Genomic DNA, 121,896 nt, shown 5'->3' on the forward strand with positions numbered 1-121,896 from the left:
ACCAATTTGTATAATATTCTTCAATCTGGACTTATCTAAGGTTTCTTGATATAAGGTGGTTGCCTGCCATATTTCTCCACTATAACAGTAGTATTTCTTCCTTTACAAATAATAAGTAACATATTAGGTGGGGGTGGGGGCTTAGGCACTATGGCACATCCACAGTCATATCACTAGGACACTGTAAAGGGACAGGTCTGAAATCACAGCCCCCACCACCATGTATTACAGTCTGCAGGACAGGGTGTGCTAGGAGAAGTAAGGCTCACTGTGACCAGTGAGAAGCCTTTGTGAGAAGATTACTTGAGATGTTCCGCATCAGGTAAGCACACCCCTGATCCTTTGAGACTCTGTAAATATTCTGTTCCTCTCTAAATTTCCACTCATTGCTTTTAGTATCCATTGAGTGATTTCTTTTTTTTTTTTTTTTAAGATTTCATTTATTTATTCATGAGAGACACAGAGAGAAACAGAGATACAGGCAGAGGGAGAAGCAGGCTTCCCATGGGGAGCCTGATGCAGAAACTAGATCCCAGGACCCCAGGATCACAACCTGAGCCAAAGGCAGACGTTCAACCACTGAGCCACCCAGGTGTCCCACTGAGTGTTTTCTAATTCCGTTGTTCCTTCCATTGTAAGAAAGAGCTTACTCTTTATCTACATGTTATGTATTTGTCTATTTGTATCAGTGTGGATTGGTGGATTCTCATTTTATTCAATGAGTTCAGTCTTTTACTGTTTCTTATTTTGATTATAAAATTGTCACAGATTTGGTTAATGACAACCACTTCAAACCAGCGTCAATATCATTTTGATGTATCCCCATTATCGGGGCTCGAATGCTTCCTGAATTTCCATCACAATAAGATATTCTGGACTCACCTGAGATATTGCCTGCCCCAGCCTTGGATTCAGCTTTTCCTCTGAGGCGCCCTATGTATATATGCATGTATGTATAAATATTTCATGTATATTACATGTAATACAATATTACATTATACATATTATATATGTGTAATATATGTGTAATTATATATTATACAAATGACAATAACTTATAATCTAATTATAATAAACATATTCTGTAAGATTTCAATCTTTTAAAATGTATTCAGACTTATTATATAGCCTAGCATGTAGTCTTAATAAATGTTCCATAAAGCAAAGAACGTGTAATCTACAGGTGTTGGTTGTAATGTTCTGTAAACATCATTTAGGTTGAAATGTGTTGATAATATTATTCAGATTTCCATATCCTTAGTGATTTTTTTTGTATAAGTTGTTCCATCAATTTCTGAGAGAGAGGTAAGAGTATCTTTAATTGTGCGATTATTTCTCCCTTTAATTCAATCAATTTTTGCTAAATATATTTTGTGGGTCTGCGATCACATACATACATGTTTCAGGTTGTTAGGTTTTCCTGATGAATTCACCATTTTATGATTATGAAATTCCTCTCTTAGCTCTGACACTATGCCTTGCTTTGAAGTCTATTGGACCTAATATGAATATAGTCGTTCAAACTGTCTTATGCCTATTGTTTGCATTGTAAATCATTCTCTGTTCTTTTACTTTCAATCTATCTGTGTTTTTTTTTTAAGATTTTATTTATTTATTCATGACAGACACAGAAAGAGAGAGAGAGAGAGAGAGGCAGAAACATAGGCAGAGGGAGAAGCAGGCTCCATGCAGGGAGCCCAACATGGGACTCGATCCCGGGACTCTAGGATTATGCCCTGGGCGGAAGGCAGGTGCTAAACCACTGAGCCACCCAGGGATCCCCTCTATCTGTGTTCTTATATTTAATGTACATCTCGTGTAGACAGTAGATAGTTCAATCTTGCTTTTTTATCCATTCCTACAAACTGCCTATGAAATTGATCCATTTACATCCAATTTAATTATTGATGTCTTCAACTCAGATCTACCATCTGCTCTTTGTTTTTTATTTCTCCCATTTGTTTTTTATTTCTCTGTTCTTATTTTTCTGCCTTCTTTTTGATTGATTGAATACATTTTTTTTTAGCATTCTACTCCTCTACTGGCTTTTAAACTTTGCCTCCTTGCATTTGTTTTTGTTTTTGTTGTTGTTGTTGAGTGGTTGTTTTTAAAGATCCTTGGCTAATCACTTAGAGTTGATGTGAAATATAAGTTAATATAAAATATAACACGAAATATAAAAACAGCATAACAGTAGGGTTCCATTTACCTACCCCAGCTTTTGTGCTATTGTTATATACATATCACATCCTAAATATAGGATCCTAATCCCTAAATCCAATACTATAATTTTTGCTTTAAACAGTCATATGTTTTCAAGAAATTGAGAGACAAAAGGGTACTTTCAATGTAACCACTGAGTTCTTTATTTCAACTATTATTTTCATGTTCAGTATTGCCAAATGGAAATATGGCTCATACTCGTAAGTTCTCATTCCTGTTTCATGTTTTCAATATTCTTCATTAGGGCTTTGAAGATATTCATTAAGTTTATTTTATATTTCTATTCTTTCCAGTTCATTAATCCTGCTTCCTCTGGTATATGTTCAGTTTTGGGCTTTCCTTTCATGATGCTTGTGTTCCTTGGAGGTCTCTTTTTTTTTTTCCTTCTGAATTTAAATCCACTAGACACTCCAAAAGCCCTAGATTTCATGACTTCCAAGTGAGTTGAAAAAGGGAGTATCCCTCCAGGCACTTCAGGATGATGTTACAATTTCACTATCATCACTACCTATGTTAACACCCTCAAGGAAGGGCCTAGAGCCTTTACCCTGGCACTGCTCTTTTTCAGAAATGATCTTTCTCTGTGGCAACCCCCAAACCCAAAGCATCAGCAGGAATGTTTTGGTGAGGGAGTACTCAGAGGAGGCTAGCTAGCCTCCACTTACCATCCTAGGCAAGATCTAGGATCATAGTCTCCTGCTTCTGGGATGCACATTTTTGTTTTGTTTTGTTTTTCTATAAGGTCCATGTGGTGTATGTGATTCATCTAAGTAACTATGAAGGAGAGAAGAGAATCTAACTGGAAAGCACTTTCCCAGCACAACCCCTGTGCCTTGGGGTTCTCCAGAGAAACAGAACCAATAGGAGATAGATCAATTGATCAATCAATAGCTTATAAGGAATTGGCTCATGCAGTTATGGAAGCTTATAAGTCCCAAGACCCGTGGTCAACAAGATGGGGATCCAGGAGAGCCAATGTCAATCTGAATTCAGGCCTGAGAACCAGGAGAGCTAATGTCCAAGCTAATGTAAGTTTTAGTCCAAAAATGGGCAGGTTTGAGACCTGAGAAGAGTTATATTTCAGTTCACATCTGATGTCCCAGCTCAGCAGTGAGGCAGAAGGGGTGTCCTCTAATTCAGGCTTTATTGTCTTGTTCAGGTCTTTGATTGATTGAGGCCCATTCAATTAGGAAGGGCAATCTACTTTAGTCAGTCTACAGATTCAGCTATTAATCTCATCCAGACCCCTTCACAGACACACTCAGAACGTTTGACCAAATGTCTGGGCACCCCAAGGCCCAGTCAAGTTGACACCTAAAGATGATTGTCATCATGCCCTGTCTGTGACGCTTTGCCCCTTCTAGTCTGCATTCTCATCTCCCACCCTCACCACAATCCCTAGAAGTTTTTCTCTTTGTTTCCAGGATCCAGCAACTCCCTCTCACTTCTCCCAGACTGGGCTCTGGGAGAAAGCCAGCACCCTGTGCTAGTTTACTATCTTCAATGGAACAGGAAGCTCTCAAAGTGTTTAATTTCCACCTTATTTAGAAAACCCTTGATTGCGGGTCTGCTTTAAGACATTTCTTCAAAAAGTGTGAAAGCCTCAAGAACAACTTTCTTAACACTTCTCTGATGTTTATGAAACTTGCTATAACCAAGTTTTGTTTGGCTGGGTTTTTGTGCTTTCTTTTTAGCAAGTTCTGATAGTTAACATTCAATAGATTAGCCATATAAGAACTAGGACAGGTCATGGGCCAAAAGAAGTCAGCTATAGGAAGTGGAATCTCTGAATAAGGCAGTTAATGAGATTCACTGACTGCTAAAATAGTACATGTAGCAAGCTTTTAATCCCAGAGGACGATGATTTTATAGACTCAACCTTACTGATGGTGCCAGATTTCCTTTTCCCCCAAGGAAGCATTTCCCGGCTCTTCATCCAAATCCCGTTGCTCCCCCAGGCCCCTTTTCCTGATGAATGTCTCCAAAGCCCCAGTTAGAGAATCCTGCCTGGTGAATGGGGGGATGCAGAGGTTCCACCTAAGAAAATGGAAATCCAAATAAATTGCCAAGTATTAGAGTGCTATTAAAACCTTGCCCTGGACTCTGGTGTGGCCTGTGTTTTATGCTGCATTTCAGTATGCTTTTAACCAGTCTCTTGGTTCTTGAGGAAGGGCAGAGGAGGTGAGATTTCCACCACACCGTCCTTCGTTCTGTCCTGTGTGGAGCAGAGCTCTGGCCACTCCTGTAGAGGGAGCATGCTTAGGTTTAGGTTTGCTTATATTTCTTTTTTCTTTCTTTCTTTCTTTCTTTCTTTCTTTCTTTCTTTCTTTCTTTCTTTCTTCTTTCTTTCTTTCTTTTTTTTTTTTTCTAGAGAGGGAGAGAAGGATGCCTGGGTGGCTCAGCAGTTGGGCGTCTGCCTTGGGCTCAGGTTGTGGTCCAAGGTCTGGGGAATGAGTCCCGCATCAGGCTCCCTGCAAGGATCCTGCTTCTCCCTTTGCCTGTGTCTCTGCATCTCTGTGTGTGTGTGTGTGTCTGTCATGAATAAATAAATAAGATCTTCAAAAAAAAAAAAATAGAATGGGAGATAGAGAAAGCGTGGGGGAAGGGGGCAAAGGGAGAGGGAGACTCTCAATCAGGCTCCACCCCCAGCACAGAGCCCAACATGGGGCTTGATCTTCAGACCCTGAGAACAAGACCGGAGCTGAAATGAAGAGTGGGGCACTTAAACCAGCTGAGCCACCCAGGCGCCCCTGTTCATATTTCTTTATGTTTTCCTTCCACTAAGTTGCCAGGACTCAAGTCAGAAAATCCTCTAATTTAACTTGAGGGTGGGAAAAGGGAGGTGAGGGAAGGGGGTGGGGGTATTAGGATGGAGGAGGAACTGAGGCCTAGATAGAGTCAGCAGCAGTATGCTCAAGATCTCACGGTTGCAGTGATGGACTGGAAGCCAGGTGATCTGAACCCTAACCAATGGTTTTCCCACTAATACTGAGGGTTAAAATCTGCCCTTTAAAGCTCTCATCTGGGGGATCCCTGGGTGGCTCAGCAGTTTGGTGCCTGCCTTTGGCCCAGGGCATGATCCTGGAGTCCCGGGATCGAGTCCCACAACCAGCTCCCGGCATGGAGCCTGCTTCTCCCTCTGCCTGTGTCTCTGCCTCTCTCTCTCTCTCTCTCTCTCTCTCTCTGTGTCTATCATAAATAAATAAATCTATTAAAATAAATAAATAAATAAAAATAAAGCTCTCATCTGTTAAATGGTTAGGTTTCTCATCCTGAATGAATGAATGACCTTGGCTTTCAGAGATAAAACTTTTATTCTTATTCATTTCTATGGTTTTGCTTCTTTATTTTGGGGGGAGGGTACAGGGAGGCAGCAGTGAGTAAAAGGTAGAAAAAGGTAACCTGATTTGAAACAATTTGCATTAGTCTTTTTTTTTTTTTTTGATAAGTGGTTTTTTTTCTTTTGAGATTTTATTTATGAGACAGAAAGAGAATGAGTGGGGGAGAGGCAGCAGGAGAGGGAGAAGCAGGCTCCCTGCTCAGCAGGGAGCCCAACGTGGGACTCAATCCCAGAACCCTGGGATCATGGACTGAGCCAAAGGCAGACACTTAACTGACTGAGCCACCCAAGTGCCCCAGGACAAAGATATTTCTAAAGCTGAGGAAGAGAGGAAGAGGTAGGGTACAAGAAGGCCCTTCCTTGCTTTCATAGCCCTGAATGACATACAATCAGTGGGCTAGTCTGCGCCCAGCCCAAGCTCAAGGTCACACTGGCATTCCTAATTTTCAGTGTATCACATCTTAGTTACCTACGCTCCCTATCTTCCTAGGCAGGACCAGCTCATGGTAGGTGGCGAATATTAATTATGTGAATGAATGCACAGATAAGTATTACGGGTTTTGTAAATACCAGGTAGACTGTATAAAGGACCCAATGCTGTGTCTACACACACAGGTCACAACCAACAACCATAGGTTAAATCTGATCCATAGACTTTTGTCTTTGCCACTTGTCATGATTTTTAGAAATTGAGCCACATTTGACTTATAGATACCAATTCTCTTGAAAGAGCGGCAGATTATCTGGCAACACTGCACGCTCATTCCAGAATGATGCCAACCAGTCAGATCTAAGTGAAACTTAGATCCCCTTCAATCAATCATGAGACCAGAGGTGGTCCCTCCTATCATGTGTGGGCTTGTGCACCTCACCGGGACATCTTCTCTCATTTGTGTTACAGACCAGGACCCTGGAGGCATTTGATTCTTGGTGTGGACAGTCACAGGAGTGGGAATCCACGTGGAGAGCAGTAGGTGTAGCTGGGAAAACTAAGGAGAGATTTCTCGAGTTCCAAAGGCCTTTAGAAGCCCAGGCAGGTGGATGTGGGGACAGGGCAAGCTGGAGAGAGGGCAGGTGACCTGAAACAGAGGAAACCCTACTTCAATTGGCTCCACCAAGGTGATCCCAGAAGACGAGGAAGGACTTGCCTCCAGCTTCCCTCCTGAGAAAGGAGATTTTCCATTGATGCTGGCTTTTCAATACAGGGCTTGGAGCTGCTGGATGAAGTACCCCTCCGTTGAGGTTCTCCCAGGAGAAACGAGAAATGTTAGGGTTCCATGTCCCATGATCCATGCCCATGTCCCATGATCCATGCCCATGTTTTACATTTGAAAGAGCTGAGGTTGAGACAGGGGAAGTGGGTTAGCCAAAGTCACATGGCAAGGTCAAGAGATTGAAATCAACCCTTTATTTATTTCGCTTATTACTACCAGCGAAATAAAGAAAGAGGGAAGGAGAAGGCAGAGGCAGGTGTAGGGAGACATGAAAATATGGAACAAGTGCTCTGCTTTTAGGCTAACCGACTTTGAATTCAGAAGGGTGTTTTTTATTTTTTCTCTTTTCTTTTAAGAAAGAAATGTGTTTTTATAATCTTACTTCAATGGCTGGTGGGAAAAAAGTCCTTCGAGTCCCCAAGGAATGTTAGAAAACACTCCATTAAATTCTAGTCTTCGAATCTGTCTGAGTCATAATGACTATAATAAACTCTGGGAGTGTGTGTTTTCTTCGGGTTTCTCTTTTGGTCAGTTATGTAAGGGGCAGGAAGGGGGCGGCAAAAGGGAATAGGCAAGTTTTACGCATATCATGAAAATGTACAAATTTTGGGATGGTTTTGTAACTCAGCGTGGCCTCTCTGTGTCTAGTCAAGAAATGACATTTGCAGAGTCCCAGAGGCATTGAGATGAGAGGCTAGGAGCGGGCTGGGGATAGGCAAGCCAAATGTGGCATTATGGCCCTTCTCATAGAGGAATACGCACTAGGTCTGCGCCGTTTGCTGGCAATGCTTTTCCCCACGTCTGACCCTGATCACCACTACACCCTGCACCGGGCTGAGGCCATTAGTCTTCAGGGCTCGACTGAAACATTCCCTGGGCACCCTGCACTTCCCCTTCGGGCACTCATCACACTTGCAACTAATTACGTGCATCGCTAGTTGCTTGATGCCAGGCTCCTAATGCACAGTAAGACTCATTAGTGATTGCAGTGCGTGTATCTGTTGGACTCATGACGAATGGTGCCTAGCCCATAGTACGTGCTCCAGAAGTATCTAGCGAATGGCTTTGGTTCTCTTCCCTGCCTCTAGAACCTCACAATCTATCCTGAGAACATTCCCAGGGCAGCTAAGCACTGGACAGACTTTCAACCTCCCCTCCCTTTCGAGTCTGCCCTGGTGCATCTCATCTCCAAAACTGAGGAGTGCCCTTGAGGAGGCAGGTCTAGCAGAAGGGGAATCCACTGGCCTGGGCTTAAACCGGTGATGGAGAAAAGCCTCTAAAGGCATCGACTGCTGTAGACGGGAGCCCAGGGCACAGATCCCCTCCCTGGAGTGGAGGTGAGGTGAGCAGGATAGCAATGGCCCAGAGGCCAGACTGGGAAACGTGATTTTGGATGTGAGCCCAAAGGGCCATTCAAAGGACAGTTCCTCTGAATTACATGACTTGAACTTCTGCTGAACTGTTTCTCTCCTGGGTCACTAGACAGCGCGAGCTCTGGGCAAGTGGTAGGGCTTCCCTGATTTAACTGGAATCCTGATTCTTCCCTTAAAGATTCTGTCAAGTAAAAGTTAACCATTTGCAGACTGGAGTTGAGTTTTTGGCCAACAGTTCACTGTGCGCACCGCTCACAGCCCGCTGCCTGCAAGCCCCTACCGGAGAGCCAGCACTCGGGCACTCTGCAGTTGGCACACTGCTTTTTACATACGTGTTATCAGATCCTTACATACATGTGAGGCCTACATACCTATTCTGGGATGTCCCAACAGAGGTTGGCAAAGCCCCAGTCATACGGTCAGTGGAACCGGAGCTGGGGCGTGGACAGGCTGCTCTCCAGCCTCTTGCCTGTTCCCTTTTGCCCACCAAGTGAGGTCCAGAGTTGTGTTGTTTTATTTTGTTTTTAAGATTTTACTTATTTATTTGAGACAGAGAGAATGAGTGGGGGGGAGGGGCAGAGGGAGAGGGAGAAGCAGACTCCCCACTGAGCAGAGAGCCTCACTCGGGGCTCAATCCCAGGACCCCAGGATCATGACCTGAGTTGACGGAGCCCCGCCAGGCACCCAACGTCCAAAGTCCTTCTAGGGGAACCCATTGATGGTGATGTTGGAACCTGGAGCATTGCCCTCCAGCAGGTGGGCGGACCTGAACCTTAGCGCTTCAGCATGGGGCCAATCTGACCAGCTCCAGTTGTGCTCCAACAAAAGAAAAACATCCCCATAGGCCAACAACGTGGTTGTTAAGCTCTCCTGACCTGGCTCCCTCATAGTGACCCCAGCATTTGGTCTCTCTGGTGTGGGGGAGTTCCAAGGGGGTCCAGCTGGCTGTGTAGCCTTGTGTTCTTTGTACTTGAGAGGTGGGGACCGGGGTCTGAGCTGGTGGCCCTGGCAAGGGGTGTGGGTTGGGGGGCTGGCTCTGGGAAGCTCATCCAGCCAGTGGTGTGCAAGTGCACTGCGGTGGGGTGGGCACAGGGTGGGGAGGGAGGAGCCAGGCCTGGTTGTCAAAATCGGTCTCCAGGTTGTTGTCCCCAGAAAAGGAGATCCTGGGGAGACCACAGTCCCCAGAACAAAATAGAAGAGAAAGAAGGGAGGAAGCAAATGAAGTTGCTTATCTCACTTATTTATTTTTCCTTCCCTGTTTCCACGTATGCTTCTCCAAGCCACGTCCCCCATTGCCTCTCCCCAGCCGCTATCAGACTAACAAGCTCCCCCATTAGCATTCCCGGCCCCTCTGCTCCCTGTCATCTCTTCTCCAGGCTTCACTGAGGGGGGAATTTACCACCACACAGGATTTCCGTAGGTGATAACTGCAGCCAGGGCCTGCTCACTGCAGAGCGGTCCCTCCTGTTCTTGCAAGCATCTGTTTACACCAAGGGAAGAATTCTGTTTTATGTTTTAATTTAATTTTTTATTTAAATTCAGTGTAATTAGCATAGGCTGTATTATTAGCTTCAAAGGTAGCGTTTAGCAATTCATCAGTTGCATCTAACACCCAGTGCTCATTCCATCCCATGCCCCCTTAATGCCCATCACCCAGTGATCCCCCCACACCCGCCTCCCCTCCAGCAGCCCTGTTTGTTTCCTAGAGTTAAGCATCTCTTATAGTTTACCTTCCTCTCTGTTTTCATCTTATTTTATTTTTCCTTCCCTTCCCCTGTGTTCATCTGTTTTGTTTCTTAAATTCCACATATGAATGAGATCATATGGTTATTGTCTTTCTCTGACTGATTTATTTCGCTTAGCACAGTTACCCTCTAGTTCCATCCACATCACAGCAAATGGCAAGATTCCATTCTCCTGGATGGCTGAGTAAGCAGGGGAGAAATTCTACTCTCCCACATGGATGTGACCATCCTTAGCTGTCTCCCCCTCACCAATAGTTGAGCTGGCCCCTTGGTAAGCAACAGCTCACCCTTGACACCCCTCCTCCCTGGTTTCTGACCGTGTGGATGCCCCAGATGGAGAGACAAGAGATAAGGCACGAAGGTGAATTTTTCTAGGTGGGTCACTCACAGGTCTCTAGTCTGGGAAGGATCTCCAAAGACCACCCTGTCCGGGTGATCCTCTGTGATTCTCTGTGATCCTATCATGACAATTCAAGTCCCATAAGGAAGGGAAGAGAGCATCCCCCAGTAGCCATGCTCACAGAACATGCACCCACCCCTATGCATTCACTCACTCCAGAACTCTTACCTTTCCACTCAAAAAAGTATGCACCTCACAGGATGGTTTGGTTTTTGTTTTGTTTTGTTTTGTTTTGACTTTTTATTCTAGGTATAAAGGGCATTCAGAAAAGTACACAAGTCACAAGCTCGATAGGGTTTCACTAAATGGATACCCTGAGATCATCAGTCACCAGATCTATAACAAAGTAACCCCCACAACCCCTTGGCCTGGCTGCCCCACCTCCTCCCAACCCCGAGCCCCCCAGCCACTGTCCTGACTTCCAACTCCACACATCAGTTTGCCTCATGGGGTTTCCTTTGAAGAAGCTGGATTCCAGAGATGCACAGAAAGGATTTTATTTTCAATCAACAATATCTGGGAGGTGGAAGGGCTTGTCGAACCTGATCTGGGTGTTGTATTTTATTCCCAACCCTCAAGATTCCTAACTCCTTAACGCCACATAAACTGTGAGGAATTTTAGGGAAAAAGTAATCTTAGTGAGCAACCCAGCAGTGGGCAGGGGGCCAAGCAGGGAGGAAAGGAGAATGAGATCCGAGGAAGGCATTATGAAGAGATAGGGGCCTTCAGAGAAAAGTGTTCCAACCTCTCCCACCAGCTTTCAGCCCATCTTTGCCTTCTCTGTTTCTGTTTCTAGAGTCACTGTTTTCAGCAAAGCCACACCCCCACCTCTTTGCTTGAAACAAGCGTTGAAAACAGAATTGTAACATGAGGCACATATGCAATTTTTTAAAGATGTATTTATTTATTATTCAAGAGAGAGGGAGAGAGAGAGCACATGCAAGCCAGGGGAGGGGCAGAAGGAGAGAGAGAGAGAATTTCCAGCAGACTCCCCCACTGAGCATGGAGCCTGACGAGGGGGCCAGATCCCAACACCCTGAGATCGTGACCCGAACCAAAATCAAGAGTGGGATGCTCAACTGACTGAGCCACTCAAGCACCCCCTCAATTTGTTATGGTGGTAAGATACACGTCACATAAAATTTATCATTAGTGACGTTCAGAACAGTCACAGTATTATGCAACCACTACCACTGTCTACCCAGAACGTGTTTATTAACCCAAAGGGATACTTGTACCCACTCAGCAACCACTCTCCTTTCTCAAAACGATGTTTGGATGCCACCAAGTAGGCGATGATGCCTTAACTCTGTGTGTGTTGTACAGGCCCGAGGGTCTCTCTGTCCTTGTCAAGGGGAATGCTAACCTTCTTTCCTTCATACAACATCTACATATATAATTTTAAATTTTCTAGTAGCAGGATGCCTGGCTGACTCTGTCAGTAGAGCATTCAACTCTTGATCTCAGGGTTGTGAGTTCAAGCCCCACGTTGGGTGCAGAGATGACTTAAGGAAATATAAATAAATAAAAATAAATAAATAAATAATAAAGTTTCTAGTAGCCTCATTAAAAAGAAACAGATGAAGGCCACCTGGTGGCTCAGTGGTTGAGTATCTGCCTTTGGCTCAGGTCACGATCCCAGGGTCCTGGGATCCAGTCCCACATCAGGCTCCCTGCATGGAGCCTGCTTCTCCCTCTGCCTGTGTCTCTGCCTCTCTCTCTGTGTCTCTCATGAATAAATAAATAAAATATTAAAAAAAAAGAAACAGATGAAATTAATTCTAATAATTTACTTGACCTTATTTATCCAAACTGTTATCATTTCAACACATAGTCTTTATAAGAATGATTGCAGAAATACCCTACACTCTTTCATTTTTACCAATTCTTTGACATCTTGTATGTATCTTACACATACAGCATATCTCAATTTGGACTGGGCACATGTCAGTGACCCCAAATGGCTACCATCTTGGACAGTGTAGCTCTAAAGAATTTGTAGAATGTCATTAAATATCATAACTCATCTTTCTAAAAGGTGATTATTAAATACACAAATGTTCTGAAGCTGTAGTTTTATTTTTCGTATAAATGTATTATCTTAATTATAAAAGAACAATATTATTTGGAAACTCTAGAAAGAAAAACTGCCCATCAGTGCCAACACAAGAAACACTGTCATCACTTTCTAACCCTCCCTATGTTAACTTCTTGGTGGCTTTTTCCTCGTGATTGTGTACACCATTCAGAGGCATTACCACTGGGTTGGGGTGCGAAATGAAAGCCAACCTGACCACTGTCCACAGGCGAACGTGGAGCTTTCCACAGGATCACGATTATCTGTCATTACCCAGGGCTGGCTGACAACCTTCCAGTTGCTCTAACAAAGCTAGAGGCAACAGAGGCCTAACCTAGAAACTTGGACTTGAATTTCAAAATTCCTCCCAACCTCCAGATTTCTATGGCTTTCTCTCTCCCACACGTTTGAACCTAAGTTTGAAAAAATGACCTCGGTAATGAGGAGGTTGGTGAACTAGTTTGTGTCTAAGAGCCCTTCCAACCCAAACATTCCAGGGTACTCGGATGCCATTCATCTTCTCCACCCGACAGGCACACATGGACACACACACACACACACACAGAGAGCCTGGGTCACCAATTCGACCCGAGAAAAATAGCCTGCAAAGAAGTAAGAACACCTCTACTCAACCTCCCTAACTCACTGTGAAAACGGAGATCTAAACAGAAGCACTATTAGATGGCATCAGTGCTCAGAAAGAAGAAAACTTAGCAGAAGCCAATCTCAAGATCCAAGAATGTAAAAACATTTTTTTAAGATTCCCAGAAGCTTCATGCCATAATGCCCTAAGTTAGGAAAAAAATGTGCTATTTCATATGTTTATAACAACATCTGATTTAATATTATACAGTTTTGCTTAGTCACAAACCAGAACAAATACTTTCAGATTTATTACATCCTTCTATTCAGAGACTTAAGTAATCATAGTTAATAATGCAGCCATTCCACAGCCCAAGGAAAAAGCTTTATAATTTGGGGTGGGGGGGACCAAAGATTCCTGAGAGGCAGGTTATTTTCAAGAAGGATTTAAGGTTTTAGAGCTCTCAATGAAGCTTGAAATTCATCTTTTCCAGTTCACGTGGAGTTTCCTCTGAAGCTTGGCTGGGAGGTAGAAAGAGAGAAAAACCAGTAGGCTCACAGCATCTCCCTGTGCCCTTAGAGAATGTAGCAATTACTCATCAGCATTCCTAATCCTCACCTTGTCTTTAAATATTTTTTTAAACCATACCATTGGCTCCCATACTCTTTACACTGTTACTGTTGTATTTGGGGCCTCCTCCTTATTTGTTGATTCATTGAAAGGCACTAATTGATTAACAAAAGAAGCAAATATTCTTACAAAACATACTTTCTCGTTTACTCCCTCATGCATCCATGTACACACAGGCAATACTGAAGCCCCAAGCATTGCGCCTTCCTGGTAAATTAATTCAGGATGAGTTAATGATGTAGCAGTTAACTCGGTTGCTTGGAGGCTCAGGCTGTAGGTTTGGTGCCTTCCGAGATCCTCTCTCTTTCAGGGCCACTGCATCCAGAAGGGGGTCCTAGGGTACCCTGAGGGCTAGAAGGGCCTCTGTGTGTTTGCATCAGTGTAAACCATCATCCAAGTCTGTGTCACCATTAAGGAGCACACCCACATTAAAGTGGGGTGAGGATTGTGAGAACTTGGTCTACAGAAAACAGATAAGAGTTTAGAACAGTTGGGTCTTTATAAAAATGTGAATCCCTAGTCCCACTGTGGACCCCAATCGGCCTCTCTGGGTGTCAGCTACAAGAATATCAACTTTAATCAAGGTTCCCACGTGAGTTACATACACACTAGAGCTTATGGACACTGATCCTAAAGGTCCCTTCGTGAAGTCATAAAGCAGATGTCTCAAAACAAGATTCTGGGATTAAGCCAGTCAGTGTCCAGTTGCAGATACCACCCTTCTTTGCAAGTATTCTTGCTAACAGATTCTTTAGGAGCACATTATTCGAAGCCAGAAGCCTTGGGTTCTAATTCTAGCCCTTCACCTACAACACAGGCAAGTTAGTTCATCTCTTCCAAGCTCACTGACAGGACTTAGGCAATTAGATACGTGTGACTATGACACCAAAGCAACTTACCAAAAGCTTTCACATCCATCCAACCCCCCTGGGTTGCCAGAAGATCAAAGAGCGAGCGCGGGCAACAGTGTTCTGCAGACTTCATGACATGCTACAAATGTGAAGGCATAATGAGAATGTGGATGTGGTTTTAGATCAAAGATAAATCCTCTTGTTTTAGATCAAACTATCTATTTTATTACTGATAAAAGTTAGCTTGGAGGATGTGGTTTAGAAATATAGAAGCAATGGAATTTGTCAGGCTGAATCCCAGCATTTGAGTTTCTCCACGCAACCTCAGGCAGTACTCGATAGACCCACAGGCTTCTCCCAACCAGGGCTGGGTCCCAACCAAGCTCATCTCCCAGCTCAAAGAGGCCCAGGACCCTGTTCTTCGAAAATGAGCAGAGCCCAAGAAGAAAGGTGGAGGAGGAGGGGCAGAGCTCAACTACTGCTCCCAAATTTGCCACTCGGGTCCCTCCTGAGTAGGACAGTGTGAAGATGCAGAGAGGGGCCAAGACGAATTAACATCCTTTATTCTGGTACCTTAGGGTTATGTGCCATTTTAATACTGAAGCAGTTTATTGCTGGGAAGTTACCATCTCTGCCCCAAAATTCCTCTACTGTTTTTGTTCTTGGGACCCCATCGTGTTTACCCATTGTGCCTGTGGTCAACCGGAAGTGGGACAGTATCTTCAGCTCCCCCCAACACCAGCCACAGCTCCCCTCCAGATCCTCCTGGGCAGGCAGTATGGATTTTTGCCCTCTAAGTTCCTGAGCTAGGTCAGTACAGTACATTATGTTCTTCAAGGCTTCTCTGTCATCAAGACAAAACACGTAGACTCTTCTATTTTCCATCTCAATCTATTTCCAGCCTCATCAGCCAACATAACTATTAGAAATTAGGCAGTGATGGGGTGCCTGGGTGGCTCACTGGTGGAATGTCTGCCTCTGGCTCAGGTTGTGATCCCAGGGTCCTGGGATCAAGTTCCGCATCAGGATCCCCGCAGGGAGCCTGCTTCTCCCTCTGCCTGTGTCTCTGCCTCTCTGTGTGTGTCTCTCATGAATAAATGACATCTTAAAAAGAAAGAAAGAAAGAAATTAGGCAGTGATACCCAGTGGTATCATAAAGGCACCCCAACAATAAAACACCAGCAGCCAGATGATCTACATTAGAACTTAACTCCTCTCAAAATATCAAATTATCAGGGACTCCAAAGCTCAAAACGAAATCCCCTTACATGTTAACGTCCAGGGGCGCTGGGGTGGCTCAGTCAGTTGAGCACCCGAGTTGATTTCGGCTCAGGTCATGATCTCAGCCAGGGTCATCAGATTGAGCCCTGCATCGGGCTTTGTGCTCAGTGGAGTCTGCTTGAGATTCTTTCTCTCCCTCTGCCCCTCTCCCCACTTGCAAGCTCTCTCTCTAAAACAAATAAATAAAATCTTTTAAAAACCCAAACAAGTTAAGGTCCAAAAAGTTAAAACAAAAAAAATATGGAAGTCCAAAGTTAAAATATCTCACCTTCGCTCAAAGTTTAAAGTCAGTACATTTCGCTTTCTTATTCTCTTAGTCTCAGCAAGAGTTCTTGATGTTCTGGATGGGGGTGGGGTTCTCTCAGTGACTACAGGCAGGCTATTTCCAGAAAAGGGGCCTTGGAGATTGGATTAAATCAACTCCAAGTCTCTGATGTGCCCCACTTTTTTATCTTTTTTTATTGCTATTTTTTAATTGTGGCAAAATACACATCACTTCGAATTTACTCTCTTAGCCACTTTGAAGTGTATAGGTCAGTGATATTAAATACGTTCACCCTGCTGTGCAATCATCACAACCATCCATCTCCAGAACTCTTTAAATCCTACAAAACTGGGCAGCCCCCGTGGTGCAGCGGTTTAGCGCCGCCTGCAGCCCAGGGCGTGATCCTGGAGACCCTGGATTGAGTCCCACGTCAGGCTCTCTGCATGGAGCCTGCTTCTCCCTCTGCCTGTGTCTCTGCCTCTCTCTCTCTCTGCATCTCTATGAATAAATAAATAAAATCTTTTAAAAAAATAAAAAAATAAATCCTACAAAACTGAAACTATGTCCCGGTAAAGAGTAACACTCCCATTCCTCCTCCCCGGGGTCCCAGAAGCCATCATTCTACTGTCTGCTTCTGAGTCTGTCTGACTATAGTCAGGGAGGTATCTCTTGTGATTGGAATCATACAGTATTTGTCCCTTTGTGGCTGACTTATTTCACTTAGCATCATGTCTTCAATGCAGCAGCATGGGCCAAAATCTCCTTCCTTTTTAAGGCTGAATAACATTCCATTCTGTACATCTATTACCTCTTGCTTATTCCATTCATCTGTCGTCAGACACTTGGGTTGCTTCCCCCTGTTGGCCATCGTCAAGAGTGCTGCTATGGACCTGGGTGTATGTGCCTCACTCTCTAAATGGATCAAAAGGTTTAAACCACACAGGAGATTATCAAAAGAACTATCTCTACACCCTCAAATTTAGAAAATAATTCAATCCCCAATCCCAGAGAGGATATCGAGGCAAAATCATGATTCCAAAGCCCAACATGTGGTGCTGCCAAAAGCCATAACAGATTCAGAATGGAAAAATTCTTCTTAGAAGACGCTTCTAAGGGAAGAAGCACAAATGGTTTTATTTGAAGCATTCACCCGTCATTGCCAGGTGATCACAATCCAGAGTTTGATTACGGCACCGTGTTTACCATATTTAGGGGAGACCACCTCACCCTGCAGTCTGCTCTCTCACAGGGTAGCAGTTGAGGCATTGCTGCCTTCAGCACATTGTCATGGTTCAAAATAAGAACACGGCTAAAAGGGATTCTAAACAAGGATTTATTTTCTGCCTGAGAAGCTTAAAATGTGGACACCACCAGCAACAGCCAATGCTTGTGAGCGCGGTGTAATGGAGAGGAAGACAAAGGTTCGCCCAGTCCTCCAGCCCATGCCCAGAACACCATCTGCCAGCATATAGATTGCAAAATGTCAGCCACACATCTGTTGAAAAGGGGCTCCTCCTACAGGAAGCGAGCTGGTGGGGCAGGGGGCACTAATATAATTAAAACTTCAAGGCACCATGTAATACAGGAAAATGTGGTTGAGCAACACATTGCTAAGTCTTGAAATCTTTATTTTGTTTCTTTTCAGAAGCACTGCGAGCATCATGAAAAGAATACAGCTTTAAGAACTAAGCTTCACCCCACCAAGCATTAACGGAGGCCAGAAACTATGTGAACAATCTTACTTGACATCCCCAAGACGTTTATATCTGTCCAAGGAAAAACCAGAGGGGGAAGCATGTTAATTTTCTCAGCCTTTTGATAGCACATATACAAGATCTCTTAGCCCCACAAAAAGCTCCAATTATTCTCTAGAACTTCAAATGCCTTAAAATATAGACTTGCATTTATCTTGGCCACATTAACGAGATCTGTTTGACCAATACATTTATATTTATGATGACTAAGGGCAGATTATGGTTGTTAAAATTTGTCCTTGGGACATGAAAACACTCCTCTGTCATTAATACATTTTGTAATATAAACTATGATGTCAGGTCAACGTAAAGGGTAAAAACGTTCCTAAAGTATGCACACATCATTTTTTAAAGCAATTGAGCCTAATGGAATAACAAAGGTCATCATAACAAACCATTACAGCCTTGGTCTTGGCAACTCTGGCCACAGAAGAATCTCCAAGAAACGATCATCATTCCTCCAATGTTATGGCATCCAGACGACAGGAATGGCTTGCAAATGAGTCATACAGGCTCAGATCCTCAGTAGCTATGTGAGCGCTGGACGATCAATTATTCATGTGTTTACAAAGAGCTTTCCCGGTTGATGTTAACCAGAGCTGCTTGCAGAGAAGAGCTCTCCAGCTGTCCTCGGCCATCCTGGGCCTCCAACTAACAAGCCACTTTAATTGCTGGGCAAGTCATCTGGAAGGTGCCCCTCCCCTAGGCCAAGTAAACCCCATCCCTTTGAAACTTCATCAGGTGTAAAAATATTAATCAGAAATAATTACGACAATACTTTATTTACAATACTCCCAGCAAATCCCAAAGAGAGACAGAGAGAGAGAGAGAGAAGTGAGCCTTGACTTCTATCCCACAGGGTACTACCAGAACCGGAGTCTGGAATACTGGTCGGGTATTGGGAGAAGGCATAGAGCAGGAAATGAAGGGAAAGAGTCAGGGGCCGTGGGTTTCATGAGGGAGGTAGGAGCAAGAGCAGTCTAGAATGCTCTGTGAGGGTAAGGGAACATGACCAAGGACCACCAAGGGTGAATAGATTAGGTTGGTCAATAGCCAACATGAGTGAACTTGACCTACCCATCCAAATCAGCCTTGGAAGAAGCTAGATGAGAAGATACTTCTCAGCCCCTTTGGTTACTACAGCCTGTCCAGGAAGACTAATAATGTGATTAGGGCAACTCCTCTTTCTGAGCTAGGCCAAAGAGGACGGGACCAGATGGCCAGTCCCCTATCAGCTTTGTTTTGAGGGAGGACAGGATCACCGTCAGAACGGCTGCCTGGGCCCCTTCCTCTGCATAGAGTACAGTCAAAGCAGACAAAGGGATACCTCAGGTACACTTCTATTATCCCAATTCCAAGAGCATTTGTTGAATCCTTCGACCAGATTCTTCCTCTTGCTTGAAGTTGGGCAACTTCAGACACTATCATAACTCACTTGTCCATTTCTAAGAAAGTGGTAGAAGCAAACACTGTTCTTGCAAATGTAAGATCGTGGGATAAAGTGAGTATATTTGTATGGGCAGGGGCAATAGGACCCCTGGGGTTGTCCTGCTGAATGTAGTGGGGAGCAATTCTAGTTGACAAGTCACGAGGGAAAGGAAAAGCTAACAGATGGGAAGATAGTGCAACTCCCTGGTGCGTAAAGCATCCTGGAGAACTGGTGTGGTGCTGTTGTGAGGCCAAGGCTAGAGTCTGTGTCCACCCCCTCAACCCTGATCCATCACCCTATCCACCCATGAATGCAGGTTTGGAAAATGAGTCACAGGAAAGGAATGCATCTCCCCAAGGCCCATGAGAGGAGAGCTGGTCTAAGACGCTCTCGCCACACCTCCTTTTTTAGCCTTTTAAGCCTCAGTCCAGGGACCAGGGATAAGACAAGAGGAAGCATCCCAAGAGAGGTCTCCTTCATGTGGTTGGGGGCTCTTTTAACTTCTTCAGCCTTCTCATGGGGGCACCACTCCTGCTCATCGTGACTCCTTGCCCCTGGCTGGTGCTCCCTCTAGAGATCTGGGGGTCAGAACACGTTTCTCAGGAGGCCATCAGATATGAGTTTGGGGAAGGGCAGTGTTAAACAGAACTCTTCATTGCAGGTCCCAAGCCTCCAGTGAGTTGCTAGGCCTTTGAAGAAATCCTAAAGAGAGGCCTGAAGGACTTCCCAGAGTTATTGGCCCATGGATCCTTTTTAGGCAAAGTTCCAGAATTTCAGGGACCAACAAAACCTAGGGAAGTGTAGTGTTAGGGTAGAGCACCAACCCACTGGTTAGACCTACAATCGAAGCCTGGTGTGAGAGGCACTCCAGCCATTTGAGTGACTCTTGACCACCTGCTCTCCACCATCAAGGACCACTCCAATTTGTGACACTATCGGAATTCTGGGGACACATGCCAGGAGCTCCGGCCTGCCATCGCTGTCGGTGACAGCCTCACAGATAGTCTCCCAAAGTCACAAGCTGGCCTGGCCTCCACACACTCTTACCAAATTGGCAGCCCCCAACAAGCACACCTCCTCACCTTGCCCCCACAGCTCTAAGGGCAGAAAGACAGGAGGATCTCTCATTGCCACACAACTGCCGGATTTCCGTCGGGCCTAATCTGATTCTTTTCTGCCCTTGTGTGTAGAAGTCGTTGCTCTGTCTCCTGGTTGTGAAGCTCCAACTTTCTCTGTGGAAAAGCCATGAAAGTGAGCCTTGGAGCAGTCTGCCCGGCGGAGCTTTTCTCACAGTTTTCTTTTCAGGATCTCCAGCTCCTGGTTGGTAACTCTCTGCTGTGATTACAGCACAAAGTTGCCACCCAGAATGAAACACAACACCCATCAGGAGTGGATATTTTGGCTTGACCTCGAATGTCCATCACCCACAAGCTGTAAGACCTTTCTGAGAGTCTGAGACCGTCTATATTCCCGATCCTATATTTCAAGTGGAATTGTGTGCAAATGTTCAATATCCAAAATAAACGAACGAGACATCAGCCCGGCCTTTGGCATGAACCAACTCATTAAATATAAAATAAACACAAGTAAATGGCTTTTAAATCTCGCTGACGGAAAGCTTGGCAACTGCTCTGAGATTCTAGAGGTCATTGGAACTTCTCTGTCCAGACAGGAATCTTCCTCACATTCTGAGGGGCAGAAGGGGACTCTCGACAAATGATGGTGTCCGAACCCCCTCTGCATGACAATGACAGGGTCTGCAGGAAGTATGGCCTTTGACACCGAATGGGTCACCGGGGAAGTCAATGTTACTATTCACAAAGGGTTAGAAATTTGGGTCCAAGGCATTCAGCTGGCCACTGATTACAAATCTCTGGGAACAGCCACCAAACCAGCCTTGGGTTTCTCACCGGTGCCTAACCACTGGCCACCCTCAGAGTCAATGTTCACACAGTTTCTTAAATCCTGTGTGCATCCTGTCATGGGTTCCCAAGGTCCCATTAGAAACGTGACTCGCTGAACTCTTATTTTTGCTTCAAGTCATCTGTAGTTTCAGCATAAAGTGGATTTATCAGGGAAGGTGATGGGCCAGATCACCCGATTAATCGTTTTCATTCTCCGCTTCACACCATGTGTGCAGAAAACATACTGCGATCATCCGCCAACCGGAAAACATATACGTGTGCACCTGTTAACTTCTAACGTTACCTCAGAGCTCGGCTAGATTCCAATGATTACTATCCTCTTTTATAAACCCGATGTGGAAAATGCACGGCTTTTGGTAAAAAGCATGTTCACTTGACAGCCCGTCAAAGATGGGTGTTCGCCTGGGGAAGCCGTGTGTAAGCAGGTCCATTTGTAAGAGCCCAGGCCCTGGTCAGGCAGCAGAATTATTGCCCGTTCACATCAGTCAGCCTCAGAGTCTGATTTCTGTGCCAAGAAGTTAGTAAGATCTGAAACTAGTCAAAGTAGCTTCCATTTACTTACAGTTTGGGAACATTTTTTCATGATTTGGTCAGCTTCCTAAGAACAAAATGCCAAATGGCTCATCAGATCTTAGAGTTAAATCATTGGATCAGTAGAAAGATTAGATACTGGTTTTTAATGAACTAGAACACGCTTTCCTTTTCTCCTCTGAAAGGTTTTTGGTGGTTTATTTCAGATCACAAAATCACATTGCTTCTCATCCATGGACTCTAGAACTTTCTCACCCCAAATGTGAAGAGGTGTACCCAGTCATGAGTTGACGGGCCCAGCAAGGATCCTGGAGGGCTTTGTGACAGCACAGCCACCCTCCTGAGAGCTTTTAGGAAATCAGATACCTATAACTGAGAAGCAAAGAGCACCTGGAGGGGGTACCCCTCACTTCTATAAAAAAAAAAAATTTCAGGAATGGAAAATTAAAACCCATCGACAGTATTTTTTTCAATCTTTTCCACAGCATGGGCTGAGCTATCAGTCAACACCACTAGGTGGCATGCTCTCCAGTTGGCTTCTTTTTGCTCCTCTGCCGAGGGGGCACCATCATTTCCCTGGGGGATATTAAAGGGCACCTCAGACAACATGGAACTAGCAGTCTTCCCCTCGCTAGGGCTACTGCCCACTGTCTTATGTTGGAAAACTTTTGGAAAACCAAGATGTATCTGATATTTTGTCTCAAGGGGAGGAAGTTTGCGTCTTGCTTTTCACACGTTCCATATCAGAGTCTGACAGCAACGCTGCTCTCATGAGTTGACTTTCTACCCTAACCTGTCTGCCATTCTCCAGCCCAGAAACACCGTGTGCTACGAAGAATCCATCAAATCCTCAGGGACATTGTCTGAGATGCAAGAGGGTCAGATCCCAGAGATCTATGGAAAAGTAACATCTCAAGCATTTCCTGAAGGTCGGGCTTCTCAAAAGCTAGTCTAGGGCCCGAGGAGAAGAGTGATGTGACACTCCAAGCCTTATTTGGGGAGCTAGTTCATTCCCATCGCATTCTTCCAGAACATTCTTCTCTCTTGCCCACTTTTCCCCTTGCTCTTCTCTTCTCTTTCCCTACAGAGTGGTATTGAGATGAGGGAGGTTAGCCCTCTGGATGGCTAAATGGAAAAGAAGGAAAATGAATCCCACAGTCGTAGTTACACAAGGGATTTGTAGAATTTTGTCTTGTCACTTAAATGACTTACTGAAGTCCTCTTAAGTTATCAAGACTGTATTTCTTCACCTTGTGCAAAGACACTGGGGAACACTGAGGCACAAGGACGTCCGAAAGACCAAAAACCTGAAGTCACAGACCTAAGGAAAGTGCTGAGGTGTCAGTTCCAGAACTGTGCTTCCAATGTTGGTGTTTTTGAGGACATTTTTTTAAAGGTATCTGATCTTCCAGGACATGATTCCCATCATTGGCCCAGTAGGTACACAGGGTCTGCCACTTTGATTGCCCCTGGATTTTCCAGAACAAAATATTGCCCAAAGAGTGGTGACTTTCCATATAGCTTCTGCTCAGAAGGGTCACACAGACGATAACTGCAAGAGGAGGAAGATCACGATGAGTCACAAACAGAAGCAAGAGCTCCAACAGCATATGATTCCTTCTCAGCTCAAGTAAATGTCCAACCCCCCGACCCAACAGGGCCACCCGCCAGGTGGTCCCACTCCGGACAGCGTCATTTCCACCAGAGTCTAACAGAACAACGCCCCCTGCAGTTGTGCGGTGAGCAGTGAGCCCAGGGCACAAACTACCGAAGTGCACCTGATGGCCACACCCCCACATCTTTCCCCCATGGAACATTCCCTTTTTCAGCATGAAGTGATGAGGGACTTGAGATGTTTAGACATACTTTACCACCTTCCTTTTCCCTGGCATCTCTCCTCCTGGCTTTTCCATGTTGCTCACCAGAGCCACCATCCTACCAGTCCCTCAGGCTTGGAACCCTGGAAGCATCTAGTACACCCCTCAGTCTCCACCGCTTGTCCATAGTTGCCAAGTCCTCAGGTCCTTCCTGCACCGTATCACTGAATTCGCTCGCTGTTTCTCCCACGGCCACAACCTTGCTTCCAGCACACTCCGACCATTGTCACAACTTCTTGTCATCTTAACCGGCCTCCTTTCCCCATTCTCCACTCCCCGACTTCTAATTCATTGTTGGTACTACGCCACATTACTTCCTCAGGTTTGCTCTGGTCTTCTCAGGCCTGGGCTCGGGAACTGTCAATGGTTCCCCAGTGCCCAAAAAAGAACATTCCAGCTCTTCAGCGGGGTGTGCAAGCCTCTCTACCTGGCCCAGCAGCTTTTTCCAACCTGTCACCCTCTGCCCCTCCCCTGCACCTGCAGAGCTCTCCCCTAGATTCCTCAGTGTCCTCTTGTCTTGCTTCGCATATTACAGGCTCCGAGAGGCCTGTGGGATGCCTCCTTTCCACTCCCCCACGTGTTAAAATCCTACCTTCCCTTCAAGGCCTGACTCACATCCCACGACCCATAGGAGGGAAGCCTGAGACCTCCCTGCCTGCCCCCGGAACACTCACATGCCTTGGCCTGCAGTCAGGGCACTTGTCTGTCTGTCTGCAAGACAGAAGGTCCCTGGAGAGCAGCAGTTGTAACAAACTTATCCTGCTCACACCCAGCGCTGGGCCCCACGGTCACCAGTGACCCAGAATCACTTGTGGAATGGATAGCTGTGCGGGTGAGTAAAAGCCCCATGAGAACCAGCATGAGGGGGCCTGGGTGGCTCAGTGGTGGAGCATCTGCCTCCAGGGTCCTGGAATCGGGTCCCGCATCAGGCTCCCCACAGGGAGCCTGCTTCTCCCTCTGCCTGTGTCCTGCCTCTCTCTCTCTCTATGTCTATCATAAATCAATCAATCAATCAATCAATCAATCTTTAAAAAAATAAAAAAGGGGGAAAAAGTCTTTTGTGGCGACCTGGGCCTTATTTTGTTCTTCAAATCAGAAATGGGGGATAAGCAACCAGAACAGGAGAGGATCAAATCCAGAGGTTCCTTCCCGGACTCTGGGCTCCCCGCCAGACTGCAGGTGCCCTGCGCGGCCTGCTCACAGCGGCGGGCCTGCAGCCTGGTACGCTGCCTGGCATGTTGTGGCCCCTCCAGAAAGGTCGACTGAACGAACAAAGGGGCAATCGAGTGGATGAAAGGCGTGAGCTGCTGCTCCGGACTGCCCTGCCTCACCCCCAGGACTCCCTGGCTCAGCACTCGGGTACCCACAATGACCTTGGACCCTGGGAACCCAGGCGCCTGCCCTCACCTGCCTCTCCGGTCAGTGTGCAATACCAGTGACATTTTAGGATCTGGGTCCATCAGAGAGCAGCCTCTTCAGGATGGGGCCAGATGGGCTACTTTTATGGCTTGGGAATTCTCCTTTCTGCCAAGTTCTACAGCCTGGGTCCTCGGTTCTGATTATCTCGGGTGGAGGGGGGCGGGTACTGAAAGTGGGACTTTGGTGCCTCTTCTCACACGGGAATCTCCTAATCCTTACAACAGGCGCAGGTGACAACGTGAGTTACCTCCCCTTGCAGGTGAGTCTCGGAGGAGTAACCAGAGTGCCCCAGAGCACAGATCTACGGGGTCAGGCCGGGTCCGGCCACCCTACCCGCAGTCACCATGCTTCCTACCCAGGATGCGATGGGTCCCTGGTCACCTATATGCCTTCTGGGTCCATGCACAAACTTGAGAAAAATTGGACAGGTCAATATTATTCATTCTTGAGGCACCTGGGTGGGCTGAGTCAGTTGAGTGTCTGCCTTTGGCTGGGATCATGATCCTAGGGTGCTGAGATCCAGTCCTGCACTAGGCTCCCTGCTCCGTGGAGAGCCTGCTTCTCCCTCTCCCTTTGCCTGCCACTCCCCCTGCTTGTGCGCACTCTCTCTCTGTTAATTAAATTTTTAAAATCGTAAAAAATTTTATATTATTAATTCTTGTACACAGGGTTTGGCTACTCAGAGGTTTCACCTGCCTGTTCCCATCAGCCACTCACATAGACACTCACTCCCCTACCAGGTAACTTGGAGGGGTGGGCCCCTCCCGGCCCAGCCCAGCCCAGGAAACAGCACAAAGTGAGGCAAGAAAAGTTGGTTTGTAGGAGCGCAGGCTGGGTCACCTGGTCTGCAGGTGGCAGTCCATTTCTCCGCCTAGGAATGGAAAGGGGCAGCTTTCCATTCCCCACCTCCCTCCCCAGGTCTCCCCCACCTGCAGCTCCCCCTAACACCTGGGCAGGACCATGGGGAGCCCCGTAAGGGAGGTCGGCGGCGGCCCCTTGTGGGGCTGAGCGGTACTGCGAGCGGCCTGGGACCACAGGCACACCTAGCTTTGTTCAACCCCCTGCACACACGCTGTTTATCTTACCTGGATCCTCTATGATTTTCTTTCCTTTTTCTTTTTTTTTTAAGATTTTATTTATTCATTTGACACAGAAATTTGAGTGCGAGTGAGGGACAAGGGCAGAAGGAGAAGGTCAAGCAGACTCCCCAATGAACAGGGAACCCGAAGTGGGGCTGGATCTCAGGACCCCAGGATCATGACCTGAGCCCAAGGCAGGCGCTTAACCCACTGAGCTCAACCACTGAGGCACCCAGGTGCTCCTGATTTTTTTCAAATATATATTTTTTGGTTGGGATTAATAAATTACAAACTCATTTAAAAGCTCCTTTCTTGGGGATCCCTGGGTGGCTCAGCGGTTTGGTGCCTGCCTTTGGCCCAGGGTGCGATCCTGGAGTCCCAGGATCGAGTCCCACGTTGGGCTCCCTGCGTGGAGCCTGCTTCTCCCTCTGCCTCTGCCTCTCTCTCTCTCTCTCTCTCTCTGTCTATCATAAATAAATAAAAATAAATCTTTTTTAAAAAAAAAAGCTAGTTTCTTGGGGGCAACTGAGTGGCTCAGGGGTTGAGCGTCTGCCTTTGGCTCAGGTTGGGATCCCAGGGTCCTGAGATCAAGTCTTGTCAAGTTCCCCACAGGGAGCCTGCTTCTCCCTCTGCCTGTGTCTCTGCCTCTGTGTGTGTGTGTCTCATGAATAAATAAATCAAATCTTTTAAAAAAATAGAAATAAAAAAACAAAAGCTCCTTTCTTGAGGTACCTGGAAGCCTCAGTCGGTTAAGCATCTGCCTTTGGCTCAAGTCATGATCTCAGAGTCCCGGGCTCGAGCCCTGTGTTGGGCTCTCTGCTCAATGGGGAGTCTGCTTCTCCCTCTCCCTCTGCGCTCTCCCTATTCGTGTTCTTTCTCTCACGCAATGTCAAATAAACAAATAAACAAATAAATCTTTAAAAAAAAAAAAACAAAATCCTTTCTTAATGCATTTTGTTTTCCAATGAATAGGAAACATATGACTACTCCAATGAGCAGAGGTCCAAGCCACTTCGTTTAACATAAACAAAGGTCTCCAAACTGAAAGGGTGGTGTGTGAGTGCAAACACCACTACCTGTAAAGTCCTGTGCACCATGAGGGCTCCTCATTATTTTCTCTGCCTGGTCTGCTTGGTTACTAGCCAATGCCCAGGGCATGATTACAAACAGGGTGTCTGGTTCACCGCTGGGTCCCTACCCTAGGGAACAGGTCACTTCTGAGGCCTCACAACCTACTATCCCTATGGCCAGGTTAAGAATGATGCAGCACTTGAAGGTAGCTCAGAGGAGGGGAGCCCTAGAGGCTGAGCAGATCTGAGCTGGGTTTTATTTAATGCAGCTTCAGAGGGCAGAGAGAAGCGTATCCAGGCTTCTCCTTCTCCCAGAAGGCGTCAAGTTCATAGACTATCAACAACCAGCGCCCACATGGCCATTGTGTACAATATTTTACCATCTATTTTCTTTTTTTTTTTAAGATTTCATTTATTTATTCATGAGAGACACAGGCAGAGGGGGAAGCAGGCTCCCTGTGCGGAACCCGATGTGGGACTCCATCCCACAGGGGTCAGGACCAAAGCCAAAGGCAGATGCTCAACCACTGAGCCATCCAGGCAGCCCTCATCTATTTTCTAAAATCATATTTCCTGCCTTATTCTGATCAACCAAGAGAGGTATTATTAGTCTAATTTTTATTAGTCTAGTTTTTACCAATAAAGAAGCTGAAGCATCAAGAAGCTAAGTGACTTGCCAAGGTCACCCAATCAGCTGGTGACAGAGCCAGATGGAGCTGGGGGTGGGGGCTGTCTGTCTCTTCCCACGGTATTACCGCTATATCTTTCTGTCTTTAGCTCAACACAGCCTCACACAAGTGGCAAACGTCCTTACTGTCCAAATATTCACATGTCCAACAAAACTTTTGCATCTACTAAGCAAACATGCTTTCCCCTTTCTATTAGGAGCCAGACGTCACGGAAGCAGCAAAGAAAGACTCCCACCACTTCTTAAGCCAGAGGGATCAATATGGAAGTCACTCTCCCTTAAGGAAAAAAAGAGTAGGGACACCTGGGTGGCTCAATGGTTGAGCGTCTGCCTTTGGCTCAGGTCGTGATCCTGGGGTCCTGGGATCGAGTCCTGCATCGGGCTCCCGGCAGGGAACATGCTTCTCCCTCTGCTTGTGTCTCTGCCTCTCTCATGAATAAATAAATAAAATCTTCAAAAAAAGAAAGAAAAAGAAAGAGAAAGAAAGAAAGAAAGAAAGAAAGAAAGAAAGAAAGAAAGAAGAAAGAAAGAAAGAGAAAGAAAGAAAGAGAAAGAAAGAAAGAAAGAGAAAGAAAGAAAGAAAGAAAGAAAGAAAGAAAGAAAGAAAGAAAGAAAGAAAGAAAGAAAAAGAGTAGAGGGTGCCTGGGTGGCTCAGTCGGTTGAGGGTCCAACTCTTGGTTTTGGCTCAGGTCACAATCTCAGGATCCCGGGATTGAGCCCCGTGTCGGGCTCCACACTCAGCGCAGAGTCTGCTTGGGACTCTCTCTCCCCGCCCCTCTGTCGTCCCTCCTCCCTTTTCTAAAATAAAATAAATAAATGAAATCAGAAAGAAAGAAAGAGAACAGAGAACAGAAAACAGTAATCCCATCTTCATATTCCCCACTAGCCAGCAGGCCTCCCAAATGCCGCCCACTGGGAGGATTTTGTAGACCAAGTGTCCCCTGAGCCTCCGTCTGGCAGATGCTCAGCGGAGCCAGACGCATTTCTTTTCCCCTCGTTGCTTTGCCATCCTGCCCTCTGCGAGGGGGGCGCAGGCTTCACTAGGTCAGGCTGGCAGAGGTCTCCCTGCCGAGAAGCTGCATTCACAGCCCCTGAGGACACAGGAAAACGCAGACTGGCTCCGAGCAACCTGCCCGAGAGCGGGGAAGGTCTTCTGGCCACCACTGTTTGCTTCACTTCCCATGACTTATGTCAGGGGGCTGGGCCTCTCTCGGCCACCTGTCCCCGAGAGCACAGAGATTACTGCATCTTGGCCATCTCCATCCCCAGAGCAGACAGGACAGGACACCTGGGCCGGCTGCTGCGTCTCCTGGGGTGTCAGGAGCCGGCGGGGGTGACCACTGGCCAGGAGAGGGCCCGCAGAAGATCAGGGGAACTGCGCTGCGCCCCCCACCTGCTGGCCCTCACTCTGCACTGGGGTCACTCGTCCCCGTCCCACAAACACGGCTTCCCAGGGAGGCGAGCCCTAAAGAGTCAGAGGATGGATGGAAACACGAAGGCTTTCAGGAAGCTATTCCTGGCGGCAGAGGCACTTCCTGAATCCAGAGGGAAGGGGCCGCAGGCACCGAGTAGCATCACCCTTCCGTGCTGGTCGGTCCCCAAAACCACCCAGCTGGTCTGCACACAGAATCACCCAGATCTGTCCTACCCGCCTCCTTTCAGAGGGACGAACACCCCCGTCTGCTGAGGAGCTCAAGAGTGGGCAGCAGAGCCAGGGTTCCTGACTCCTCCGGCCTCCTCCTGCTTCTGTGGCCCCAGGAAGGAGCAAGACCGGATTCCGCTTTGTCCTGACGCTGAAAGAGTGAGAGCATTTGGAGCAACAGTCCTGATGCTGAAAGAGTGAGAGCATTTGGAGCAACAGCCAGCGGGGCCTCGCTGCTTCTCAAAGCCCCACTCCCCTGACTGCTGTTCCAACACACGCCGCGTATGAGGCCTCCCAGACACGCAGACGAGCTGAGCTTTGTAGCAAACGTCCACTTACAACCGCCTGGACCCTACACCTAGCACTTGACTGTATTTCCTTTATCCTACCTTTATCTAGCCATCAATTCTCATTTTCTAGTGTTTTTTGTTTTTGTTTTTAAAGATTTTTTATTTATTCATCACACACACACACACACACACACACACACACACACACACAGAGGCAGAGACACAGGCAGAGGGAGAAGCAGGCTCCATGCAGGGACCCTGACATGGGACTCGATCCCCGGTCTCCAGGATCACGCCCTGGGCCGAAGGCAGCGCTAAACCGCTGAGCCGCCCCGGGCTGCCCTCAAGTGTTTTCAAATAAGTGACAGACATCAGGGGGCTTTACCTCTGAACAGCTCAGCTGGCGTGTCAGGCAGGCCCTAGGCTTAAAATCTGCTTTACTCGGGACGCCACTCGGGTGGCCCAGCGGTTGGTAGCATCATAATATATATAATTCGCCAAAATACCTAAGCAATGCATTTCTTAAATTGGTCCGTTTGAATCGTGAATTCTAAACGAGAAATAAAATTATTTGTGCAGCCAGGCATTCTCACAAGCACGGTAACCCAAGCTACCCCGTCACTAGGACCCCCTGCAGCTCCCAGACTGTGTGTCCCTGGTGTTTTCACTGCAGAGATCAAGCGGCCCAGACTCACCTCTTCAGGGTCTCCAGCGGCTCCTTCCCGCTCATGACGCCGGTGTCTGGGTCCACCGTGGTTAAAATGCACCTGGACGCACACACACAGAGCATCATACGAGGGACAACGCCGACTGACCCTGCCCCCCACCCCGCCAGGTGGAAGCTCCTTACCGAGAACAAGCCATTACTCTTTTCAGTATCACGTCCCCAATAAGAATCTCATCCCATGAATCCTGGGGGACAAAGCACAAAATTCACATGAGCACTTCCAAGCCCTGGGGCTGACACACACCTGGGTAGGGACTCCACGGGAGGTGCGTCCCCAACAAAGCCACTTAGGCCAAAGATGGCAGTTGAGGACATGGACCCTCAGAAGCCACATACCTTCTGGTCCCCTCTCTGCCTGTGACATGTCAGCTCATCCTCCCAAAGGGCAGTGCTCCCTCTGCTCTCACTGGCCAAACTTCCCCTGAGGGATGCCAGTGGAGTGGGGTGGGGGGTAGGAATGGAAGGGTCAGGCTGATAGCGGGTGTGGATGACAGAGAGAGAGGGTTTGGAGGGGGATCAGTCTACACTGTGCATGCCTCAGGGGGTTTTATATCCCAACGCCCTTCTCTCTGCATCCCCACTGGCCTGGGAACAAAGTGCTCCAGCCCAGGGGGCTCCTCGGGCATTTGCCCACAGCCTGGGTCACTGGTGCCTACTTTTCGGGACAAATCAAATCGATGGACTTGCCATCAGGGGAGATAGGAAAAGCTAATGATCATGATGTTTTCTGAAGTTTCAGACATTCTGAGAGAAAGCCCTGTTGTAGGTTTACCTGCACAAGCAAGAATGGATCTGGAGGTTTAGGGGAACAAAGCCTCAGGTTGCTCTGGTCAGGGCATGTTTTACGGAAAAGATAGGATTTGAATGGAACCTTCCAGAACAGAGACTTTGGAAGGCACAAAAGAAGGGTGAGAAGACTCGGAATAATTAGAAGGAAGACACTCAGGAGACAAAGGACATCTGATCATAGTCTTGAACTTCTTACCCCGGGAGAGAAGTGCCAGCTGCCCGAGGGCTTAAGACAAAAATTCTTGAATTAAAACCAACCCACCCACTCCTTTGTTGGTCACAAGCCAGAGACCTGCAGACTCAGAATTTTAACTCTGAGAAGATGTATCATTCTTGCTATAAGTTGTAGTGTTTAATCATAAAATGGGTCTCGGGACGCCTGGGTGGTTCAGTGGTTGAGCATCTGCCTTTCAGGTCATGATCCCGGGGTCCTGGGATCGAGTCCCACATCGGGCTCCCCGCAGGGAGCCTGCTTCTCCCTCTGCCTGTGTCTCTGCCTCTCTCTGTGTCTCTCATGAATAAGTAAAGAAAAATTTTAAGAATAAATTTCAAAATGAAATAAAATAATAAATAGTAAAAATAGAATAGAATTTAAAAATAAAATATAAAATAAAATAAAATAAATAAAATAAAATAAAATAAAATAAAATAAAATAAAATAAAATAAAATAAAATAAAATAAAATAAAATAAAATAAATAGGTCTCTTAACTGCAGGTGTCACAATGGTCCATAAAGCTGGTCACCTGGATTAGGGCAGCCCCAGCCCATTTTGCCCACCAGGGGGCACTACGGTCATGAAAAACAAAAGAAGAGAAATGCGGGTTTTGGTTAAGAAATTAACTTATTATTAATTAAAGAAGTATTTCCAGAGCCCCTTTTATGGACACTAGCAACTGCTGAAGATTGAGTCAAGATAAATAAGGTAAAAAAAAAAAAAAAAAAAACATTCCACCATAGGAAAGCCAGAGATGTGATGGGGTCTGGGGCCTGAGCAGGAGCAGACCCGTGGTGGCCCTCACGTCCCCTCCAATCTGGGTCAGGAACACCCCCAGGCCACCTAACACCCTGCGCTCACCGCCCTCCCGGCCTGCCTCGCTGGCCTGCTCACCACCTGACCACCCAGGACTGTGATCTCCGCAGAAGCAACCGTGCTGCCCACGCGTCTATCCAGAGGCCACAGGCAGCAGAGGAACCAACTCACAGTGCACAAGTGACACACTAGTACAACGTGTGCTCTGCCAGTGTTGTAGGACATCCGACTGAAAATGTGAAATGTTCCCAGTTAGGGGGTGCTCAGAGTTGGAAACGAGGGCTTCTAGGACAAGATGCAGTGCAAACCAGTCTAAATCGGAGGTCCTACTCTGGGTGGGTCCTTCCCATTCAATGTCATCTATTTATGACCATCTTGGAACTTCATGGTAGGAAACACGACCCAGGGCACAAGGATCGCCAGGGAAGGAAATTTAAAGTTGGTCACAGGGGCACCTGAGTGGCTCAGCGGTTGCAAGTCTGCCTTCGGCTCAGGGTCCTGGGATCGAGTCCCGCATCGGGCTCCTTGTGGGAACCTGCTTCTCCCTCTGCCTGTGTCTCTGCCCCTCTCAGTGTCTCTCATAAATAAATAAATAAATAAATAAATAAATAAATAAATAAATAAATAAATAAATAAAATCTTTTAAAAAAAAAAAGCCGGTCACATTTGGGGGAATGCCTGAGCCAGGCCCCACTTTCTACATCCAAGAGCTTCTCCGCAGATCATCGGCCTTGATTCTTACAGCTGCCATCGGGGAGGACCCAGCTGAAATCATCTGCATGTTCTAACTGCAAGGAGCAGAGGCCTCGAGGGGTGCAAGGTCTTGTCCACAATCTCCCTTTGATTAAATAAATAAAATCTTTCTTTAAAATAGAAAGTTAAGGGGCAGCCCAGGTGGCTCAGCGGTTTAGCGCCACCTTTAGCCCAGGGCCTGATCCTGGAGACCTGGGATCGAGTCCCACATCGGGCTCCCTGCATGGAGCCTGGATCTCTGCCTCTGTGTGTGTGTGTGTTTGTGTGTGTGTCATAAATAAATAAATAAATAAATAAATAAATAAATAAATAAAAAGTTAAATCCTAAGAAAGGGACAAGGAAAGCATCGTACTACCTCTGCATATGCATCACATCCTGAAATCACGATATTGGGCCTAAAGTTAGTCATTTTAATTTTCTTCTCCAGCCTGGAGTTGAGATCTGCCAACGATGCCTCAGAAAGGACCAAGAATGGGCTGGCATCTGCGTACGCAATCTGGTAAGGAAATAGAAATGGTTAGAACGTGGCATACAGAAGTCACGTGTGTCTAGTTCCTGGAACCCTCCTCTCCCTCCACCTGCATGTGCACACACACACACACACAATATTTCTAAATATTTCTTCAGTTCTTTATATAGAAAAATGAGAGTAGTTCAGAAGTCATAAGTAGCCTTGCAGACAGGAATTATGTGATGGAATGAGGACAACATGGCCTTGGGATCGAGAGCTGCCACTGGCCAAGTGCCCTTAAGGAAGCCACTCCACCTTCCTCTGCCTCAACTTCCCCAAGATTGATGGGCTCGATGGCCTCAATACAGGTGATAAAAATACTCACTGATTCCATGGATACCTATTTTTTATGCAACCTGCATATCAACATCCAGTCCATTTACTGACCATTTATGTAATTTTTTTTTAATGGCCACAGCATTGTGCTACCAACCCTCCTTTTATGATGAAACCTTGCAGCCTTCTTCCTGGAAGAGCCAACCTGATCACTTTAAGTCTGTGCATCTCCATACCCACACTCACTTGCCCACCTGTCACCTGGCAATTGCAATCACACAGTACAAAGGTTGGACTCCACACTCAATTACAGAATAGTGTGGAAAAGATCCGGACGCAGAACAGTTGTGAAGCCCTGTAGGCACTGGACGCCTTACATAAGGAGGAAGGTAGATGGCCATGGTCAAAATGCAAGAGTCCCCCAAATCAGGAAGCACAGATGAAGCCCCCAAAAGAAGGGCTTTATTTTTGCCTGTTGTTCATAATCCCAAACTGCCTGGGAGCTGCTTGGCAAAATGACAGAGCGTTGCTCAGAGGACAGGCTGCCCTGCCTGATGGGCCCTGCACTCCTGACAAAACCTGGACACACCAAAGGCCAAAGCCAAGGGAGGCTCCTCTGACCTGGTCTGTGGGCCGGAACACGTCCATCATTTGGTGAGGATATCTCGGTCGCAGGTGAGGCTCGAAGTGCACCAGGCGATAGGGCTGCGTCTTCAGGAAGCTAGTTATCCACTGGGCCGCAGCCTCTCCACAGTCCCTGCCCTCGACCTCCAGGCCATGCACTCTGCAGGGGGTGGCGGGAGCAAAGAAGGCCCGTGGCTTTGAAAATCCAGACACTCCACCACGGTCTACAACATACCCGAAAAGCTGTGATGTCCCTGTGGTTCCTTAATTACCTGGAAACATAATTTTAGCCTGGCCCTGCCTCCGAACCCCTGGGTAAGCCTCAGTGAAGTCACAGCTTCAAGTCCTGCTCTCCCCCGTTTTACAACAGAGGGGTACCTACCTGTGCCTCCCATCTGGAAGGAACGCACGGGAGAATAAAATAAGATCCCGTGCCTGAAAAGATGCTGAGTTGTCTGGAAGAAAACCAATGCATCTATGAAGTAAACTCACAATTACTGCAACATCTGGTTCACCCAGCTGGACGGCAACCAGAAATCTGAATGGGCCCAGCTATACGTTATCCGTATGATGATAATGAAACTAGATACAGCAAAGTATGTGAAAATGTTCTATAAAATCTAAAACATTATAGACAACAATAATCATCTAATTTGATTTGATTGTTAGCAATAAACATAGGATTTGAAGCCTTCCCCTGCCCCAGACACGCAATACGCAGGACTGCATAGGAGTCGCGTGTGTCTCACAGATGCAGAGAGGAAAGGAACCGTGTAGGCAAGTGTTCCCCAAGTGTAGGACCATTGCTATTGCGTGTATTCAAGGTGAGAGCGGTACGTGCCGACGACAGGAAAGCTTCTGTTCAGTTTCACGCTAGTAAGGCTCTAACTTCTAGCAGCACAGCATAATAATCTCTTTTTAAAAAGAAAAAAAAAAAAAAAAAAAACAGACCTCGGGTCCAGACACCTCTGCAGGCAATATTTCTAGCTAGAATTAGGTAACATTCTGTTTTTTAAAGATTTTATTTTTTAAAGAGTTTATTTAACCATTTGAGAGAGAGAGAGTGAGAGCACAAGCAGGGGAGGGGCAGAGGGAGAAGCAGGGAGCCCAACACGGGGCTCAGTCCCAGAACTGTGGGATCATGACCTGAGCTGAAGGCAGACACTTAACCAGCTGAGCCACCCAGGGGCCCCTTTAGCATATTTACTATTTCAATTGCCTTCTCCATACGGCAAATTGTATAGGTACCCATGTAAGGTTTCCTTTTAAGTAGGTTCTACACCCAGCACAGAGCCCAGTGCAGGGTTTGAACTCACAAGACCCGAGCTGACATCAAGCATCAGACACTTAAACTGACTAAGCCACCCAGGCACCCCAAGTTTCCTTTTTAAAAATAAATGCCAAAAGGAGAAAAAATGAGTGGGAAATATCAGAAAGGGAGACAGAACACGAAAGACTCCTAACTCTGGGAAACGAACTAGGGGGGGTGGAAGGGGAGGTGGGCAGGGGCTGGGGGTGACTGGGTGATGGGCACTGAGGGGGGCACTTGATGGGATGAGCACTGGGCGTTATTCTATATGTTGGCAAATTGAACACCAATAAAAAATAAATTTATAAAAATAAAAAAATAAAATAAAATAAAATTTATAATTCCAAAAAATAAAATAAAAATAAAAATAAAAATAAATGCCAAATTGAACTTAAAAACAAATGTAAAAAAAATAAAAAATAATAATAATAAATAAAAATAAATGCCTTTAAGGTATTTTTAAGACACTGAACCAATTTGAAGAAATACATTAATACAGTTGACTCTTGAACAACGTAGGGGTTAGAGGTGTCAACTCTCCATGCAGTGGAAATCCCACAGATAACTGTTGAGTCCCCCAAAACTTAACTACTAATAGCCTACTATTGACCAGAAGCCTCACGGATAACAAATAGGTGATGAACACATATCTTGTACGTTATTTGTATTATCTACCCTATTCTTACAATAAAGCTAAAGAAAAGAGAGCTTTAATTTTTTTTAGGATTTTATTTATTTATTCATGAGAGACACAGAGAGAGAGAGGCAGAGACACAGGCAGAGGGAGAAGCAGGCTCCCTGCGGGGACCCTGATGTGGGACCCCAGGATCACGACCCGAGCCGGAGGCAGACGCTCAACCAGTGGGCCACCCAGGCGTCCCATAAAGAAAATGTTATTTTTTTTTTTAAGAAAATGTTATTAAGAGAGTCATAAAGAAGAAATAAATCTGCAGGACTGTACTATACTTATTGAAAAAAAATCTGCATGTAAGTGGACCCACAGAGTTCCAACTCGTTACTCAAGGGTCAGCTGTAAGAGTTGAGGTGGCCTGAGACCCAGCATAAAGCACGGCTGTGGTGTGCAAATGCCCGAAGTTTGGGAAAAAGGAAAGAGTCAGATAGACCTACTCAACCTGCATCCTTCTCCACAGAGGACTAGCTCAGTGACCTTGCAGATATTTCTTACTCTGTGTCTTAGTATCGTGCCAACTCTCAGGTCCCGGATGTGCTCAGTAGGTGGTAGTCATCACTCTAGTTTGGTTGTTCCTTCCCCCCAGTTATTTCAAGTTCACTTTCTTCTCTTATGATCCTTTGTATTTCTGGGGTATCAGTTTTACCGTCTCCTCTTTCGTTCTTGAGTCTGCGCTCCTTTTTTCTTAATTAACCCAGCTAAAAGTTCGTCAATTTTATCTTTTCAAAGCTCCAGCTCTTATGTGTGCAACTATATTCAAATTTTTTTTAAAAAATGAAAATAAAAAAAAATGAAAATAAATACGCCAGTTCTTCATTTTGTTGATCTTTTCTATTATTGTTCTGGCCTCTGTTTCATTTATTTCTGCTCTGATCTTTGTTATTTCCTTCCTTATGTTAACTTCAGGCTTTCATGTGCTCTTGTTCTAACTCCTTGAAGTATAAAATGAGGCTGTTTATTTGAGGGTTTTTTTTTAATGTCGGCATTTATCACTGTAAGCTTCGCTCTGAGAACCGCTTTTGCTGCATCCCACAGGTTTTGGTAAATTGTGTTTCCATTTTCGTTTGTTTCAAGATTTTTTTAAAGTTTCCCTTTCGATTTCTTCTTTGATTCACTGGTTGTTCAGAAGTGTACTGTTCAACGTCTGCATGTTTGTAAACTTTGCAGCTTTCCCCCTATTTTGTTTTCCGGTTTCGTATCATTGTGGTTGTAAAACTATTTGATACGATTTCAATCCCAGGTTTGCTGACTTGTTTCGTGACCTAGAATGTTCCTTGTGTGCTTGAGCAGAACGTATATTCTGTCGCTGTTGGAGAGAATGTCCAGTCAATGTCTGTTAGGCTCCGCTTGGTGTGAAGCAGGGTTCAAGGCCAACATTTCATTATCGATTTTCTCTCTGCATGATCTATCCATCACTGAAAGTGGGATATACTAAAGTCCTAACTATTGTTATATTGTCCATTTCCGTTACTATTTGCTTACTATATTTAGGAACTCCAAGGTGGGGGGTATATATATATATATATATATATATATATATATATATATATATATATTTACGATTGGTATATATTCTTGATGAATTTATCCCTTTTCATTATATAATGATCTTCATTGTCTCTTATCATAGTCTTTGGCTGAAAGTCTACCTTGTTTGATTAAATATAGCAACCCTTGCTCTCTTTTGGTTTACACGTGTGTAGAGTATCTTTTCTCAACCCTTCACCCAGAGCCTACGTGTGTCCCTAAAACTGAAGTGAGTCTCTTAGAGTATATATATATATATATATCTTATTTATCCATCTAGCCTCTGTGTCTATGATTGCAGAATTTAATCCATTTCCCTTAAATTACTGATAACTAGGGGGGCCTGGGTGGCTCAGGCTCAGTCAGTCAAGCACCTGATTCTTGATTTTGGCTCAGGTCATGATCTCAGGATCATGAGATCGAGCCAAATGTTGGGCTGGGCATGAAGCCTGCTTAAGATTCTCTCTCTCTCCCTCTCCGTCTGCCCCTCCTCAGCAGCTTTTGTGCACAGGTGCGTACAAGCACACTCTTTCTCTGAAAATGAAAAATTGATAACTAAGGACAAATTAATACCATCTTATTATTTTGTAATTCCCTTGTTCCTTTCTTCCTCTTTTTCTATCTTCTTTGGTAAATTGATGATTTTCCATAGTGGGATGCTTTGATTCCCTTCCCTTTATCTTCTATGATTCTACTGCAGGTTTTTTGGCTTTTGGTTACCATATGGTTTAATTAAAACATCTTAAAGATATAGCAGTCTATTTTATGCTGATAACTTAATTTTTATCCCATATAAAAACCCTACTCGGGCAGCCCCCGTGGCGCAGCGGTTTAGCACCACCTGCAGCCCAGGGCATGATCCTGGAGACCTGGGATCGAGTCCCACGTCAGGCTCTCTGTATGATGCCTGCTTCTCCCTCTGCCTCTCTCTCTCTCTCTCTCTCTCTGTCTCTATGAATAAATAAATAAATAAATCTTTTTTTAAAAACCCTACTCTTTTACTTCCCACTCCCCTTTATGTTTCTGATGTCATATTTCACCTGTTTTTATATTGCGTATTTATTAACAAATTATTGTGGCTACAGTTCTAATATTCTTATCCTTTAACCATTATGCTAGAGTTAAGTGATGAACACACTACATGTTACAGTATTAAAGTATTCCGAATTTGATTCTCTGTTTACTTTTTTTTGTTTCGTTTCATTTTGTTTTTGTTTTTACTAATCCCTGCACCCAATAAGGTGCTCAAACTCACAACCCCAAGATCAAGAGTCACATGCTCTACCGACTGAGCCAGCCAGGCGCCCCAATTCTCCATTTACTTTTATCAGTGTGTTGTATATTTTCATATGCTTTCATCTTACTAATTAGCATCTTTTCTTTTCAGCTTGAAGAATTTAGCATCACCAAGAGAGCAAAAGAACCTAGTAACCCATTTCAAAGACATAGGGGTCTTTTAGCATTTCTCGTAAGGCAGATGTAGCAGCGATGAACTCCCTAAGCTTGTGGTTGTCTGAGAAAGTCCTTATCTGTCTGTCCTTCATTTTCTAAAGGATAACTTTGCCAAAGAGAATATTCTTGAATGGCAATATTCTTGATCATTCCACTCTCTCCTAGCCTGTAAGGTGTCTACTGAGAAGTTGGCTGATAGCTTTACAGGGGTTCCCTTGAAAGTTACAGGCTTCTCGTCTCCTGCTGCTTTTAAGATTCTTTTTCTTTGATTTTTTGATGGTTTTATTATAATATCTCGGAGGGGCTTCATTTGAGTTTATTTAGTGACCTATAAGCTTCATGAACTTGGATGCAAAGGTCTCCCCAGATTTAGGCAGCTGCCAGTCATTACTTCTTTAAATAACTTTTCTACCACTTCCACTGTTCTTCTTCTTCTGGAACTCCAATAATTCACCAATAGTTTCTTTTAATGGTAACCCGTATTGCACATGGACTTTTTTCACTCTTTTTCATTCACCTTAATTTGTTCTCCTCTGAGTGGATCATTTCAAAGGTCTGGTCTTCAACCCCATAGATTCCTCCCTTGGCTTGACCCATGTTGCTGTTGATAATACTCATTTTTCATTTCACTCGTTTTATTCTTCAGCTGTAGAATTTCTATTGTTTTTTTTAATAATTTCTATCTCTTTAACTTCTTTGTCCATTTATCATTTTCCTGTTTTCACTGAATTGTCTCTTCATGTTTTCTTGTATCTTATGGAGTTTCCTTAAAACAGCATTTGAATGCTTAATTGGGTAAATCACATACCCCTATGTCTTTGAAATGGGTTACTAGGTTCTTTTGCTCTCTTGGTGATGTCATGTTTCATTGACTTTTCATGTTCCTCGGGGTTTCTGTGTTGCTGCCTTCATATTTGAGTAGGAGTTACCTTCTCCAGTCTTTTCCAACTGCCTTCGGTAGAGAAGATTCATAAATATGAGGTCTTTAAATTAGCAAAATTTGGGGTGCCTGGGTGGCTCAGTCAGTTAAGCATCTGCCTTCGGCTTGGGTTATGATCCCAGGGTCCTGGATTGAACCCCACGTCGGGTTCCCTGCTCAGCAAGGAGTCTGCGTCTCCCTCTCTTTCCCACTCCTGCTTTCTGTCACTATCTCTCTCTCGAATAAATAACTAAAATCTTTAAAAATAAAAAATAAAAATAATTTAGTACAATTTGGGGGCATCTGGGTGGCTCAGCTGGTTGAGAGTCTGCCTTCAGCTCAGCTCATGATCTCAGGGTCCTAGGAATGAGCTCTGAGTCAGGCTTGGCAAGGAACCTGCTTCTCCCTCTCCCTCTGCCTGCCACTGACCCTACTCGCGCTCTCTGTCAAATAAATAAATTTTTTTTAAATTAAAATTAAAGATTAAATAAATTAGCACAATTTGTTCTCTGCCTTCTTCCTTTCTCTTCCCACATTTCTGTGTTCTGAGCAACTTCGTATGGATTGTATGGCAGTTCTGTTATTAAATTTTTAAGGAAAATTCATACTGTCTTCCATAGTGGCTGCACCAATTTACATTCCCACCAACAGTGCAGAATGCACATCCTCCCTAACACTTGGTATCTCTCTTTTTTTTATATAAATTTATTTTTTATTGATGTTCAATTTGCCAACATATAGAATAACACCCAGTGCTCATCCCGTCAAGTGCCCACCTCAGTGCCCATCACCCAGTCACCCCCACCCCCCACCCACCTCCCCTTCCACCACCCCTAGTTCATTTCCCAGAGTTAGGAGTCTCTCATGTTCTGTCTCCCTTTCTGATATTTCCCACTCAATTTTTCTCCTTTCCCCTTTATTCCCTTTCACTATTTTTTATATTCCCCAAATGAATGAGACCATATAATGTTTGTCTTTTTGATAATAGCCAATCTGACACATGTAAGGTGATATCTCATTGCGGTTTTGATTTGCATTTTCCGGATGATGAATGACATTGAGCACCTTTCCATGTACCTGTTGGCCATTGTAGGTCTTCCATGGAAAGATGTCTATTTGGTCCTGCTGTTCATTTTTAAATTGGATTTTTTTTCTTCTAAGATTTCATTGTATGGGTTCTTCTTATATTTTGGTTATTAACCCCTCATCAGATATATGATTTGCAAATAATTTCTCCCATTCTGTAGGTTGCCTATTCATTTTGTTGATGGTTCCTTTTGCCGTGCACAAGCATTCTAGTTTTGTGTGGTCCCGTTTATTTATTTTTGCTTTTTTTTTTTTACCTTTGCTTTTGGGGTCATATCCAAAAATATATATATATATAATTGCCAAGACTGATGTCAAGGAGCTTGTCCCCTGTGTTTTTTTTTTTTTCGTGTCTTGAAGTTTTATGGTTTCAGGTTTTATGTTTAAGTTTTGAATCCATTTTGAATTGATTTTTCTGAATGGTGTAAGATGGGGTCCAGTTTCATTCTTTGCAGGTGACAGTTTTGCCTCTGCCATCTATCGAAGAGACCATCCTTTCCCCTTTTTATATTTTTGGCTCCTTTGTCATAAATAATTGACCACATATGCATGGGCTTCTTTCTTACTTTCTTTCTTTTGATATATCTGTGAACTATCGTAATGTGTCTAAACCTTCTCATTTTGTAATTTCTAAACAGGCTCTTGTTTAGTCTTTGAGAGTGAACCAAAGAGCCTGCATGGGACCATGAAAAAAGCTTTCACATAATTTCAAATGAATTAATAATTACATGGGAAAAAATAACTACAAGAAAGTATGGGTAGATACCTAGTCATGGCAAATAAACAGAAACCAGGATTTGAGCAAACATATAATACAAATTGCAACAGACAAATTAAAAAGTTTGCCTCAAGGGCACCTGGCTGGCTCAGTTGGTAGAGCATGCAACTCTTGATCTCAGGGTCATGAGTTCAAGCCCCATGTTGGGTGTAGGGTGTACTTAAAAAATGGTAAAAATAAAAAGTTTGCCTCAGACAACACATTAAATGCAAATTAAAGCAACAAGAAATTGCCATCTTTTTTCCTATAAAAATGGTCAAATATTTTTGAACATAGTGGTCAGAATGCAATTAGCCACCCATAAAATACTGGTGGCTATAGAGTTGGTATAACCATTCTGCAAAACTATTTAGCAACATATATCAGAAGTCTAAAGTTTCTTGTTTCTAGCAAAACCATTGCTAAAAATCTTTCCCTAAGGAAATAATAAGCATTCTGAACAAAGATTTACACCAAGATTTTCGTCACGGTCTTCTTCACACCTGGAAAGAAATGGAAAACAATCCAAATATTTAATTGTGGGAACATGTTAAGATGCATTGTAGGACACACTCTCAGAAGGAACTATTAGGTCAACATGAAAATTGTTATTTTTGAAGATTTTTAACAATATGAAAAAGTACTCAATATATCGAGTATATGACAGTATTCAAGACTCTGATTTTTATATTATTTCTTTTAAGGTATTAACTACAAGGAAAACATCAGAATATTACTTATCGTTATCTCATAGGTTTCTGTTTACTCCTTTTTTTAGTATTTTCCAATTTTTCAACTATGAATGTATATTACATTTATAATTTTATATTTTATATATATAATTATATATACATTTATAATTTTATATATAAAAATATATAATAATTATATATATAATTATATATATAATATATATAATTTTATATATAAAAATTATATTACATTTATAATTTTAAAAACATCAAATTAAAGTAAGAACATTATGTCTGCAACTATAAAATATTGCAGAAATTATATGGGTATTGTATCTTATAAACTTTTTGGGGTCTTTAGACATTTTCCAGCTAACTCGGATCTATATTTTTTTGACGTGATGCTATTTTCTATGACAGACTTATGGACTACATTCAGCGTTCACCACACATCTTAATTCAAAACGCAGAAATGATGACAAGAGTATAATTAGACCAAATTCTAATTTCCCCATAATGCGATAAAAAATCACTTCGGGAAGACAAGAGTTCTGAGAAGCAAAGTTAGTTTTCCCAGACTAAAGTTTCCTTGAACTAAAGTTCTCAGAAGCAAAGCTAGTTTTCCCAGACTAAAGTTTCCTTCCTTCTAATGTCAGGGAAAGAGCCTCTGAGCAATGCACTTTCCTGGCTGAAATCTCCACCCTCACTATCCAGCAGACCCCTGGGCATGTGCCAGTCAGGTCACTCTCCTGGTTGCACTGTCTTTTCTTTTTTTTGTTGTTTTCTTTTTGTTTTTGTTTTTTTTGTATCTGTCTTTTCTTTTCTTTTTTTTTTAATTTTTTTTATTTATTTATGATAGTCACAGAGAGAGAGAGAGAGAGAGAGAGAGAGAGAGAGGCAGAGACATGGGCAGAGGGAGAAGCAGGCTCCATGCACTGGGAGCCTGATGTGGGATTCGATCCCGGGTCTCCAGGATCACGCCCTGGGCCAAAGGCAGGCGCCAAACCGCTGCGCCACCCAGGGATCCCGTATCTGTCTTTTCTATTACAGAATGTCCTTTCATTAGTTCACAAAAACATTTGCGACTCCCTTCCCAACTCAGCTTTGGAAGGTTCCCAGTCTTCCCAGGTGAATTAGGGCAAGTCCAATGGGAATACATGGATCTAACCTCACCTCTTCCTGGACATCGTCCACTGTCACTCCCACCTCACTTTTGTCCTTCATCCTTTGAGTGTGTTATTTTTCTCTTGCAGACATGCTTTTATTCCCATGGTTTTCTACCTAGGACTTTTACGTCTCTCAACCCCACATTCACATACATTTCTGAAGCTGCTTCCTTGTTCCTCTTTCTTTTACATCATCGTGATGTTGAGGACTTTGCCCTACAAATGCCATCAATGATTAATCACTGACAACATTTCTCAGGATTCCTCCATAGTTCACCCTTCCTCAAAACTGCGTGAATAAACACTCATTCGAGGAGTAAGACCCATCCCTTCCTTACCGGCACTTGTACACTGCATTCGTGGTGGGTGTCTTGATGGGCAACAGCAGGTCTTTCGTGTAGGCTGCACTCAGGGTCAGGACATCACCTTCACAAGTCAGGGAAATCAGGACCAGGCGAGGTTCCTGCCGAGCCGTAACCATGTTCCCCTTCTCGTTGATCACAAGCCAAAACCTGCCAAGTTCAAAACACAAGATATGCATGACCCACCATGCTAGGCCACCAGTCTCCTGTGGGAGCTTCAGGCCTGCACTATCCTCTTTGATGTGCTCCCTATAAGCCTGGTGTGTGTGAGTCTGTGTGCGTGTGTGTGTATCTGTCTTGTCTGTCAATCCGTCCATCCTAAACATCAACTCAGCAGCAAGAGTGAGTCTGTGAGTTAATTTCAAAGGGTTTCATAACCACTCAAGCATCCAACATATTTATTATCTTCAGAACATTTTGAGCTCCTTGATGGCAAGAAATCAAAGATGTTAGTATATTTTCATCTCAAGTGCCCAAAATTCTGACCACTCTCATTAAACATGCCCCAAAGAGATGACAAGAAACTATTTCCTGGAAAGACTTTAAAGGCAGGAGGTCATGAAAAAAAAAATAAAAAAATAAAATAAAAAGGCAGGAGGAAGCACAGGCCCTGGCATACAGCAGACACATGGCCCCTGCAGATTGAAATAACACGATTGTGGCTCTGTTGCTCTCAGAGCATGGAGTTCAGTGGAGTGGCATCCCATGCCACTTTCGCCTGGCCACGTCCACCCCCACCTTTTAAAAAAATTAATGTTTCAATATTCAGCACAGCGAACTCTGCAATTTGCTCAAAGGTCTATCGTTACACTACGGACAATATTTTTTCTGGTACAATAGTCCTCATCTAGAGGTACTACCCCCCCCCCCAAAAAAAAAAAAGATAAATGGACATATAAAAGCAATAGTAAACTGTTCAGGGGTGGGAGGTGGGGAGTCATCCATATAGGTTATTTCTCAGCTACTGAAGAAGCTAAACACAGTGACATTTTAGTCATTTCAAGTCACACAGGATCAAATGATTACAGTTAGAGAAGTGAGCTTGTGCTTTGGGAATCCATCAACAGAAAATGCTGGCAAATATGTTAGGTGTTAAAGAGCTTCCTTGCCTCACCTCCAGCAGGTCATCATGGTTGAGATGTTGCAGCTACACTAGAAAAATAAGGTTAGTGGGAGCCCTTTCCTGAACTGTCCATTTATGGGTCCTCATCCTGGACCCAGACTGAGCTCTGGCCTGCTCCAAATCCTGGGTACCAGCACATGAACATTCTTCTTCAGGTGTTAATTCTTCCAGGTAATGATGGCAATTGAATCATCCTTTTCTCTTCTTTCTTTTTTTTCTTTTAAATATTTTTAAGTAATCTCTGTGCCCAAGAGGAGGGGGGTCCAACTTGCAGTCCTGAGATCAAGAGTTGCAGGCTCCTTCCACTGAGCCAGCTGGCATCCTGACAGTAATCTTTCTAAACCATCTAATCACGTTACCCCCTCATGAAAAATCCCCCTGCGGTTCCTGTTTTCAGAACTTTGTTCCGAAACTCTAACTCCAACAAGGCACGCAAGACCCTTCAAAACTCAGCTGCTCTCCCAGCCCTTCACAATCCCTGTGCCCTCATGCAGGCCAACCTTTTTCTCTTCAATCTTTTTATCGTGGTAAAATATACACAACATAAAATGCCTGGCAAGCTCTTTTGGTATATCCAAAAGGCTTGAAAAGAGGCCTCACACAGATACTTCTACACTGATGTTCACCGCAGCATTATTCCCACCACCAAACAGTGGAAACAGCCCAAGCTGTCCACCAATAGAGAATGGATATTTTTTTAAGTACGTTTTCAATCATTTTAGGTGGACAATTCGGCCGCATTAAGTAACCTTCACAGTGTTATGCAACTCTCACCACTATTTCCAAAACTTTTTCATCACCCCAAATAAAAACTTTGACCCATGAAGCAATAACTCCCCACCCCACCCCCATCTCTCCCTGAGGCCTGGTAAACTCTACCCCACTTCTTGTCCTTATGAGCATGCCTACTATAGCAGCTTCCTATAATTAGGATCATGTCTTTGTCCTTTTGTGTCTGGCTTATTCCATTTAACATAATGTTTTCAAGATCTATCTATGCTGTAGGGTGTATCAGAACTTCGTTCATTTCTGTGGCCAAACTATATTCCATCGTGTGTATATACCACGTGCTGTTTATCCATTTGCCTGTGGATGGACATCTGGGTTGATTCCACCTTTCAGGGGGTGAGTAATGCTCACCGGGTGAACACTGGTGTACACATATCCAGCCAGTTTCAATTCTTTCTGGTAATTCCCCACGAGTGCCCTCGCCTCTCCCCCAGGCCTACCTTCATCCAAGTCCAGGGTCTTTACCCATCTCTGTCTAGAATGTTCCTCTCCCAATTAACTTGCCTGGAAAGTTCATAATTATTTTTAAATTTTCAATTCAAGCTATGTCACTCCTGACCACCCCAGATGCTTTGGGGTGCCCCTTCCCTGTGCTCCCTGGCACTTGTCACACTGACTCCAGCGATCCCAGCTGGTGGTAGGGGGTTGACGAATATAGTGTCTGCCATAAATGCCAGCTCTTATGGCTATTTACTATTACATGAGCTCAGTCAATATTCCCAGTCGATAGAGTGAAATTACAACACCCTTTGGCTCTGGGGCCTATAAAACGAATTCAATAAACACTCTCATCTTTCAGAGTTAGTGAACCCTGTACAAACCATGAAATATCCAGGACTCTTGGCTTCCTTCCCGAAGCAAAGATGCATAGCTCACCTTTCACTAATGCTGCGGATTGTCCTCTGTCAGGGTGCTGGCAAGGGGGGAAAGCTACGGCACCCCCCTTGGTTCTGTGTCCCCCCGCAGGGGCTGGGAGGGCTGGTCTGGGAGGAAAGAGCTTCAAGCGCAGCCTTACAGTGAGGCTCCGGGCTGGCCTGACCCCGGAGCCAGCGGGGAAGAGCGCGGCCGGCTCGGGCGTCCGCAACCTGCCCTGAACCCCAAGAATCCACGCAGCTCGAGGCCCTCCAGGTCGGGCCTAATAACACGACTCTTACAAAGCCCCGGTGTGCTGAAGAACACGAGGGTCCCGGCTCCACCGCTGGGGGGCGCGGCCTCGGTCCCGGTATCCTGCAAGGATCGCCTGCGGGAACCGGCGTGAGCAGCGCTCGCCACGGCGCCGGTGCAGCCGCAAGGAGCCTCGGCCTCACCTGCCGCCCGTGCGGTCCCGGGCCCCACTCCGCGCGCTCTCCCGGGGCTGGGCTCCGCGGCCCCACGCCGCCCCGGGTTGTCCGGGGACGATTCATAAAACTAAGGTGCGTGGGGGGGGGGGGGGAGGCAACGCGTCCGCCCGGCGGAGACGAGCACGTCCGGGGCCGGCGGCGCAGGTGGAGACGCGGCTGTCCCCGCGCACCGGGTCGGGACCCAGAGGCCCCGGGGTCCCCGCCCTCGCTGTCCTTGCCCCGCGGGTCCCGCGCAGCCCGGCCTACCTGTCCCGCAGGTGCCCGCAGCGCAGCCCCAGGGCCGTGCACTCCGCCGCGCTCACCCGCACGCCCTTGCACGACTTGACCGGGTAGATCCAGAGCTGCGCCACGGTGCCCACCTGCCGCAGCCGCCCGCGCCGCCGGGACCGCGCGCGCCGCCAGGCCACCGTCCCCAGCGCCGCGGCGGCCAGGCCGAGCGCCGCCCCCGCCAGCCAGGCGGGCCGGGAGGGCGCGGGGAGGCCCAGGCGGCGCGGGGCCCACGAGCCGGCGGCGCCCATGGCCCAGCGCGCGGCGCGCGACGCCTGCAGCTCCGGCCGCCGCCCGCCGGGCCCGGGGAGGTGCGGCCTTGGCGCGGAGCCCGGAGCCCGGAGCCCGGAGCCCGGAGCCCGAGCCCGGAGCCCTTCCCGGCCGCTCGCCGCATCCCGCCCTTCGCCCGAGCGGCGGCCCCGGGTCACCCCTCCCCAAGGTCACCACGAGTGACCCCTCTCCTTACCCAGTTGTGGGGTTTTATTAAACCTGGATGCCACCCCTGCGGCACAGAGCGTGACTTCGCCACTAGAAATCCGGCAGCGGGGAGAGCTGGGTGGCGCAGCGGTTTGGCGCCTGCCGTGGGCCCAGGGCGTGATCCTGGAGACCCGGGGTCGAGCCCCACGTCGGGCTCCCTGCATGGGGCCTGCTTCTCTCTCTCTATCCCTCATGAATAAATAAATAAAATCTTGAAAAGAAAAGAAAAAAGAAAAGAAATCCGGCAGCGGGGAGAGCCCTGCCTTGGGGAGAAGGGGGCGCCGCCCTTCCCGCGCCCCCCCCCCCGCCCCCGCCCCGCCTGCTCCGCGGCCCGGGAGCTGCGGGAATGGGAGTCGGGGAGACGCACTCGCCCCCCCCGCCCCCCAGGCTGGCGCGGAGCCGGCGCTGCCCCCGGGCTCTCGCAGCCGCAGGTCGGAGCCGCGCGGGCGGCCGAAGGCGCCCCCTGCAGCGCTAGGGCGGGCGCGCTCTCCCGGGGTTTGATTTTTATTTTTTTTATATTATTTATTTTATTTATTTATTTATTTATTTGTTTGTTTATGATAGGCACACAGTGAGAGAGAGAGAGAGGCAGAGACACAGGCAGAGGGAGAAGCAGGCTCCATGCACCGGGAGCCCGACGTGGGATTCGATCCCGGGGTTTGGAAGGCGGGCACCGGCCTCGGGTCCTGAGGCCTCGGGGCAGAAGGGGACGTCCAGGGCAGCCCTGGGGGGCGCAGCGGTCTAGCACCTGCCTTCAGCCCAGGGCGGGATCCTGGAGACCCGGGATCGAGTCCCACATCGGGCTCTCTGCGTGGAGCCTGCTTCTCCCTCTGCCTGTGTCTCTGCCTCTCTCTCTCTCTCTCTGTCTCTCATGCATAAATAAATAAAAATCTTTAAAAAAAAATCCCGCTTGGTCATGATGAATAATCTTCTTAATGTATTGTTCTATCCTATTGGCTAGTATCTCATTGAGAATTTTTGCATCCATGCTCATCAGGGATATTGGTCTATAATTCTCCGTTTTGGTTTTTTTTTTTTAATGTTTTTTTTTTTTTTTTTTTAAACATTGCCCTGTAATTCTTTTTGGTGGGGTCTTTGTCTGGTTTTGGAATTAAGGTGATGCTGGCCTCATAGAACGAGTTGCGAAGTATTCCATCTCTTTCTATCTTTCCTAACAGCTTTACTAGAATAGGTATGGTAACTGGAAGGAGCCTCGGTGTCCATTGAAAGATGAATGGATAAAGAAGATGTGGTCTATGTATGCAATGGAATATTCCTCAGCCATTAAAAACGACAAATACCCACCATTGCTTCAACGTGGATGGAACTGGAGGGTATTATGCTGAGTGAAATAAATCAATCGGAGGAGGACAAACATTATATGGTCTCATTCATTTGGGGAATATAAAAAATAGTGAAAGGGAATAAAGGGGAAAGGAGAAAAAATGAGTGGGAAATATCAGAAAGGGAGACAGGACATGAAGACTCCTAACTCTGGGAAACGAACTAGGGGTGGTGGAAGGGGAGGTGGGTGGGGGGTGGGGGTGACTGGGTGATGGGCACTGAGGGGGGCACTTGATGGGTGAGCGCTGGGTGTTATAACATATGTTGGCAAATTGAACACCAATAAATATAAATTTATTAAAAAATAAATTGAAAAATAAATAAAAAATCATTTTTAAAAAAAGAAGGGAACATCCACCCACCCTGCACTCACTGACCTCAGTCCCTGCCTCTTTCAGATCGGGCCATGTTTCCCACAACACGGTCAGCCACGAGGGGCAGGGTGGTTTCAGTCTCAGGCTTCTCTTTGATGTGCCAGACTGTTAAAGAAAAAAGTATTCTGAGACTTGTAAAAACGTTAGGAAGACTTCACTGGGGACTATTGCTCATGTAAGATCAGGAATAAAGGATGTCCACTCTTCCCCCATTTTTATTCAACAGAGTTCTGGAAAAATGTTTCTCGCCAGAACAACGAGGCGAGAAAATGAAATAAAAGGCACCCAAATCAGAAAGGAAGCAGCAAATCCATCTGCGTTGCAGGTAACAGAAGAGCCCATATAGAAAACCCAAAAAAACACCATCAAAAACTATTAGAATAACTGAATTCAGTAAAAAAAACAAAACAAACAAAAAAAAACAAAGATCAGTTTCATTTTTTTTAATTTTAAAAGATTTTACTTATTTGACATAGAGAGGGAGTGACAGAGCACAAGCGAAAGAGTGGCAGAGTGAAAGGGAAAAGCAGGTTCCCCACCACGCAGGGAGCCGACGAAGAGCTTTATCCCAAGACCCCAAGATCATGACCTGAGCTGAAGGCAGACACTTAACTACCTGAACCACCCAGGGGCCCCATGCATTTCTATACATAACAATAAACTACCAGAAAGAGAAACTAAGAAAAACAATCCCATTTATAATTATATCAAAAAGAATAAAATACCTAGGAATAAATTTAACCAAGGACGTTCAAGATCTATACACTGAGAATTATAAGACATTAATCAAAGGAATTAAGACAGAAATAAATGCAAAATTGTTCTGTGCTCATGGATTGGAAGAATTAATATTGTTAAAATATCTATAAAATACAAAGCAAGCTACAGAGTCAATGCTATCTCTATCAAAATTCTAATGGCATTTTTCAAAGAAATAGAAAAAATATAATCTTAAGGTGCCTGCCTGGCTCAGTCAGTGGAGCACGCGACTCTTGATCTTGGGATTGTGAGTTCAAGCCCATAGTGGGTGTGGAGATTACTAAAAAATAAAATCTTACAAAAAAAAGAAAAGAAAAAAATCCTAAAATTTGTATGGAACCACAAAAGACCCTGAATAGCCAAAGCAATCTTCAGAAAAAAAGAAAAAAGCTGAAAGCATCATATTTCCTAATTTCAAACTCTTAGAAAGCTATAGTGATCAAATCAATATAGTATCAGCATAAAAACAGATATGTAGATCAATGGAACAGAATAGAGAGAAGAAATAAACCCATGCAAGGCACCTGGGTGGCTCAGAGGTTGAGTGTCTGCCTCTGACTCAAGTCATGTTCCCCAGGTCTTGGGATCAAGTCCCACATCAGGTTCCTCACAGGGAGCCTGCTTCTCCCTCTGCCTATGTCTCTGCCTCTCTCTCTGTTTCTCATGAATAAATAAGTAAAACCTTTTTAAAAAGAAAGAAAGAGAGAGAGAGAGAGAGAAGCCCATGCATAGGTGGTCAATTATATATGACAAAGGAGGCAAGAATATAAAAAGGGGAAAGGGTGGTCACTTCAAAAGATGGCAGGGGCAAAACTGTCACCTGCAAAGAATGAAACTGGACCCCATCTTACACCATTCAGAAAAATCAATTCAAAATGGATTCAAAACTTAAACATAAAACCTGAAACCATAAAACTTCAAGACACCAAAAAAACACAGGGGACAAGCTCCTTGACATCAGTCTTGGCAATGATTTTTTTTTTATATGACACCAAAAGCAAAGGCAAAAAAAAGCAAAAGTAAATAAGCAGGACCACATGGAACTAGAATGCTTGTGCACGGCAAAAGGAACCATCAACAAAATGAAAACGCAACCTACAGAATGGGAGACATTATTTGCAAATCACATATCTGATGAGGGGTTAATAACCAAAATATAAGAAGAACCCATACAATGAAATCATAGAAGAAAAAAATCCAATTTAAAAATGAGCAGCAGAACCAATAGACATCTTTCCATGGAAGACCTACAATGGCCAACAGGTACATGGAAAAGTGCTCAACGTCACTCATCATCCGGAAAATGCAAATCAAAACCGCAAAGAGATACCACCTTACATGCAACAGATTGGCTATTATCAAAAAGAGATACCAAGTGTTAGGAAGGATGTGGAGAGAAGAGAACCCTTCTGCACTGTTGGCGGGAATGTAAATTGGTGCAGCCACTATGGAAGACAGTATGAATTTTCCTTAAAAATTTAAAAACAGAACTGCCATACAAACCAGCAATTCCACTTGTGGATACTTATCCAGAGAAAGAGTAAGCACTCACTTGAAAAGATCTATGCACCCCCATGTTCATTGCAGCATTTTTTTCCAATAGCCAAGACATGGAAACAACCTCAGTGTCCACTGGACAGATGAACGGATAAAGAAAATGTGGTGCACACCTACCATGGAGTATTATTCAGCCTTATTTTAAAAAATGAAATCCTGCCATGCCGGACAAAGTGCATAGATTTTGAGGGCATTATGCTAAATGAAGTAAGTCAGATAGAGAAAGACAAAATACCTTATGATCTCCTTCATATGTGAAATCTAAAACAAAAACAACTCATAGATACAGAGAAGAGACTGGTGGTTGCCTAGGGCAGGGGGTGGGGGGTGGGCAAAATAAATGAAGGTGGTCAAAAGACCCAAACTTCCTGTTGTAAGAGAAATAGGTTCTGGGGATGTAATGTAGAGCATATTGATTATAGTTAACAATGCTGAGTTGTGAATTTAAAAGTTAGTAAGAGAGCTCATCTTAAAAGTTCTCATCTCAAGAAAAAATTTTAACTGTGTGAGGTAATGGACTTTAACTAAGCTTACTATGTGATCATCTCCTAATACACTCATACACCAAATCATTACACTGTATACCTTAAGCTAATACAATGTTATAGGTCAATAAAAAAATAAAAATAAGACCATTGCAATGGCTTTCTGCCCCTGGACGCCGCCGAGTAAGCATCGTTAAGGTGTCCCCTCCCACCGCCATCATGTCTAAGTCAGAGTCTCCCAAAGAGCCTGAGCAGCTGCCGAAGCTCTTCATCAGGGGTTTGAGCTTCGAAACAACCAATGAGAGTCTGAGGAGCCATTTTGAGCAATGGGGGACGCTTACGGACTGTGTGGTAATGAGAGACCCCAACACCAAGTGCTCCAGAGGCTTTGGGTTCCTCACGTAGGCCACCGTGGAGGAGGTGGACGCGGCCTTGAACGCTCAGCCGCACAAGGTGGACAGAAGAGTCGTGGAACCAGAGGGCTGTCTCCTGAGAAGATTCTCAAAGACCTGGTGCCCACTTAAGTGTGAAAAAGATTTTTGTTGGTGGCATCAAAGAAGACCCTGAAGAACATCATCTAAGAGATTATTTTGAACTGTATGGGAAAATTGAAGTGATTGAGATCATGACTGACCGAGGTAATGGCAAAAAGAGAGGTTTTGCTTCTGTGACCTTTGACGACCATGACTCTGTAGACAAGATTGTCATTCAAAAATACCACACTGTGAACGGCCACAACTGTCAAGTAAGGAAAGCCCCATCAAAGCAAGGGATGACTAGTGCTTCGTCCAGCCAAAGAGGCCGAAGTGGTTCTGGAAACTCTGGTGGTGGTCGTGGAGGTGGTTTTGGTGGGAATGACAACTTTGGTCGTGGAGGGAACTTCAGTGGTCGAGGTGGCTTCGGTGGCAGTCGAGGTGGTGGTGGACAGGGTGGCAGTGGGGATGGCTATAACGGATTTGGTAATGATGGAAGCAACTTTGGAGGTGGCGGAAGCTATAACGATTTTGGCAATTACAACAATCGATCCTCAAATTTTGGACCCATGAAAGGAGGAAATTTTGGAGGCAGAAGCTCTGGCCCCTTTGGTGGTGGAGGCCAATACTTTGCCAAACCACGAAACCAAGGTGGCTATGGCGGTTCCAGCAGCAGCAGCAGCTATGGCAGTGACAGAAGGTTTTAATTACTGCCAGGAAACAAAGCTTAGCAGGAGAGGAGAGCCAGAGAAGGGACAGGGAAGCTACAGGTTACAACAGATCTGTGAACTCAGCCACGCACAGTGGTGGCAGGGCCTAGCTGCTACATAGAAGACATGTTTTAGACAATACTCATGGGTACGGGCAAAAAACTCGAGGACTGTATTTGTGACTAATTGTATAACAGGTTATTTTAGTTTCTGTTCTGTGGAAAGTGGAAAGCATTCCAACAAAGGGTTTTAATGTAGATTTTTTTTTTTTTTGCACCCATGCTGTTGATTGCTAAATGTAATAGTCTGATCATGACGCTGAATAAATGTGTCTTTAAAAAAATAAAAGAAGACCATTCCAATGGAGATATTATATAGGGTTCAACTCTGAACATAGCAAAGACAAGTGGGGATTTGTTTTTTTATATTTTATTTAAATTCAATTTGCTAACATATAGTATGGCACCCAGTGCTCATCCCATCAAGTGCCCTCCTCTATGCCCATCACTTTGTCACCCTATCCCCCACCCCACCTCCCCTTCTGCAACCCTTTGTTCATTTCCCAGAGTCAAGAGTCTCATGATTTGCCTTCCTCTCTAATTTTTTCCCAGTTTCCCTCCCTTCCCTTATGGTCCCTTTCACTATTTCTTATATTCCACATGAGTGAAACCATAAGATTGTCCTTCTCTGACTGACTTATTTCACTCAGCATCATACCCTCCAGTTCCATCCACGTCGAAGCAAATGGGAGGTATTCCTTTCTGATGGCTAATATTCCATTGTCCATTGTGTGTGTGTGTGTGTGTGTGTATATATCTCACATCGTCTTTATCCATTCATCTGTTGAAGGACATCAGGGCTTCTTCCGCAGTTTGGCTATTGTGGACATGGCTGCTATGAACACTGGGGTGCAGGTGTCCTGTCATTTCACTACATCTGTATCTTTGGAGTAAATACCCAGTAGTGCAATTGTTGGGTCATAGGGTAGCTCTATTTTCGACTTTTGGAGGAACCTCCATAGTGTTTTCCAGAGTGGCTGCACCAGCTTGCATTCCCACCAACTGTGCAAGAGGATTCAAGACAAGTGGGCATTTATAGCCAAGATGCACAGAGAGAGGACCAGTGGATGGAAATTTTCTCAAATGGAAACATCAAGGGTAGGAGGACTTTGGCTAAACCGACTTGCAGAAAGCAAGCCCAGGTCTTACACATCTCGAGGTGCAGATGAGGAACTCAATCCACGATGCAGGCCTGGTGAGGCCAGAGTCAAGGTTGAGCCCTGGTAGAGAAGGGGCTTCAAAGGAGCCTGACCAGTTTGGCCCAGGGTAGAGGCACTGTCAGCCTAGAACAGTACGACCCGAGATCTCACCAGAATTGTGCACACAAATGGAAAATGTCTTAAATCAGTAGAGGGAGAGTCTCCAAAAGCAAAGCAAATCCTTTCTCCCCAGCCCCTTAGTGCTCAGGGAAGATCTGTCTTCGAACATTGTTCTTCACCATAGATATTTAGGCTGAAACGGATTACATCCATCCTATTATCCTCTCTTCCAACCTCAAGTCATCTTTTCCCTCCCCGCTCCTGTGAAAGCCAGGAACTGTGTTCAGGCCCAGAGGTCAGAGGTTACTTCCACTGTTGTAGTACATCAATGACTCCTCTTCTAGGAATGAGCTGGGGGGAGAAAGGGCTTGGGTAAATCTAGCTTCCCACAAATAAATGTTGACTGTTAGTGACATGTGCCATGGCAATGGAACGAGGAGCAGCGTACCTCAGCATGACACAGGACTCGAGCTCCATATTCTCCATGGACAGACAGCTCATGGCCCTACATTTTGTGTATTACTGTTTCTCTCCCTAATTTCTCTTCAGAAATTTAGGGGTTTTTTTACGTATTCATTTACGTCATCTCTACACCCAACCCAACGTGAGGCTCGAACTCACAATCCCGAGATCAAGAGTCACTTGCTCTTCTGGCTGAGCCAGCCAGGGGCCGCTCTCTTCAGAAATTTAAAAGGAAAAATCTCCTTCTCTATTCCAATGGCTGGCTTCAAAGCTAGCAGGATTTTTCAATTTCAACATTTCTAAAACTTACCCAGGGATCAAGTTAACTGAGCCCTTGCACCTCACAGGGAGCTAGCAGTGGAGGTTGATTTTAGTCCCAGAAGCCAGCAAAGGAACAGCTATTCCTCACTGGTCACTGGACAGTCTCCTCACAGTCACTGGCCATCCTGCCTCAGTGGGCCACCTGTGCAGTTCACGGTGCCCCCACCCCCGCTGGCCCCACCAACCATGGGAGGTAATGTTTGCGGAGTCCACTTGGATCTCCAGAGGGAAGCCCTCTGCTAGGCGACTAGAAAAAAGTAAAAAAATAATGAATGACAGTGATCCAAGTTCTGATATAAAATGAAAAAAGCCCCAAAGCAGACTCATAAATACTACAGAAAAAGTACAATTGAGATTCACATTTATTGATATTAAAGAAACCACAAAAATTAGAAGTGGGTTAATTCATCCATGTATTTCTTCAGTGAGGATTTTTGTTTAGTCATACCAAAATAGCTCATTGCTCTTGGTTACAAAAAAAAAAAAAAAAAAATTATTTGCACTTAAAAAAATGCTCCCGTGCTTTCATCCTTCTCCCTCCTGCTCTCAAAATTCCATTCTTTTTAAAATCTCATTTTTTCTTCATCATACTTGGAATTCCAGTTGGCGTATCTGGCAGTTACACACAGATTACTTCCATATGGCTTAATAGAAGTTTAATCGAACATAAAAACAAGATCTAAAAAATAACTTCCATACTCAAGTATAACCTGATCCCAAAACATATGAGCAAAAAAAAAAGTTATAGGATTCAACAGTCATGTAAAGATCAACAACAGGAATCTGTTTACATGTAAAAAGCAAACTAGAAAACAGTAATCTCGTTTCCCATTTCCCCTAAAAACATGAATGACAGGTAATCAAATATAAAGTCAGAAAAAATTTTGCAGCTTTTTAACTGATTATTTAAGCTTTCTTTACTCATCAACATTAACATCAGGCATTGAGAAGTATGATCGCTGTAGTAACATTCACAACAATTTCATAGGCAGTTTTATTTCAAAAGTTCTCATTACCTAAAATCTATATACCTTCTTATTTCTGGATCACCTCTAATTCTCTGCATTAACTGGGAGCATGAGTAATTTCAAAAAATTAAAAACAGAGATTCATTTCTGGGGTGAAGGTGGCCAAAGGCTGGTTAGCAAGGCGGCGCCGAGGTGGTTGGTGTTGCTGCTTTCAGCAAAAGTCCTAATGAAAGCCTCCCGGACGCTGAAACCTGAATAAATGACAAGGACCTCTGATTATTTGGTTATTTCTCCTACAAGTCATAAATACCTCAAGCACTCAAAGCAGTCACTTGATGGGGTTAAAATGCAGGAAACCTAAACTACGTCCTGCACCAAATTACCCTAGAGGGGAAAAAGCAGCCTGTTAAGACTGAGCATCCCACCAGGCCTGGCAAGAGCCCAGAGCCCAGATCTCTCCCACATGACACGACAGAGACACAGGGGAAGAACGCTTTAAAAGCCATTGGCCAACGATGCTAATAAATATGCCTGGATCCCACGCATCAATAATTCCACTTTAACAATCTAACTTACAGGAAAAGACTTAATTATAAGATGGCTCTGGGGGCACCTGGTGGCTCAGTTGATTAAGCATCTGACTTCACCTTGGGTTGTGGTCTTGGGGTCCTGGAATCGAGTCCCCCCACACGCTCCCCACTCAGCAGGGAGTCTGCTTGTTCCATTCCCTCTGCCCCCCTCCTTCGCTGGTGTTCTATCAAATGAATAAATAAAATATTTTTAAAAAATAATAAATAGGGGGGGCACCTGGGTAATTCAGTTGCTTGGGCATCTGCCTTTGGTTCGGGTCATGATCTCAGGGTCCTGGGATAGAGCCCCTCATTGGGCTCTCTGATCAGCTGGGCGTCTGCTTCTCTCTCTCCCTCTCCCCCTCCCCCTGCTTATGCTCTCTCTCTCTCTAATAAATAAAATATTTTTTTTAAAAATAAAATAATAAATAAAATAACATGATTCTGCATACAAAGATATATACTTAATCTTATTCAAATAGGAAAAAAAAAAAAAGGAATATATCCCAAGTGTCAAATACTATAAAATGGTGTTTAGAACATGTCGTCTATGTCTACACGTAATGTTATGAAGCCATCAGAAATGACCTTTGGAAAGATCGGAGGTCTATGAAAGTGTGTATGATACATACTTCTGCATATATTTACCATATGATATATGGATGATATATATATCTGCATATATATCATATGATATACAACATATATCTGGATGATATATATTTTATATCATTATATATGTACATAATATATATATATCATACAGATCCTGGCTACATTAAACAAAAAATCCAATCACAATAAAATTTGTACACAGTGACAATGGGTGATTTCTTTCCCCAACTTTGCTGGCATTTTCTAAATTCACCATGAGGAACATGGACTGCATCTATCATGGAACAGATGAACTTTTACATAATTAAAATTTAAATTTTAAATGGATAAGTAACCCCAGTGCAACTATTAACTGCTATCTTTGTAAGGCTTTACTCAACCTGTCACATGAAGAATCCAAAATGCAGGAACTAGAGTAGGCTCACAATGTAGATGAGTAACATTACTGTTATTTTTAAAGTGCAACAGAAACGCCCACTAGAGGGGAAAGTTCTCCATGCTTCTAGGGGATGGGCGGCAGGACAAGCGCCCTGGGTTTGTGTCGGGGAATGCTGGATAATAAAGCTGAAAGGGTAGGGCAGCCCAGGTGGCTCAGTGGTTTGGCACCACTTTCAGCCCAGGGCGTGATCCTGGAGACCTGGGATCGAGTCCCACGTTGGGCTCCCTTCATGGAGCCTGCTTCTTCCTCTGCTTGTGTCTCTACCTCTCTCTCGGGATCTCTTTGTGTCTCTCATGGATAAATAAATAAAATCTTTTAAGAAATAAAAAATAAAGCTGAAAGGGAGGCTCAGGGCCCAGGGGCACTCACATCCCTCACCACACCCATATCTTGCACCTTGCTTATGACACACGTAGCCAACCCACCTGGCCTTTCACGTCCTCTCTCAGCTCTAGTCCATCCCACGCATGTGTTAAAAAGCAAAATTTAACTGAGTAACTTGAAAGATCTCATTGACTTTATTAAATGATTCATGAATCGTGCAGCATCCCATCTAGCAAGCTCCACTGAGCTAAACAAAAGAAAGGCTTTGAAAGGCAGAGAGAAGACATTATAAAAAAAAAAGAAAAAGAAAGAAAAGAAAAGAAAAGAGAAAGAAAAGAAGAAAAGAAAAGAAAAGAAAAGAAAAGAAAAGAAAAGAAAAGAAAAGAAAAGAAAAGAAAAGAAAGAACAGACTTTATTAGGCTGGAATGCACCATTTAGGCAAGGTTGCCCTCCTCCAAGGAGTGGTCAATCCATCAGGAAATTCCATGTTGCCTGATTAAAGGTTACATTCCTGATGAAATCAAACAGCAGTTAAATTAGGTATTAAGTCTTGGTTTACCGACCTGAAGCCTTAAGTGAAGTCATTTTAGGGCTGTGGTTTTCTTTTTTTTTTTTTTTTTAAGATTTTATTTATTTATTCATGAGAGACACACAGAGAGAGGCAGAGACACAGGCATAGGGAGAAGCAGGCTCCATGCAGAGAGCCAGATGTGAGACTCGATCCCAGGATCTTGGATCACGCCCTGAGCCAAAGGCTCAACCGCTGACCCAGACATCCCAAGGGCTGTGGTTTTCTTGTTAACAATTTCCCCCCTTTGAGTAAGACTTTCTGCTAAACTGAGAGTTGTGCTCAAAACTTAAGGCATCCGTGCCCCTCTCCGCTATGCCCTGTGGTGCTCACAGCTCCTGTTGATCCTGTGAATGCAACTCACAGGTCATGAGGTTTTCTTTATTTCTGTGAAATTCACGGGTTACAACTCAATATCTGCCTTCCTTAAGGCCGTCGTCTTCTGTTCCTTTTCTGTTGTAATCTCAGTGAGATCAATTGCTTGGTGGTTAGGGATTTCAATCAGGCAATTAAAGTTTTGGGGAGGATACAATGCACCAGGAAGATTCTTATAATCACTACAAGCAGGATAATCCCCAGGGTTTGCAGTTCACTGTGAAACTTTGGTGCCCCAAACCCAAACCAATCAAAATCAAATAAGTCAAAGAAAGACCCCCACAGAAGGGGTCACCCGTTAAGCCGAGTGGCTTGCTCAATGATCGTAGGTAACTGAGTTTTAGTTTCCCCAGAACTGTCAATCCAGGTACAGCAGGTGGTGGTGGCCACAGCCAGACACCTCCTTGCTCAGCTCAAAGATACTCAAGAGCTGCCTTCTTATCAAGAGCTACTTTGGCAGAAACTCTAAGGATCTTCATTGAGAAGCTATCGCTTTAGCAGAAGATTCTGTAATAATTTTAAGAATTAAGAAATTAGGGGATCCCTGGGTGGCTCAGTGGTTTAGCGCCTGCCTTTGGCCCAGGGTGTGGTCCTGGAGTCCCACGTCAGGCTTCTGCATGGAGCCTGCTTCTCCCTCTGCCTGTGTCTCTGCCTCTCTCTTTCTCTCTGTGTCTCTCATGAATAAATAAATAAAGTCTTTAAAAAAAGAATTAAGAAATTAGCCTCTTTTTATTTTTTTTATTTTTATTTTTTTAGAGAGAGAGAGAAAATGTGCTTGAGCATAAGCATGAACCAGGAGTGAAGACTAGCAGGGGAGGAGCAGAGGGAAAGGGAGAGACTCTTAAGCAGGTTCCACGTTCAGCATGGAGCCAGACGCAGTGCTCAATCTCACCACTGAGATCATGACCTGAGCTGAAATCAAGAGTCGGACACTTCACTGACTGGGTCACCCAAGCGCCCCAGAAATTAGCCTCGTTTACATTTATTCCTAACTAGGGAAACAGGGACCTGTCAAAAGTAGTGAATCCTGAACAATGAAACCCCACTGGGAGAACCTTTTTAACTCAACAATGTAAATTTGGGGACACCTGGGTGGCTCAGCAGTTGAGCGTCAGCCTACAGCACAGGGTGTGATTGTGGGTCTGGGAATCAAGTGTAAAAAAAAAATTCTTCAGACATGAGGGGACTTTCAGACTGGGTTATAGATTTTAGGAGAAGAGTTGCTTAAAAGGCTCAATTTGAAGTCTTCCAAATGACTTTATTTCTTCCAAATGACTTTATTTCTATAATTTCAGGATTAGGCCTTATGCTCCAGGCATCAGGATTTTATTTAGCCCAGTGAAATCAGTGTGAGAACATTACTTTCTACCTTATGACTCAGAATCCAGGTGCCTTAATGCCCTAATATTTTTCAAACGTTAAATCGTATTTTAAAAAAAAATTTTAAAAAGATTTTATGTATTTATTCATGAGACACACAGAGAGAGGCAAAGACACAGGCAGAGGGAGAAGCAGGTTCCCCACAGGGAGCCCAGTGCAAGACTCGATCCCAGGACCCCGGGATCACAGCCTGAGCTGAAGGCAGATGCTCAACCACTGAGCAACCCAGGCATCTCTTAAAAATAAATTTTATAAAAAGTATTCAATGTTTTTCTCAAGTTGATTTTGAATAATTTAAACATTTCCCCTCACTTTTCTATCAGAGACAGGAAAAAATCAATACAGAACTCTTGAGAGCTGCTCACCTTCCTGCTCAATTTCCTTATTCCTTAATGAACTGAGAACATCTACCTATCTTTTGCCGGGGCTCCTGCATCAGCATTTTATAACTGAATGGGAAGTGGGAGAGAAGCCGAGGTGGAATAAATCAGACTGTTGGGGAAAGAAAACTAAAAGGCATTTTCCAACTCCAAAGAGCAGAACACAAACCGCTCCTTCTCCTAAGATTTAAAGCAGCAAAACATAACATCTCAGCACAAGAAATGTGGCAGTGGCTTGGAGGCAATGCATTCCAGCAGCAAAGCTGCTGACTTGAGTATGCTGCTCACCATACCACGTCATGGAACCATCCGATACACCGGGTCACCAACTTGCAAGCTGCCAATTTTCTCCACTGAATAATAGATCCCAAAGAGTGGGGATGACTTGTATATTTGCTTTTCCGAAGGATCACACAGGCGGTAACTGAAAGAGGCAAAAATTTACCATCAGGCACAAAAGGGAAATAAGAATCCAAGTGCTCTCCATAGACTCAAGTTTTCATTCTCAGATTACCTATAAATTACCTTCTTAGCACACCTTTTCTACAACATGGACAGAGAACTCTGTGGGCAAGGAGTCAAACTGCACAAAATCCTGCCTTTTCTAGAAGCATCCTGAGAATCCATACAATTTTTCCATGGCTTCAGTTTGAAAAAACTTTAAGTGTTACTCAAAATGAGTGCCATGTTTCCAAAAAAAAAAAAAAAAAAAAAAATAGGTGGTATGTTTGCATGTATACCTCCCACTTCACAATTCCCTGAAACAAATAAATGCTCGTACAATCTCAAAATGGAACTGCCTGAACTCTCCAAAACTTTTTTTTTAAGATTTTATTTATTTATTTGAGAGAAAGAAAGTGAGCAGAGCGAGAGGGAGACACGCAGGCTCCCTGCTGAGCAGGAAGCCCAAGGAGAGGCTCAATCCCAGACCCCAAGATCATGACCTGAGCTGAAATCAAGAGTCAGATGCGTAACCGACTGAGCCACCCAGATGCCCCTCTAAGCCTTCCGTTCAACGCATGTAGGTAATCTGCTTTCCACCCCGTCAGGTTTACAAGCCCAAAGCTGAGCTTCTTTGGTGAACAAAAATGAAGATACAGATGCAACTGGCATGGGGCTGGACTACTGATGAAGCTAATCTTTTTCAAAAGCCCTGTCTAAAGAAAAAAAAAAATTAACTTCACCACATCTCAAAAATCAAAAAACAGAACTGCATATCTGAAGACTTCAAGAAATAACCTCTTCTCTAACTTAAAACCATTGGAAACAAATAACAGAGAAAAGGGAAACAAAAAAGAATATATCCTCCCCAAAATGTTGACTTAGTTTGACTTAGTTTTAAAAACACATTTAGTTGATAACTAAAGTCGGCTAATAACAGAACAAAAGAAAACCACCCTGGCACCAAAGAAACTCCTGAATGAACCAACTCCTGACAACTCGTTACATTTCTATTTTTCTAATATTTCATTACACAACTTCAATGAGTCTCATCATCCTTGATGTTAAGTCTAATAAAGAAATGTAAGCTGCAATAAAAATAATTACAGTATTTGAGGTATTAATTTGGAAATACACACGTGAATGATCTTAAAATTCGATGTGAGAGATATGAAAATTTCAAAACACAGGATTAAACAATGAAAAATCTAACAAAAACACTCGAAGGGGACACCTGGGTGGCTCAGTGGTTGAGCATCTGCCTTTGGCTCAGGTCGTCATCCTGGGGTCCCGGGATCGAGTCCCGCATCAGGCTCCCTGTGGGAGCCTGCTTCTCCCTCTGCCTGTGTCTCTGCCTCTCTCTGTGTGTCTCTCGTGAATAAATAAAGTCTTTAAAAAAAAAATGAAAGAAAGAAAAGCACTTAAAGATCCATCCATAAAAAAAGAGGAAGCAACTTACCAACAGACCCATGCCAAGCAGAAGGCAGAATGAGAAGTGCTCGGACAGGGCACTACACCTGCAGGTAGCTCTGGGATGGGGCTGATATTAAAAATACACTGGACACACTGCTGTTTACCTCTTCAGGGTTTCCAGGGGCTCCTTCCTGTCTATGATTCCAGTATCTGGGTCTACGGTGGTCAAGATGCACCTGCCATTCAAGGACCAGCAGTTAGGTGGTGTTAGGAACCAATGAACAGACCCCAGAGGTTGACACTCAAGAGGATCCTTACCTGGGGCAAGACAAAACCTTTTTCATTTCTACGTTGCCAATGAGGAGCTCATCCCAGGTGTCCTAAGAGAAAAAGAAAAGTTATCTTTTGAATCAAGGCTTCATTAGTCTTTAAAGCCGTTTAATCTTTGGCTGGTACTAACTATGAAGCTAGCAGAAGAAAGCAGAGCCAGACACCAAGAAGCATCTCCCAAAGGGACACAAAGAGAGATGGCACATTGGTGGGTCCCGGAACCATTCACCCCTTGACGCATGGTCTCAGAAGCCTGGTTGTCAGCACCGCAAGAGCAGACCTTCTCGGGGGCCAGTTTGCCATGAGAATCACACATTAACTACAGGCCAATGTACTGACATATAATGAGGAATGTACAGCTTGCAAGACAAGCCCACTTTGTCCTTAGAGCTAAGCCACGATGGAAGCCAAGTTAAGATCTGACAGTTGTTTGATTAATGGGACGCCACGCAGGGGAAGTCAGCTGTGAGACTCTCAATCAGCACTCCCATCTCCAGAGAGGCAGCCTGCCCCTGGGGCCTGGCATTCCAGCCACTGGCCCTGCTCTGCTTTCCCACCCTTGAACCGTGGGCACCGCCAACATCCGCCTCAGGGCTTCAATAAGTCTTCACGACTTTGAAGAAGTTACTATTATGTCCCCCGTTTTGCACAAAGAAATGAAGACCTGGAGGGATTGCAAAATTTTCTCAGGGTCGCAGCAGCTAGGTTCAAAAAGTTCAGATTCTGAAGGGAGGACTTCTAACCACCCAGCTCTTAAATTTATCTCCATCTCTATTTATCTGTCTACACACACACACATATACACACACATATGGAGATTATATAGATGATATTATATATGCCTTGAGGTACATATTCACACACATCTCTGCACAGACACACACACATGTATATAACGAGGGTGTATTATAGGACTCTATTGCTGATAGGGAAGCTACCTGTGGAGTTTGCATTTCCCAGGACAACCCTCTGTCCGGGCCTCAGGGGGGCAGGTGAGAGGCAGTAGAGGAGGCACTTCACTACAGGCTCCAGAAACCAACAACAGTATCTATAATCAGATGCAATAAGTATGTCCCTTGAAAAAGTGTTTCCTGGTGCACCTGGGTGGCTCAGCGGTTGAGCATCTGCCTTTGGCTCAGGGCATGACCCCCGGGGGCCTGGGATTAAGTTTAGCATCAGGCTCCCCACAGCGAGCCTGGTTCTCCTTCTGCCTGTGTCTCTGCCTCTCTCTGTGTCTCTCATGAATAAATAAATTAAATCGTTTATATAAAAAAAAAAAAGAAGAAGAAGAAAAGAAAGAAAAATTGTTTTCTGACCTCAGCTCAGATGAGGTTTGGAGGCCTTGGGTCTAAGGGATTTGATGAGAAGTCAGTTACCAAGTGAGGACATAAGGCACCTGGTCCTTGACTCCCCCCACCTCCTGCCCACCTCCCAGGGGGCATGAGAGCCCACTCTGTTTCTGCGGGAGGCTAACACAGTGTTTCCCCTCCAACCACTGATGACCAGCCTCCAGTCACGCTCTGGTTCTCTTCCAGAGTATGCTTACCCCTGAGGTCCAACAGGGGTGATTTAGCAAACCAGCCACCCAGGCGTCCAGAATTTCATATTTGGAAGCCACAGATCTGTGGAAACTCTGCCCTGTGGCTACGGCATGAAGCAGGAAAGTCTAAAAAGTTCAATTAGGTTTCCCAGCTTAATAAAAGATTTTGGGACGCCTGGGTGGCTCTGTGGTTGAGCGTCTGCCTTCAGCCCAGGGCATGATCCTGGAGTCCCAGGATCGAGTCCCCCATTGGGCTCCCTGCATGGAGCCTGCCTCTCCCTCAGCCTGTGTCTCTGCCCCTCTCACTTGCTACGTCTCTCATGAATAAATAACTAGAAATCTTTAGCAGAAAATAAATAAAACAGATTTCATCTGCTCTTCCGCTCTTGAGAACTGCACTACCCAGTTTGGAATAACAAACTGTCTGCCTTCATAGAAATTGTCTTAAGCTCCCCAAATGCCAGCTCTAATTACCTCTGGAAACATTAATCAGTTTATATCATAACATCACTCACCCTACTCTGATCACGGCTGGCATTTGAGTGCAGACCATTATTTGCAGTAAACAAAAAACAACCACCAAGAGAATTGTTTTAATGTAATTATTCAGTTTTCAGTTATTAGATGAAAATAATGAAAGACCTTAAGTTATTAAAAGTTAACCTGAATTAAGAATGCATGAAATTAAATCCTCCATTACGTTCTACCGGGTACGAGCATCTTCCATTGCGTTCTACCGGGGACGCGCATCCTCCATTACGTTCTACCGGATAGGCGCATCTTCCATTGCGTTCTACCGGGTACGTGGATCTTCCATTACGTTCTACCGGATAGCGCATCCTCCATTACGTTCTACCGGGTACGTGGATCTTCCATTACGTTCTACCGGATAGGCGCATCTTCCATTACGTTCTACCGGATAGCGCATCTTCCATTACGTTCTACCGGATAGCGCATCTTCCATTGCGTTCTACCGGGTACGAGCATCTTCCATTACGTTCTACCGGATAGGCACATCCTCCATTACGTTCTACCGGATAGCGCATCTTCCATTACGTTCTACCGGATAGAGCATCTTCCATTACGTTCTAGTGGATAGGCACATCCTCCATTACGTTCTACCGGATAGGCGCATCTTCCATTGCGTTCTACCGGGTACGCGCATCTTCCATTACGTTCTACCGGATAGCGCATCTTCCATTGCGTTCTACAAGGTACGCGCATCTTCCATTACGTTCTACCGGATAGCGCATCCTCCATTACGTTCTACCGGATAGAGCATCTTCCATTACGTTCTAGTGGATAGGCACATCCTCCATTACGTTCTACCGGATAGGCGCATCTTCCATTGCGTTCTACCGGGTACGCGCATCTTCCATTACGTTCTACCGGATAGAGCATCTTCCATTACGTTCTACCGGATAGCGCATCTTCCATTGCGTTCTTCCGGGTACGCGCATCTTCCATTGCGTTCTACCGGGTACGCGCATCTTCCATTGCGTTCTACCGGGTACGCGCATCTTCCATTACGTTCTAGTGGATAGGCGCATCCTCCATTACGTTCTACCGGGTTCGCGCATCCTCCATTACGTTCTGCCGGGTACGCGCGGGGTCCCAGGGCCTTCCCTCCACCCCGGACACAGCCCGGAGAGCCCGCTGCTCCCCCTGGGGCGGGCTGCCTCTGTGCAGTCTGGCAAAACCCAGGCCCCTCGGACAGTTACTTACACATTTACTTACGATGAAGGGACAAACCATGGGGCTTTTGAGGTGGAAGAAAAGAAAGGGAGAGAGAAAGGCGGGGGGGGGGGGGGTTCTGCACACAATGGGCTCTGTGGAGTCAGCCTGAGAATTTACCCTGAATTTGCAGTTCACATTTGTAAACCCTAAATTAGGATTACATGGTGTCCTGGGACAAGTGGCACCCAAAGACATAAATTAAGGTTCGGGGTAATTATTGTGGGGCACATGGGACAGATGTGCAGGGGAGGGGGTCTGCTTCTTTGAGATCTTCACTAGAGCCCACAGAGGCACTTGCTGAGCAAAAAATCACATGTATGACAGGAGGGGCGCCTGCGTGGCTCAGGGGGTTAAGCGTCTGCCTTTGGCTCAGGTCATGATCCCCGGGGTCCTGGGATCGAACCCCGCATTGGGCTCCCTGCTCAGCAGGGAGCCTGCTTCTCTCCCTCTGCAGCTCCCCCTGCTTGTGCTCCCTCTCAAATAAATGAATAAAATCTTTTATTTTTTAATGGGTAGGTTTTTTCTTTTTAAGGTTTTATGTATTTATTCCTGAGAGACACAGAGAGATAAGCAGAGACACAGACAGAGGGAGAAGCAGGCTCCCCGCAGGGAGCCGGATGCAGGACCAATCCCGGAACTCTGGGATCACTACCGGAGCCAAAGGCAGACGCTCAACCGCTGAGCCACCCAGGTGCCTCAAATAAAAATCTTCTAAAATAAATAAATGTATGACAAGAGCTTCTAATCCCTCCTCTCTTTCCTTCCGTTTCCTTCTCTCTCTGTGCATACACACAACGCACACACACACACAGCTACACACATATATTTAAAGAGAGAAAACAATACATCTATCCCATATTTGTGTATATATTCTACACGTTGTATATATGTGCGTATACACACACACACACAGACACAATATACACATACACACACGTGTGGGGTGGGGGAGCACCAGGCGAGAAGGGAGGCCAACATGGGCTCTTAAATATCCAGGCACCAGAGATGGATAAGAAGACATCTGAGAGTAAGATGGAAAGCCAGGTGACAAAAGCCTGAGTGCTCCGCTGTTGCCATGGGTCATCCAAAGAACTATCCTGAAGAACACAGGTTGGATCAGCAAGTCTACCCAACCAACAGCTACAGAGCTTCCGGGCACTTACACCTCCAGCCGGGGTCTCCGCTGGTCCCAGGACAGCTCCCGAACCTTCTACCTCCTGAACCTCAGTCACAAGATCGGTGCCTGTTCATACCCTGCTCCTGATTCTCTAACTGCTACTCCTAAGTTTAGTAGCTTATGTCACACATTCGGTTATTAGAAGCAATTTCTAATTGCTTCAAATTAGAAATTAGAAATATGAGTAAAGATGAATGAGTAAAGAAACAAATTTGTGGTTTAGAAATCCTTAGCTGTTTTTCTGGTTTGGTATCAACGATGCCACAAGTGCACAGCGAGCTGGGGAAGCCACGAACAAGGGACTGGCTACATGTGGCCCGTTATAGGATGATCACTGGGCAGTGGAAAGGACGATGTGAGTCTCTAGCAACTGACTCATGTGCAGGATGTTACTGAGTGAAGAAAGCACATCCGTATAGATACCATACATAGGATAAGTCCGCTTATGTGATAAAAAAAAGAAAAAAAAACCCTGTAGGTACAGCCATGTGTATATATAGGTGTATGTAAATATATATATTTATAGCAATATTTTGGAAGGCTCCTCAAGTTCACTTATTTTTTTAAAAGATTTTATTTATTCATTCAAAAGAGAGACACAGAGAGAGAGAGGCAGAGACACAGGCAGAGGGAGAAGCAGGCTCCATGCAGGGAGCCCGACGTGGGACTCGATCCCGGGTCTCCAGAATCACACCCTGGGATGAAGGCAGGCGCTAAACCGCTGAGCCACCCAGGGATTCCCCGGGCCCCTCAAGTTTAAACAGTATTTTTATAATGAGTTTTTAACTTTTTCATTTCCCTTTTTTGTGTTATTTTTTCTGAGAAGCATTATCATCTCAACAACACATTTTTAAAATCATTTCGGTCATTTTTTTTCTCATTCACAATTTTAATCGAAGCATTGCTCTTCATTTTTTAAGTCTTTCTTATAAGCACAAAATTTTACTATCTAGGTCAATTTTGGGGGAAAGAAACACCATCAAAGAACTTCCCTCCAGAATAAAACAATGATGTTCATTCCTCCAAACCACCAAATTTGAAGTCTACTGAAACAAAAACAAAAAGCCCACACACACACATAGAAAAGTAACAAAAATCACATTCTAGGGGTTCAGTGCATTTAGCAGCCTTCGCTGTGCTAATCATCCTTCAGCTGACTTTCAAAAAAAATTAACACCCTAGCGCATCAAAATATACATTTTCCATTTGCTTTGTTTAAATTTTTTTTTTGCTTTGCTTTGTTTAAATTAGAAATAATAATTAAAAAAAGAAAACTTGAAGGAATTCATAATCAACTGCCTGACTCAAGGGTGCATGGGTGGCTCAGTGGTTGAGCGTCTGCCTTCGGCTTAGATCGTGATCCCGGGGTTCTGGGATCGAATCCTGCATTGGGCTCCCTGAGTGGAGCCTGCTTCTCCCTCTGCCTATGTCTCTGCCTCTCTCTGTGTGTCTCTCATGAGTAAATAAATAAAACCTTAAAAAAAAAAAAAAAGTGTTCCTATCACTTCTATCACTCAGGAAATGCCAAGGGTTTTAGGAGTTGTTTTAGGGAACGCCAAGTACATATTTCCCATTACACCACACAGTACAACTATCTCAAACCAAAAATTTTCTGTTTTTAAGATATACATGCAAAACAATATTCTTTAATGCCCTGTTGCAATATTTAAAGGCTCTCCCTCTCAAGAAACCCTGTAGCAACCTTCCTACAAACACACACATACTCTGTGCTAAGTGTTTCTTTCTCTGGTCTCCTATGCGCAAGGTCACGTCCCTCAACCCTCCAGCTGCTGAGCCCTCGGATCCTGCTTCATCATGAGACCCTTGCAGGCAAACACAGGGAGTTCATTTCTGCAAGGTTAGCATCTCTCTCAGAGGTGAGCACCCAGCGAATTCTCAGTAAACATCTGTTGCAGGCATGAGCCTCCGGAACCTTGGCCAATGTATAGACTTGCAGAAAATCATTTTCCTCAGCTGAAGTAAAACTCTATCTCATGGCCAAACTTCCTTCACAGACTGACTAGAACACAAGATTCCTTTCACTAAGAATTACCAATGTACAGGAGACATGACTTTGCACTTACTCGGATTTTCGTAAAGATTACAGGCATCGATGCTGGCAGGCGTACAAAGACAAGGGTGTGCTTCTGCTCAACTGGTGGCAACTGAAATTGGTACGAGGTTTCTGCAAAGCAACTTGGCAATATATATGACAAGCCCTTACGATTCTGACTTTGCACTTCTTTTTTTTTTAAGATTTTATTTATTCACAAAAGACACAGACAGAGAGAGAGAGAGAGGCAGAGACATTGGCAAAGGGAAGAAATAGGCTCCATACAGGGAGCCTGATGTGAGACTCGATCCCAGGACCCCAGAATCATGCCCTGGGCCGAAGGCAGACGCTTGACTGCTGAGCCACCCAGGCGTCCTTGACTTTGCACTTCTTAAGTTGAGAAGTGCAGATAAAGACTGGTTTACCAGGGGATCCCTGGGTGGCTCAGCAGTTTAACGCCTGCCTTTGGCCCAGGGCGTGATCCTGGAGACCCAGGATCGAGTCCCATGTCGGGCTCCCTGCATAGAGCCTGCTTCTCCCTCTGCCTGTGTCTCTGCCTCTCTCTGTGTCTCTCATAATGAATAAATAAATAAAATCTTTAAAAAAAAAAAGACTGGTTTACCAAGCTGTTCATTATTAAAGGGAAATGGCCTACATGCTCGATTATACTGTTATGGCACAGTTCAAAATGGACTAATACAGAACCACAAAAAACTATGCTAATGAAGAATTTGTAAAGACAAGAGCTGTGTTCGCCACGTACCATTAAGCAAAAATGGTGGGATTCGATACCACCCATACAGGATCATATAAATAATACTGGAAACACAATATAATGTTATCATAGGTTATTCTTTGATGGTAGGATGGGGAAGGATTTTTATTCAAGTTTTTCTTTGCACAGGGGAAGTGGTACTTCAAAAAATTACTTTTATAATTGAAAAAATTAACTTTATCTGAAAGATTCTTGAATTGAATCATTCAAAAGCTTGCCACATCTCTGCAGCCCTGGTGTCCACTTCTCTCTCGTGGCTTTCTCATGACCCTGAGCTTGGGCAACACCGTGTAGAGAAGCAGTAAACTTTATCCTTAAAGTGTCAGTCTCAGGCAGCCCTGGTGGCTTAGCGGTTTAGTGCCACCATCAGCCCAGTGTGTGATCCTGGGGACCTGGGATCGAGTCCTGCATCCGGCTCCCTGCATGGAGCCTGCTTCTCCCTCTGCCTGTGTCTCTGCCTCTCTCTCTGTGTCTCTCATGAATAAATAAATAAAAATCTTAAAAAAAAAAAAAAAGTGTCAATCTCCTCCCATCACACAGTGGCTGGTGTGTGTATTCCTACAGAATCACAGGAGGCACATTTCTGTAAACCCAAGTGCATAATAAATGTGCCAGGAGGAATTTGTTGTTTGAGAAAAATCCAGGCAAAAGGGAAGGACAGAAGCCTCAGGCTTTTGCAAAGCTAGCTTCCACTCCCTGGAAGCTACTTACTGTAAGGAACACAGTATGAAAGTAATTTATTTTATTTTATTTTTTTAAATCAGGACATATAAAAAAATAATAAATAAATAAATAAATAAATCAGGACATAGACTGTACAACTGAAGTGTTTGTTGAAAGAAAGAAAGAAAGAAAGAAAGAAAGAAAGAAAGAAAGAAAGAAAGAAAGAAAGAAAAGAAAGAAAAGAAAAGAAAAGAAAAAAAGAAAAGCTAACCAAGAGGTCATATCGGAGAGAGAGTCTGAGAGAGATTTGTGATAAACTCTCTATTGAACACACACATACATATTAACAGAAGAAAAAAGCAAAAAGAATTATACTACTGTAGGGCTGCAAAGAACCTTTAAAATCCTTTAGTAAAAGCTGTCAGCTTAAAAAATGAATAAATAGATAGATAGATAAAACCTGTCAACTTTATTTTTTTTAAGATTTTATTTATTTATTCATGAGACAGGCAGAAACACAGGCAGAGGGAGAAGCAGGCTCCCTGCGAGCCTGATTTGGGACTCGATCCCAGGACCCTAGGATCATGCCCAGAGCCGAAGGCAGATGCTCAACCACTGAGGCACCCGGGCGTCCCTCAACTTTAGAAACATGAGTGTGGGGGGTACCTGGGTGGCTCAGGTAGTTGGAGCATCTGCCTTTGGCTCAGGTCATGATCCCAGGGTCCTGGGATGGAGCCCCACTTCCAGGCTCCCTGCTTAGTGGGGAGCCTGCTTCTCCCTCTCCCTCTCCCTCTCCCTCTGCCCCTACCCCTGGTCCTTCTCTTTCTCTCTCTCAAATAAATAAAATCTTAAAAAATGAAAATAAAAAATAGAAAAAAAAGGAACATGAGTGTGTTACTATTCCCCTCCACCCAGCAGTCCTGTCTCCCGTGCTTTCATCATTTTGGCTTTTCTAAACAAGGACAGACTTGGCTAAGGCTCCTAACAAAATGTGCCTGTCAGCAAAGCTCCCCAGATGAGCACAGGGGAGCCCTTACTTGAAAGGAGGACTATATATGCCTAGGATAGACCTCTTCTTGGTGCTTTTCATTCATTTGAAAGAAAAATGACTCTTAGATGCCTTCAGCTTCCTTCTAGCAAAGTCAATGAACATGAAATTTGGGCTTATCTTCATGATGCCAAACCTGATGCTTGTTCTGTCTTGTTTCTTCCAGAAGCACATACCTCTTCCCCTTGACCACATGGTGACTGAGGACCCAATATGGTTTTTGCTATATGGCCCAGCAGTGGTTTAAACAAGGGATAGGGGCAGCCCGGGTGGCTCAGCAGTTTAGCCCTGCCTTCAGCCCAGGGCCTGATCCTGGAGACCTGGGATCGAGTCCCACATCGGGCCCTCTGCATGGAGCCTGCTTCTCCCTCTGCCTGTATCTCTGCCTCTCTCTCTCTCTCTCTGTGTGTGTGTCTCTCGTAAATAAATAAATAAAATCTTTAAAAAAAAATAAAATAATATAAAAAAAATAAACAAGGGATAGCCCTGTAAATGGCTGGACTTCATGGACTTCAGACACCCAGAGAGCCTGGCCACACACCAGCTGTGTGACGTTAGGCAAGTAACTCAACCTCCCTGAGCTTCCACAGCTATGGAGGGAGGTGAAAACACCATTCGCTTCAATGACTACCAGACACTTCTCAACGAACCACAGTAAAACATTACCTTTTATAATTTGCCCAAACTTGGAAGCAACCAAGATACCCTTCAGTAGGCGAATGGATAAATTAAACTGCGGCACATCCAGTCAACAGAAAATTATTCAGTGCTAAAAAGAAACGAGCTATTAAACCATGAAAAGACGTGGAGGAAACTCAAATGCGTGTATTACCAACTGAAAGAAGCCAATGTGAGAAATCTACACACCGTATGGTTCCAAACAGAAGACATTCTAGAAAAGGCAAAACTATGGAGACTGTAAAATTGTCAGAGGGGTGGGGGTTGGAGAGGAGGTGAAGGTGGAGGCAGAAGGCAGAGCAGAGGGGACCTTTAGGGCAGTGAAAATACTCTGCACCATGCTACAATGTTGGATGTGTCCTCAGACATCTGCCCCAACCCACAGAATGGACAACACAGCGAACCTTCAGGTAAACTATGGACTGTGGGTGACCGTGACTTGTCAGCATAGGTTCACCCTTGGGAACATACCACTCTGGCGAGCGATGTGCTGATGAAGGGGGGCTGCGCACACCAGAGCTGATGGGAAATCTCTGTACTGTCATCTCAATTTTATTGCAAACCTCTACTTGCTGTAAAAAAAAAAAAAAAAAAAAAAAAAAAAAAATCAAGTCTTTTTTTATTTATTTTTAAATATGTATGTATGTATGTATGTATGTATGTATTTATTTATTTGAGTGTGAGAGAGAGAGAGAGATTGAGAGTGAAGGAGGGAGCCTGCACAAAGAGGGAGAGGGAGAAGCGGACTCCCTACTGGGCAGGGAGCCTGATGTGGGGGCCGATCCCAGGACCTTGGGAACGTGACCTGAGCCCAAGGCAGACGCTTAGCCAACTGAACCCCCCAGATGCCCCAATAAAGTACTTTTTAAAAATTACATTTTACATTGTTTTCCAATGTTCTTTCACACCCACACAACACACACACATACACACACACACACACCAGATAAACAAAAGTCTTACAAAACAATTGTTTTAAGTAGGCTCCACACCCGGTGTAGGGCTTGAACTCACAATCCTGAGATCAAGAGTCTCCTGCTCTAGGACTGAGCCAGCCAGCCGCTCACAAATCAATCCTTAACCTTACTGTATATAGTCTACTCCAATATCTTTTATCCTGTTTAGTCTTTTTTTTTTTTTTTTAATGCTAGTCAGGGTCCTTGAAACTGAAATTATAACCCAATAATGGGTTATGACTTGCACTTTGGAAAGTAGGGGGATTAAGTCAGATCCAGCACATGAAATGCCTGGCACAGTGTCTGGGACATAATGCACATTTGATAACTGGGAGACTAGGTTGTTACTGTTACTTTGTTATTGTTCTATATGCTGCTGTTGGCATTGCTTCTTCAGAAATCCCCAAAGCCAGACAGATAGGATATTCTTATTCCAGGACAGAGAACTTTTTTTTTTTTAAGATTTTATTTATTTAAGAGAGAGAGAGCGCGCACAATCAGGGGGAGGGGCAGAGGATGGGGAGAAGCAGACCTCCCGCTGCGTGGGGAGCTGGGCTCAAGACTCGATCCCAGGACTCTGGCTGGAATCATGACCAGAGCCAAAGGCAGATGCTTAATGGACTGAGCCACCCAGGTGCCCTCAGGACAGACATTTCTAATCTAAGCTCCCAAGTAAAATCCTAAGTCGTCCCCACTTAGATTTGAGGGACTGAAATTTTGGTGATGATGGTTTATAAAATCTTTGCTTCTCAACAGCTGCAAAGGATAGTACAGAGAGGACCCTATTCACACAACCAGTGAGTGATGGGACTTCGAGTCCAACCACAGCTGCCTGGCTTCAAGATCTACCACCTGTCTAGAAGCTTCTTGAAGAATCACTTCCTGAGTGACAACACACCAAAGGTTTTCTGCAAGCTTCTCCATAGTTCTTTCATACTGCAGGGTAAGAAATGATACAAACAAAAGATTGCAAAAAAAGAAGAAAGAAAGGAAAGAAAGGAAAGAAGGGAAAGAAGGGAAGGGAAGGGAAGGGAAAGGAAGGGAAGGGAAGGGAAGGGAAGGGAAGGGAAGGGAAGGGAAGGGAAGGGAAGGGAAGGGAAGGGAAGGAAGAGAAAAAAAGAGTCAAGTCCTGCTTACCAGGAAAGTGAGCAAAGTTCAGGAAACACCTGACCCCTGACCCCTGACTCTACTAGCAATGGCCAAGCACACAGACAAGAAGCATCGGTCAACTGTATTATTTTTAAATTCCACTGCTCCACATTCCCAGAACTCACACACACCACACCGGCCCAAGGGAGGCCACCTTTTAAAACTTGCGTAACATTCTGAGTTACATGGAAAAAGTATAAAGTACTCTGGGTCACAAAGTGTAAATGTTGCACAATGCATTCTACTATTGCTCTATATTTTTGCAATAAAAAATGGCCTGACTTTTTGCACCATGCTTAGATTTGCTCTTTTTTATTATTAGTTGCTCTATTAAATATTTATGTACGTCATCATTTTACATCAATATTTAATAGAGTCCCACTAATTGAAAAGGTGATGGTTGTGCAACAGTGCCAGGTAGACAGGTTAATGCATCAGGCCCATAACTATTAGCCTTCCTAATTTCAGGGAGAATAAATCAGTAACGTCAGCATCGTTTTATACTAAGAGTTTTTATTTAAAAAAAAAAAAACTAAGGGTTTTTGTTTTTTTTTTATTTTTTTAAAAGATTTTATTTATTTATTCATGAGAGACACAGAGAGGGAGAGAGGGAGAGACACAGGCAGAGAGAGAAGCAGGCTCCATGCAGGGAGCCCGATGAGGGACTTGATCCCGGGTTTCCAGGATCACGCCCTGGGCTGAAGGCAAGTGCCCAACCACTGAGCCACCCAATGTTCTTTCACACCCACACAACACACACACACACACACACACACACACACACACACACACACACCAGATAAACAAAAGTCTTAGCACCTGCTTTGGCCCAGGGTGTGATCCTGGAGTCCCAGGACCGAGTCCCACATCGGGCTCCCTGCATGGAGCCTGCTTCTCCCTCCGCCTGTGTCTCTGTGTGTTTCTCATGAATAAATAAATAAAATATTTTTAAAAAATAATAAAAATAATAAAAATAAAATTAAATTTAAAAAGACTCCACCCATTCAAATTGCCTAAGAGAACAATCACCTCAGGTTCACTTTGATAAGTCCCAGAAGAGCAAAACTCCTTAGTTGGAAAATTGCAGGAAAGCAAAAATTCTTTAGCCAGGAATGTGGCTAGGGAGGATCTTTCCTTCTCATTCCTCTTGGTTCAAAATCCTACTTAAATGAGTACCTTCAGTGGAGACCATGTGGGAGCAATGGTACTCCCTAAAAGAAAATTTCTCAGAAAATAATGGTGCAATTACAGGATTCTTGTGAAAGAGTTTTTGCTTCGTGGACTAATTTCTAATCTGAATCTCAGCCGCTTGCATCAACACCGAGCATGGATTTCATGGGTGTTTCGCGAGTGTCTAAGGACTGACTCCACGCTTGTGCACAGTCCTGGCCCGCAGCGGGGACACAGGCAGGCTAGTCCCCTTCTAGGCTCTGCACCTGCTATCGTCTTTATTGAAGGAGGCCCCCCCACATTGTATATACTTGAAGTCCCACCAAATCTGGATTTACTCCTGGGGAGAAAAATTGGGTCTCTTCCTCAAGGCACTGACAGCCCCAGGATGTCAGGGCCCCGGCCTGTCCTGCCCTCTGTAGCCAGGGCTTCTCCAAGCGCCGCCGGAGACACGGGATGGTGCCGCCGAGCCCGTCACCCGCCTGGTCTCGAACCTGATGCAGGTTTCACACAAGGCCTGGCTCAGCTGCAGCTTTTCAAGGAGACCTTCTGGTGATGGAGCCTGGCGCTGGTGTTTCTGCCCCACGTGTCCCTCCCTCTCAGTGCACGTCCTAGAGAACTGCCAGAGTAATACTGTGCCTGGCACGCTGTGCGCATCAGTAATATTTGCTAGATGAATGCAAACCTTAACGACCTCCTTGCTCAAAATCATGACCTGCTCTTCAATATCCACAATATCAAATCCAAACTCCTCGGCCTTGGTGAGCTCCAGCCAGCTCTGGGTCCAGCTTCTTCCTGCCACTTCTTATTTGCCCCTGGATCTCCTGCAATTCTGAAAGGCTCCCGGGCACCCCTTAAAGTCACGGCCTCTTGTGCTTTGAGGTCTTCAGTGGGCTGCCTCTGATACCCACAGTGACCTTCGCTCACCCTCGCTGGCACACACAGCACACATAACTACCCACATACCCCAGCACGGCTTCTGGGTGGCATGATCTGACCCCTCTCCACCCTCACACTCCCTTCTCCAGGCAGATTGAGGCACTTCTGCTTCTAAGCATCCTTGTGCACCTGCTAAGCGTGTGCATCACAGCGCTTCTGGCCCTGGGCTGTCGTCCTTCGGCTCTTCCTCTCAGATCAGGGAATCCCGAAGGGCAGGACCTGTATCTTTTCACCTCTGTATCCAGGGCTCCTAGACATAGTACCTGGCCCAGTATAGATTATCAATTAAAAAAAAATATTTTTAATGAATATGAAGAGGAATTATAGAAAACATAACAAACAACGGGATAGCATCAACAAGGAGACAACTTCTGTGAACACTGCTATTTTTTAAATTACCAAATAAGTGCCAAAAAATAAAAAATAAAAAGATAATAAGTGCCTACATGTGTGAAGATTTGTTCTAGGCTTGGTGCAAAGGTTTGTGGTTATTTTTCTAAGATTTTATTTATTTGGGGAGAGAGAGAGAGAGAGAGAGAGAGAGAGAGAGAATGAGTGAGAGGAGGGGTAAAAGAAGAGGGAGAGAGAGAGAGAATCCTCAAGCAGGCTCCCGCTGAGCCCAGAGCCTGATGCAGGGCTTGATTTCACGACCCCAAGATCACAACCTGAGCTGATACAAAGAGTTTGATTCTTAACCAACTGAGCCACCTAGGTGCCCCTGCAAAGGTTTATTCTAAAGGACAGTACTAAAAAAATAAAATAAAAATAAATTAAAAAATAAAGGACAGTACTTGGGATGCCTGGGTGGCTTAGTGGTTGAGCATCTTCCTTGGGCTCAGGGTGTGGTTGCCCTGGGATCGAGTCCCAAATCAGTCTCCCCGCAGGGAGCTTGCTTCTCCCTCTGCCTATGTCTCTGCCTCTCTCTCTGTGTCTCTCATGAATAAATAAATAAAATATTTTTTTTTTAAAAAGTGTCTGCATTTGGCTCAGTTGTGATCCTGGGGTCCTGGGATTGAGCGCTGCATCGGGCTCTCTGCTCAGCAGGAAGCCTGCTTCTCCCTCTGCCTGCTTGTGCTCTATCAAATAATTTTTTTTAATAAAAATAAAAAATAAATAAAGGAAAACACTTACCAGCAAATAGGGGCACATTTTACTCACACAAAAGGAAATGTGGCCACTCAAGGGAACAAAGAACGAAGAGCCTTTCCCCTCGGAGTTAGCTACTTGGGATTTCTATCTTGGAAGCATGACCTCACTATCTCAGGAGCTGCAGGTCCAAGTCTGAGGTTCTCAGGCCAGAACTTACAATCACATGTCCTACAAGTATATAAGGCCCTCCTGCTCCAATGCCCTTATCAAAAGGAGACAGTAATACAGACCTCACAGGATTGTCGTCAGGATCATGCAGAGTAATTCGTATGACATAAGACATTAGTTCAGTGCCTGATACCCAGAAAACACCCAACAAATGGATTTGTCATCGCTGCTTCCAGGGCTCATGAGGTTTAGCCCATCCCCGATGTTTAATAGGACTGCCCATGTCTCTTAGCACAAAGCAACACCCAGCCATGTATTTCTGTACAGATCACAGGACAACTGGGTTTTGGTGTGGCTGACCTGTTAGGGCGACAAGGGGCTCTGCCTGGAGAGGGTGGAAATTCCTGCTCTGAGCCACACAGGAGAGCATGCGGATCCTCTGGGACTGAACCCGGGCCCTGTTCACAGGCACATCTCCTGATTCCTCGTGGCCTCCACTTTGGGGGCTGGGCCTTTCGTGACTCTCAAATCCTTGCACTCCTAGCTGTTCTCCTCATCTTCATTTTCTTTTAGTTATCTCTGGGCTATAAGGATACATTCTAGCCTGGTTCTGGACTTGATACAACTCCAAGTTCTGACTGCTTGTTTTGGGGCCTAAGCATGAAAGGGTGAGCAGCGCCCCCCTGAGGCCAGCGAGGTGATGGTGGCAGCAGTAAGTGGGCAACTCCACCAGGTTAAGGTGGCTCTTGGGAGAGGAGAGTCTTCCTCGCAGCTGACCGTGGAGGGTCTGCATTGGTGCTACATGAAGGGAACAGTTAGCATCTTGAACAGCACACCTGAGCTTACTGCACAAGAGCAGTGAGCCTCTTACCTCCTCGAAAGCATCACAGCCTGTCACCACAATATTGGGTCTGAACTGGTCCATTTTCACTTTCTTCTCCAGCCTGGTATTCAGATCCGCCAGGGAGGCTTCGGAGAGGATCATGATGGGGCTGCAGTCTGGGTAGGCCACCTGAGCCAAGAACACGGTGCCATCAGGCCTCCCTGCCCCATGAAACGCCTCAGCCCAACCGAAAGCGAAGCCAACTCCAGAAGTGGTGCGCAGAGGGCGTGCAGTGCAGAGGGCCAGTGGTGTTCCGGGAGGAGAGGGGACACCGCGGTCTTGGAACCGGACAAGTCAGGGCCAGGCCGGCTCCCACGGCGGGGCCTCGCTGGGGGTCCCCCCACCACACAGAAGGCAGCAGGCAGGGCTCAGAGCCATCATCACCTCCCGGGACTCACCCTGTTCTTCCCTCGAGCGCCCAGCACTAACCCCCTTCCCACAACATCCTCATCAAACAGGGGAAGGATCTGCTGCCGATCAGCTACGCTCTGGTCCCAATTTCCTCGGACGACACCCACTCACTCAACAAGCATTTATGGAGCAGCTGCTCCGTACCAGGCACTGTTCTAGGCAGGCAAACAGCAGGGAACAAGCAGATAAAAACCCCTGCGATCCAAGAGCTCATAGTTCAGGGAGGAAGCAGGAGCCACCTGAGGCGCTTGCATGTTAAACCCTAGCTCGCTGCAGAATCAAAGGCTTTGGTGTCTGGGCTGGAGCTGGCCCAGAGGCCTGGCTTCCTCAGAAAGCGCCTTTTCAGTGCCTCAAATGACCAGACCACACTGATGGCAAAGGGAACCCAGGAGGAAGTCTGCTTCGGTGATTTCAGGAAACTTGGCTCAGCCCCAAATGGACTTCTCACTTCACCTTCCCAATCTGAATGCCTCCCAAGCCCCGTGTCCCTGGGGGTCACCCCTGGCTTCTCCCTCCACAGGACCTGACACCTTCTACACCCCACACCTGCTGAAGAACGCACTCCACCTGGAGCCACTTCCCTCTCCAACCCCAATACCTGCCCAGGACGTACCCTCGGCCCCCCTCACCTGGGCCAGTCCTGCACTTTCTTAACTGGGGTCCCAAGCAAGGCCCTTTGTGGGTCAAGAAGGAAGCCAGACACACGGGGGTGACAGGCCACTGGCAGGAGGGCAGCGCTCTGGGAGCTCACCTGGTAATTCGGTACCACAGGAGAGAAAATTTCCTTCGACGGTCTTCCCTTCATGTGCTTCTCAAACTGAACCAGCCTGAAAGCTTCTGTTTTCAAGAAGCTGGTGAACCACTGAGCTGCCTCATCGCCACAATCCCTGCCCTTAATGTCCATGCCGAACAGCCTGGAAGGGTCACAAGAGAGCGCCAGGGTTACTGTCCTGCCCTGACATGCTGACAGATGGCGTCCAAGCCGCAACAGCTGGACGGCTGGGACCTGACCATGACCACCCCAGGGGGCCAGGAGGGGGTCCTCAGGGCCGGGGCCGAGGCTGGGCAGACACAGAAGGGGAAAGAGCAGAAGGTGCTCCAGGGAGGAGCTTCTCAACCCTAATATGCCTACAAATCCCTGTGATCGTGTTAAGATGCAGACTGTGCGGGATCCCTGGGTGGCTCAGCAGTTTAGGGCCGCCTTCAGCCCAGGGCGTGATCCTGGGGTCCTGGGATCGAGTCCCACATCAGGCTCCCTGCATGGAGCCTGCTTCTTCTCTATGTCTCTGCCCCCCTCTTTCTCTGTCTCTCTCATGAATAACTAAATAAAATCTTAAAAAAAAAAAAAAAAAAGATGCAGACTGTGCTTCGGAAGGCCTGGCTGGAGCCAGAGATGCCACCTGCCTGAGAAGCTGCTGGATGCCTAAGCTGCGGGTCCTTGGGCCACACCTGGAGTAGCGAGGATTCACAAGGCTTTCAGAAGGGGGCAGGGCGACCGTGTGGTAGATGCAGCCTGAGCGTAGAGTCTGCTAGAACTGGTTCAGACTGGAATGCCCACCGTTCTCTAGCCTGTGACCTCACCCAGTGCCCTGACCCTGGTCTGCAGCTGTGACCTGGAGAGGGTGATACAGCACCCACTCACAGGTGGGCAGGGCCTGGGGTAACACAGCAGGCTGTCTGCCTGGGAACCACGAACCAAACGTTTAAAAGCTACGTACCCCTCATAGGATGGTGAGTTGACTTGCAAACTATTTTTATCTCTGTTACTGCGATCACAACCTAGGCCAAAGGCAGACGCCCAACCACTGAGCCACCCAGGCACCCCCGAGTGGATTCTTTTTAAAGATTGACTTATTGGGAAGCCTTGGGTGGCTCAGTGGTTTAGTGCCGCCTTCAGCCCGGGGTGTGAGCTTGGAGACCCAGGATCAAGTCCCACCTCGGGCTCCCTGCATGGAGCCTGCTTTTCCCTCTGCCTGTGTCTCTCTCATAAATTTAAAAAAAAAAAAAAAGATTGACTTATTTATTGTGAGAGAGAGAGAAAGAGAAAGGCAGAGGGAAAGGGAAAGAAACACACTCCCCACAGAGCCCTGAGCCCAGCACGACCCTGAGATCATGATCTGAGCTGAAACCAAGAGTCCCATGCTTAAGTCAACTGAGCCACCCAGGCGCCCCTGTGAATGGATTTTTACAAAAAAAAAAAAAAAAAAAAAAACAGTTTTATGGGAAAGTTCTTCCCATAATCAAAAAACAAAAACTAATCAAATCCTATACAGCAAAGCATTTCCCCTCCCTGTGCAGAGGCGTTAAGAGCAAATGCTAGGAGGCAAGTGGGTTCAAATTCCAGCTCTGCCTTGTGTGACAAGGATAGGAGTCCTGTCTTCCTCGTGTGAAGCAGAATTAATGATATCTACCTCGTAAGCCACTAATCAAACTGTTGCTCATAATTCATTAAAATTTTTTTTTTTTTATTTAAGAAGGCTCCATGCCCAGCTTGGAGCCCAACGTGGGCTGAACTCACAACCCTAAGATCGGGACCAGGGCCAAGACCAAAAGTCAGACACTTAACTGACTGAGCCACCCAGGCACCCCCAAAATACTTGTTAATTAACTAAATTTTACACTCAATGAATTATTACTTCAGACCCTTGAAATTTCAGAACCTTGAATGATGGTTTTCAGCTCAGATACTCTTTCCCCTGAGCCTTGGGACCATTGGACAACCCCAATTTCCACAAGCTGAAAATGCTCAGGTGTTACAAAGGGATCCAGAGCACCCCATGAGGAGTACCCGAGCTTCTAGGACTTCCTGGTTGCACAGGCCAAGGCCCCCATGAGGCCTAGAATGTGACCGCCCTGCAGGAGTCCTATAGACTGAAGGGAAGCCCAGGCCTGAGGCCTATCTAGGCCAGAGGTGGGAATCTCCTACACCTGACCGCTGCAGAGACCTGAGAGGCTGCAGTCACCTCGAAAGCTCTAGCACCCTTGTCACCCAACCCTGAAATACGGCTGCTAGAGTCCACTAATCCTCCTGTCTGCCTGGCTGGGGGGCTGCCAATGCTGAACAGAAGTCCACCCAACTTGAATAAACAGAGACAAACTCTAAAGATTGGCCCTTTGCAGCCCCTCTCTACAGGTATCAACCATGCTTTTGGATTTCCTGTATTTTTGATGCTTTGGCATCCTGGGGCCTTGCTCATGTGGAAAGCACTGCCCCTCCCAGGCTAGTCCAATCCTACAGGTAGGAAACCACTCACCTTCTGCATGCATGCCAAGCAATGCAGAGCCTCCGCCCCAACTGCCTCCTCTATGGGCTCTTTCACTCAGGCCCACTGTCCCCAGCCCTAATCACCCAGGGCCTGGTATCAGGCACCCAGAGACAGCCTCTCCGCCCCACAATGAAATTACTCAAACTAGCCAATCCTGAGGCTGTCTACGTCGTCTCACCTGGTACTTCCTGTGGAAACGACAGTAAAGGCTCTCGCTCCTGTCCCCCAACCCTGCACCGTACCCCAGCCCACCTCCTGACCAAGCCTGGTGCTCCTCGGTGTGGCCCTGCATGACATGTAAGCCCCCTATTTCCAGGGATTGTGAGTACAGAGAACTTCTTTTCTTCAGGGCATCTGTTTGGCTCAGTCTGTTAAGCGTCCGCCTTCAGCTCAGATCATGATCCTAAGGTCCTGGGATTGAGCCCATGTCTGGCTCCCTGCTCAGCGGGGAGTCTGCGTCTCCCTCTCCCTCTGCTTGTGCTCATTCTCGATCTCTCTCAAATAAACAAATAAAATCTTAAAAAAAAAAAAAAAACTTCTTTCTTCATCACGGTCATTTGCACCTCTGCATGCCTTACCATACCTGATTAAAACAAATCCCAGGCCAGAGGGTATTATGCTGAGTAAAATAAGTCAATCAGAGAAAGACAGTTATCATCTGGTCTCACTCATATGCAGAATATAAGGACTAGTGCAAGGGACCATAAGGGAAAGGAGGGAAACTGAGTGGGGGAAAATCAGAGAGGAGGACAAACTATGAGAGACTCCTGACTCTGGGAAACAGGGTTGTGGAAGGCGAGGTAGGTGGGGGTAGGGGGTAACTGGGTGACGGGCACTGAGGAGGCCATGTGATGTGATGAGCGCTGGGTGTCATACTTTACGTTGGCAATTTAAGTTTAAAAAATAAAATAATTTTAAAATTAAGAAACAAATCCCGGGGACCCCCTAAAACAGCACTCTGCCTCACCCACTCATGCCTGACCACTGGCTCGATCCCAGGCCCGGCCAGGCTTCTCTTAAATTTTTCCTTCACCAAACCCATCACCTACTATACAAACTGTAGCCAGACAGCGTGCAGGGACGGGGAGTCTACAGGACAATCACGTCCCTCGCAGCACCCCAGGGGCCCCAAGGAGAGCACCTGCAATCGTGGACCTTGTTTGAGGGAGGCAGCTTGCTCGGCAAAACCAGCTGGTCCATGCCCGGAGCCTTGAGCATCAGGCACTCGCCCTCACAGGTGATGGACACCAGCACCAGGCGAGGCTCCTGCCGGGCGGTGACCATGTGCCCATCTTCCTTAATCACCAGCCAAAACCTGCCAAAAAACACACAGGAACATGCTCAGGAAAGCCTCCTCCACCCTCTCAGAGGCTTCCCCCCCACCGTCCGCCCCCCCCACCCCCCCCACCCCCCCCCGCCAGCTTTCTGTTTCATCAAAACTTTCCCCCTGCTCAGACTCCGGATCCAGCAAATTTTCTCTGGATAATTATCCTGACCTGGTCAAATTCTTTGGATCCCAATGTGGGTGCCCCCAAAAAGCACCTTGCTTGGAAGAAACAGCCCTGGGAGAGACTATCTGGCCAATGTGTGAAAATCCCTGATTCTGCAAATCCAGAAAATGAGATGGGCTGAGGGAGCTTCCCTCCTCTCCTCTTAGGTAATCTTGGTGCCTCCTTTTGGGGCTTTGCTTTGGACATAAACTTCCCCACACTCCTTAAACACTCCCAGTCGAAGCGAATGTCTTCCAGGTGTTTTTGCTGTGGAACACGATGGGACCCAAACCACCGGCCCAAGTGAACTACAACTCTAGACAGGGTCTTGTGATGTTCGGGATTCCAAAGGATCCAGACAGGCCTCCACTCTGTTTAACCTGCGGTGGCACTGGGGTCTGACATCGGGAGACCCCCAAGCAGCCTCTCCTCTTCGTATGCAGGTTCTGATTCAGAGAATGAAGATTCCCACGAACATGACTTAGCTCAGAACTCCACTTACCTCTGGAGAGCCCATGGTTCTAGATGGGTTTTCACGCTGCATCCTATCTAGTGGGGAGATCAGCTAACCTTTCCTAGAAAGGGGAAGGGAGGCTGGCCTGGGTACGTCGGTTATGCTTTTATCTATACAGAGCGTATGGTTGGGGTTACACCACACAAACAATTTGATTCTGAAAAGATATTTTTTTTAAGTCTTTTTTTTTTTAATTTTTTTATTTATTTATGATAGTCACAGAGAGAGAGAGAGAGAGAGAGAGAGAGAGAGAGGGGCAGAGGGAGAAGCAGGCTCCATGCACCAGGAGCCCGACGTGGGATTCGATCCCGGGTCTCCAGGATCGCGCCCTGGGCCAAAGGCAGGCGCTAAACCGCTGCGCCACCCAGGGATCCCTGATTCTGAAAAGATATTTAAAGGGCAGCCTGGGTGGCTCAGTGGTTTAGCGCCGCCTTTGGCTCAGGGCCTGATCCTGGGGTCCGGGGATCGAGTCCCGTGTCGGGCTCCCTGCGTGGAGCCTGCTTCTCCCTCTGCCTGTGTCTCTGCCTCTCTCTGTGTGTGTCTCTCATGAATGAATAAATGAAATCTTTTAAAAAAGCATTCTGTCCCCTAGAGAAAGGAAACTCAATACCACCTGTCTGAGACAGAACACAAGTGCGGTGCGTGGGGATGTCCACAGGCCCTGAGTTATGAGCAGCAGCTGAAAGCTCGGGCTTTCCAAATGTGAGCAGGATAAAAAGGACAGCCTCTTCCAGAATGAGGGGCGGCTCCTCTAAGGAAGACATTTCCAAATATGACTGGAACCAAATGGGAATGCCTGCAATGCCCTGATGAGGAAACCTGATTTCAGAGTGCAGGCAGGTCCATCTCGGCCCTCACCTGACCCCAGGAGGTGTCCCTTCCCTGCAGCCCAGCAGCACGCTGGCTGCCACCTGTGCCTGCCACCTGGCGTCAGGGTATGGCAGTGGGGGTATGACAGTGCAAAGGCATCTGAGGAGTTGTCTTGGCTCTTCCCATCCAAGAGCTGGGATGCTGGGCAGCAGCAGGCCCCCAGCCTCCTGAGAAGCCACCTTATTCCTTTCAGATGTCTTTGGCTCCCAGGGTTGTGTGGCAGCTCAGCTACGGGGCTCTGTGACCAAGGGGATCCCTGCTACTTTGCTGCAGTTCCATTCCCTCGAGGCTGGGCCCTGCTCCTATCTCCAGCCTCATCCTGGGGTGCAGAGCTCTGGATGACCCTGCTGTTTAATCCTACCAAAGCCTTTACCTTAAACTTCCAGCGTGTCTTGGCACCAAACAGGACTCCTTCCGAGATCTACACACAGCCAGACACTTGTCCCAGCAGGAGTCTGCACTTCATTTCTGACAGTGAGGCCAGGCCCTCCCTGGGCTAAGTCTCCTGGGCTTCCACCCACCTCCACCTCAGCCCTCACTCGGGCTCACCAGCCCCACCCTGAGCTCCAACCTGCTGTAACCTCCAACCTGCTCCAACCTCCCCTGGGCGTTAACCGGGAGAAGTGGGGGCTGGACATTTTGTGCTACCTGCTGCAAAGGGAAAGTCAGGTGGTGGCTTGCAGAAAATCAAATGCCAGGATAGGACAGAGACTCCAATAAAAGACAAAAAATAGGGATCCCTGGGTGGCTCAGTGGTTTAGCGCCTGCCGTCAGCCCACGGTGTGATCCTGGAGTCCCGGGATCGAGTCCCACATTGGGCTCCCTGCATGGAGCCTGCTTCTCCCTCTGCCTGTGTCTCTGCCCCTCTCTCTCTCTCTCTCTCTCATGAATAAATGAATAAAATCTTAAAAAAAAAAAAGAATAAAAAGTTGCTGCCTGTAACATACCCCGACCACCCTCATTACCCTGTCTATTGGGGTAATGACATTTGTCACCGCTTGCACTCAAATGATGCCCAGTGAATAAGTATCTCTGTTCTGACAGATCTGAAATTAAGGAGTAAGTCTGACGGGTGGATTTTTCATGACCGAGCTGTCCCCAAACTAACACCTTCTTTTCCACCTAAAACAGGAGTGTGCAGTGTGAGGATCAGTGTGGAGGCCAGAGCTCAGATTCTCCAGAAGAACAACAGTGAGTGATCACAGAGGTGGGGGGAGCAGAGCCCAGGACAGCTGGAACACCTCATGGCTAAACTTAGAAAGTGAACTGGGAAGCAGAAGTGCCTGAAAAGGGGGGCAGAGGGGGCAGGCAAGAGGTAAAGACACCCAGGATGATAAGCATAGAGAGCGCATTTCTCCAGGAGATCACAGTCTGTGCAGAAAACATCAAAGGCTGGCTTCAGAAGGGCCAGCGAAGATTTAGGACCGACTGAGTCATATGTACCCACCAAGGAGAGCGGGATTTACAAGGTCAAAGAGGGCAACCAACCCTCCCACCTTCTGTGCCAATCAGGCCATGCCAGAGCTCTGCTCTGCGAGGTGGACTTTGAACCAGCTCAAAGTCCAGGGTGCCCACGCCAAACATTCACAAATGTGTTAAGAGCTTTGAACAAGGGACCTCTGGGTGGCTCAGCAGGCTCGGGTTATGATCCCAGGGTCCTGGGATCAAATCCCACATCAGGCTCCCCACAGGGAGGTTGCTTCTCCCTCTGCCTATGTCTCTGCCTCCTTCTCTCTGTCTCTCATGAATAAATAAATAGAAAAAAAAGAAAAAAATAAAGAAAAGAAAAGAAAAGAAAAGAAAAGAAAAGAAAAGAAAAGAAAAGACGAACGAACGAACGAGCTTTGGACCAAATAGTTTTAGAAATCTGAAGACAAAAGCCCTAATGGAGGAAGAGCCCAGCTTCCTAGAATGGTTCCAAAGATGTAGGTTCAAAATGGAATTAGGGACACCTGGGTGGCTCAGTGGTTGAGCATCTGCCTTCAGCCCAGACATGATCCCAGAGTCCCAGGATCGAGACCGAGACCCACATTGGGCTCCCAGCATGGACCCTGCTTCTCCCTCTGCCTATGTCTCTGCCTGTCTCTCATGAATAAATAAATAAAATATTTTTAAAAAATGGAATTAAATCCAAGAGGCCTCTTCCTGCCTTCTAGACTGTTTGCAGTTTCATTATTATTAAAGTCTTAAGTTGAGAGAATAGCAGTCATTTAGCAAAGTTCTTTCTAGCTTGCTTCCGAGTTTCAATTACCCTTTAAAAAACAGAACCTAGGGATCCCTGGGTGGCACAGCGGTTTAGCGCCTGCCTTTGGCCCAGGGCGCGATCCTGGAGACCCTGGATCGAAACCCACGTCGGGCTCCCGGTGCATGGAGCCTGCTTCTCCCTCTGCCTATGTCTCTGCCTCTCTCTCTCTCTCTCTCTCTGTGACTATCATAAATAAAAAAAAATAAAATAAAAAAATTAAAAAACAGAACCTAGGGCAGCCCGGGTGGCTCAGCGGTTTAGCGCCACCTTCAGCTCAGGGCATGATCCTGAAGATCCCAAATCAAGTCCCACGTCGCGCTCCCTGCATGGAGCCTGCTTCTCCCTCTGCCTGTGTCTCTGTGTCTCCCTCTTTCTCATGAATAAATAAATAAAATCTTTTAAAAAATAAAAATATAAACAGAACCTAGATTAATTAGGGTCTTTGAGATCATGAAGTCCAACCCCTTTCTTTTGTAAATAAAAAAAATGAGGCTGGGAAAGTTTAGATGATTGTGTGCGGGTCTCTTGATCCTCTGTGCAATCCTCGCTCTTTTAAATCACATTGAAAAAAGTGTGCATGATTGCTGTGCCCCCAGAGACTGAGTTCACATCCCTCTAGCACACAACTGCCCTGGGTTAGACACTCATCCTTTCTGATACTGTTGTTTTTTACTTGCAGAGTGGAGATCGTATCGAGGCCTCATGACTGTGCCGAGGCTTGTGTAAGATCGTCTATGGGACAGGATTCAGCTCGATGTCCCAGGCACATGATGCACCAAATCCATGGATTTGAACCAGGCCTTGTCCCACCCCCTCCCAGGAGGTGCACACCTCACCTTCCCCATCCCAAGCAGTTATTTTTCAAAACAAGGGGAAAGGGGACACTGATACAGTTCCATTTATTGTAAGATACCCACAGGAGCAGAAAAGCCAAAGACAAATCCTTTTGTTCCTCAAGAGCAATCATCACAGCAAAGTCGTGACGAGAAGTGGGGAAACAGTCATTCAGATGATCAGAAGAGAGACAGATAAGAGCTGGAAATCTGTCTGAGAAACAACTTCAGTGCTTCAAGTGGGGAAGTAGCACAAGGCCACTTTCTCTAACTGTGCACCATGAGTCTTTGCTTCTTCCAGTTTCTGGAGGGTGTCCAGGTCCACTGTGCCTAAAGTTTTCCCAGCAGTAAGAAGGCTTTTCTAATCCTTCATACTTGAATAAGCTCTGAACATGCTCTTCTCTGTCTTAAATGACCCCAGATATAGTCTTTTAATTATAGCATCAGGTTCACCTGGGGAGATTTTAACACTACATGCATTGTCTTCACACTTGATGACTTTTTTTTTTTTTAAGATTTTATCTACTTATTTGACAGAGAGAGAAAGAATGAGAGCACAAGCAGGAGGAGCAGCAGGCAGGGGGAGAGGGAAAAGCAGGCACCCGCTGAGTAGGGAGCCACTTCAGGGGCTCGATCTCAGGACTCTGAGATCAAGACCTGAGCTGAAGGCAGACACTCAACTGACTAAGCCACCCAAGCGCCCCAGCTCTTGGTGATTCTGATTCCATAGGTCTGGGATGGGACTCTCAGGAAAAATTAAAGTTTTATTTTTTTTTAAGATTATTTATTTATTTATTCATGAGAGACACAGAGAGAGAGAGAGAGAAGCAGAGACACAGGCAGAGGGAGAAGTAGGTTCCCTGCCAGGAGCCCAATGTGTGACTTGATCCCGGGACTCCAGGATCACGCCCTGGGCCGAAGGCAGATGCTCAACTACTGAGCCACCCAGACATCCCCAAAATTAAAGTAGGGTTTTTGGGTTTTTTTGGTTTTTTTTAAGTTTTAAAAATCTTTCCAGTGGCTCTTTAAATGTTACGGTTCCTCAGGTGACTCACTCCTCTCCTGAAATATGACAGAGACAAATTCTGTAGGGTTTCACTCATAGGTGGGATTTAAGAAACAGAACAAATGAGCAAAGGGAAAAAGACACAGACAGACAAACCAAGAAACAGACTCAGTGACAGGTACCAGAGGGGAAGTGGACGGTTGGTTGGATGGGGATGAAGGAGCCCACTTGTCATGAGCACTGGATGTTGTATAGAGGTGTTGAATCACTACACTGTACACCTGAAATTTATACTGCACTGTACGTTAACTGGAATTTAAATAATTTTTTTAAGTTCTGTTGATAAGTTGTGCACCCTTGATGTGACACAAGGAGAATGGAACTTTCTGCTCTTCCTCCCAAAAATCCATAATCCCTGTCAACCACAAGAAAAACATCAGATAAACCCAAACTGAAGGACTCTCTACAAAATGTCCACTCGGGATTCCTCAAAACTCTCAAGCTCTCAAAAAACAATAAGAACCTGAGAAACTACTACAGTCTAGAGAAGCCCAGGAGTCCCGACATCTAAATATAATTATAAATGTATCCTGGCTGAGATCTGAAGATAGGAAAAGAAAGACATTAAGTGAAAACCAAGGAAATCTGAATAAAATACAGATTTAAATAAATAAATGAATGAGTGAGTGAAAATAAAAACCTCTCCGGGATTATGGGTGCCTGGCTGGCTCCACTGGTACAGCATGTGACTCCGGATGTGTCAGGGTTCTAAGTACTAGCCCCACGCTGGGGGTAGAGATTACTAAAAATAAAAACAGAACACAAAAATCTCTCCGGGATTAGAAATCAGGGGTGGAGGAGGATGGAAAATCCTCGAGAGTTACATGATCTGCATACACAGCATTTCTCTAAAACAAATTGAAGTTTTTTCAAAGCTGTGAGTCCACTTTTTTTTTTTTTTTGAGTCCACATTTTTTAAAGAAGACCGCAGTGAAGAGTGAATACGTGTGTCCTGGAATGAAATCTGGGCAGCAGGCAGCCTCTGCTAGAAGATTCCTTGAGTGACCAACGTGCAAACAACCCTCCCCTCCCTCTATGTAAAGGAACAAAACCACCCCAGCCAGAGGGGAAGGCATCTTATCCCTAATGAACCAAAGAAGGGGAATCTGTTGCTCTTTCTAGAGTTTAGCAGCCTTCACCATCAAGTGAACCTCCCCAATATCTGGCTGCACAATTCTGTGTCCGTGGGTGTCTCCAGCCTCACCTTTGGGATGAGTTAAATGACAGGACACCTCTTCTCTTGGGGAGGGGGGGTGGAATTTGCATACACCAGGCCTTATGTGGGTAGAGACTTTAGCCAGAGTCCTTCACTAAGAACCTCTCTGCCTCTGGGGAGAGGGGACACACTATTTCCTTAATGGCAAATATTACATCTGCAGTGCCCCAGACACCCCGTCTTCCCAACACAAAACTTCACTCTGCTCGTTACTTATGAAAGTGGATCAAGTCTCCCCACCTCCTGGGTCAGGACCTGAGGCACCTGCTCCGGGACTGGGGACGTGGGAGGAACAAGCCCCAGCAAGACCGAAGCCAGTGTCCTTGAACGAGACCCGGTTCAGCGTTGCTCCTGTCCGCCCACGAGGGCTCACGGCATTTTTATGTCCTACTATTGTGCTGTGGCCTAAGAGACAATCAGAAAGTTTAGAAGGAGCAGGAGACTCGGAGGGGCAACCTTGGAAATAACCAGGTCGCCCCTGCCCCTCTGCGCAGGTGGAACCTCTCTAGACAGGGGCAGGGGTCGGCCCCCACCTACCTTTCCATCTGAACCAGACCCGAGCTGACCTTCCCCGCTGAAGGCTCCAAGACCAAGCGTCCAACCAGCAGCCCAGGAGACGCAAGCGGCCGACCTCGAGACCCCTTCCCGCGAGCTGCGGCCCCCACCCCCGCCCCGCGGGTCCCGCGCAGCCCGGCCTACCTGTCCCGCAGGTGCCCGCAGCGCAGCCCCAGGGCCGTGCACTCCGCCGCGCTCACCCGCACGCCCTTGCACGACTTGACCGGGTAGATCCAGAGCTGCGCCACGGTGCCCACCTGCCGCAGCCGCCCGCGCCGCCGGGACCGCGCGCGCCGCCAGGCCACCGTCCCCAGCGCCGCGGCGGCCAGGCCGAGCGCCGCCCCCGCCAGCCAGGCGGGCCGGGAGGGCGCGGGGAGGCCCAGGCGGCGCGGGGCCCACGAGCCGGCGGCGCCCATGGCCCAGCGCGCGGCGCGCGACGCCTGCAGCTCCGGCCGGGGCGCGGGGGCGCGGGGGGCGCGCGGAGGGCGCGCGGAGGGCGGGCGGGGGCGCGGCGGCTCGGGGCTGGCCCTGCGCTCCCTGCGGCCCGCGCCGTCACCGGACGTGAGCCGGGAAGGCCCGCGCCCGCCGCCCCCTCCCCGCCCGCTCTCCCGGGGTTGGTCGCCGGCCCCTCGCTGCGCCCGCCCCCCGCGCAGGACAGGCCCCGGCCCCGGCCCCGGCCACGCCCCCGGCCCCGGCCACGCCCCCATCGGGCCACGCCCACGCCTCGCCCCCGCAGGCTCCGCCCAGCCCCGCCCCTCTGCCCCGGCTCCGCCCCCAGGCCCCCTACTCCCTACCCCCGCCTCCGCCACTCCCCCTGCCAGCCCCGTCCCCGGCCGCGCCCCACGCGGGTTCCAGCCCCAACCCCCACCCCTCCCCCGCCTCCCAGCACCGGCCCCGGCCCCGGCCCCGCCCCTCCCCCCGCCGGCCCTTCCCTCCGGCCCCGCCCCCAAGCCTCCCACTCCCTCCCCCCGTCCCCGCCCCACTCCTCCCGCCCCTCCGCTCCCTCCCACCCCCCCGTCCCCGGCCCTCCCACTCGCTCTCCCCTCCGCCCCGCCCCCACTCCCTCCCCCGGTCTCCTCCCTCCCCCCGTCCCCGCCCCACTCCTCCCGCCCCTCCGCTCCCTCCCACCCCCCAGTCCCCGGCCCTCCCACTCGCTCTCCCCTCCGCCCCCCACTACCTCCCCCCCCGCCCCGCCCCCCTACCCCTACTCCTCCCCCGGCCCCCCCTTAACCCCGTTTCTTTTTTCTTTCTTTTTTTTAAAGATTTTTATTTATTCATAGAAACACAGAGAGAGAATGAGAGGCAGAGACAGGCAGAGGGAGAAGCAGGCTCCACGCAGGGAGCCCGACGTGGGACTCGATCCCGGGTCTCCAGGATCACGCCCTGGGCTGCAGGCGGCGCTAACCGCTGAGCCACCGGGGCTGCCCTAACCCCGTTTCTAACGCGGCCCCTCCGCCGCCTGCTCCCGCGCGAGAACCGGTGCGGAGGCCGCCCCGCCTCGGGGCCCGGATGGGGCGCTCGGGACCCAGCCGGGGAAGCGGCCGGCGGGCGGCGGACCCGGAGGCTTTACAAGGCGGGAGCTGCTTGCTGGACGGACGCAGCGTTCTCGCGCCCCGGGTGGAAGCGTCTGCGGAGAGACAAGCCCCGAGGGCAGCCCGGGTGCCCAGGTGGCCCAGCGGCTGAGCGCCTGGCTGTGGCCCAGGGCGTGACCCTGGAGACCTGGGATCGGTCCCGCGTCGGGCTCCCTGCAGGGAGCCTGCTTCTCCCTCGGCCTGTGTCTGTGTCTCTCATAATAAAATCTTAAAAAAAAAAAAAAAGACAAGCCCCGAGGGCGGCGTGACTTCCGGCCCCTGGGGGGACGACCTCAACCCCTCCGCAGTGCCCCCCAGTGCCCCGCACCCCACCTGCCATAAACACCCTCCGGGCCTCGGCTGAGGCTGGGCCCCCACCTTCCAGAGCTCGCCCTGGGGGGGGGGGCGGGGGGCTGCGGCGTTAGGGGTCCCTCCTCTGTGCTCTGAGGCGCGTATCTCCTGCAGAAACGCCTTTCCCGGACTGAGAGCCGAGAGCCGGGGCCTGTCCCCCCCTCTCCGCGGGAGGCTGCCATCCTGGCTTCTAATTTTTTTTTTTAATTTATTTATTCATGATGGAGACAGAAGCAGAGACACAGGAGGAGGGAGAAGCAGGCTCCACGCCGGGAGCCCGACACGGGACTCGATCCCAGGACCCCAGGATCGCGCCCCGGGCCAAAGGCAGGCGCCAAACCGCTGAGCCACCCAGGGATCCCAATCCAGGCTTCTGTAGTCGCCAGCCAGCGGGCATAGGGGCCCGACCGCGTTTCTAGGGACCAACCTGTGGTCGGTGCTCCCCTGAGCTCCCCACCTGCACACATCCTCCCTTTAACGGGCCGGTCACCTCTGCACAGATGGGACCGAGCCCGGCTCTTTCTTGCCCCTCCAGCCGCCCGCTTACCGGATACAATTTGTTCTCAGGGCTGTGCTCACCTTTCCCGGCTGCCATCACACAGGCTGTAGGGTGAACAGGGGCTTTTCTTAGACAAGTTCAGGTTTCAGGTTGTTTATTTTTCAAAACACCGTTCCTTAAATTGTGACGCTGTTCTGGGAACGTTTGAGAAGGGTGCCTCAGTGGCTGAGCATCTGCCTCTGGCTCAGGTCGTGATCCCGGGGTCCTGGGATCCAGCCCTGCATGGGGCTCCCCGCAGGGAGCCTGCTTCTCCCTCTGTCCATGTCTGTGTCTGTCATGAATAAATAAATAAAATCTTAAAAAAAAAAAAAAAAAGAATGATATCCCAGCCCAGTGGAATCAGCCTCTTCAGTAACCACACGTTCTCATCATGCTCAGTGGCCAAGCCTCAGATTTCTTTTTCCAGCGCGGTACTGCGAATGCGGAATGCACCTGATTCCTCCTCCTCTCCAGACTCTCCAAGAGGGTCAGAGCCCTCCGTCCAGCAGGAGTCTACTGTCAGGTGGATTTGTCTGTAAGTCCATCCTCCTCGCTTGACGGGAGCTCCCAGACAGGGAAAAATGTTCCTTATTAACATTGTTCCTTCACACATTTATTGGTCATCCGCCGGGCTTTGCCCTAGACTGGCCACCAGGTATGCAAAATTTCAAAGAAGCTGCCCAGCACCCAGGAGCTTAGGGAGCCCCTACCAGGAGAATGACAGCGCAGGCCTGGACAAGAGGCACTGAAGTAGAGACAAAAGAGCAGCTGTAACTCAGGACAGTGGTATCTTCAGGGGAGGGAGCTTTGGGCTGAGACTGGAACACATGGAGGGTTGGGAGAGGGGCAGACAAGGGAATGCTGGGCCAAAGGAGAGGCGTGTGCAATGCACGGAGAAACGGAAGGAGCGTGAGGAAGGTGTGACCACCAGCTGTTGAGCTCTATGAGCTTGTCCCTGTGGATGCAGCAGGTGGCAGGAGTCGAGGCAGGACGGCTGGGCGGGGGCCAAATCGAGATGCTCCTTGTCTCATCTTAATGTGGAGACACATCGGAATTCTGAACAGCATGGGGCACGGTCCGACTTGGGTGCTGGAAGGCGACACTGACTGGTCTGGGAAGGGGCAACCGCAGAAGTGGGTGGATGAGAAGCAAATGCTGGCGTTTGGGCCTAAGCGATTCCGAATCAGGGGAAATCACAGTGGGGTGGAGACGGGGACGTGGACAGGAGAGATAGCGGGGAGACCCTTCGCAAGAGGTGGTGACAGACAGAACAGTGAGGTCGGGGGAGAGAAGGAGTCCCCCGTGACTCCCAACTCTCTGGCCTGGCTGTCCGGGTACAGGTGGGGCTAGTCATTCTCTGAGATCAAAAAATTCAAGGGAAGAAGCTGATCTGGGAAGAAAGATGATGTTGTAGACCATGAGTGTGGGTTATTTGTGGGACATCAAAGAAGGAATGGTTACCTGGACAGGTAACTTGACCTTTGTGGGTTGGTTGGGTTTTTTTTAAGATTTTATTTATATGGGATCCCTGGGTGGCTCAATGGTTTAGCGCCTACCTTTTGCCCAGGGCATGATCCTGGAGTCCCGGGATCGAGTCCCACGTCGGGCTCCCTGCATGGAGCCTGCTTCTCCCTCTGCCTGTGTCTCTGCCTCTCTCTCTTTCATGAATAAATAAATAAAATCTTTAAAAAAAAAAAAAAGATTGTATTTATCTGAGAGAGAGAGAGAGCACAAGGAGGAGGAGTGACAGGGAGAGAGACCTCTTGCGTGGGAGATTTATACTGAGTGGTCCTGGAAGTGGTGCCCGGCCCACCTACTTACTGCTGTTAGCCAGAAGCCAACCACAGAGCCACATGTGGGGAGAGGTCAAGAGACGCTGGACGCTGGTCATGTGAGACGTTCTGTGGCTGCATAAGAGAGGAGAAGGGATACGAAATCTAGTCTATCTGTCCCCAGCAAGCGGAGGAGAATCTGGCACTGACAATGCTAGCCATCTCTTCTCCTGCTGGTGCCACACCCAGAGCCCTTTCTGAGCAAAGCCCCTCGGGGTTATTCCTGTAAAACTGTGCTGTTATATTCCTGGGTTGTACAAATCCATCTTCACTACCCTGGTGTGAAACCAGAAGTAACAACAAGGGAACCGAACATCTATGAAGCAACTCAATCCAAAATCTTATTTAATAGGAAAAATCCATATTGGATAGTACAAAGTGGCCCAATTAGATTTTCTTTTTTTAAAGTTTTTGTTTAAATTCCAGTTACTTAACGGTACAGTGTAATATGGGCACCTGGGTGGCTCAGTGGTTGAGTGTCTGCCTTTGGCTCAGGTCATGATCCCAGGGTCCTGGGATCCAGTCCCACATTGGGTTCCCCACAGACAGCCTGCTTCTCTCTCGGCCTATGTCTCTGCCTCTCTCTCTGTGTCTCTCACGAATAAATAAATAAAATCTTAAAAAAAAATACAGTGTAATATTGGTTTCAGGTGTACAATCTAGTGATTCAACACTTCCATAGGTCACGCAGTGCACATCACGGCAAGGGCACTCCTTAACCCCCATCACCTATTTCACCCATTCCTGCACAACCTCTTTGGGTGACTCGCAGTTTTTTCTCTGTAGTTAAGAGTCTGTTTCTGGGTTTGCCCCTCTCTCTCTTTTCTCTTTGTTCATTTGTTTTGTTTTTAAATTCCTCATATGAGTGAAATCGTAGGATATTTGCCTTTTTCTGACTGACTTACTTTGCTTAGCGTAATATAGTCTAGCTCCATCCATGGCATTGCAAATGGAAAGATTTCATTCGCTTTATGGCTGAGTAATATTCCATTGTGTATAGACACCACATCTTTATCTGTCAGTTGAAGGACCCTTAGGCTGTTTCTATGACTGGTTGATTGTAGATAATGCTGCTATAAACATCAGGGTGCAAAAAAATTAAAAATAAAAAAATATACATAAATAAATAAATACATACATACATACATACATACATCAGGGTGCATGTTTGAATTGGTATTTTTATATTCTTTGGGTAAATACTTAGCAGTGCAATTGCTGGATCTTGGGGTAGCTCTATTTTTAACTTTTTGAGGAACCTTCATACCATTTTCCAGAGTGGCTGCACCAGTTTGCATTCCCACCAACAGTGCAAGAGGGTTCCCCTTTCTCCATCCACATCCTTGCCAATCCCTGTTATTTCTAGTGTTGTTGATTTTAGCCATTCTGACAGGTGTGAGGTGATATCCCATGGTAGTTTTGATTTGTATTTTCCTTTTAAAAAAAAAAAAAGGTGTTCTTTATTTATTCATGAGAGACACAGAGAGAGAGGCAGAGACACAGGCAGAGGGAGAAGCAGGCTCCATACGGGGAGCCCGATGTGGGACTTGATCCCGGGACTCCAGGATCACGCCCTGGGCCAAAGCCAGGTGCTCAACCACTGAGCCACCCAGGCGTCCCGATTTGTATTTTCCTGATGGTGAGTGACCTTCCATGTGTCAGTTGGCCATCTGTGTGTCTTCTTTGGAAATATGTCTGTGTCTTCTGCCCATTTTTAGTTGGATTATTTGGTTTTTGGGTGTTGATTTTGGATACTAACCCATTATCAGACATGTCATTTGAAAATACCTTTCCCATTTTGTAGGTTGCCTTCTAGTTTTGTTGATTGTGTCCTTTCTGTGCAGAAGCTTTTTATTTTGATGTAGTCCCAAGAGTTTATTTTTGCTTTTATTTCCTTTGCCTTAGGAGACATGCCTAGAAAGAAGTTGCTATGGCCAGTGTCAAGGAAGTTTACTGCCTGTGTTCTTCTCCATGACTTTGATTTGGGTCTGACATTTAGGTCTTTAATCCATTTTGAATTTATTTGTGTGTAGCCAAATTAGAACTCGAAGAAATTATAAGTGGGATGTGCACACAGGAAAGGAGACTCACGGAACAATCCCCAGCAGCCCCATGTTTCTTAGCAGTCATTTCTCCGGCTTTCTACATTCCACTCTGCTTGAATCTTCCTCCATCCACCTCCCTGTCTCTCCGTGAGAAGATGACCTGACCTCCAGATTTGGAGCAATAGAAGGCACCAGGAAAGGCTTCCTCACTCCCCTGCTCCTAAGTGCACACATTTTCATGAACTCCTTTGGTGCAAGCTTTTCTCTTTCCTCCTGCTCTGTGAGTAGAATGTCCTACTCTCTGCCTGAGACTTACCAGCCTTTTGTCCTCAGGATCCCATTCCTGCCTTGGGATCTACTGACTTAGCACATCCCCTCCTTTCTCTCCTGAACCTTCAAACTCTTTCTCCCACTGACTAAAATACATTTAACCACAGTGAAGGGTTGTCCATCTTTTACAAACATTCCTTGACCCGTCCCTTCTCTTCCCCTTTACAATCACACTTTCGAATTGCTTGTCTACAGACTGTCTATGAACACTTCCTCACCCCCTCACTCACTACTCCATGCAACCCTGCCTTCCTTCTTCACAATGCCCTGAATTGCTCCTTACCAAGCCGCCATGCACCCCAAAGGACATGTCTCTCTCTTCCCTGTTCTGTTTCTATAGGACCCCATAGTTATATTTGCCCTGATGATCAGTGATTTACAATTTATAAATATTTCAAACCCACAGAGAAGGGGCACCTGGCTGGCTCAGTCCGTGGAATGTGGGGCTCTTGATCTTGGGGTTGTGATTTGAGCCCCATGTTGGGAGTAGAGAGAACTAAAAAAATAACCTACAGAAAAGTTAGAAATAGGATACAACACCTACCTATACATCCTTCATCTAAATTATAAATGTTTAACTTTTGCCACATTTGTTTCTCTTTATCTCTCTTTCCCTTCATGTATGTATATATATTTCCTGAAGCATTTGAAAATGGGTTGCAGACATCATGACCCTCACTTTTAAGTATTCTAGTATCTCATAAGAATTAGGACATGCTCCTACATGATCAAAAAACCATCATCACATTTAAGAAATTTGACATTAATATAATATTATCTAATATACAGCCCATATCTGTCTCCAAATATTACCGGACTTTTATAGATATTTTTTAAAATTCAGAATCAATCAAGGATTATACATTGTATTTGGTTCCCATGTCTATAGTCTCCTTTAAAATAGACTCTTTCACCTGCACAATTTTTTCCTTTTCTTTTCCTTTTTTGTCTCTTTTGACATTTATGTTTTTGAAGTGTCCGGGTCATTCTCTCATGAAATGTTCCATAATCTGCATCGGTGTGATTTGTTTCTCCATGATTAGATTCAGGCGAAACATTTTGTAAGAGGAACACACAGGGGAAATTTTGCACTTTTCATTGCAACACATTAGGAGACATCTAAGATTATTTTGCCCAATTATAGGGATGCTAAAGTTGGTCAAATGCTTAAGTTTGTTAATTATCTATATAATTATGAAAGAATTTGTAAATGGACATTTTAACTGAATTTCTTTGTATTACAGAAAACTTTCACTTGATTGTGTACCATCCATCCATGATCCATGCTGTAACAAGGATTTTGTTGATGATTATAAAACAGTGATTTTTAAAACATCACTTCCACATTTATAACTGGCATGTTCTCTGTAAAGAGCAGGTTCCCCTCCCCCATTTCTATTTCTGGTATCATTATTGACTCATGGATTACTTTCAAAGTACCATTAATATTTTTGATGCTAAAATTGTCCAGGGTGGGCAGCCCTTATGGCTCAGCAGGTTTAGCACCACCTCCAGCCTGGGGCGTGATCCCGGAGACCTGGGATCGAGTCCCACGTCGGGCTCCCTGCATGGAGCCTGCTTCTCCCTCTGCCTGTGTCTCTGCCTCTCTCTCTCTCTCTCTCTGTGTGTGTGTGTGTCTCTATGAATAAATAAAATGTTTAAAAAAATAAAAAATAAAAAAATAAAATTGTCCAGGGTTAACCAGTAGAAGGCCTCTCAGTATGGATTCTATGACCTCATTAATCTTGGAGCACTTTCTTGCTTTCTAGCACAAGTTATTCTAAGCTCACTTTTTTTTTAAAGATTTTATTTTATTATATTTTTTTCCAGCATGCTCCATGCCCAGCATGGAGCCCGATGGGGGACCTGAACTCCCAACCCTGAAATCAAGACCTGAGCTAACACCAAGAGTTGGATGCTTAACAAACTGAGCCACCCAGGCGCCCTTTATATTTTATTTTTAAGTAATCTCTACACCCAACATGGGGCTTGAATTTACAACCCCAAGATCAAGAGTCACATGCTCTACTGACTGAGCCAGGCAGGTGCCCCTAAAAGAATAAAAAATGGAATGAAGCAGTACACTGATTGCTTGAGATCAATCAAGCACTGGGGCAACCTGGCTGAAATTACAAAATCATCAGTAGTAAGAATCAGCTATTACATACCTTGAATCCTGAGGAACAGGGGAAGAGGCTACTACCCTATTAATAGGACATATACTTGGGCAGCCCCGGTGGCCCAGCGGTTTAGGGCCGCCTTCGGCCTGGGGTGTGATCTTGGGGACCAGGGATGGAGTCCCGCATTGGGTTCCCTGCGGGGAGCCTGCTTCTCCCTCTGCCTGTGTCTCTGCCTCTCTCTCTGTGTCTGTCATGAATAAATAAATAAAATCTTTAAAAAAAAATAGGGCATGTACTTGAAGTTCTTTACTGGCATAATAGCTGGTTAAAGGACTCCACCTGCTAGTCTGCGGGTGGCCACAGCTCCAGAGCCCCGTATCTTAATCAAAATGATTGTTCAACTTAAAATCTCATTCACCTGCAATAAGAACTCCAAAACTCAAACTTACTCAATGAAATAACAGAAAGACTTAGGGGATCCCTGGGTGGCGCAGCGGTTTAGCGCCTGCCTTTAGCCCAGGGCGCGATCCTGGAGACCTGGGATCGAATCCCACGTCGGGGTCCCGGTGCATGGAGCCTGCTCCTCCCTCTGCCTCTCTCTCTCTCTCTCTGAGTATCATAAAAAAAAAACCAGGAAGACTTAGAATTTATCCGGGACATAATGCAGTAGTAAGTTATTATACTAGTGTTAATCAGAGGAATATTCATATACTTGGTATCTCAAGTATTTGTAACACTTAAGAGAGTTTAATATATTAGAAAATAGTGGGAAATATTAAAATATCTTAAAGATTAGGGGAGGTGGGTGAGGCAATGGCTGAAATAGGTGATAGGCGTTAGGGAAGGCACTTGTGATGAGCACCAGGGGTTGCATGGAAATGATGAATCACTAAATTCTACACCTGAAAAAAAAAATCTACACCTGAATTCTACATCTGTTATGTGGGCTAACTAGCTGGACTGTAAATAAAAACTTGGGGGAAAAAAGAATTTCTAAAAGATTAACCTTGAGATTCCAATTAAGTTACGTAATTGCTTACTTGACTTAGATTTTTTTTTTGGGTGACTAAACATCATAAGTAAAAAATGTCCTGAGTTTGTAAATAATCCTATTGGGAACTTAAAAATCTCCATATTAATATTTTTCATTTATTAGATTATAAGAACTTTTTGAAATCATTGGAAAGCTGACTTTGTTAGTCAAATAATTGAAGAATTTAGAAGAAAAACATTAAATTTACCAATGCAATTTAGAAGTCTTTAAGGCTAAACATTAATCAAAGGCTATGTAAAAGTGATTGTTAAAAAACAAAGAATGATGAAGAATAATAAACCATGTAGAGTGAGTTTAAAAGGTGATTTTTGGGGTGCCTGCCTGGCTCAGTGGGTGAAGCATGTGACTTTTTTTTAAAGATTTATTTATTTATTTTGAGAGACAGAGAGAGAGAGAGAGAGCGCGTGCAAGTGGGGAAAGAGGCAGAGGGAGAAGGAGAGAAAATCTCCAGCAGACCCCACACTGAGCTCAGAGGCTATGGAAGCCGAACTCACAACCCTGAGACCACAACCCTGAGATCAGGAGATGCGAGTTCAAGCCTCACATTGGGTGTAGAGATTACTTAATAGTAAAAAAATCTTAAAAATAAAAAGTTTAAGGAAATTTTTGAACTTGAAACTTAACTAAATAAAATGATAATTAAACACACACACAAAGTAGCCTCTTTTTAGTACTTTTGGGTCCTTGTACAAAATATATACATAGGTGGGCTTTTGTGACATCCTAGAGTTACTATGTGTAAGTTTTGTGTAAGAATCTGAGTAATAATAGGGACGCCTGGGTGGCTCAGTGGTTGAGCATCTGCCTTCAGCTTAGGTCGTGATCCTGGGGTCCTGGGATCGAGTCCCACATCGGGCTCCCCATGAGGAGCCTGCTTCTCCTTCTGCCGTGTCTCTGTCTCTCCCTCTGTGTGTCTCATGAATAAATGAATAAAATCTTAAAAAAAAGTCTGAGTAATGATAATAATAATAATGGTAAATGTTCATAACACCTTGCATTTTACAGGACTCACAATCCTATGGAATAATTTGGCATTCAGTGTAGGGGCTGAAGTTTGAGAGAAAGCTGTACCTTCCGCTGGAAAGGCTGGGGGAGTGGCGAAGACTCTGGACATAGCGGGTTGTCCATCTGTAACGTCCCCACTGAGAGCAATGAGGGAGCAGAAGGCAAGCCGAGGACAAAGCACAAGCTGCCACCCCACAACCACCCCACCAACACTTGGGTGGGATTTGTGTGACCTTCCTCCAGGAAACTTCCAGCTCTCTCTCTTTTTTTTTTTTTCCTATGATTGTATTTATTTATTCATGAGAGACACAGAGAGAGGCAGAGACACAGGCAGAGGGAGAAGCAGGCTCCCTGCAGGGACTCGATCCCAGGAACCCGGGATCACGCCCTGAGCTGAAGGCAGACGCTCAACCACTGAGCCACCCAGGTGCCCCAGAAGTCTTACCATCTTGATGTTAATGCTTTGCTAGAGGGAAAAACAATCTTAGCCTCAGAATAGCCAGGCCCAGGATCCTGAGTGCTCCATCAACATAGGAAAGTCCTTCAGGGCACCTCCCTTCTCTTTACCACCCCCACCCCCATAGTGTATAATCAACCATTCCTCACAACCCCAGGGCAGCAGCTCTTCCTGCCCACGGGTCCTGTCCCCGAGCTCTCATAATATTACCATTTTGCACCAAAGACATCTCAAGAATGTCTTTCTTGGCTGTAGGCTCTGGACCTCACCCACATTCAAAAACTACATCAAGGGACCCCTGGGTGGCTTAGCAGTCTGGTGCCTCCCTGCAGCCCAGGGCGTGATCCTGGAGTCCCAGGATCAAGGCCCACATCAGGCCTCCTCATGGAGCCTGCTGCTCCCTCTGCCTGTGTCTCTCATGAATAAAAAAACGAAAAAAAATTTTTTTTAATTACATCAGGAGGATTGATCAAGGTTCAGAATCTCTGCCTTGTAGCTTTTTAAAGTAGAAAGTCTAACTCCACTGTGTCCATGGGGTGACTGGACTCGGGGACCCTGACCTCTGCTGCTGAGAGTCACAGCAGGCCGATAACGAAAACGTCTGCGCTGCTTTTCTCATTCATCCTAAGAAATAGGGCCTCGTGCCCACGAGCGTGCACACTGATGTGACCCGATGGTTTGGGATGGACCCCGGCAAGGTTATGCTTCGCTTGCCAAACCCCAGTCCCAGAACTTCCTGAGGCTGAGCGGTCAGGAGGTTTCCAGAACAAGGACAATGGCCAATTGTTGCCCAGGAGACAGCAACCTTCATTCCAGCCCTGCAGTGTGCTAGACTCTGGTCTTTATTTTTTTTATTTTTATTTTTTTTAAGATTCTATTTACTTATTTGAGAGAAGGGGGAGGTGGGCAGGAGGAGGAGCAGAGGGCAAGGGACAAGCAGACTCTGAGCTGAGCTCAGAGCACGATGTGAGGCCCAATCCCATAACCCAGAGACCATGACCTGAGCCAAAACCAAGAGTCAGAGGCCCAATCTACTGAACCACCCAGGGGCCCCCAGATTCTGGTCTTTAATCTTCACTTATTTTCAAAGATTTTATTTATTTATTTGACACCCTTGGTCTTTAGTTTTTAATAATGACTAAGGAGTCTTAGACCTCCAGGCCCAGGAGCCTGCTAGGAACACACATTAGGAACAGGCAATCTGGGGCACCTGGGGGGCCCAATGAGTTAAGGGTCTGCCTTGGGCTCAGGTCATCATCCGGGTGCTTGGGATCGAGCCCCACATTGGTCTCCACACTCCATGGGGAGCCTGCTTCTCTCCCTCTGCCCTCCTCCCTTGTGTGTGTGTCTCTAATAAATAATCTTAAAAAAAGAAAAGAAAAGAAAAGAAAGGAAACAGGCAATCAGAACTGGAGGGATGGGGGCTCCTGGAGCCCTCGGGACACGGGGTCCGCACTGCGACAGAGAGGCTGAGGCTGGGCTGACCAGAAACGTTCTGCTAATGACAGAAAGGGTGGCAAGACGGGGTGACAGAGATCACAGCATTCTGAGGAACTAAATTTAGTGCAGGCTGGAAAGGAGAGGGCAAAAGCTGGGTGCAGGGAGAGGGCTGGGAAGGCAAACAAGCCCAGGTGGCAGAAAGAATTTCACTGTGTCAAAGAGCATGAACTTCATCCAGAAGATATTTAAAAATGAGTTAACTATTTACTGATAAGAAGAGAAACTGAGCGGCTGGAAACAAGGGAGAGGTGGAAACTTCACTTGTATGGACATTTACACCTTTTGCCCTCTGAGCCATGAAAATCACTTTGAGTAAGTACTCAAAAAAATTCCAAAAATTCAAAAGTAAAAGTGTTTTTACAGTATATTTTGAAATCCCCCCACTTAGATGAGTCTGGCTGTGTACTAGGCTCTGGGGAAGCAAAACGGACGGCAAACGGCCCCTACCAGCTTCTAACCTAGAAAGGGTTTTCAAAGCTCTGTGCCTCATCCGAGACACAGCCCACCTCTGGGTGGATTCCCCACGTCAAAAGATGTGCAAACAAATCATTAAAATCCGAGCAAAATGATTGTTATACTAGAGATGGGGGCTTGGAACGTTGAAAGCACAGCTTGGGGGGCGATGAGCCTGTGATGGCCTGAAAACTTGCGGACACATCCCGTCATCTGGGTTTTGGTGGGAGGCAACATGTAAACGGGGTCTTGAAGAATGCACAGGAGCTTTACCAAACAGAAAAGAGAGGAAGACCCCCAAGAGGAATAGAAAGTCCTGAAAAGCCCTGCAATGCTTTCGGAGGAAAGAAACAGTTTGGTGTGATGATCAGGGCAGCACAGGAAAGAGTATGTGATTTTAAATGAGAAAAAAAAAAGAGTATGTGAAGATGAATTGACTTCCCCCCACCCAAATAGCAGGAAAAGATAACTTATGGAAATTATTTTTTCTGGGTGCCTGGGTGGCTCTGTTGGTTAAGCTTAGCTCAGGTCATGATCCCAGGGTCCTGGAATCGAGTCCTACTGCGGACTCACTGCTCGGCAGGGAGCCTGCTTCTCCCTCTCCCTCTGCTTATGCTCCCTCCCTCACTCCATCAAATAAATAAAATATTTTTTAAAAAGAATAATTTTTTCTATCTTGTATTTGTCCTCCCATAATTTTTACTGAAACCTAGTTTCTGGGCAGCCCGGGTGGCCCAGCAGTTTAGCGCCTGTCTTCGGCCCATGGCGTGACCCTGGAGTCCCGGGATCAAGTCCCACGTAGGGCTCCCTGAGTGGAGCCTGCTTCTCCCTCTGTGTCTCTGCCTCTCTCTGTGTGTGTCTCATAAATAAATAAATAAATAAAATCTTAAAAAAAAAAAAAAGAAAGAAACCTAGTTTCTGTTGGTTAATATAAGAAGTAAAAAAAATTGGTGTAATGAGCAAATATATGGGAAAAATTCAGAAGCAGGTGAATAAGTTTGGTTTTTTTTTCCCCTTGTGAAATATGCTCATGGTTTTGATTTTTATATTTTATGGATGATATTTCCATTACCAAGATTGTTCTTTGTTTACGTATTGGAATTAATTGTTATGGATGTTTGGTCTCTTCCACAGAAATCAAGGCTTCCTGTTGGTTTGCAGCCCAAACTCTCCCACTGCTTGTTTTCTTTGGCTTACACAGTTGGTTTCCAGTTTTAGTTTTGGTTTTCCAATAGGACAGCTTCTAGCTTGTCTTCAAACATTGAAATAGCAGGTAATGTGGAGTCTGTGTTCTGCATGACAACCATCAGCGGGACCTGACTGTGAGCCTGTCGCTTCAGGCATCCCCCCGGGTCCCAGGCTTGCGGGGTTCACCCCAGCCCCTCTGGGTCTTTGGGGTTGCCCTGGATCTGCCAGAGGTTCCACCAGGGGGCAGTGTGATCAGCGTTTTGGAGAGCAGGGTGGGGAGGAAGTGCTTGGAGCAGGTTCTGCAGGCAATGGAAGGAGGCCCTCCTTTCCTTCCTGGAGGGTAAGTGCTAAGGCACAACTTCCCTTGGCGCAGCACAGTGAAGGGTCGGGACTAAGAGCCAGCTGCAGGCCAAGTATTTTTTTTTTTTTTTAAAGATTTTATGTATTTATTTATGAGAGACAGAGAGAGAGAGAGGCAGAAACACAGGCTGAGGGAGAAGCAGGCTCCATGCAGGGAGCCCCATGAGGGACTCGATCCCAGGACCTTGGAATCATGACCTGAGCCAAAGCCAGATGCTCAAGCACGGAGCCACCCAGGTGCTCCAGGGACATTTAATTTTTATCTGCATTTCCTTCTGCCTTTGTTTCCCGCCTTACTCCTAGTCAGGTGGCTTTCCACCAGCCGGGACTTGGGGGACCGCCTGTGTCTCTTGGGCCCAGTGAAATCTCAGTGTATATTTTATAAAAAGAGACGACCCAAGGGGTGCGTTGGCCTCTACCCCTATACAGGAAGGACACCGATGTCCCTTTGCGGTCAAGGGCAAAGCTGGGGGGTTGGGCCGAGGACACCGAGGACCAGGGCCCTCCTCGCGTCTGGCCAGTCTGGTCCTGGGTGTCCCCCAAGTCCCCGGGCAGCCTCGGTGGCCAGGGCCACGTGTCTCTGCGGCTCTGATCCTGTGGATGTCATCAGCCAGGATGCCGAATCCTACTTCCTCTCTGTTTTCCGTTGCTTTCTCTCTGCGTTTGTTTTCTTTGGCTGCTGTGGGCAGATTTGCTTCTCATCTGAGCAGCATGTGCCCTGGTCCGAGTGAGGGCCGAAGGCTACAGCAGGATACAGCCCTACAGCAGGATACAGCCCTCGGGGGAAGGGGAGAGACTGGCCTTGCTGGGGCCTCCTCTGCAAACCCAATCGCAGCCCCTAGAAAGCCATCGCCCTCACCTCCCTCTCTCCACTCACTGCCCCAAGAAAAAGATTAGGCGAGCGGCTCCTTACCCGGGGTTAGCCTCAAAATAACCTCTCTTTCCCAGGCTGCCTTTCATTCTGTGTATTTATTTAAACTGCAAAAGTCTTGAACACTTTTAGTAAGTATGGCCGGAAAATAGTGGCACAGGTGTGAGTACTCTCCAACACTTGGGTTGCAAGCACAGTCGTGTTTTTTTTTTTTAAATTAAGATGCAATTCATATAACATAAAGTTTGCCATTTTATTTTTTTAAGATTTTATTTATTTATTCACTAGAGACACACACAGAGAGAGAAAGAGGCAAAGACACAGGCAGAGGGAGAAGCAGGCTCCAGGGAGCCTGATGTGGGACTCGATCCGGGGACTCCAGGATCACACCCTGGGCTGAAGGCAGTGCTAAACCGCTGAGCCACCCGGGGTGCCCTAAAGTTTGCCATTTTAAAGTGTGCAATCCAGGGACGCCCGGGTGGCTCAGTCGGTGAAGTGTCTGCCTGTGGCTCAGGTTGTGATCTCAGGGTCCTGGGATGGAGCCCCAGGTCTGGGTCCTTGCTCAGCGGGGAGCCTGCTTTTTGCCCTGCTTGTGCGTGCTCTCTCTCGCTCTCACTCTCGCTCATTCACTCTCTCTCTCAAATAAATAATAAATAAAATCTTTTTAAAAAGTAAATCGGGCAGCCCTGGTGGCTCAGCGGTTTAGTGCCGCCTTCAGCCCAGGGCGGGATCCTGGAAACCCAGGATCGAGTCCCGCATAGGGCTCCCTGCATGGAGCTTGCTTCTCCCTCTGCCTGTGTCTCTGCCTCTCTCTCTCTCTCTCTCTCTCTCTCTCTCTGTCTTTCATGAATAAATAAATAAAAATCTTTTTACAAAAATAAATAAAAAATAAAAAAGTAAATAAAGTGTGCAACCCAGTGGGTTTTAGTATCTTCGCTGTATGGTGCAATCCTTACTTCTACCGCATTCCAGAACATTTCCATCACTGCAAAGAGAAGCCCTCCACCTCTCCCCGGCCCTCATTCCCTGGCAACCACTACTCTGCTTTCCATCCTCATGGATTTAGCTATTCTGGGCATTCGTTTTTGTTTTTTTGCTGGTTTGTTTGTTTGTTTTTGACATTCTGTATTCATGGAATCATACAACACGTGGCTTCTGTGTTTGCTTTATTTCATTTAGTGGAATGTTTTCAGGGTCCTTCTCTGGTGTGGTGTGCATCAGTACTTTATTCCTTCCTGTGGAGGAATAATATTCCAGTGTATGGATATCCCACATTTTGTCTGTCCATTCACCAGCTTCCACTTTGGGGTATTATATTATAAATCATGCTGCCGTAAGCATTTGTGTGTCAGTTTTGTGACAGCATATGTTTTTTTTTTTTAAGATTTATTTATTTATTTATGAGAGACACAGAGAGAGAGAGACAGAGAGGCAGAGACACAGGCAGAGGGAGAAGCAGACTCCACACAGGGAGCCCCATGCGGGACTCAATCCTGCGACTCCAGGATCACATCCCGGGCTGAAGGTGGCTAAACCGCTGAGCCCCCCGCGCTGCCCCAGTATATGTCTTTGATGCTCTTGGGTATATGCTGGAGTGGGTCCTATGTCACTCTACATTTAATGGTTTTGAGGACTTGCCAAGTCTTTTCCACAGTGGCTGCCCCATTTTACATTCCCACCAGCAATGTGTGCGATCCCTCCCATTTTCCCCCAGTTTTATCAAGATATACTTGACATATAACAATGTATTCATTTGGGCAGCCCCGGTGGTGCAGCGGTTTAGTGCCGCCTGCAGCCCAGGGCATGATCCTGGAGGCCCTGGATCGAGTCCCACATTGGGCTCTCTGCGTGGAGCCTGCTTCTCCCTCTGCCTGTGTCTCTGCCTCTCTCTCTCTCATGAATAAATAAATAAAATCTTTAAAAAAAAAACCAATGTATTCATTTAAGGTAGACCACATAATGATTTATGTATGTATTCTGAAATGATCACAATAAGTTAACGTCAATCACCTCACATAAAAAAAATCACCTCACATAGAATTTTTTTCTTTCTTGTGATGAACACCTTTAAGGTCTACTCTCTTAACAACTTTCAAATATACGCTATAGTAGGGTTGACTATAGTTGCCATACTGTCCATGATATCCGCACAACATGTTTACCTTAAAACTGAAGGTTTAGGGACGCCTGGGTGGTTCAATGGTTGAGTCTGTGTCTCTCATGAATAAATAAATAAAATCTTTTAAAAAATAAAAAAAAATAAAGATGTTCAATAAAATCAGACACCAAAGGACACTGACTGGTAAGGACAGATTTTAATCAGTAGCAACTATTGCAATAAGGAAGAGAGTCCAGCATAACTGACCTCAACTTCAATCTGCACAGAAGTGAGTGGTCATTTTATTTTTATTTTATTTTGAGTGGTCATTTTTTTAAAAAAAATATTTATTTATTTGGTAGAGAGCACAAACAGGGAGAGTGGCAGAGGGAGAGGGAGAAGTGGACTCCCCGCTGAGCAGGGAGCCCAGTGAAGGACTCGATCCCAGGATCCTGGGATCATGACTTGAGCAGAAGGCAGGTGCTTCATGGACTGAGCCCCCCACCCCAGGCACCCCGTGAGTGGGCATTTAGGGGAGAATGCTAGACCGCTGGTCAGGGAAGTGAGAAAGTACAACCAAGTGGGAAAGGGGATTGATCCCTACGAAACCCCCTGAGTTCACTACCTGAGCTCATCGAGTTAGGCTCCCACGATAGCTGCTGCAAGGCAGGGGCCCTGTCTTTCTGCCTTGGTGGGAACAAACAGCAAGTTCTTTTGCCACCCTTGAGTTTCCTCAGGCAGGCACTTTAAGGGGAGTGAGGATCATCCAAGAGATGTAGCTCTGAGCTGTTACAAACTGCTAGTGCTCGTTCATGTCTTTCTAGGCCAAGGTTGAGGCTAGTCAAGCCAGAAGAACCTGGGAGCAGTTTGCTCAGACAAAATGAGGAAGAGTGTTGGGGGTGGTGGTGGCGCGGAATCTTTCTCTAGAACTTTTGTCGTGTTCCTGTCAGAGTAGACAATGAAGCACAACCCTGATATCATTAACTAATTTATAAAATAAATTGGGTTCACCAAGTCCTGCTATAGAGATCCCATCAACCCAACCGGGTAACAGAGAAGTCACACACAGCACAGCTTGTCTATTGAAATGTAGGCCAGAGGTGTCTGTTTTCATGGATACGTACAGATCACGAAACACTAGGTGGGGAGTCAACCATCTGGGCCTGAACTCGATCCTCCCTCCCACAACAGGAAACAAATTCATCTGGATGATGTGCTAAAAGAGTTGTTGACATAAACAGAAGGAATCCTGGCTGATTTTATTTTTATTTTTATTTTATTTTATTTTTTTTTCTGACTGATTTTAGATGAAAACTTCTAACAGAGAAGCTCTGGGGAAGGAATGCTCTTGGGTGGAGAACACGTCTTTATAACCAAACTCCACAATTGCTGCTATTTAAAGCTTTTCACGACAAATGGAAAAACCAAATAAACTCTCTTGCTTTGGATAAACCATTGTGGCCTTTGACAGTGTGAAAAACATTTTCCTTTGTCGGTCTCTCCTTCAATAACCAGGATGGGGAACAAGCAGATTTAGTAATGCCCAGCCCAACCCTACACCATGCACTTACCCCTTCTAGTGTCCTCTGCTCACTGTAACCTGTTATCTTGATACGTATGAATTACGACTGAGCATTTATTACCTGCCAAACTCCCTAGGTTGACAAAACAAACTGGGAGGCATTCTGGGCCTGGCATAAGTGACTCCATCTTGGGCCTCTGGGATTGTTTGGGTTTTTTACAGTATAAATAAATCTACAAGCAAATACGTATAAGGTGAAAAGTGAAAAAGGCCCTGTGGGAAGTTGGAATAGTCTAGTGACGTGAAGATTCAGAGAAAGGAGAATTAACTTTTGCCTCGAGCTGAGAGAAAGAGTCCTTCCTTGTTGAGAAAGGCCTCCAAAAAGCATACTTCGGAATGGGGAGCTCACCATGGTACCAGGATAGCTATTAAGAGCTGTGTAAGGAGGAAATGCCCAGTCAGAATTGGGGTGATCTGGTTAGGATACCCAGTTAGATGACCTTGCCACATCTAGACCTTGTTTACTTCCTTTTGCTGGAGGAATAATTATATTTTAAGGCCTGAAAGCCCATCTTCCATCCAACTCATTCCCCTAATTAAAAGCCGCCATGATAACAAACACTCTCACATCCTGCTTTTCTCCTAATCTAAATACATTGCGTCTAGATATTTCCTTCGAGTTCAGAGTTCTTGCAATTTGTTTTAATGTTTAAGAACAATGAGAAAAAGACCCATTTTCTCCATTCATATATATATAGTGATGTATGTACCTTAGGATTTTAATATTCTGTGGGGAAAGCCTTGTGGATTTCAAGTGTCATGCTGGGAGCCCGTAAGTCTAGAGACTGGGACCTTTCTAGCCAATTATTAGTGATATGGAGAACAAAGCCAAGAGAAATGTAGATAAAATTAAATTTCCTCACAACTGGCAGCCCATGGATAAATACCTGGCATTCCTCAAGGAGCTCATAGCCGCCTTAATGTTAATGCTTTGCTAGAAACTAAAAGCAACCTTAGCTTGACAATAGCCAGACCTCCAGAATCCTGTAATCTTTAACATACAGAAATCCCTTCAGAGACTTCCATTCTCTTTACTCCCCCAGCTTAAACATATATAATCAGTCCCACCTCACAATCACAGTGCATCTCCTTCTGCCCATGGGTCCTGCCCCTGTGCTATCATAAAGGCCCCTTTTTGCACCATAAAACATCTCAAGAATTCTTTCTTGATCATTACGCTCAGCAACCCCACATCATTAGGACTATTAATGAGAAAATCCTAAAAGCCCATAAGGACACAGAAGAGAAGTGTCAAAATCAACCCCTCTTCTCTTCCCCTTTATCCATTTCCCAACACTAGTTACCAAGGGATTAAGGTTAACAACAAGAATATTTTCGTCAATCATCAAACGTATTATGCACATACTCTATGATTAAACCATAGAGCAGAAATTTTAAAACATATTGCAGGGGATCCCTGGGTGGCGCAGCGGTTTGGCGCCGGCCTTTGGCCCAGGGAGCGATCCTGGAGACCCGGGATCGAATCCCACGTCGGGCTCCCGGTGCATGGAGCCTGCTTCTCCCTCTGCCTGTGTCTCTGCCTCTCTCTCTCTCTCTCTCTGTGTGACTATCATAAATAAATTAAAAAAAAAAAACATATTGCAGCAAACATTATGTGACTTCCATGAGGTGGATGCTTTTCCAAGAATTATTATCTCTCTGAGTTCTGGTGAAACTCATGGGAGATTTTATAAACCTTAATTTATAAACAAGATTCTACTAAAGTAAAACAAGTAGAAATTCCTTGGCTGTCCTTTGTAAAACAAAAAACCAAAACAAAACAAAACAAAAAGAAAACAACAAAAACCAAAATTCAACCAAGTAAATTTTAACATCTAATTGGCTTTATTGTTAAAACTTAAAAAAACCCCTCTAATTGGCTCTATTGAGCAATTCATGAATTGGGTAGCATCCCATCTAGCGAGTTAGCAGGCAGTGGTCTGAGGAGCTGTATAAAATGGAAAGATTTTATTTTTGTTCTTTACTTCCAAATTTTTATTTAAATTCTAGTTAGTTAATATGTAGTGTAATATTGGTCTTAGGAGTAGAATTTAATGATTCCTCACTTATATTTAACACCCAGTGCTCATCACATCAAGTGCCCTCCCTAATACCCATCACCCATCTAGCCCACCCCCCGGCCCACCTCCCACCATCAAGCCTCCATTTGTTTCCTGTAAGCAAGAGTCTTTGGCGATAGTCGGTTGAGCATCCAACCTTTGGTTTCAGCTCAGGTCATGATCTCAGGGCCATAGGATCAAGCCCCGATCATCGATCATCGGGCTCCATGCTCAGCAGGGAGTCACTTGAGATTCTTTCTCTCCCTCTGCCCATCCTTTCCCTCTCTCTCTCTCTCTCTCTCTCTCTGTCTGTCTCTCGCAAAAATAAGTAAATAAATCTTTTAAAAAATGTTTTTAAAAAATCTCATGGTTTGCCTTTCTCTCTCCTTTTCTTTCCCCCCTTCCACACATTCATTTGTTCTGTTTCCTAAATTACACATATGAGTGAAATAATAGGATATTTGCCTTTTTCTGACTAATTTTGCTTAGCACAATACCCTCTAGTTCCATCTACATCGATGCAAATGGCAAGATTTCATTCCTTTTGATGGCCGAGTACCATTCCACTATATATGCGTACCACATCCGAAACGGAATCCCAGAGGTGGGACAAGGAGTTACATTAGTGAAGGTTTACCCCAGGCAGCCTCTCTTTCCCATGAGGAAGGTGCAGGGGGTCTTACCATGCAGATTACTTCGTCTTCCTTTGGGGGGGGATGGAGAGGATCCTTAAATTTCTGGGGAAGGTTGAAACTGCAGTTAGGTTGGGTAGTAAACCCTGGTTTGGTGACTTGGCCCAAGCGATGCCATTTGGGGGCCTGTCGTATTCTTTTTAACGATTTCCCCCCTTTGATCAGATTCTCCACATAATGGAGAGATGTGATCAAAATTGAAGGCACTGGAGCCACTTTCAGCTACACCCTGTGGTTCTCACAGCTTTTATGGATCCTCTGTGTGATATTCACAGGTTATGATGTTTTTTGCTGGTTCTCTGTGATATTCACAGGCCACAACCTCACACACCTTGTCAGCTGCTTCCTTCACTTCTCTGACATTCCAGGCTGGGGAGATCACCTGCTTGGTACTTAGCGGCTGCAAACAGGCACTGAAAGTTTTTCGAGAGGATACAATGCACCAGGGAGATGATTACGATAACTATAAGCAGGGTAATTCCCAATATTTGGGGTGAACTTCAGAGCCATGGTCCCTGAGACCCACACCTATCAAAGACCCCACTGAAAGCATCACACCCTTTTAAGGCAAGTGGCTTGCTCAGTGACCTAACATGAAACCTAAGCGAGTAAATCTGGACATGGCAGGTGATGTTAACCACAGCATAGACATTTTGTTGCTCAGGTGCAAGAGCCAATTGTCACTTTGCAAGCTTCTGGCTTAAGATTGGGAAAAACCGACACGGAGGACCCAGTGACCCTCCAAGGGGAAGACAGGTACTGGTTCAGGGCTATCTGGTGTAAAGTCCACTTGGATAATCAGAATTAGATATGTGGGGTGGGGGTGGGGGACCAGAGCAGAAAAAGTGTTTCAGGTTCCCCTGGAAAGAAAAACACAACCAAGGAGGGAGGGTTAGGATTCTACCTCTGAACAGTCTCCTCAAGGCTTTCTGCACGTGGCGAGGCCTCTCGGCCTCTGTTTTCCTGTTTAAATAGTGGGGATATCTGTCTTGGGCTGTTCTGAGAATTAAATGCTTGTGATATTAAACACCTAGCAAAAAAAATAAAAAATAAAAAATAAAATAAACACCTAGCAGGGCAAGCATTTACTAAGGCAGCGCGTTACTCTTCTCTGCACAGCCCTGCTTCATGTGCGTGCACAGGAGGCTCCCGCCACACACCCCCGCCTGGAGGGCCTGGGACGTGCCCTTCAGCAGACCCCAGTGCCAGGAGACACCAGCAGGGAGAGTGCATACAGTGAGTCCCGGCCTGCCCCAGGAGGCCAAGGTCAGGGACTGGGGAGTCACGTGACCCCTGGGTTCCAGGGTAAAAATGACAACAACGTTGCAGGAAATGCCAAGGCTGCAGCAGAAAACCCCGGGGCCTGGCCTTGCACTTTGTATTTTCTGGCCCGGCAAAGAGGCATTGTAGAAATTCAACAAATAAACAGTCTTGGCCTTGAACTCAAAAGACTTTTGGCATTCTTAGGCTTCTCCCCCCAGCCGTGCCTTCCCCTTCCCCGTTGTTCAGGCCAGAATCCGAGGGAATCCTTTGATTCCTCTCTTCCCCTCCCTCCTTCTCTTTTCCTCTCATGGCCCAGGCAAGAGGCAGTGATGCCCACCCCAGGCCCACTCTGTCCCCACGGCGGCTCGGGGGGACTTTTCACTGTGGAGTGGACCCCAATGCCACTCCCTCACCCCAGACTAAGAACCCATCAGGAGTTTCCCCTTCTTTTACCCTCATTGCCGACATCCATGGGAGCGGGCGCCACCGTGTTAGCCCCTAGCGTGCCATCCCAGCCCCGTGTCAGGCACAGAGTGAAGCTCAGGGAACCCCTGCTGGACAGCCACCGGTGACTGGGCCTGTGAAAGAAGGAAGAAACTGGGGGCATCTGGGGGGCTCAGTTGGTGAAGTGCCTGCCTGCAGCTCAGGTCATGATCAGTCCTGGGATCGAGTCCTGAGTCAGGCTCCCTGCTCCATGCAGAGCCTGCTTCTCCTGCTCCCCCCTGCCCCTCCCCTCACCACTCATGCTCTCTCTCTGTCTCAAATAAATAAAATGAAAAAAAAAAAAAGAGGAAGAAATTGATAAATGAAAGACACCATGCAGCCAGGCACCCTGCTCAGACTTCCTTAGATACAGCACAGGGGCAGCAAAGGTCCCAAGCAGAGACTCACACATGTGACCTCAGGCTGGTGGGGGAGCCCCAGGAATACCTCAGGGATCCTTGAGCTCATCACCCAGCTCACCACCCAGCTCATCACCCAGCAGAGCAGTGCCTGCAGCCTGGATGGTCTGGGTCTCTGTCCCACCCCCGGGCAGTCTGGGTCTCTGCACCCCCCTCCCCCCAGGGTGATCTGGGCCTCTGTCCCCCCCCAGGCGGTCTGGGTCTCTGCCCCCCCACCCCAGGCGGTCTGGGTCTCTGTCCCCCCACCCCAGGCAGTCTGGGCCTCTATCCCCCACCCCAGGTGGTCTGGGTCTCTATCCCCCTCTCCCCCCAGGGAGATCTGGGCCTCTGTCCCCACCCCCCCGGGTGTTCTGGGCCTCTGTCCCCCCCCCCGGGTGATCTGGGCCTCTGTCCCCCCCTGGGTGATCTGGGTCTCTGTCCCCACCTCCCCCTGGGCAGTCTGGGCCTCTGTCCCCGCCCTGGCTGTCTGGGCCTCCGTCTGCTCATCAGCAAAGGTTCACTGAGCTCCTGCTATGTAACTGGCACCGGGCGAGGCACTAGGGTGACCCCGCGAACCACAGTCCTGTGGCCACGGAGCCTACCTCCCGGGGGTGGGGGGCCTCAGCCAGCAGGTGCCCAGAACTACAGAGTGGCCGGCAGGGTCCGGGCCAGGAGGGAGTCCCGTCCTCCCACGGTGGGCGGGGGGGGGTTCCTCACCTTCCCTGAGACAGCCTCCTCATCCGGGAAGGGGGCTGATGACAGCCCCTCACTGGCCCTCGTGGTCGGCAGCCTCAGTGGCGCCTCACTCGGTCCGAGTGACAGCGTGTCATCACCAGGCCCCAGGCCCGGGCTGCAGGAAGGCCTGACCCCCCACATGCCGCCCCTCTCCCCCTGCACCCCGCCGGCCCACTGCTCCTCATCCAGGCCAGGCCGCACTCGGGCCAAACTCCATTCACTTCTAGATCATTCCTGGGAGGCCCCGCGCCCAGACCCCCGAGCTGCCTGATCGGTGTCCCCGCTCCCTGCCACCCGCACGCACTCCATACCCTGCGCACCAGGGGCAGCCGAGCGCGGCAGCAGCCTCCTTCCAAGTGGCCAGTGCTGGGCAACAGTCGCCCAGGGAGGCCTCGTTAGGAGCTTTCTTCCTTGGTCCCCAGCAGGCCTGTCAGGTCGTCGGGCTCACACGCGCTCCAGGGATGTATGTTTTGTGATTTTTTTGTTGGACATAAAACAATAAATAGGGACCAGCTTTGCTCTAGACACACCACAAAGATTCCTATAAAGATTCAGGCGGGGGCGCCCGGGTGGCTCAGCGGTTGAGCATCTGCCTTCGGCTCAGGGCGTGATCCCGGGGTCCCGGGATCGAGTCCCGCATCGGGCTCCCTGCATGGAGTCTGTGTCTCCCTCTGCCTGTGTCTCTGCCTCTCTCTGTGTGTCTCTCATGAATAAATAAATAAAATCTTTTTAAAAAAAAGATTCATGCTGTTTCCTTTCTTTTCTTCCTTCTTTTTCTGCCCCCCACGTATCCAGCACCCACTATGCGCAGACATCAGGCTGGGGAGTCACAGCATGGGGAGTCACACGTGTTAACAACCCATTCTCATGCTCTCCCAGAGCAGAATTAAATGGAGGCTAAGACACAGGACCTGCAGGATGTTGCTGAGATCAGGGAAAGTCTCCTGGAGGAGGAGGCCTTGCGCTGAGAAGCAAGATTCCAAGGACAGGGCTGGGTGGTTGACAGAAGGCCTGGGGCAAAGGCCAGGCCTCGGCCTCTGCTAGTGGGGAAGCCAAGTCACGAGGGAGGCAGGACAGAGGGTGTGGTGGGGTTGGGGAAAGCACCAGCAGTGCCAGAAAACAACTTGATCCCTCTTCTTGACTTGGGACACAGGCTGCTGGGGAAGCGATTCCTATTGTTTCTGTTTCCTTCTGGGGGAGGGGGGCGTGCAGAGGAGCCGGCAGGCAGGCCGATTGTCAGAGTGGCCTTGAGAGCTCCTTAGGAGGTCGAGAGGGAGGAAGAATAGGAAGGGGCTGGAGAAAGAAAAGATAAGCAAGATCAAAGTAAACGAGACAGGATTTTGTCAGAGGAAAGCTGCAAGAAAATCCCTCAGACTCAGGGCCCCAGAGCAGCGGGATCCTAATAACGCACACTGTGAGCCCCGGGTCCAGAGTGGTGAAGTGACTGGGTCAAAGCCACAGAGCCGATTGCCTTCTGGACTCTCTGTACAGTGCTCTGATTACTTCCGGGGCTGAGAGTAAGCGCAGAGGAAGACCCAGATCCCTTCTCCCTCCGAAATTCTGTGTTAGCAGAGGGTGCCGCCCAGGTCCCAGCCAGGCAGGACATCCCCTGCCCAAGGGCCCAGGAAGACCTCGTGGCCCAGGACCTCCTGGCCTTGGAAGTCACAGCACTTCTCTGGCCAGCAGCAGCCCCCACCTCCAGGGCCCTGGACACCCGCGGCCAGGAGAACAGGCCGGGCCCTGCTTGTAGCAGAAACCGCCTCCTCTGCAAAGGCCACAAGCGGGGGCTGCTGCCCTCTCCCCACCACCCCCTGGAGGCCCCTGGCCCGCCACACCACCACTCACTTTTCTCTCCCCTCTGGGCCTTTGCACATGTTCTCCCATCACCTGAAACCCTCCCTCCTTCCCACCCTCTCTTTCCCCCCTGCCGAGACAGCTCCTGGTGCAGGTCCCAGCTTTGAGGGTCCCTTACCTTCGGGGGAGCCTTCCCGAGATAGGGCCAGGGGCCGCCGCTGAGGGGCCGCTTGGTCTCCCGAGGCTTGCACTCCTCACACCGGATCAGCGTGGGCTGGAACTACGGAAATGAACAGAAGTTCCCTCAAGTGCAGACCTTACTTCTTTTTTTAATGATTTCCAGAAACAACGACCTACTGAGCTCGTTCTACGGGTTTTGCTATGGTAGGAATTCCTATCCTCCCCGAGGTGGGTATTATCACCCCCTCTTGTCAGATAGGCAAACTGTCCTTCAGAGAGGCTGAGCCTCCTGCCCAAGGCCACGCAGGGAGCGAGATGCGGACTCAGTGCGGTGGACACGCAGATGTGCTACTGCCCAGATCCGCCTTCCTGGGGGGATTCAGCCCCACCTGCTGCGGTGTCTGCAGAGGGCTTGTCAGCTCCGAGCACTTTATTTATTTATTTTTTAAAAATATTTTATTTATCTATGCATGAGAGACACAGAGAGAGAGAGAGGGGCAGAGGCACAGGCAGAGGGAGAAGCAGGCTCCATGCAGGGAGCCTGACGTGGGACTTGAACCCGGGGCTCCAGGATCAGGCCCTGGGCCGAAGGCCGCGCCAAACCGTCCAGCCACCAGGGCTGCCCCAGCTCCGAGCACCTTGAAGCCCCGCCTGAGCTCTGGAGAGGCACCTTGCGCAGAGGGCAGCCCACATCCACAGACGGGCCAGCGCGGGTACCGGGGCCGGGCCCCCACTGTGGCTCTGCATCTGCTGCCTGGTCCTGCCTCCTTCTCCTGGGGGGCTGATCCCACGGCGCCCCTGTCGTGCGTGAGCCAGTTCCAAGCACCACGCCCGAGCTGGGTCTTTCCGCAGCGTCGGCGGAGTTGGGTCCAAGGCTGGGGTGACATCATCACAAAGCGGGTCCAGGATTCCAAGTCCAAAGACTTGCCTTCTGGGGCAGCACGCAGAGCAGAGCATAAGGCAAGTCACACAAGAAACGAGATAAAAGGGGTTCAGAAAGTTCAAGAACCCAACGTGAAGTCAGTCTGGGGGCTCGGTGGAGACCAGGCCTCGGTCCAGTCCGGGTCAGCTCCGGCCTCTTCCCGCATCTCGTGCTTGAGCAGAGAAGGTTCTGGGTTCTGTTCGCAGATCCCTGGGGCAGAGCCTTTGGCCGCAGCTGCCTTTATGACCGAGGTCACGTCCGAAGAGCATGACGGTTTACTGCAAACGTGCTCCTCTTTGGGAGGGATTGGGGTCAATCTGGGCCTGGGTGTGTCGTCAGCTGGTGCTGGTGTCGCTCCCGTACCCTTTACTCCTTGTGTCACTGCTCGGCACAGGCCCCTGCTTGACATGAGTCACTCCATCTTGCTCTCTACAACCTCCTCACCGCCACCAGCATGTAAGCCTCCAGCCCGGGACAGTGTGACACCAGGACACACAGCCACAACCACCCCCTCCCAGTGGAGCAGCCGGGCCACCCAGCACGGTGCGGGCACACGGCAGGTGCACAGAGCTGATTTGCTGAATACGTGAGCAGAACACAAATGAGGAGGCTCCTTGGGTGATTGATGAAAGTGCATACTTGCTCTGCGGGGCCTCATGGTTGTTATTAGTGAATTTGCAGGGCCCCTGGCACCCTCCTGAGAGCCCTGAGCTGCATTCCCGGTGTGTGTCCTTGGAACACTGTGCCAAGGAGTTGACAGACTCCTGCACCTCCCCCCCAGGCCACAAATAAGACCAGTCTGGGTGTTGGGAAACAGCCAGCTGCAAACCTGATGGAGTTCAGGGTGAAAGTGCAGAGTCCTTCCCCACCTGGAAGGGCTGGGAAAGCCCGGGAGCTACAACAAACCTTTTCCGGCCACCTCCAGCCACCTGCCTGGGTCAGCTGCTCAGGAGCCCCTGCCCCCACGCCGGCTCTGCGGCAGCTCCTTTGTTCTAAGCAAAGGGAAGGTGGGGCTCTGCTCCCACCAGGTAGCTGGAAGGCATTCCGGCAGGTAAAGGAGGAGTTGAGGGGGAGAGAGAACTACTAAGAGTGGAGGCCGAGCAGGCTGTGTGCCCCCCACCCGCCCCTGTAGCAGGTTGGGGTGCGGGAACACCTGGCTGGGGAAGGGGAGTGTCCAAACAGACCAGGTGGGGCCACTGGCCGCTGACAAAATCCAGAGGCGGAGAGAGGAGCGCTGGTGAAACAAGAGAGGAATTTATTTCAGTGAGGCCACCCCAGGGAAGACAGTGGGCTAGCATTTTTTTTAAGACTGTATTTATTTATCTGAGAGAGAGTATGGGGGGCGGAGAGGGGGCAGAGGGAGAAAGACTCCCCACTGAGCAGGAAGCCCAACGTGGGGCTCGATCCCAGGACCCAGGGATCACGATCTGAGCTGAAGGCAGGCGCTTCACCATCCTAGCCACCCAGGCGCCCCTCGACTAGCATTTCAGACTTTCCAAAAGACCAAAAATAGTTCTAGGTTTATGGAAGGAAAACGTGGGGCAGAGGTGGGTGCCCACGTG

At 46.8% G+C, this 121,896-nt stretch overlaps 2 protein-coding genes, 1 long non-coding RNA gene, 1 other non-coding gene and 1 pseudogene across 16 annotated transcripts; 1 reads left to right on the top strand and 4 right to left on the bottom strand.

The window, feature by feature from the left end:
• Positions 1 to 11,557: 11,557 nt before the first annotated feature.
• Positions 11,558 to 11,682, bottom strand: LOC144307477 (U6atac minor spliceosomal RNA). Its single transcript, XR_013374353.1, has one exon. It is a non-coding gene; the product is annotated as a U6atac minor spliceosomal RNA (small nuclear RNA).
• Positions 11,683 to 17,593: 5,911 nt separating this feature from the next.
• MTARC1 (mitochondrial amidoxime reducing component 1) lies at positions 17,594 to 48,130 on the bottom strand. 4 transcript variants are annotated; one of them, XR_013373950.1, is made up of 9 exons: positions 47,859 to 48,130; positions 44,337 to 44,510; positions 34,397 to 34,559; positions 33,344 to 33,484; positions 30,537 to 30,598; positions 30,382 to 30,453; positions 29,403 to 29,547; positions 28,058 to 28,552; positions 22,995 to 23,173 (listed from the first exon to the last, which is right to left on the bottom strand). XR_013373950.1 is itself a non-coding variant. In XM_077886536.1 (8 exons), the coding sequence occupies exons 1-8, from the start codon at positions 48,128 to 48,130 to the stop codon at positions 23,159 to 23,161; spliced, it is 1,044 nt and encodes a 347-aa protein (XP_077742662.1). In that variant the 3' UTR covers positions 17,594 to 23,158. The 4 variants fall into 4 exon arrangements, 2 of the variants coding, with proteins under 2 accessions (XP_077742662.1, XP_077742663.1); XR_013373951.1 differs by lacking the exon at positions 47,859 to 48,130 and adding an exon at positions 45,475 to 45,754; XM_077886536.1 differs by lacking the exon at positions 28,058 to 28,552 and having other exon boundaries at positions 17,594 to 23,173.
• Positions 47,084 to 54,443, top strand: LOC144306997 (heterogeneous nuclear ribonucleoprotein A1-like; annotated as a pseudogene). The gene is made up of 3 exons (XR_013373955.1): positions 47,084 to 47,684; positions 49,535 to 49,690; positions 50,301 to 54,443. The product of XR_013373955.1 is annotated as a heterogeneous nuclear ribonucleoprotein A1-like (transcript).
• Positions 54,444 to 56,503: 2,060 nt separating this feature from the next.
• MTARC2 (mitochondrial amidoxime reducing component 2) lies at positions 56,504 to 92,868 on the bottom strand. 6 transcript variants are annotated; one of them, XM_077886539.1, is made up of 8 exons: positions 92,597 to 92,868; positions 84,805 to 84,978; positions 81,149 to 81,311; positions 79,975 to 80,115; positions 63,950 to 64,011; positions 63,796 to 63,867; positions 62,071 to 62,201; positions 56,504 to 57,378 (listed from the first exon to the last, which is right to left on the bottom strand). In XM_077886539.1, exons 1-7 carry the CDS (start codon positions 92,866 to 92,868, stop codon positions 62,075 to 62,077), a joined length of 1,011 nt encoding a protein of 336 aa, XP_077742665.1. In that variant the 3' UTR covers positions 56,504 to 57,378; positions 62,071 to 62,074. The 6 variants fall into 6 exon arrangements, 3 of the variants coding, with proteins under 3 accessions (XP_077742665.1, XP_077742664.1, XP_077742666.1); XM_077886538.1 differs by having other exon boundaries at positions 62,066 to 62,201; XR_013373953.1 differs by lacking the exons at positions 56,504 to 57,378; positions 62,071 to 62,201 and adding exons at positions 77,976 to 78,109; positions 78,978 to 79,197 and having other exon boundaries at positions 63,805 to 63,867.
• A 2,347-nt stretch (positions 92,869 to 95,215) lies between these two features.
• On the bottom strand, positions 95,216 to 121,562 carry LOC144306998 (uncharacterized). 4 transcript variants are annotated; one of them, XR_013373956.1, is made up of 6 exons: positions 119,411 to 121,562; positions 116,276 to 116,400; positions 98,012 to 98,178; positions 97,650 to 97,817; positions 96,734 to 96,819; positions 95,216 to 96,594 (listed from the first exon to the last, which is right to left on the bottom strand). It is a non-coding gene; the product is annotated as an uncharacterized LOC144306998 (long non-coding RNA). The 4 variants fall into 4 exon arrangements; XR_013373958.1 differs by lacking the exons at positions 96,734 to 96,819; positions 97,650 to 97,817; positions 98,012 to 98,178; XR_013373959.1 differs by lacking the exons at positions 95,216 to 96,594; positions 96,734 to 96,819; positions 97,650 to 97,817; positions 98,012 to 98,178 and adding an exon at positions 110,096 to 114,604.
• Between the last annotated feature and the right edge of the window lie 334 nt (positions 121,563 to 121,896).

The sequence above is a fragment of the Canis aureus genome, chromosome 38, assembly GCF_053574225.1.
Source record: "Canis aureus isolate CA01 chromosome 38, VMU_Caureus_v.1.0, whole genome shotgun sequence".
NCBI lineage: Eukaryota > Metazoa > Chordata > Mammalia > Carnivora > Canidae > Canis > Canis aureus.

What these genes read in the sequence shown, in the direction of transcription:
- MTARC1 (XM_077886536.1), bottom strand. Translation starts at nt 48,130, where the DNA reads ATGGGCGCCGCCGGCTCGTGGGCCCCGCGCCGCCTGGGCCTCCCCGCG. An exon ending in GATGTGATGCATATGCAGAG is followed by an intron (nt 30,599 to 33,343) that starts GTAGTACGATGC and finishes TTTGTCCCCCAG; the next exon opens with GATTCATGGGATGAGATTCT. An exon ending in AGAGTAATGGCTTGTTCTCG is followed by an intron (nt 30,454 to 30,536) that starts GTAAGGAGCTTC and finishes GTGTGCGTCCAG; the next exon opens with GTGCATTTTAACCACGGTGG.
- MTARC2 (XM_077886539.1), bottom strand. Translation starts at nt 92,868, where the DNA reads ATGGGCGCCGCCGGCTCGTGGGCCCCGCGCCGCCTGGGCCTCCCCGCG. An exon ending in AACAAGGTCCACGATTGCAG is followed by an intron (nt 81,312 to 84,804) that starts GTGCTCTCCTTG and finishes TGACCCTTCCAG; the next exon opens with GCTGTTCGGCATGGACATTA. An exon ending in CCCCTGGAAACCCTGAAGAG is followed by an intron (nt 62,202 to 63,795) that starts GTAAACAGCAGT and finishes TGCCTCTTTCAG; the next exon opens with TTACCGCCTGTGTGATCCTT.